General features: G+C 48.9%; 2 protein-coding genes across 2 annotated transcripts; one reads left to right on the top strand and one right to left on the bottom strand.

Annotated features, from left to right (window-relative positions):
* Positions 1 to 36,968: 36,968 nt before the first annotated feature.
* LFNG (LFNG O-fucosylpeptide 3-beta-N-acetylglucosaminyltransferase) lies at positions 36,969 to 49,140 on the top strand (the record flags this gene model as incomplete). Its single annotated transcript, XM_082490324.1, has 8 exons — positions 36,969 to 37,361; positions 44,871 to 44,919; positions 45,826 to 45,925; positions 46,083 to 46,236; positions 46,343 to 46,428; positions 46,727 to 46,892; positions 47,187 to 47,272; positions 47,366 to 49,140. 8 exons carry the CDS (start codon positions 36,969 to 36,971, stop codon positions 47,430 to 47,432), a joined length of 1,101 nt encoding a protein of 366 aa, XP_082346450.1. The 3' UTR covers positions 47,433 to 49,140.
* Positions 49,141 to 61,585: 12,445 nt separating this feature from the next.
* TTYH3 (tweety family member 3) lies at positions 61,586 to 135,070 on the bottom strand (the record flags this gene model as incomplete). The annotated part of the gene is made up of 14 exons (XM_082490329.1): positions 61,586 to 61,845; positions 69,534 to 69,609; positions 70,529 to 70,705; positions 72,728 to 72,864; positions 73,606 to 73,698; positions 73,819 to 73,911; positions 75,170 to 75,225; positions 82,822 to 82,897; positions 83,250 to 83,322; positions 85,674 to 85,769; positions 86,544 to 86,764; positions 87,435 to 87,546; positions 95,051 to 95,220; positions 134,948 to 135,070. The coding sequence occupies 14 exons, from the start codon at positions 135,068 to 135,070 to the stop codon at positions 61,774 to 61,776; spliced, it is 1,575 nt and encodes a 524-aa protein (XP_082346455.1). The 3' UTR covers positions 61,586 to 61,773.
* Positions 135,071 to 143,701: the final 8,631 nt, after the last annotated feature.

Raw genomic sequence — 143,701 nt, 5'->3', positions numbered from 1 at the left:
CCCTGCGGGACACGGCAGCCCCATGAAGTCCCTGCGTGTTTGCACCCTGGAGTGGGGCTAAGCTGAGCACAGGCACGTGAGCGAGTTGGCCACAGACCCCCGGGAGCCAGCGATAGGACGCCTCCCCACGGGAGGAGCAGCTTAGCATAAATATTTAATGGCTCCAGTAAATATTTAACTTCTCTGACATGAGTGAGCATGGAAAAAACAGACCCTGGCGGGCAACCTCACAAAGCCCCTGGGTGAGATGTTTCTAAGCGCTCTTCCCAACTTTCAGCCCATTGTATGGGCTTCTAGGCAGGACCTGGCTTTCATTAGATGTATGTGCAGAGCCTGACATAAGTAGGCTGTGATCTGAAATCAGCTCATTATAAAAATAGCATGCCCTTTGCATGAGTCAAAAAAAACACCCGCTCCCAATTAAACGGGAACGTCATCCATCTGAAGTTTAGACCGGCACTTCAGCTGGCTCGTGCTCAGCATTAAAATCATCTCTTTGGGCATTTCTAGCTCGAGAGAGTGCTCCTGGGAGGATAAGTTTTTCAGAGGATGGGCACAAACTGTGCAGCAGGGGAAATTCCACTCCTCTTTACTCTTGAGGCTGCTTAATGCTGATGTTAACATCAACAGAGGGGTTTCTGCCCTCCCCAGCTATGGGCAGCACACGGCGTATTGCAGTCAATGCCAAACGGCTCCTCTCTGCTGAGGGATCAGGGACGCCTGGAGCAAGGGGAGACCTGTACGCCCGTGCTGTGAACGCATGCAAGCCAACCCTCCCGTCTGACACGCTGAACCTCAAAATTTGATTGTCAGCATCATTTCCTCTCCTTTTAGATGAAGTGCTGCTTGCTGAGGGGATGTCCCACTTGTGCAAGACGCTAGAAAGCCCTCATCCCATGTGTCCCACTGCCTCGGCGCAGCGGTCTAGGATCTCAGGGAGCGGCAGGCAATCCCGGAGCTCCGTCCCAGCGTGTTTTATTCCAAAGAGCCAGTTTTGCAGCGCAAAACCTAGAAACATTGCCATCTGGTTGGATGTTCCTGCGCTAATAATAGTGTGGCTAAATATTTGCATGTGGGCCTCTTTTAGCACTGGGGCTCCCAGAGGAATATGGGCCGCATCTCTGGGGTTTTTAATAGAAAGCAAGCGAGGCCACGAAGTCAGAGGAAGAAAAGGTGTCAGAAAACACCGGGTCAATGGGATGGGGCAACAGGGGGCCTCCAGCATTAAGAAGAGTCCTACAAAGGCTCTGCGTGACCAGCTCCAAGCAATGGTATAGGACTGGTGTGGTGCCACGTGGGTCCGGGCTTGGGTGAAGCTCTGCCTCGTGCGAGGGAGGAAGCCTGACAGGTCAGCAAGCTAAAACCACTCAGACTCATCCTTCCCGAGACACATCGCCCGATACTGGTTCTCTGAACTGTGGTTTCCTGATGCAGCTGTTTGATAAATATTTATCTCTGCTCTATTGCAAAGCAATTAGGACAGCCTCAGAAGTGGGTTTACTCAAGAGGCACCGCACAAAAAAAAAGACAATTTGGATAATGAATGTATCTGTTTATTTTCCGCTCATAAGGACTCTCCTGGAAGCTCCTGCAGAAGCAGGCATTTCCCAAAGCTCCGTGTATATGTCCGGTGCCGCACAAAGGTTAAAATTCACATCTCTCTTCTCACTCACCTCATGCTGGTTTTACCCCGGTGTCCACCCACTGAAGCTGCTGGTTTGCAGCAGTATAAGGGAGAGATGGACGGAGTTTAATCAGGCCACTGACTGCAGTTTGGGTGTCCACATGTACTCCCACCTTCAGCCTGAGAAGGGAGGACCTTCTCCCTGTGCAGGCTGTTGGGTATTGCTGTAGGTAAACACTCAGTAACAGCAATTAGGCTGCGAGGGCTTGGTTTTCGCTGCAGAATAAAGACGTGGTATTGTCCCAGGGTAAGGGCTGGGGGAGTTGTATGAGCTGCTTGGTGACGGGGAAGACAGTGGAGGGATTTAGTCTTCATTCCAAGCTGTGAGCTCATGAAAGATGGTTTTTAGCTTTCTACTTTTGGCTTTGCCCAGGACAGAGAAAGGGCTGGGGCTGTATTCCCAGGCCCATATGGTACAGGGCGGACACAGGCAGGTTATACTAACTGCGGTGGGGTTAGCTCAGGGGTCAAGCCCCAGTTTCCTGCTCATGCCTATGAGGAGCCTGATCTCATTCCGGCCCCAGGCCATCACTGTTGGGTTGCACTGTGGTGCTTCGGTGTCAAATGCGGCTGTATCACACCCGTTCCTGGGGATAGCCTCAATGTCCTAGCCCCGGAGGAGGTGTGTGGAGGGACCAAACGGTCTGCGCACCCTTCATGGAGGGACCAAAGGGTTTGCACACCCTTCGTGGAGGACTCAAGGCTTCTGCTTGCAGAAAAGAGAGCTCTTTTTATGGACTTGTAGCACAAACCAAGTGAATCCTCCATGTGTCGTGGCCAGAAGCTTAAGTGGGGCCCATCCCCGGGAGGGTGACAAAAGGAAAGAGGAGGCTTCTTTGCTGGATTTGGGAAGAGGCAGCCCCTGTGCTCTCCTCTATGGGATCACCGCCTCTTGCATCGCTTTCTTCCCCTCTCCCTTCAACTGGTTGCTTGATACAAGCCTCCCCCGGCATTCGGGGCCATCCCACCCCCTCCCCAGCGCCCATCACCATCTGCTCGCCGCAACCCCACACAGCCCAGCCCTGATCCCTCGTCCACCACGGCTCCACAACCCTTTGTGCCATTTTATCCCCTCGGCTGTAACTCTGCCGCTTGCCCCTTGCTCCCTCCTCCTGGCCCGGAAAGGCGAGAGCTGGGGAAGGGAAAGGTTTCCCCAGCTCTGTGCAGAAATGTTCAAGTGTGTCAAAAGACAAAGCCTGTCCCCTTTGCAACCCACCAGCTGCTGCTGCCACAAAAGCGGGGAGAGGAGGGGGGCCGGGAGCGTGGGGGGCACTTTGTGACCCGAAAGGAAAAACCTTGAGAAAAGAACAGAATAAATATCCCCTCCTTCCGCCCCTTCTTAACAAGAGGGGACAGAATTAAACACTTTTGTTAAGTGAGGGGCTGTCCCCCACACCAGTTAACACGGCTCCTGCGCCCTGTCCTGGTGTCGGACTTTAACTCACTCTGTGTCGTGTCTTTTTCTCCACGGGCAGAAAATTCAATTAGTCTCGAGCAAATGCCTTCCTAAAGGACACAGAAAACGAAAATAAAGAGGAGAAATCTGCTTTCATCCTGTACAGAAAGAGGCTTTGGGGGGGAAATACAGATTAGGGAGATAAAGAGGCAGGTTTAAGGCTTTCAAAAGCGGGTTTTTCTCTTTTCTTTTCTTTTCTTTTCTTTTCTTTTCTTTTTTTTCTTTTCTTTTCTTTTCTTTTCTTTTCTTTTCTTTTCTTTTCTTTTCTTTTCTTTTTCTTTTCTTTTCTTTTCTTTTCTTTTCTTTTCTTTTCTTTCTTTTCTTTTCTTCTCTTCTCTTCTCTTCTCTTCTCTTCTCTTCTCTTCTCTTCTCTTCTCTTCTCTTCTCTCTCTCTTCTCTTCTCTTCTCTTCTCTCTCTTCTCTTCTCTTCTCTTCTCCTCCTCTCCTCTCCTCTCCTCTCCTCTCCTCTCCTCTCCTCTCCTCTCTCTCTCTCCTCTCCTCTCCTCTCCTCTCCTCTCCTCTCCTCTCCTCTCCTCTCCTCTCCTCTCCTCTCCTCTCCTCTCCTCTCCTCTCCTCTCCTCTCCTCTCCTCTCCTCTCCCCTTTCTTTCCCTTTCTTTTTTCTTCTCCCCCTCCTCTCTTTCACTCTCCCTCTCTTGCTCTTTCTCTCCTGCAGCCATCCGATGACCAAAGCCTGTTCCCACACACACCACTGTTGAATCAATCCAAACCCCCGCGGAAGCAGAGCTGTGTTTGTCTTGCTATGAGTAAGACTCCAAACCAGCCCCGGGTTTTTGCCTGTCTATACAGCTCCTCCATCCAGGTACAACGATACCCCACTGCCTGGGAATGGGGAGGACTGATGCTGAGAAACCCCTCCTGCAAGCCAACAGGCTTGGGGATATCTGTAGGAGCCCTGGCGATTAGTGGCCACTGGAAGCCGGGGGAAATATTGCCGGTGGCTGAGCGGCGAGGACCAGCTCCCTGTGTGCGCAGAGCTCGGGCACTGCCCACCGGGCGCTGCGCCGGGGGGGCACGGAAGGGCTGGGTGCCTCCTTCACGGGGCACTCGGTGGCTTATCGTACACACGGTAAGAGAGGCGAGCATTTCCCGGTGATCACGCTTCCTGCCTCTTGATTGCAGACGCTGGTGTCTAATCACCGCTTCCTCCCCTGCCTCTCGCCCTGCGCGGGGGCTCGGGGCTCCCTTGCAGCCCAGGGCAGGTTGGCATCATCCCATCCTCCAGGTTCACCTCCCACAACTGTTTTTTCCCGTGTTGTTTACCTCCTCCTCTTTCAACAAGTTCATCTTCGTGTGCTGGGCCAGTCCTCGGCTGCCAACGCTCTGGAGCGAGGGCTGGTGCCTGATCTTGCTGCCTGCCAGAGATAAGAGCTAATCTCTGTTTTATGGTCGCGAATACAACTTGCAGATCAGAGTCTCTGTGCGGAAATCAGGACCGTACAAACACTCGCGGGAGCAGGGAGGGGGCTGGCAGCACATCCCTTTTATTGAAGCTGTTTGTTGTTTTCCTGTAGGCCTGCCCCTACAAAGTACCAGGCTTTATCAGCACAGAGGCACAGCTCCAGCAAGCGCTGGGTGAGAGGGACCAAACACTTCATTTTTTGACTCACCTGAGGCTGGGCAATTGGAGATTGCCCATGAGCTTCCCCCAAACACAGCCCTCTTGAAGGTACAAGGAGGAGGAGAAGAAGGGGAAAAGGGCACTGTACCAAATGATAACTTGATTTCATGCTGAGATAGCTCGCAACAGTCCTGCACCAAGATTTTAAGGCATTTATAGTGTCTCTCAAGGCCAAGCCTTGGGACAGAAAGAGACTCCACAAACAATGTAGGAATTGCCTGGAAGGGAGAAAACCTGGCTGTCCTTCCTTCCAGCATTCGGCCACTGCCATCTCTTTAGGTCCAACCAACATCTGGCAGGAGACTTTGGGTTTTTAGCTTGTGTCCTTCTTCCCCAACGTCTCTATCTCAGGAGCTCCCTGCCACACAAGCCACCAAGGCTTGGCTCTTTCTGCTGGCACTGGCTTCACTGCCCAGACCACAGGGGACGATGGACTGGACTATTTTCAGGTTACTTTTGGAGATGAATGCGTAGCTGTGGCCTCCCAACATTTCCCAGTCAGCAGGAGGACGAGCCAAGTCTCTGATGTGCCAAAGGACAAGACCGCGTGGGATGGAGTGAGGAGATGGTGGAGTCCCAAAGCAAAAGGGTGGAAGATCAGGAAAAAAGTATGAAAAAAAAGCAGACTGCAGAATCAAAGGGATAAAATAATCTTGGGGACAGGGGGTTGTGTCTTGGCTTTTCCCTACATGCAGGTCTCCCCAGTCTCGACTTGCTCTGGCTGAAACCCAGAGAGGGACCGCTGAAGGAGCTGTGCAAAAACAGTACAGTGGCTCTTGCAGCGTCTGCAGAGCCTGGTGGCTGCCGCGCTGGTTAATCAGTTACTCGCTCATAGCCCCGAGCTCCTGCGAGCTCCTTTCATCTCCGAGCCAAAGGAAAGGATGGATCATTCTTCAGCAGCTTCCTCTGCAACATCTGGGCTCCGCGAGAGCTGGCTCTGCCTCGCCGGGAGCAGCGCAGCGACCGCAGCCCCCCCCGGGCACGGGATGCTCTCACCATCCAGCACCAGGGATGCATCCAAGGGGGCTGCTCGATGTTGGGCATAGCCTTGGTGCCACCAACAGCTGTCATTCTGGCCCTGATTCAAGCTGTGGGTCTCTCCAATGTGAACACCTCCATGCACTCCAGCCTCCTGCCCTGCTGAGGTCTCAGGCTGTGCAATAGTCTAAAGAGAGGAGATGGCAGACGCTACCTCATGCCGAGTCCCTTGTGGCCATCCATGTGGTCATCGTGGCCTTCTTGACCGTTGCCCTGGACTCTGGTTCTCCTGAAGTCCTTGTCTTCCCACCCTCAAATAGCACTTTTTTCCTGCTCTTCCTCCCATAAACAGGGCTACCAGGCTCCACACTCCCAGGAAAAATTCCCACTCCTCTTCCCCGCATGGTCTGATGAGACAAAGTAGAAAAAAATGGTCAGAGGGAAGAAGAAAGGAGCTGGTTTTGAAATGAATAGAAGCTGCTGGTCAGGCTGCCACTGAACAGACAAAGGCTTTCCAGCGTGTAACTGCTTGTCTATGCAGGGAAATTAATTGGAACAGCTTTTCCAAATTAGCTGCATCTGATGATGATAAAAATAATAAAAACAAATAGTGGATTAAGTTAAATTAGGAAAAAGCAGCTTTATTCTGGAATAGGCGTGTCTGCATTCCAGCATATTTTATTCCACAATAGCAGCTTTGCTATGCTCCTCTGTGCCGACAAGCCCTGACACCGGCCCCGCGCACGCTCCCGCTCCTCCTCTGCAGGGCAATCCTGCCTGCTTGCTCTCCCCTCCTGCTGCCAGAGACTCCTCCAGACTTTTTCCTTCAGGCTGCCATTTTCCAGCACTTCTCCCTGCCTGAAAGTGCTCCGGGAACCTGGCCCAGGCTGCCTTGTGGAATTTTGGTGCTTCTCATCCCAGTGAAAGTTGCCCCAAGCCCTTCCCCAGCACGTGTGTGACCCTGCTCTCCTGCTGCCCCTGCTCCCTGCAACAGCCTTTTCACCAAATTTGGCATCGTTTCCACTTTGAAAATCCATTTGGGTCCTTCACTTAGCACTCAGTCCTTTCTGCTTTGCCCGCGGCCCTGGAAGCCGGCTCCCCAACTGCACAGGCAGCTCGTCTGCCTTCAGTTTAGCTCCTAAATGACATTTGCACACACATACAAAAATCCTGGATTTCTGTTGGATGGGGAAAGATGAGAATTTGGCACGCACAACCAAACAGCGACCTCTCTGACCACGCTGCATTTGCAGAGCCTGGTTGCTGGATCCCGTTTCATTGCTGCCAAGTCCATGGGCTTGTTTCTCCAGTGGGGTGAGCAAGAGTGACTCCGCTGCCGGTACAGAGCTACAACAGCTTGCATCAGATGAGGATCTTGCCCTCTCTGTTAGAAGAAAGACATAATTTTAATTATCTTGACATGTTTATCACTGTGAGCCCGGGCCCGTTATCTCCACGGGTTCGTTCTCAAATATGCAGAGCTGCGAGACCATGATTGTCTTTTATTAAAATCCCGCTTGAGGTATTCCTGCAGCTGCACTTTGTGTCAAAGGATAACAAATGTGCGGAGTGACTTTCCTCGCATTGTTAACTGGGAGTAGCTGTTGTGTGCTGCGAGCCATTGCCTACACAATGGGGCTTCAGCTATTACAGCTAATTTATAGGTCTGCGTGTGTTTGCCCTGACAAACCTTCTTGCAGGGAGGGTTTAAAGCCATTAAAAAAAATGGGTTTTGTCAGCGTCTGTGGAAGTTGCTTCACTGCACGGACTGAAATGTAAGCTCTACCGGTTTGCTGTGCATCGTGTTGGCTCTAGGTCCCTCTCTTCTGACCCTGTGCAGCAAAGCCGGGACGCATCCCGTGGGGCTGGAGGTGCCCCGCGAGAAGGGCAGCATTGCTGTTGCCCCTGTCCGCCCATAGGATCATGTAGGGTTTAACGAGTTGCCCTTTGTCACTCAAACCCAACTACTCCATCTCCCTCTCCAGTGTGCCCATAGCAAGAGCCTGCCACCTCTTCTTATTATTATTTGAACCTCATTTCATTTCCATAAAGGTTTGGGGTTTTTCATTGATATTATCCGTGTGTATTTGGAGAAGATTTTAAACATCTGCCCTGTTGTCTGACGAGTTACTTGCCCGATCCTGCAGCCATCTGGCTCTTAGACTGACTGAAGTCTGTGCCCCAACAATATCATCCCCGTGGATTTCCTTCTCTCCATTTGAACAGCTGGATAGTAAATTCTTGGTGAATCATTGTTTGTATTTGTTATTGGCCATACCAAAGGACTCAGGCATCCTAGGCATGGGGTCCTTGACCAACGCACAGAAATGATGCTCTCTCCCAGCAAGTTTTACATTCGAAGGACAAAACACCAGATAACCGGGGCTTGTTGAAAAGCCCCAGACCATAGTGTCAGCCAGCCTCTAAATAGTCCCAGCATCATCAGCAGGGCTAAAAATAAGTCTAGGGAGGTTTATTTTCATTATTATTCTGCCAGAATATGTCTTCTATAGCTCACAGCCTCACGCCAGCCCTGCTCCCAAGGTTGCCAGGAGCAGCTTTCCCTCCTCCTCCTCTTCCTCATCCTTGTCCTGCCATCCCCATCCCCTCGGGGACCCCCACAAGCAGCCTCCTGCCAGCCCCGGGGGACCCGCAGGTTGCAGTAGCAGATGGCAGCCGCGGGGGCCGGGTGACCTGTTAAACCGCCGCCGGTCACTGCCTGCGAGCCCCCGCCAGCCCGGGGGCCTGTGTTTATTTGCCTAACGCGGCCGAAAGGGCTGGTCCCCGCCGGCCCCGCTCGGCTGGCAACCTTCATCCCAGCGATGCTCGTGCTTTCCCGCCTGGATCATGCTGTCAATCCCCAGGGCCGGGAGTGTTCCTTCCCTGGACAGCGGCTTTCTCTGCATTTTTCTGCCGGGGTCTATATAGTGCAATGTGGGGCTGCCGAGGCAGAGCCCGGGCAAACCCAGCTCCAGCAACATGGGAAGGGATAGCAGCAATAACCCATCGGGGATAATAGCTCCGGTCCTCAGCAAGCCTGGGAGAGCATCACATGGAGGTGGCTTTGTCCCTTCCATACCTGTCCTCGGTCATTTAGGGCAATGTGGGCATTCGTCACCAGCCCCCGTTGGTCCATGGGGACCCATCTTGGCCTCCCAGCCCGGCACTGGGCGATGAGGGACCCTAGCTCAGGCGGGTGGGCAAAGTGTTACCGGCAAACAGAGGAGTGAAAAGGGAGGGTGGCAATGAGAAAGACCCCAGAGTCACAGGGAATGTGCAGGACCGTAAAAGCACACTGCGACGTGTAATTGTCAGGAGGAGGCTGGGGAATCAAATACAGCAACCAGGTTATGAGAAGGTGAAAAAGAACAATGCGGCCAACAATTTTTAATTATTCCTACAACAATAAGGGGAAACTAATCTCCAGGCTCAGGGTGAAAATTTAATTTTCCCCTTCACTCCCCTTCCCATCATTCAGCTGAGCACAATGGCACAGATGCAGCCTGGGATGTTTCTCCTTCCCTCCAGGGATGCCTGCCTGCTCTGGTGTGGCCGAGCCGGTATCCTGGCATAAATGCCCTAAATCCAGGGCTAGAAGAGGAGATTCCCTTGGTGGGCTCCTGTCTTATGTGCCTTTCTATTCACTGTTACAAGTTTAAGTGAGAGTACTGCACATCATCAGGGATGATCATCAGAGGGAGTATGGGGGATGCCATGGGGGGCACAGAGCAATCCTGCCAGCCCCGGGGCTCGTCCCACAGCCAATGCAAAGTGCGACACCGAGCCAGGGGAAGCCTTCAAGAAGCAAAACCCTTTTCCTGTTGGAGGAGAATTGCTTTCATAGCTTCACCCCAGCACATCCCAGCCTCTCTGTCCTTTGCTTAATTAACTCCAGAGCTTGTATGGTTTTCTTTTAATGGGGGGGGGGATAGAAAGAAAAGCAGAGAAGAATGTAATTTTTGAAAACGCCTCCCACCTCGCGGGGTAGCATGGGTCTGCAGCCCCGCGGCTGGTTTCCTCCGCCGCCCGCCCCCGCAGGACACCGGCACTGGCCCAGCTCCCCCGCACACAGATGTGGGCTTCCCCCGGGCCCCCGACGCTGTGCTGGGAAAGGCCAAACCTGCCATGGTCCTTTCACAGCTCTGCCGAGAACGTCACCCCCCTCCGGGGCATCCCCCGCAGCCCGCATCGTCCCCAGAGTAGCAGCCCTGAGGGGGCGGGAAACGCTTCGTCCCCCGCTCCATCTTCCTCGGTAGGAAGGATCCCGGGTAAATAAACAGCAGCTGATGGTGAACTGGATACGACGGCTTTTTCCCATTCTCCGGCCGGCTCTGTGATTGCGTCCAGGTGCAGGGAGCCGAGGCCGGAGGCTGAGCGTTGAGATGCAGGGACAGATTTGGCATCGTTCTGCTTGAACAGCGTTGGCCATGACGGGATGACCCCGGGCTGACCCTTGATACATACATCGAAAGACAAGACCCCATGGGGTGAGAATGACCGTGCCTCGAGCTCATGGCCTGTCTGCAGGTGGGAGGCAATTTTGGGGAGCTCACGAGGCTGGTTGCCATCCCCAGCACCCTCTCCTCCCATCGACCCAGCTCTCACGCCCCTCTCCGGGGAGGTGGTCCCCATCACATCAGGCTGTGCCGAAGCCAGCGGTGGCCCTCAAGCTCAGTGGAAAGTTGGTTTGAGACACAGGAAACCAAACTCAGTTTCACTTTGGGTTGGTTTTTTTTTGATGCTGAGCTAGACTGACGGATCTGAGAGCAACCCAAGTCCAAGGGCCTTTGCAGTCCGGTCTCCATCCCTGCCTGGGGAGCTCCCGGGGGGAGTTTCGGTGTTGCCCCCCAGTGCGGGTGGCAGCCCCAGCCCCCCAGGTGCTGCAGGGATGCTGATTGAAATGAGGAGCGAAAAAGCTCATTGTAACTCACCCCGCATGTGGTAGCTTTGTGCTGTCCCTCGGGGACCCGCAGCACCCATGGGTGAAAGTGCAAAGTTGCATTTTCGCTCACCAGGGCGGGAGCTCAGTCACAGATGAAAGGAGTCAGGGTGGCCCAGGAGACACGCGTCCCATAGCTGCACCCGATGCCACCTCCTCTCCCAACACCCACGAGCTGCCCGCCTTGGTCACACTGTCTCCTCCAGCGGGGACTTTCCCACACTTGGGACGCAAACCAAAGCCGCTGTCCCTCTGTGATGCCAGCGTTCTCGCTGGATCCTGACAAAACCCAACGTGTCCCCAGACCCGCTGTTCTCCCGTCATCCAGGGAACACTTCTCTGCCTGCGCTCTGCGCCCACCCTGGCAATGGCACGGCGCCGCTCGGCAATGAATCACCGTCTGGCGCGGACAGCATCCCTCTCCATACCACACCTGCCACGCTTTGGTTCGCCTTTCCCCTGGACAAGTTTTTCCCCCTCCCTTTGAGAGTGGCTCTTTTCAGCTTCCCATGAAAGGAGCCTGTTCGCCCCGTGATGGATTGCACCTGATTTCAATATCAATGAAGGACTCGGCTCTGCCTGCACAGCCCCAAGCAGCCTGGTTAGCCAAGGTTTGTTAACAGCATCGCCCTCCTCCTCCTCCGCTGCACTGAGGAGCCGAGGCAGTGGCTGATCCCATCCTTGGGAAGGGGTTCTCCTGCCATTCAGGCTGGCAGCACCAGCAATGGGTGCATGATGCGCGGGGCAGCGGAGGCAGGGATGGCCTCGTAGCAGGGTTTGCCGAGGGCTGTACGGTCGGAGGAGGGTGGACAACACGGGGCCTCCACCGACGAGCATCCCGCCTGAGGAGATGGGAGTTGCCATGGTGCCTCCTCTCCCTCTACTGATTTAAAAAAAAAAAAAGAAAGAGAAAAAAGATGATCCTTTCTTTTCTCCCAGCCTTTTATCTCCTCCTCTAAGGCTGTTGCTTTGAGTCCTATGTCGAAAGCATCCATTGCTAAAGGAGCCAGAGGGTGCCATAAATTCAGCGGCCCCAAGCAATGCCTCTTGTCCCCCACCCCATCCAACGAGGCGCCTTTGTTCTTCCCACTGGCTGCGATTTATGGCCCTCAAGCCAGGGCTGTTTCCAAGAGTGCTGTCCCCCTTGTCCCCACGCTGGCGGACAAGCCGCGGAGGAGGCACTGGGTGTGCTTTGGCAGTGCAATACCTGCCCCAAAAACAGCAGCCTTGCTATGCACCGAACCCAGCCTGAACTGATGCCCGCTGCTCCACACACTGCATGTCCCGTGGGGATCAGAGCCGTGATGACAGCCCCCTGCTAACCAGCTTTTTAAAGTTATCCTTGTGTTTTGGAGTTCTTCGGCTCAATTCCCACCACATGGGCCAAATGGATGTCAGCTTCCCGGCGAGGTGCAGCGTGGCAGGCAGCCTGGCGAGGCTGTGAACGGGCTTCCTAACTGCCAAGCTGCAGTTCGCTGAGAGCATCTTATGGGTTTCTTCAGCAATAAAAATCCTCTGCTATACTAATATCTTACCTGAGAGAGCAGAAAGGGCAGAAACCCTATAGATATAGACCTCCCGCGCTGAGAAAGAGCAAGTGAAACCATCCCAGAAAAACATATCCTTCCAAGCTGTCCTGGCCGCCGTTCGTGGTCAGATAGGAGCCCAGATGAAGTGACTGGAAAGTCCCATGGAAAAGGTGAAGAAGAGCGATGCAAATTACTCAGCTGTCTCTGGCTGGCCCAAAGGGCAACCCCCAGCTCTCCCTCCACCTGCACCCTGCAGGGTGCTTAAACCGTGCCTGGGGATGTAACAGAAATGCTGAGACAGAGTTAGCATCTTGTTCCCCCCTCTCCTCTCCCCTCCCCTCCCCTCCCCTCCCCAGGGTTTAGTTAAGCTTCTGGAAAACAGAGGGAGAGGGGAAGCAATGGAAACTGTAAAAACAGTGGAGCACTCCTCCAGCGCCCTGAGAGCTCGGGAATGGGAGTGAGGGTGTAATTTTCCAATGGGAAAAATAAACCTCCCCACTAAACCAGAGAGGTGAGTCCCTCTGGACGAGGTCAAGACGACCTGGAAGTTTGGAGCAGGCAGATGGCTCGTCCTCCTCTACAGTGCCCCAGCTTTGTCCCTTCAGGGACCGGGCTTCTGTCCCCCTTGTCCTTGGCTGAGTTTTGGGTTTCTGCGGTGGTTTCTCTGCTAACACTGCTCCCAGGGATGCGGACAAGAGCCTGCGGTAATGACACCTTGCCTTTTGCCCTCCTTTTATTTATTAACTGGCATCTGCTGGCATAGAAAACGTAAAGTGACAGCACAGTTGACCGCATTGCCTCCAAGCCCCATCGTGACACCCTGTGACATCCCCCTACGGGCGTGAGGGCACAGCTCGACCTCCCACCACGGTGCACTTCACCAGGGTCCCCGTGACAGTGGCCAGGGTGGCCGTCCAGGCTTGGCTCTCGCCCTGCTGACAGCAGCTGAGATGAGTTTTCCACTTCTCACAGTGGCTGTGAGGGCACGGGGACGGGTCTTTCATATTGCTCATCCCTCCTTCTCTGGACCGAGCAAGTCAAGCCTTTACCCCTGGATTTCTCTCCCCGGAGCAGGAGAAGGCATTTGCTGGCTTTTGTTGAGATGCAATTTTCAAGGCTGGGGCTGAGCAAACAGCTGGGGAGGTTCCAAAGCTCCTCTTTCGGAGACCCGGTCTGTGGCGGAGCCGCGGGGGCTGTTGGCAGCGAGGCGAGCAGCTGCGCGGCAAGACGTTGCATCACGGAGGTGGATGTAGGTGCGGCCCCTATGGCGGGCTGTTCGTGCCTTGGGGCTACTCTTTCCTGCGGTGTCTGACAGATGCTGGCAGGTAAGGGCTGGCCGGCAGGATCAGCGCTGCCTGAAACACAAATGCACGCCAGAAAAAAAAGGTGCCGGGAGGCAGGGATGGGTAAGCACGCTGGAGTCTTCTTGACAGCTGGGTTTCCTGTGCCTGCGCCAGCTCCCCGCCGCGGGTCTCTCCCCAGTCCTCGTGCAGCTCCGGGACACGCTGCTCCCCCGGGGATGGAGGAGTTGGAGAAATGCGGGGTGCGGCGAGGGGTCTGCGAACATCCCGCTACGCAGGCAGCTTTCCCCACGGATTCACCCCGCGTCATCCCCACCGGGGAGGGACTGCAGGGGGGTAAGGGGCTTGGACCACAGCAGCTTCAGCCCTTAACTAGAGACTGGGTGCGATGGAAATACTCCAGCAGGTCTCCGGTAGGAAGGTGAAACCCCTTCCAAGCCCAGCTCCTTGCAGAGTTTGTCCCAGGGCCCGGCCGGAGGCAGTCTTGGGAGCTAACCTTGCACGGCTGAGATGTGCGGCCGCCTTCTGCACCCGCTCCACTGCCTCCTGCCAAGCCACAGTCCACAAGACAGAAGTAACTGGGATCTCACGAGGCGTATCTCCATGGGTTTTCCAAGTGAAGTCCTGGGAAGACTAAATAGGGTTGATCTCTCCCGTTTCTTCCCTGGAAATTCCCTATGTGTACGTGTTTTTCCACCCAGCCTGCGCATCATAGCAAGGAATCTGGTTTTGGTCCGTCCCTTGCAGGAAGCGTGAGCGTGGCTTGTATGACGATGACGCCAGGTTGCACCACATGCTCGCTGAGTACTTTTGGCAAGTTCTGGAAGTGAGTAAAACCAAGAAGTAAACACAGGACTGGCATGTATAGAGACATCCGTAATATTTTCCCGGGCAGCTTTGTGGCGTGCAGGGCATCAGCCTTGTGGTTAATTAAACTGTGGTCTCCATAGCAACCGGGCAGGGATAGGAGGAATTATATATTTACTTTCATTTATAGTGGCAGCCTTCATCCTGAGATTAAATGGGAACCAGCCCCTCTCCCCGCACACACGGGAGCTCCGGGGCAGCTTCTGCAGCGGGAGAGGGAAGAAAAGGCTGCTTGTTTCTTGAGATGCCCTTTACCATTCAAGCTCCTTCTACGTGGTTTTATTCAGCTGCATCTTACACCAGGCATCAAACAAGCCCCAGACTATTATGTGCTTAAAGCTTTCCCCATGGAGAAAGCTGCTTGGATCTGCCTTGTGTTTTCCAGTCCATCTCCCCAGTGAGACATACAGACAAGTTAAAACAGGCAGATTTCGACAGGGCCCTGAAAGAGGACGGTGGAGGATCTGCCAGGCGCAGAAGGGCGGCCTCCAATTGCTTCCCGCCCTTCCCAGTGGAAATCGAGAAGGTCGCTGCTTTCCCAGCTCCCGGCGCGGGGGTTTTCTCCCCCATTGGCACCCACCGGACCTGATGCAAAGGAGCCGGTCCCCGGCGAAGGGGAGGAAAATCTCCCCGCTGGTGGTGGGGTGGGGAGGTGATGGGGAGCCACGCGATGGGGCTCCAAGCAAGGGTGGGGACTTTGCTGCTAATGTGAGCTGAAGGGTGGCCAGGCGAGGACTGCTCGCAGCCCGGCATCCCCGTGTGCGCAAGCGTGCCTGCCCCTCTCATCCCTCGCACCCGGCCCCGAGGCATCCCCAGGGCTCGGGAAGGGGGGACAGGGTTGGGGCACCTCTTTCCCAGGGGAAAGCTTTCCCTTATCCAGGGCTGGGGAGTTTGTCCAGTAGCTGAAAACAGTCCCCAAGGGGAGATTACCCCATCCTGGAGTTGGGTTTTATGGTTTTCTAGGCTCTCCAGGGCTCCAAGAATTTGCATCCGAGCCTGGCAGCAGCGTTTATTCACTAAATGACCCCAAAAAAGGGAGTTTGTGAAAGAGATTTAGATGAGAGGTAAGCATGGAGGCAAAAGGAGAAAAGGCAGTGCAGGATAAGGGGGAACAGGAAAGAGGAACTTTGTCGGGCGAAGAGGCACATTTTAAGGTCCTTCGGAGAAGAGGATCTTCACCTTTATCCAAACCAAACACTTAGTCAATCTTCTTGAAAATTTCTGCTTACAGAAGCTTGGCCCCAGAGCTGAGCTGCTTTTTGGTGAACAGGATTGAGTTCAGTGAAAAATGTGCCCTTTTGTGGGGAACCAACAATGTGCAAATCCAGGTCAAATGCAAATGCAGGGCTTCAGCCAAAACAAGTGAGGGAGATCATTTGGAAGATGTCGAAACATCTTGTTTCAACATATTTTTCAAAACAAAACATTTTTTTGGCTTCTTTATTTCAAAACAGCTTTTCCTATTTGAACAGTGCTGCAAGCCAAAAGGAGAAGAAGGGTTAAAAAGGTGTAAAAAAGCCCCCCAAAAGGGAGGAAAACATTGTGGGTGTGGTTGGAGGGATGTTTCAGGTTGAGCTGAACTGACTTTTTTTTGACATCTTGCCAACTTTTTCCCCTTGGTATTTTTGTGGCACGGAGAGCGAGTGAGTGGAGGAGCCCCACGCCGCGGAGCACCCCTGCAAACCGGGGATGGAGTTTGCCATGCAGCCGCCCCAAAATACCCCCCCGTGCTGCTTAGAAAACCCCATTTCCCCCTTCTCTCTGCCAAATTTTCAGAGCTGCGGATGCAGCACCGTGCAGTCCTCTCTGCCTGGTGGGGACACTCATCGGGCGAAGCGCAAAACCCTCCCCGGGGGTCAGAAATCCCCCCGCGTCCCTGCGGGGAGCCAGCTGCTCCATCTCAACGGTCTCCCCTCTTCCCTCACCCCCGGCACCGCTCTGTTTTTCCACTCGAGCACGCGAAGCCCGAGCCGGGCGAGGAAGAATACGGCCCTTTGTGTGAGCTGAATACGGGCCATGTGTTGCGCTAATGCTGCCGGTGAGCCCACCCCGAGCTGCACTAGATTAGCGCAGCTATCAGGACGTATTTAGATATGGACGATTTCCTCCGCCGTCGCCGACGAGTGGGGACAGAGTGTGGGAAAACTCTTCTCCAGGCGCGGGGCCCTTCTCTTGCCCATCGTTGCCCAATCCCAGAGCCGGGGGCCGGTTGTTAATCGGATTCCCACCGCGCCGGGTGAGATACAGCAGCAGCGTGTGACCTTCCCGGAGGTGCGGAGCGGCTGAGGAGCCCTGTGGGAACCAGGGCGAGGAAGGCTGTGGTAGAAAGGAGGAGATTTTTCAGGGTTCAATAGTCAAGGTCTTTTCCAGCAGGCCACCGTGCCTTGCAAGCTCGCATCCCACCTGTGATGTCCCCAGTTCCTCTCATCCCCCCCCAGCAGACAGCCCACCGGAGCGGGGCGGCGTTAACCCTTGGTGGCCTGGGTGACTGGAAATGAATTTAGAGGGGCAGAAAAATGCGTGGGGGAGGGATGGGAGAAGGAGATGCAGCACCGCGGTAGAAGCTGTGTCAGTCTGTGGCTGTTAATAGGTTGAAAGTTTCCCTGTCCTGGCAGGGGGGTTGGATCCAGCCTGGATCGGCAGCTGCTCACCTGCTATGTCGTGAGCTTCATAGCACCGAGCAGTACGCAGGCGTTACATTGCCATGGTCCAGATGTTTGTCAGCCCTTCCCAAAACTGGGGTGCTGCATGGGAGCATCCTACCAGGTGGGACTGATACCCCCTTTCTGCCACTGGAAGGAATAGAGGCAATAGAGAGGGTATGTGGCTCCTTCCCAATTACCAGGCAGGACTTCTGGGTCCCTGTCTCCCCTAAAACCGTGCTGCTTGGTGCAAATGTATGTGGTATGCTGTTGCAAACCTATGCTATTGCTGTCAACGCTGTGCAGGCAGAACATCAGCTGTGACTGGCAGGGCAGACCCAGGCCTGGAGCGCAGCACCCAGCTCCCCATGATGGGCTGCGTGCCCCCCCCCTCCCAGCAGCCAGCTGGGGGGCGACCAGTGCAGGGATGGACTGCGGTGGGGAACGCAACCGCGGAGACCTGGCAGCAGCCACCGTCTCTCCTCTTCTCTCCATCAGAGCTGAACAGTGGGTGCCTTCGTTGCTGCCTTAGGGATGGGGACCATCAGGATGGTTCATGGAAACCCTGGCACAGGCTTTGGGGGATGGGGCTCAGTCGACTCGTGGGAATCGGCTGTAATGGAGAGCAAACCCCTGCGGAGACACTTCCAAAGTGAGTGCCAATCCTGCCACCTCTTCCTCTCACCCCTGCGGTGCCTCCACACCCGCTCCCGTGCTGCCTGCGGCCTCCCTGCCGGGAAGGGGCTCTCATCCCCCATCTTCCCAAAGCGGGGAGGAAGGATGGCAAACTTCACACCACCCCGTCAGGCTGGTGTCCCAGCACACCTCCGTAGCATCCTGCCCCTCCGCCCCCGTGCCTTCTCACCCACCTCCTTCTCCTCCCTCAGATGTTGCTATAAAGACATCAGTGGCAGTAAAGAGGTTAATGTGTGTGGGAGGAGGAGGCGGGGGAGAGCGAAGCGGTTCCCATGAACCGGGTCCAAGGCTTTTACAGTCTCCTTAGCAAAGCAGAGCATCTGGCCATGGGGTTCATTTGCCCTGGAGCAGATGGTCCTGTCCTCCATCCATGTGGCCAGGCAGGCGGGCGATGGGCTGTGGCTGTTGCTGAGCCCCAAAGAGCCTTTTGTCATTTGGAGATTTCGCAGGAGACGGGACTGAGCTGCACGGGGGGGGGGGGGGGGGGGGGCGGGGAGGAGGGAGAAGGACAGGAGAGAGGGGTCTGGGAGAGCTCTGAAACCGTCAGTCAGAACAGGCTCCTGTATGTGTTTTTTTAATACAAAATCCTCCAGAGCTCAGTGCTTACTCCTTAACCCAGAGCCCCCATCTTCAGAGGTGTCCCCCTCACTTCTCTCCCAGGGGACTGGTGTTACAGCCACAGAGTGGCACCAGGACCTCCTGGCTCTCATGCTGTTGAGTGCGTGGGCCTCGGTGTAGGGAGGAGAGACTGCTCTAGCTTTGGTCAGCCTGCCTGGGCACGTCACCTCGCTGGAAGGAGGGTTGGCACGTTCAAAGCCGCGTGTCCGGCACTGTCTGCCTCATCACGCTGCCCGTTGGAGGCTCAGCAAGGAAAGGCTGGGAAATCCTGTTGGGAGACAACTTGGGGAGGCTGGAAAAGTCACATCTTCTGTCACCTCCCCAGGGCCACAATGCTGGGGTCCCGATGCCTGAGAGTGCCCTGAGGGCTGCTTTGTGGCTGCTCTTCCCACGCCAGAGAGATACAGCCCCAAAACCAGCTGCCGCATTTGCCACGCTGCTGAGCAAGGTGTTTGGTGGAGAACACCCTTGTCAGGGATCCCGCAAAAAAGATTTATGACATGATGGTTTAAGGCTGTAACCAGAGCTGAACTTAGCAGGCTCCTGGTTTCCTAAGAGGAGTCTCCTTCCAGTACGCAGGAGGTTTCCGTGCCTGGGGCTACTGGGCAAGGCTGGAGCACAGTCCTGGAGCGGGACCTCAGCATCGCATTCAATGTACTGTGAATCATGCCTCTGGTTTGTTTTCTCTCATGTGTGACATCTATCTGTGGTGCCTGGAGGGAACACAGGGCTCCACATTCATCTGAGCTGAAGAACACCCTCCTTGCTTATCCCCCTCTGAAGACAGAGTTGAGCTTACCGATTCACCCATATCTGGGCTTGCAATCTCTAACAAAATAGCTCTGGGCCGTCTCCTCGGCAGCTGTGACATAATTATTGTTACCAGGGATTCAAGCAAACCCTCCCTTTGCTCTCTGAGCATTACAGCACTTTCTCACCACTTCTCCCTGCACTGGAGCAGGAGGCCCTGAAATAGCCCCTTCTAAATTTCTCTTCCAGGGCTGAGGACCTGAGGTCCTTCTCTTGGACCCTTTCCCTTCCCTGGAGGACTTCATACCATGACACCACTCCTTTTTTCTTCTCACCAGCCTCTTAAAACAATAACCCATCCTCATTGATGCAGGAAGTTATACAATGATTTTTAAAGCCACCATATCACTGAGGGTTCCTGACTCCTCCTGTGCTCAGGAGGGGGAGGAGGAGGATTATCAGCTGTGCTGGGTTGGGTCCTCCAGGCTTTCTCCTGGGCCTGGCCCAGAGACCCACCTGTCCCGCTGCTCCTCTGGGTCTATGGAGGTGGGAGAAAAGCTGAACTCAACAGGGACTCCAGATGGACCTTCATCATCTCTGCTGTCCTGTGAAAACCGTGTCTTCCCTCGGCCCTTTGCCAAGAATAAAGAAAATTGAAATCTGTGACTTTGCCAACATGCTCCTCAGCTCTCCAGGTCTCCGAGCTTCCAGGACAGCTGTAAGTTATTCTAGGAGAGCCTATATCCTCCCATCCCATTGGATTTTCCTACCTTGGCTCCACCATGTCCCAAAGGGAGGACAACACTAGCACAGATCTTCCTCTGGAAGCCTGTTTACCAGAGGATGGGAGCAATTTTCCAGATGTGCTGGAGGGAAGTGGCTTCATCCAGGGACCTGCCCATCGTGTGCTTTGTATCCCTGCTAAGACATCTTTTCCTTGCAGGGAGGATGCATGTGTTCGGCAGCCGGCCCAGCTCGCATAAGCCTGGACCTGCTCCCAGACACCTCGGTCAGGGCCACGTCCGACGGGCTGCACGCTCGCACATGCCGTGGCGGCTCGGCAGCTGCGGGCAGCTGGCCCCACGCAGCGTCATGGAGAGACCAGCCTTGCGCCGCTCTACCCATCCAAGAACATCCCTCCCCATCCAGGGACATGGAGGCAGGTCACGTCCCCTCCCCAGCCAGCCATCCTGGCCGGCAGCTGCCTCCCACCTGCCTGTCCCATCACCCCCAGAAATGCTCATGGTTTCCCACCAAACTCAACGTGCTCAATCACACTGAACCGCCGAGGGCTGCCTCAGCCTGGCAGGGGACTGCTCTTCCCAGAAGATGTAGCAAGGAGCCAGCTTGGTTTAGAGAACTGAGAATAATAAAAGGAAACGCAACGAGCCGAAGTGCAATAGGAAGCGAGCGGCTGGGTGCTAAAGACAACAGGGGAAAGTCAATGGCAAACAGCTGTAGCGCAGATGCTGAGCAGAACCGAGAGCCTCAGCTCCGAGGGCAGGCTGTGACTAACCAGCAGATGCAGCCTGGGATGAGTAAATCGGTTTATCGCTAAGGGAGGAGGTCATTTGTCACCTTAGGCAAAACCAGTGTGTCACAAATGGGAAACTGCAAATTCTCCATGACATTGTACCGTAGCAGAGAGAAACCACAGACGATGCCGCGGAGAGCAGCCAGGACACTGGAGGAAGAAGCATTGGGCAGGAAGAGAAAGGTCTTGATCCAACTACATCCCATGTTTAGGTTTAAACAAGTAAACAGTCCCATTCATGTTCAAGTGCTTTAATGTTTTATTGGGCCAGGATTTTAAAAGTGATGAAAAGTCTGTATGAATCCAGAGCAGAGGCTCGTCTGAGAGAAGAGGGAGGAACCGATCAGTCAGCACGAGAAGGCTGGAGATAAGGGATCAGTCAATGACTGGTTTATATCAACGGGGCTTCACTGGGGTTACGCAGCTCCTCAGCAGAAAGGAGCCAGAAGTGGCTTTGCATGGACTAAATGCAGTTAGTATCTGTACTAAATCAGGCACTTTAGTGGGACTGGGGAGGGGTGAGTGCTGATTCCTTTGAGAAGAAGAGACACTGCAGTCTCCTTGGACTTGTCAGTGCTCTAGATGTCATCCCATCCCGGGATGGGCAGGGTCAGGCAGAAACCAGGCTCTGTCTATGCTGGATGGCGCTGGACATCCTCAGATGGGACAGCCAACAGCATGAGCTTGTGCTTCAGCAGGGGCTGAGGACCAATATCCCTTGCAATGTCTCTGGCAAGCATTTAGCATCCCCGCAAATCCCCAAGTGCAAAAGACAGTCGGAGACAGGCAAACATCTCCCACTTTTTGTGGCAGGCTGTAGGTGCTCTGTGTCCAGGACCAGCTCTGCCTGGCCGTGCCAAAGGGTGTGTGAAAGGAAACGGGGACAACCCTGGGCTTTCCTCCGCATTTCCCCACTCATCACTGGGTTTTTGATGTTGCTGCTGCTCTCCCAGTGCAGAGCCAGGGATGACAAGATGGTTTACTTGTGTTGCCTCCTCCTTGCACATCCAGGGCACAAACCCAGATTTGTACGCGGTGTACCAGCCCATTGCCCAGTTGCGCGTGTGTATGCGTGTGTCTCACCCTCTCCATCCCCAAGCACAGGCTCAGGGATGCTTGCCAAGGGCACAGGGCTTCCATCCCTACCTGCTTTTTTGTGGACATCTGAGTAGAGAAGAGAAGGCGCCGGGAAGCAGATGTCGACACAACCTCCTCGTTAAGAGATCGGTCCCTCTGGACTGCAGGAAGAGCCGCCCATAGGATAGGTCAGGAGCGCCGGTGCCTTTCGGCATTGTCCTACCACTCCGGTGCCGAGCCGTGCTGTGGGTTCCCACAGCTGCGCTACAATGGAGGCACAACAGGCTCCTCTGGGGACAAAACCTAATCTGAGAGATATGGAGGCTGAGAAAGCTCTTCCTAAAAAAGACGCAGTCAAAAGCTCTCGGATGCCCTGTGTCCACGGATACTCGATACGCCCGCCTGCGGTATGATTACCTCCAGGCAGGCTTTGTGCGCTCCAGCTCCCCTGAATGTCACACTTGTTCCCAAATACCAGTGGAGAACAATGTGGGGGCACACAAGGAAAAGCCTCCTCTGTCCCTCCCAGCCCGAAAGTAAATATCAAATGCCGGTGCCAAAGGGGAGGGAGGTGAATGGTGAGAGAGGAGACAAAAAGGAAAAAACCCAGGGTTGAGAAATGCCGCGGTGAAACTGGGTCATGGCTATAGGGTGACAGGCAGAAAAGGGTCCCTGTTCTCGGGGAGGGTGAGCAGATGCCTCTGCCCAGCAGCTCCTCGCTGCTGGTGGCCTCGTGAGCAGACACGGCTGGAGGGTGCCCGAGGAGAAGAGGAAACACGTCATCATTACTCCCTGTCTCTCCAGCTACCCTATATGATATTTCATATGGGGTGAGGTGCTTTAATGCTGCCCATAAAATCCTTCTGGGGCTCTGAGGAGGGCAACCACGATGAGATCCAGCATAGGTTGGAGGGCAGAGGGTGGTGGCAGGGTTGGCTTCACTCTGCCATACTGAGACCGTCCTCGTGCCACAGCCACTGTGGCAAGAGACATCACCTTCCTGGGGACAAAGAGGTTTCTTAGGGTCTACTGGAGGCTCTCTCAAATTCCCCAGCTTCCAGCCCCTTCACACCGCACATGGATTCAATAGCCTTTTCCCCACGCACTGCCTGGACGTGAGCTGGAAACAATCTGATTTTCCATCCTTATCTTCCCTCCCTTCTGCCAGTGAAGTCAAGTCCTCTTCAGCCCCCTCCTTCCTGTAGGCCACACATGGTTTATTCCTCTCTCAACGAGTCCCTTTGTCCTTGAAGGGGATGTGTGTCCAGCTGAATGTGCCGCTGGGCCAAGGGGCTTGCTGCTGGCTCTCCTGTCTCCTCTCCCAGACAGGGAGATGGTCCTTCCGGCGTTCCCATGGTCCCTGGAGCTTGGGCAGCATAGGCAGGAGCTGGGCTTTGTCAAAGGCTTGCTGGAAATGCAAATAAACACTGTCATGAATGCGGTTGCTATCAGCTGTGCATCCTCTTCAAATAGCCACAGAACGTCCCTGTCCTCTTCCCTGCCTGAGGGTGGAAGGGAAAATTGTCTAAAAACACGTGTTTGTGTCAGCACAGCCACCTGGGCCACTGCCCCCAGCAGCAGGTCCATGCCTGGGCCAGCGCAGCCAGGGCAACGGGGCAGGAAACCAACCTTTTCCAGGAGTTCAAACTCAAGGTCTGACCCAGAAATCATTAACATTAGAGGCAGTTTTCCCATTGATTTTGCTGGGCTTTGGTGCAATCTTTTAACGAATCACCGGGAACACGGGAGGAAGCTGAGTAGCAGGAACAGAGGGCATATGAGCTAGAGAAACAAATCCAACTGAGTGCAAGGGCCTGCTCCTGAAAGAGATCCCTCGTTCTACACGTGACTGAAAACAACAGTCATATGTCAAAGAAACCAGAGAAGTTACTCAATACTGCATAGGATCCTAATGGGAGATCCCCTAGTGAGATCCTGGGGCAAGGATGGATTGGTAGGGTGGACCGTAGTGGGAAGTCCTCTGCTTTGAGCAGTGACCCACCGAACAAACCACACAGCAGGGCCAAGTGCTGAAACTGGGTTTTGGAGACATATAGAGGTTCATGCGTTGCAAGAATTGATGGAAGACTTCCTGTAAAGAGAAGACAACCCAAGGAGCAGCCACATCTGTTGCTAGACGGCCACACAGGGAGTGTGACCTTGTCTCACAAGATAATGAGATTTATTCTGGTCCTTTTGATAGGACATCGATTAAGGCTTCCATGCTTGTGAGGGCACCAGGGGTTCAAAGGGCTAAGGGGACAGCACGGAGCAATGAAAGACAAGACTCTCTTGGCTTCACCCAGAGATTTATGGACGCTGTTTGTCTTAGAGCAAGATCTGTATGAACATCCAACTGCTTGTGACCAGACCAGAAAGGCAGAATCCATCAAAACCGCCAAACTGAGATGAACTCAAAATAAGCCTCTAGACCCCTGGCATATCAGGAACCCAAACAAACCGTGCTGCCAGTGCTCGCGGGGCCGCAGGTCAGCTGGCTGCTCTCCCAGCAGTGTGCCTCGCAGTCCAGAAGGGATGAGCTCACCACGCAATGGGGCTGGAGATCAAACCCAAGCTGGGAGGGCAGTCTGTCTGTCTCGTGCTCACTCGGACGGCAAGCCGGGGCCAATTTTATACTCATTCAAGAAAAATGGCTGTTTTGAGTGGATGAAGCCGTGCATTCCTCATGCTTTTTGGGTGACATCCTCAGCTAGGGCAACTCAGCAGGACTTTGCCAACGGAGCTCCGTCAATCTGGAAGTACTCGCTTGGAAATAAAGCTCAGCTGCAGGTGCTGTGAAGTGGGATTTGCAGCTTAGGAGCCTTTGATGGACTGAACTCACCACCACTGAGCGATTTTAACCCAATATGGGCTCATAAGCCCTTGCCACCTGTGCATCTAAGGCAGGAGGAGCAGGAGGACCACGTGTTCTCTGCCGGCTCGTTGCCTCCAGGAAGCCTTCCCGCGCTATTTTTGCAGCGCTGACCTCATTGCTCGTATCAGCCTGCCCTTTTCCAGCTTCCTCTCCCTGATATCTGGCTTTTGCCCCGTGTTTCCTCACGCGTTGAGCAATCACCTTAAGCCTCCCTCCACATTTCTAGGATTCTTGTTTATCTCCTCGCGTGGCGCGGGGCTCTGACGGAGCTCTGCCTTCCTGTCCTGTCTGGCCAGTTCCTCTGTTTACCTATAACACAAATTCTATTTGTTGGCACTTTTTTTTTAATGCAGAGCAACAACTCAGTACGAGGAGAGTTGTTTTCTTCTCTCCTTTCTACTCATTTCTCCATGGTTCCAGTCACCTTCTCCAGTTCTTGCCACCTGCAAAGAGCTTTTCTTCTGCCCTGGCCATGGGCAATGTCTAAAATTTGTGCTGCAAACAGAAATTCCCAGCTCGGGGAAGCCTGGAGTCTCCCAAAGCCTCTAACTCGTCCCATGCTGACCACTGTTGTTTGCAGGGAGGTAAAAACCACGATCCCAAAGGGACAGAGAGGGGAAATGAAAAACTCTTTGCCACCCCCACCTCCCTGCGCTCCCCCACTGACCCCTCTCCCCTCCGTGATCCCACACTCTTCCTTCACAAAGCAAATTCTTCCTGGATTATATTTTAATATCTGCAAAGCCTCAAGTTTGAAAGAAAAACAAATGTGAAACCAGCTCATGAATTTTCTCCATGTGAAAAAAAGAGAAATGGCCTCTGTCGCTCCTGAGAGCCTGTGTAGGAGCCGCATGAATGGATTAGGGTGGGTAGAGCTGACAGCCAACGCTCTGTTAGACCCAGGGATTGAGACATCAGGAGCTTAAAGTGAAAAAGGACAGTCACGCAGTGCAAGGGGAGAGTGCAACGGCGACCATCTTGGGAGCTTGCTCTCTCTTACCCCACACATTTCTGATTCAGATCCCGGGCATTTATAATATACGCTCCCGGTAAAAGTGACTGGGCAGCACCGCAGGGTCTCGAGGATAGGGATGGTGCACCAGCAGGTCCTTCCACCTGGAGAAAACCTGTCTGCAACAGCATCCCACCCTGCAGGGGCTGGGATTGAGCTGGGAAGCAAAGTCTTGCTGTTCCCTGAGCTTTTCTCTTTTGCATTTGACCCAGTTTGGGGAAACGACAGCTCGTCCGTGCACGGCCCTCGGCGAGGGAAACTCCAGCCCCGGATGGCCCCGGCGCAGTGCGTGGGCTCCAACAGCCCCTGCAAAGCCCCGGTGTGTTTTTCTGTTTCGCAAAGGGATGGGGTTGTTACGAAAGGGAAGCAAGGTGAGAGATAACGATATAATATGGTTTCCTCTTCCCTCTCAGCTGCCAGTTTGAATCCAGCCCAGGTCGGTAGTGGAGGACGCCGTTGCCGCTGGGTGCCTGTCCAGCGGTGTGCGCAAACCGCCCCGTCTGGCTGCCGTCCCACTTCCTACGGGGCAGGTGGCCGCATCCCCTCCGTGCGCTTGGCACGCTCCCTGCGCCCCGTTCCAGACGAGCAGCCAGCGACCAGCTTATTCCAGAATAAAAGTCGTGTTATTCCGAGGGCAAAGCCAGGATGGCTCTTCTTGAATAAGTCCTTTCTCAGCCAGAGTGGACAACCCTCACCCAGCATGCTATTCCTAAATGGGGATTGCAACACCTGAAATAAAACCCCCAAAATGCACTTGTCATCTTTAGATGCAGTCCTTCAAGGTCATGGAAGGGGTGACAAAGGGGACTCTTGCAGGGCAAAGGACAGAGGCGGATCACTTTGTTGAGGACGCCTAGTCCCTTCCAAGAGGACAAAATGCATCACCTCCACCTTTCCTGACACAAACCTTTCTGAGCCACGGGGAACAGGAATAAGGAGTTTCCTCATTTTTTGTTACCAGGTTTTGACAATGGTCATTGACCTCAGTTTTCCCAGGTGACAGGGAGTGCGCAGAAATACCGCATGGTTCTCCACTACATCTTGGTTTCCCAGTCTACAGGACACTTGCTCTGCTTCTTGGATCACCTTGTTACAGCAGGATAACAGGTGACGCAGGCTGTCCACAAGTCCCAGGGTACCTCACGAACTGGGACAGCTGCTCCCAGAACACCCACTGTGGTGGCCAGGCTGGGTTATTATCTCCCCTCCCAGACGGGAAAATGAATTCCCAGTATCTTGACCCTGTTTCCTCTTCTGTGAAAATCAGTCCAGGTCTGAAGAAAGGCTCTTGGCCACTCTGGGTGTTGGGAGCATCTTTCCACATCCCTTGGCTGGGGGATTCCCCACTGGGCTCTGTGTAGGACCAGCATAGGGGACTGAGGGATAGGGACATTGGCTTGCAGTACACATGGGCTGTGCCTTGTCAGCAGGTCCTAATGTCACCTGGGGGTCCCAGGCACCCTGCTCATACATAGGTGACAGTGACTTGAAGGGGACTGCTCAAAACCCCAAATGAGTGACCAGCACTGTCTTGGTGTGAGGTTTCAGTGCTTGGGGGGAGCTGGAAATACTCGTGGGCGTTAGTCCTGGGGTTTTGTCTATGACCGACTGATCTGGGAAGAAATATTCTCAACTCTCTTATTGCCACAAGGATTTGTTCTGACTTGTCTATGTTTTGGGGTTTATAATATTCTTTTCCCAAAGGGATCATCTGTTCTTGGTTAGCTACCACCAGGCCACCCCATGGCACTCACGGATTTCAATGGCTAGAAGGACTCATCATAAAAGACTCTTAGCTCCTCAAAGGCTTTAAAAAAACACATTTTAAATGAACTTTAAGAAGTGGATCTGAGTGCTTCTGAACAATGTGATCCTGGAACAGCTGAGCTGAAACCTATTCATGTTGGAAAACCGTTTCTGCATGTGCCAATATTGAAGAGCAAATATTGACTTACAAGCATTGCATTTGCATCCATGAAGAATTCTTTCTCTCTTTTTTAAGTATCAGTCCTTTTCACCTGGAGCTTTTCTTCTGAATAAATCACTGTTGTAAATTCCAGTGTTTGTTATCATCCTTGTCCTTAGGGTGTGGGTGTGCTCTTACGGGCTTTCATGGAAGCACAAAGAGAAGGTCACCCTTATTATACTGGGACAGAGAATTTCAGGTTTTCTGGGGAACGTTGGAAAATTGGGTTCCCCTTTTTCAGCGGTTTGCACATCTGCTCATGGTTGAGCTCTGTGTGGCTAATTCCTCCTTCTTCTGCAGTTGGGCAAAGGGCTTCCTATTTTCAAGAGACCTGAAAGCCGAGAGCCTTGGGTTGAGAGGGATGCAGAGCCCAAGCCCTTCACTCATCTCCAGGACAGCTGGAAGAAAATGCCTCCAGCCACAGATGTCACAGCTCCTCTGCCCCCATGGGTGTGATAGCCCATCAGCAGAGCTCCAGGGGCTGTTCCGCAGCACTAGTGGGGGCTGGAGCTGGGTTCACTTTGAGTTTTGCACTTTGAACTGCACTACAATCTTCACACTGATCTGAAATGATCGTGCTGAGCGCCCAAACCCACCAGGTGTATTGCTTATAAGGCCAAGAGCTGTTCTGACACGGAGCCACTGAGCAATTAAACTTGCCAAGTGCAAATTGTATTGCTGTGGTCCTAAAGGCTGGGAGCGCTTGTGGGGGGATGAAGGGTGGCACAGGCTTCTGTGAGACCAATGAATCAGTCTTGCACAAACAAGGCTGGTGGCTTCTTGCTGGTTGCTCTCACCAGAGGCAGACGTGTAAATGAGCAATGGAGGAATCCCCAGCTGTCTGCCTTCACAGGGAGATGAAATACCTCCAGGAGTTACAGATCAGCTCCACCAGGATCCACCCTAGAAGATGCTGCACTTCAGTGTCAGAACGTACAGGTTAAGTGGCTTTCTCTGCCTATGAAAACACGCGGTCTGGATGAGGGCTTCCCAGGGGATGCTGTGGAGCAAGCGGTGCTCTGTAAGATGGATGGGGAGAAAGGGAAGGAAGTGCTAATATTAAACCCCACGCACCCACCCGTTTACAACGTGGGGAGTGGCATCACCTGCAGCCCAGCGGTGGGTTAGGTGAGGCAGCAGGGATGCTGCCCCGCGCCTCGGGGGAGACAGTGGCACCCGTAAGCAAACCTTTCTCCCCCGCAGAGGATGTGCTGGGGCCCTGCAGTGTTTCTGGGTCGCTGCAGTCTCAGAGGAGCTATTCAAAGGGAAAACCACATGCACATTCCTCAGCACAATGGAGCCCAGCGCCAGACGATGCTGTGGTCCAGGCGCATCCTCTGAGGACGAAGCCATACAGGAATACCTGAAAGAGGAAGACTATAGTTAAACTTCCAGTTTCCCGCAGAAGGTGGAAGACAATAAGCAGCCATCAAAAGGCATTTCCTGCCCATCTATTGTTTGCCTCTCTGGGTCCTGATCAAGCTTTGCACATGGCCTGCGAACAGACAGACCTTCTAATTCTGGCAGTGGGTGAAGAGCTATGCATAGTCTTGTTGTCTGCATGAGCCTTGGAGCAGTCATTGAGCAGTTGGACGAAGGTGTTCCTTACAAACATTTGCCGCTGGTGGCATTTCTCCATCTCACATTTGGTCTCACCAGGCTCACGAGCCATCCCAGTCTCCCGCTCCTCTCCCGGCTGCCTGCACAACTTCAGTCCTGCCGGAGGCTGGCACGGTGCAGAGGCTGTTCCCTGCCCGCTCGCTTGCCGGAGCACACGTAGCACATCTCCCCTCCAGGTTAGGGCACCCAACTTGTCCTCCATCTCTGCCTGCCTTTATCTCATCCCGTTTCCTGGCCCCAGCTTTTCTGTCCTAATTAAATGGTAAAAACACGTGGGATCCAGGCCAGGCACGAATGGTTTCAGCGAAGCAATTAGTCCAACGACGTGAGCGAGGAACAATTAGCGCTGCTCTCTGGAATTCGGCCATTGTACGGCTCATTGTATATTTTTGCCTTAAAAGGGGGCCAGCGTGTTGGGAGGAGAGCGAGGGCCCCCGTTCGCAGAGCCGGGCTGACATTTGCACTATGTTAGTCATGCTACATGTCAACATTTTTGTGAGCTTTCCAAAAACAGAAATTCTAATGGGATGTTTTAATCCCGTCTTCACCCCCGCACGTCCCCCCCTCCCCTTTTCCCCCTTTCAACTCCCACCTCCCTCCTCCTCCTTCCCGCCTCGCACAGCGCTGATACCACCCTCTCTCGGCTTCGGCTCCCGGAAACCAGGCGAAGCCAGAGCAGCGAAATTCCTATTTAAACTAACATCACATGAAAAATGAACTGTTGCTTTTAATCCCCTTTGCAGGGGGAATGGGAAGGGAGTGAGCGATTTCCCAGGGGTGTGATGGGGAAGGGGCTTTTGGAGACCACCAAGGCAAGCTGGGGGAAGCAGTGGGTGAATATTGACTCACTGATCTGCCTTTGGAAACCTACTCAGCGACTTCATCGGGACACCCCAGGGGCAAGGAAGAAGCCAGGAAGCTGTGGGGGCCCAGAGAGAAGCCAAGTTCCCTGGGGGCAGCCAGCATTTGGAAATAGCTTTGGCATCATCGGGGCTGGGGTGACACACGTACCTGATCTGGGTTGGATCCAGAAGGTGCACGCAGGCGGCTGTGGGAGCTGTCGTTGCCCAGGGCTGAGCTGCGAGCACCGAGATGCTCAGGTCCAGGCAAGGAGTTGAAATGCATCCCCGAACCTCTCCCTGGCTCCCTCTCCCCAGGAGGTTTTGGAGACCTGGAGCTGTAGGTAGCTGTGGGCAGGAAAAGAGTGGCTGATGTCCCCTTGCACGGGGGGGGGGGGGGCAGCCACTGCATCAGACGTGGACCTTAAGGCATGAGATTTAGGAAGTCACTAAGGCGGGTGCTGAGCTGGAGAGGAGCCCTGGGAGCAGGCAGCCGCCCGGGCTCATCTCAGCTCCCCAGTGCAGCGTCAGGGCTGTCCCCAGTCAGGAGGGTCCCAGCACTGCTCTTGCCCGTGGCTGCTGGCACAGCTGGGCACAGCTGGGCTCTGCCCTAAGCTGGGCTAGGGTGCGGCGTTTCGGGGCCGGACCTCACCTGCTCCGGCTTGCCACCTCTCTCCGTGCTCGCCTCCGCTCCCTTCGCCCGGGACCCACAGCGGCGGCCGCCAAACACAGAGCAGGGCTTGGCTGGGATGGGGTCTGGGAGCAGCCCCCCTTTGTTTGCTGATGCGTATACTCCAGCTCTGCTGCTGCTTGAGATGGGATGCTGGGTTCACTGGGCCTTTGTCCAGCCCAGTCCAGCCCAGTATGAGACTTGACTCCTGCCTCCTCCTTGGGGTAATCTCTAAACGCTTCCCCTGACATCAGCTTCTGGCTCATCTTCAGAAAGGCAGTGGGGAGAGGGACAGCTCAGGACAGGAATGTGAAAAAATTTGGGGCCAGAAAGAATGAGAGGCCAGAAATTAAAGGCCAGGAGCTGCAAGCTCCTCTGAGCCCACCTCTGGCTGGCTGTCATTGCAGCAAACCGTGATCTCAGCTTGCTGTGCTCTGACCGTGCCTGTACAGACTGACACGTACAGGCTCCATGGACAGCCCATGAGGGAATCTCCCGAACACGCAGCTGCCCGGGGGACAGGGACCATGGGATCTCTGCCGGAGGCGCGTCACCCCTTGGGAAACTGAGGCACAGCGAGCTGGATGCAGCCGGTGGGAGTCTTTGCTGCCCCGCTCACCTCTGTCTGTCTGTCTGTCTGCCCAGCTGACCACGGCTGAAGGCTCTGGCTCTGCAACAGCCCATGCAGTGCAAGGCTATCAGTCACTTAAGCTCTGCTTAATTATTATCTTTTACCACCCCAAACCCACACTGCCAGTTAAATCTAAGCAGCGTGCGACGGCAAGCCTCTGGCCCAGGACAGCTCTAAAGCTCCCCGCTTTGCTGTCAGGGTCAATTCCAAACGCGAGAGCCACAGCTGGAGAGAGCTTGCACCCAGCCCAGCATCCCCGGCCGGCAGCAGCTCACCCCTTCATGGCCTTGCGGAGGGGCGGGGGGGCTCCTGCTCACCAGCCAGGGGATTTTTGGGGTGGGAGAGCCGGGTCTGTAAGGCCAGGTCTGCCCCAGGAGCTGCTGTTGGGAGGAGAGAGGTGCACAGGCTGCGGGAAAGCGGGGTTGGATCCAGCTGGTTCACTAGTTCAGGTTCCCTTTTCCTCCTGTTTTTATATTTTTTTCCACGGTTCTGACGTTAAAAATTCACTCCCCAAAGGAAGGAGCGGAAAGCTCCCCTCACACACCTTACGCTGCTGAAACCCCCCCGAGATCCACCTCCACCACGAAGCCCCGAGAGAGGCATTAAATCAGCGGCAGCCGCCCTCCCCTCTCCCCACATCTACCTCCCCTCCCCTGGGCTGAATGGGGAGCATGAGAAACCAGGCCGGGCGGGGATGGCCCCGTGCCCCTCGCTTTCTTTCAGGATCAGCGCGTCTACGGGGCCGCTTGTGTTCCCCAAGCCCCTCTCCCCCCACAACACCGGGGGCTGTAATCTGGGGGCAGCGGGCTTGGAGATGGAGAAGAATGCGGGAGCAGGGAGGGGGGAGATGGGGACCGTCCCCTCCCGCCACCGCCACTGCCAAAGCTCCAGATTCTTAGACCTGGAGGAGTCACCACCAAATTCCATTCAACTGACAGAAAAGAAATCAAATCCTTTTAAAGAGAGCCCACTTTCCCCGCAAGAATGCTCCCTCGGCCTTTTGTTGCAGGGCTTTGCTTGCTCCCGGCAGCTCGGAGGAAGCTGCTCCAATACATTAACCAGTTTAACTTGCTCGTGACCCCCTCTGCCCAGCGCACAATGAAGCTCTTCGCCCGCTTTTTTCCCCGGCTCCTTTTCAGGAGCTAAATCCCCCGCTGTTCCCCGCTCGCTGCCTCTCTCGCTCAACCTTTCTCAGGCCTCTGCTTCAGCCCCGGGAAAATAATAACGCTTTGCATTTGTATAGCCCCCCTGGCCCCGTGGGATCGCAAAGTGCCCTGCACGGATCGCATCGTGTGTCCCCCCCCCCGCCCCCGGCCCCGCCGAGGGGACCCGCCGTCCCCCCGAGGTGGAAGGGAAAAGCGATGGAGGGTCTGAGGCCACGGAGGGTTTGCAGCAGGTCCCGGCGTAGAGCGGTGCCAGAGCTGGAGCACATCAGGGGACGATGGGGACGGGGACGGTTCAGCATCAGGAGGCGCATCATGAGCACCCGTCGCAGGAGGTTTGGGTGCTGGGCAGAGAGGCACCGACATGCTGCGCTCTCGGCGGCCACCTCGATGGCACTGCTGGACCCTCTGCTACAAGGGCAGGAAGGTTTTATGTTCCCAGTGTGGTTAAAAAAAAACCCAATAGATGAAAAAAATGAGCCCTCGCGCTGGCCCTGAATAGCTGAGCCCATCAGACAATGGGAAGTTAACCAAACCCGGGCCGGGGAGCGCAGCAGTCTGCCGCGGGGCGCTGCCGTTTCCCTACCAGTAATTGATGCAAAGTCTCTTTTGTGCTCTCAGAAAATCTCAGAAAGAAAAAGCGGGGGGTGGGAGGGGGACCGCGGGCAGGCTCCGGCTCCTCAGCCGCCCCGCTCCGACGCCTCCCTCGCACCCCTCGGCCGTGCTGTCCGGGCAGCGGCCGCCCGGCTGCGTGTCGGGGCCGAACCCTGTTAAATACCCACGACAATACGATGGTGGTGAAGTCGGCGCCTGACAGAGCTTTTAACCCCCTGTCCGATGAAGCGCGTAAATCGTTCTGGGTGGACAATGCAGCTTTGCAGACCGAGCACAGCGTTTCTCTCGGATGACCTGAACACTTTATTACTGGGGATTTATTAACCGTTTTTAGCAGCCCTGAGAACCTGGGAGCCTCTTAGGGACCACCTATCGAGTGCCGGGGTCAGGCTCTGAGCGGGGGCGATGCTGAGGGTTTAAACCAATTTAAACAGACCTAATACCGCGGTACGGCTGAAAGGGAGATGCCCCACGTGCAGCTCTGGCCCTGGGTTGGTGTGGGGCTGAATCCAGACAGCTCCAGTGGAAAATCAGTACGGGGTTTCAGTGAAGTTAACCTGCAGTGAGAATAAGCCGGTGCAGTTCCTCTGCTAAGGGCATATCCCTGAGATTTGGGGGACTTGGGCAGCAGGTTCTGGCTCAGACCCACCCCTGCGGGACTGGGCAGAGCGGGGAGCACACTGCCACCCCACAGCCACAGCCGGGCTCACCCTGTGATGTCTCAGTGGGGTGAGCTATGGGCCGTGTCCAAAATGGGATCACTTTTGGGGGAGTAAGCGAGATGCTCTTCCCGGTCCAGCCCTGGCATCCCTCCTGCAGAGGAGATGGGACCATCCCTCTTCCCTGGCTCTTGTATTTATGGGCCACCCAAATTTTTCTGGCACCAGGGCCACCTTGTTTAGGGTTAGGCTCTTCGTACCCAGAAGAGTGGCCAAATGCCAACGAGTGGAGCACCGGGCATTCCTGAGAGCATCCTCCCCACGGCAGCCCCACCCCTTGGGTACCACCCCATGCACACCGAGAGGTATGCGGGGTGACCGCTTACCCCATCACCGTTTGTCCGAGGGGCTGGTGCCTCGCTGGGGACATCCACGTGGCGGGCAAGGGCCGAGCCAGGAGGCCAGGCGCCTGGAGAGGAAGCTTGTGGGGATGCAGCCAGTGGCTGGACAATCCCCGGGGAGTCTCGCTCCGGTGGGACAATGCCGCCAAAAGAACGGCTTCCCCTTGCCGCCGCGGCTCACTGTCCCCGGGCAGCAGGGCTGAGCTGAGCGCCAGCCCCGGGAAGGGGGTTACGGGCAGTGCCGGGTAGCTGGGAGAGCCCTTGTGCCGGCGCTGGCAGCGGCACAGCAGCTCGGCAGACCCTGCCGCATCGCTCTGGGGTCGGCGGCACACAGAGCCTGTATTGTCACTCGCCCCGCGGCGCCGGCCGGGACCCCAACATCTGGCCACGGCGCGTGTCCCCGGCCAGCGCCGGGGCTGCGGGAGCGGGAGAGCAGCTGGTCGGGGGAAAATGCCTTTCCTCCCCTTTTGGCTCCTGGAGAAAGGGGCTCTTTCTTCATTCAGGGTTTTGCCGATCGGGCTTTTCAGCTGCCTCTCGAGCAGCGGTTGCTGTGCCATCGGGTTGGAGACAAAGGGCGCCCGGAAAAAAAAAAAAAATCAAATTGACTGGAAGGCTGGGCTCTGCAGCAATAGCGGGAAGTGGGGAGTGTGGGATTCGGTTCCTGTGTTTGTATGGTCTAACTGCTTTTTTTTTCTTTTATTATGGGAGGCTGCTTTGGCAGCATAGGTCTCTGCCCAGGCATGGGTAGCGCCTTGCGAAAGCAAACCCCACAGCCTCCCCGAGCGTTTCTAGGGGAGCATGGTTCAAGGGCTGACCAGGGGAATGTATAGCCTAAAATCTGGAGAAAGCAAATGCTGGGGCTTGCCTGCGGAAGCAGCTTCCCTGCTTCGTCCTGCCTGGTATTATAGTATTGTTTATCCAGTGCCAGAGATGAATGGAGCACGTGACAGCAGGAAAAATGCAACTTGGACAAGGTCCCTGCCCAAAAATGCAGCAGCCCCTGATTATGGCATTACATTGCAGCCCATGCCCAAACCCAAACCCGCCTCCGCGTAGCAGCGCACACACAGGGAGAGAAAACCCCAAGAGCTCCCTGCCTGCAGCGAGGGTGAAAAGGGGGAAAAGAGGCCCCGGGGTTTGGCGTCAGTAAAATAGCAGGTTGGTGGCACATCCAGGACCAGATTTCAACCCCATTTTCCCTTGTAGCCATGACTTCTCCCACTGCCTGGCCTGAAACAATGGTGTCTCGTTTAACAAGGCATTGTTATCATGGTTAGCGATCACTGGAGGGGCTTGCTTGGCATCTCTGTAGCATTTATGTTCAGACAGCCCTGTGCCTTGGGGCTGCCCATCCGCACGGGCTCCAAAGCACAGTGGGAGGGGCTTAGCCAGGTCTGAGAGCATCTCCAAGTCTCCCTGAGCAGGAATGGGAACAGAGCCCCCAGCACCCCATTCCCAGATTTTTCCACCAGACTGAAGCTTGGTAGAAGTGAGAGGAGTGTGGTGGCTTTGGGGGGTTTTGGTGTTGGTTTTGGGTTTTTTTAGAATCACAGAATCATAGAATAGTTCGGGTTGGAAGGGACCTTTAAAGGCCATCCAGTCCAACCCCTCTGGCCATGAGCAGGGACATCTTCAACTAGATCAGGTTGCTCAGAGCCCCGTCCAGCCCGAGCTTGAATGTTGCCCCGGATGGAGCATCTACCATGTCTCTGGGTAACCTGGGCCAGGGTTTCACCACCCTCATTGTAAAAAATTTCTTCCTAATATCTCATCTAAATCTCCCCTCTTTCAGTTTAAAACCGTTCCCCCTTGTCCCATCGCTCCCCTCCCTGATCAAAAGTCCCTCCCCAGCTTTCCTGGAGCCCCTTTAGGGACTGGAAGGACTTTAGGGACTCTAAGGTCTTCCCGGAGCCTTCTCTTCTCCAGGCTGAACACCCCCAACTCTCTCAGCCTGACTTCATCAGAGGTGCTTCAGCCCTCCGATAATTTTTGTGTTCTTCCTCTGGACCCGTTCCAACAGGTCCATGCCCTTCATATGCTGGAGGCCCCAGAGCTGGAGGCAGCACTGCAGGGGGGTCTCCCCCAGAGCCGAGCAGAGGGGCAGAATCCCCTCCCTCGCCCTGCTGGCCACGCTGCTGGGGATGCAGCCCGGGATGCCAGTTGGCTTTCTGGGAGGTGAGTGCACATTGCCGGCTCGTGTCCAGCTTTTCATCCACCAGTACCCCCAAGGCCTTTTTAATTATGTTTGGCCTCAGAAGAGACTGATGGGAAACAGCTCGGAGTTTGGTCAGGCTGCTCGGCTTTCTGGTAACCTCTTGGACACGGCTGTGGGAAAACCTCGGCGCAGGGCTCAGGACGAGCGTTGCCGCCATCCAAGCACCCGGCGATGCAGGGACCGGGGTACCCCCATCCCGCACCCTGCCCGCCACCCCCCCGGGGCCCCGATGGCGGGGAAGGAGGAGCGGGCAGCCCGCCTGCACCCCGCCACGCACTCCCACCCGTGGGCAAAGCCGGGCAGGAGAAGATGAGCAGAGGGGCAGCCGTGGGCAGGACGGGGCCGGGCGGGAGGCGCGGAGGGGGCTGGCGGGGAAGAGGCGGGCGGAGGGGGGAGGACGGGGACGGACGCACACCGGAGCGGGCGCTGCCCACGCCCCGCGTGGGGGCGGCCCCGGGCCGGTCCCTCCCCGGGCGGGGCGGGGGCGGTTTAAAGGCGGCGGCGCGGCGGGGGCCGAACCGGTGGGGCGGGCGGAGCGCGGCCGGCGGCGGCGCGGAGCGGAGCGGAGGCGAGTGAACGGGCGGCGGGAGGATGCTGAAGAGCTGCGGGAGGAAACTGCTGCTCTCCCTCGTGGGCTCCATGTTCACCTGCCTGCTGGTGCTCATGGTGGAGCCGCCGGGGAGGCCGGGGCTGGCCCGGGGGGAGGCCGGCGGGGCGCAGCGGGCGCTGCAGAGCCTGGGGGCGGCGGCGGCGGCCCCCCCGGCGGCGCAGGGTCCCCCCGGGCTCCGCAGCTTCGCCGATTACTTCGGGCGGCTGAGCCGAGCCCGGAGGGAGCTGCCCGCCGCTCCGCCGAGCCCCCCGCGGCCGCCGGCCGAGGACATCTCCCCCCGCGATGTCTTCATCGCCGTCAAGACCACCAAGAAGTTTCACAAGGCGCGGCTGGAGCTGCTGCTCGACACCTGGATCTCCCGCAACCGCGACATGGTAAGGGGATGGGGAGATGGGGGTGGGGATGGGGAGATGGTGGGGATGGGGACGGTCCCGGTCCCGGTCCCGGTCCCCGCCGCCGGCCGGGGTGGCGCGGCACTGCAGCCCACGGGTGGCAGCCGCGGTCACGGCCCTTTGCCCTGCGGGGTCCGTGGGGTGCAGTGGCCCGGCAAATGCCACCTCCTCTTTCTGCTTCCCCTGTATTGCTGAGCAGGACAGCTATTTAGAGGCTCTTCTGGAGCCAGCTGTGTTTTGGGGAGGGTGAAATGCAGTGTTGCAGGGTGAGTCTGGGATGGGTGGGTGAGTGAGTGATGGAGGGAGCCTGACCTGAGCACTCAGCAGCCCCCCATTCCCCCCAAAACACTGTTCTGGGGCCTTCCTGCTGAGCGGCTCCCATTGCAGAGCGTGTCCCTAGGTGTTATCCACTGGGGAAACTGAGGCACGGTGTAGGGATGCAGCCCAATCCACTGGTGCCTGCTGTGGGGTCGGGTCCCTGCAGATGCTCTCCTGGGTTGTAGGGTCTGGCTGTGGGTGAGGTTTGGCAGGTCCCCACGAGGTGCCTGCAGCTGGGTTGCCCAAAGGACAGCCGGTTTGGCAGCCCAGAGCTGGGAGAGCACTGGGATGTGCTGAGGTTTTTGGTCCCATTGCCAGGAACTGGGCAGGACTGGAGTGGCTGGGGGCTCGTACAGGTCTGCTCTGGCTCACCTGCACCGGGGCAGTTGCAGCTAGTCCGATCCCTGACCGTACTAATGTCCTGCCCTGAGCCCTGGCAGTCCCTTGCTCTGTCCTTCAAGTACTGAAGCAAAATTAAAATGGAGAAAAAAAAAAAAAAAAGCTGTTTCCTTAGGAAATGTGCTTTGCCATCTGCTCTTAACACACTTTTTCTATCCTTAGGCAGCTTCCCAAGTAAGTTATGCCTGGTCCTAACCTTTCCATCCTACTGTCTTCACGTGTTTCCTCCTGGCCTGGATTTGTGTTTCTTGATTGCAAACTGGATTTTTTTTCGGAAATCTGAAGTGGTTGGGGAGGGAAGGGAGGCAGGGGGGGATCAACCTGCCCCTGCCTCCTTCACCCGGGTCTGTTGGACCCTGCGGGGGGTTTGCCCTCTGCAACTTACCCCCAGCATTCCAGCATTGTCTTACTACTTTTTTTTTTTTTTTCCCCCCTGTGAATCTTCCCCCCCACCCCCCCTTTTTTTTTTTTTTGCTCAGGTCTCGTGGGCTTCGCAGTGGCTCTGCCATCTCTCCCTGGTACAGTTATTTAATGGAAACCTCTTTTATGCTGTGCTGTCACTGCAAGGGGGTGGCGAGTGGTGGTGGGGGGAAACGCTCTTTGAGCACCTACAGATGATCCTGGGAATGGCTGCTCTTTTTTTTCCCTCCCTCTTGTGAGCTCCGGCTTTCTTCTAAGGTTTTCCTTTTTTTTTTTTTTTTTTTTTTTTTTGTTGTGCTTCGTTTGTCCGTTTGGATTCCCAGAGACCCGAAGCTCGGCTCTCACGCTGTCCTCCTGGGCAAGCTAACAAAGCCCCTTTTCTCCTGGCGCAGAGAAAAGGCTTCGCAGCCTCTTGTGTGGCACTTTCCATGGGAACGGGGGAGCCGGAGCCGGCCGTGTCCAGGTCAGGTTGCCTAGAGATGAGGGCCATGAAGCCAGGGGGGCCGCAGCCCGGCGAGGTGCCCGCCTGACAAGCCAAGCCGCTGAGTGACGGCTCTTGTACAGCACTTGAGGACAAGGAGCTGCCGAGAGAGCTGGAGGCGGCGCGAACTCCTGCGGCGCAAAGTGAGGGTTGGATGAGGGGGGACACATGGAGGCAGAGGGGACAAACCCACGCTACCAGCGGCGACTGGCTCCCCTCTTCCCACGCTGACCTGGCCACTGTCTCTGGGAGGCTTTGGGGCACTCTTGGCTCCCCCAAACTTGGCGTCAAGTTGGGTTTTTTTGCTTTCAGCGTGCAGGATTGGTGCCATGGTAGTCCACTGCTTCCCTGGGGGCGGGGGGGGGGGGGGGGGGGGGAGGCTGTGCAGTTCCTGCATCCCCTCCTTGCCTGGCCCTGTGGTTTCTGCCCCGGGAGGGTGGTGTGGTGACAGCGGGGCGCTGCCTCTGCTCAAACGTCTCTCTTGGTCTGAGTCAGGCCCGTCCCTGCTCATCCTGTCCCTCTCTCGCTAACGGCACTCGTGTCTCGCTAAGGGCACCCGGGCGCATGTGCCACCTCGCCGATGCGGGGAAGTTCCTGCCCAAGGGCTGAGAGTCCCCCATGGCCCATCTTCCCCAGACCCCCAACCTCCCTCTTGGCTGTTCGTTAGCCAGGCAGCTCTGTGCTGGGGGAGGAGGGATGCGGGCGCTGGTGGGAAGGAGTTAAACCCAGCAGGTAACTCCAGGCTGGAGCCTGGCAGACAGGGGGAATAGCTATTGTGTCCTTCCTTGGCTGCTCTTTGTTCTGCCCACAATAGTCCCCGTTTCCTGCCCTCTGTCCCCTCCAAGACCCTGCCACGGGCACCCCCTTCTCCTTCCTGCTTCTCTCTGCATGGGGAGGGCAGATCCCCGTTTCCTCCGAAATCTGCTCCCCAGTGTGCACAATCCAGGCCGGACGAGCTGCTGTTAGAGGAGAGTTATGGGTTTTCCCCTCCTTGCTTTGGGGAGAGTTTCCAGCTGTCTCAGTACCCCGAGGATGCTGGAGTGCAGTCTGGGGAAACTTTGCACTTGAAAGAAAAGAGAGGGGTGGGGGGGAGGAGGAAAATGGCCATTAGGCAGAAATCCTGGACAGGAGCGAGTCCAAACCCACTGGTTTCCTGCTGAGTCGGGTAATTTGCAGTGGCAGAGTTGCATAAGCAATGTCCCCTGTCCCCGGGGCACCCCGAAGGCGTCGGGGCGGCTCGGCACACGCCACGGTGCCTTCGAGGGGTCTGGGTTGGGCTGCCGTCCCGCCAGCGTGGGATCTGCTGGCTTCCTCCAGCTCAGCATGATAATTGCAGGCTTTGAAAAATTCCTGCTCTCGGGGCAGAGGGAATGGAATGGGTTTGCCTTCCGGAGAGCACGCTCTGCTGATGGCGGCTCCCAAATTTCTCTAGCACCTTGGCCAGGGTCCCCCATCTGCGGGGTGGCCGTGGTGGAGCATGTCCGCATGTGTGTCCCACTTGGGCTCCCACTGGAGCAGTTGGGACCATGGGGGGCTGCCCATCCCAAACCGGCTCCACAGTGTGGCAGGTTTCCCCCCAGTCCCGGGCTGTGCACCGGGGTCTGCTGAGCACTGCTGAACTCAGCTCATGTGTGAGGGTCTGTCTTCCCCCCCCCCCCCCCAGCAGCCTGTGTGGCTTTGGGGGGTGAGGGCTGCTTAATTGCCTGCCCCAAATGATGCCGCTGTCCTTGTCCATAAAAGCCCCGGAGCCGGTGAGCGGCGCGCGTGGAGCGCCAGGCGGGAGGGTGGGGGACCCTCGCCGCACAATGAGCTCATTGTTTGGGAGGAGGTTATTAAAAAATTATAGCATTTAAAATTACAGTGGAGGATTCTTCCTCTTGCCCAAAGGAGCTGGGGGGGGGGAGGAAGGGCCCACAGCCTTGCAAGCTCCTTCCCTGTCTCTGCGGGTCCCAGCCCTGGGACCCCTGTGCCAGCACAGATTCCCCCCCCCCTGTCCTGGGGAAAGCCATGGCCGTGCGGGAGTGGGGACACTGCCATCGCAGGGGCACCACCACCGCGCCGCTCCCAGCCTGGTGAAGCGGGATAGGGATTTTCCCCCCTAACCCCCATGGGCTGGACGGAAAACATCTGCCGTGGGGGACGCAAAGCCAGCCTGGGACCCCCTCCGGCAGCATCCTCGCCTCCCCCAGAGCCCCTTGCCCTCCCAGCAGCACCTCTTCACTGCCTCCTGCACCCAAGCAGGGTGGCAGCTTCCCCCTTGTCCTTGGGGTGAAAAGGGGTGCAGTCCCCCCGCCGGGTGCTGTGTAGGTGGGTGCTGGGCTGCTCCATCCCCTTCCAGCACGGGGAAGTGAGACACGGTGTGGGGTCAGGATTTGTGCAGCGCGGAGTCACGGGGGTGCCTGCCCAGCCGAGGTTCCCCTTTGCGGTGGGTCTGTTGCCGGGGAAGGTGGGGAGGGCGGCGGGCGCGGGGGCTGCTGAGCGTGTGTCACCCCGGGAAGCCGTCGGGACTGCTCGGTCAGGCAGCGCAGCCAGGGACAGAGGAATGACCCCGGTGGTGGCCCCGGCTGGTGGGATGCCTTGCGCAGCACCCAGTCATGAGCGACCCACGGGCTCGGTGGGTGGAGGGCGAAATGAGTCACTGCAAAAGGAGAAATGAAGGGGAGGGCTTTAAAAAAAAAAAATATATATATATATTAAAAAAAAAAAACACACACAGAACTGGGCCCTTCCCAAGGAGGAGGCGAGGGGCTGCTGGTGGCTGCCTGGCTCCTTGCAGGCAGCTGGGAGGGGGGGGGCTGACCCCATCCCGGCCGTAGGGACCCCCGGTGCCTCTCCGTCCCCGTACGCGGAGGCCGCGCATTGTGCAGGGCTGTACGGAGCGGTGGCAGCTATTGTTCGGGAGGGATTTGGCATCCTGTGTTTCTTGAAGCTGCAGTTTTGAGAACAATGAGGTTTCCTGCAGGGGCTGGGGGGGGCAGCGGGCCCTTCCTCTCCTGCACCCCGCAGGAAAAGTTACTGCGGGAGGGGGGGGCAAGAGGTCCTGGCACCCCTCGGTGCCACGGCTGGCATGGGGGCCAAGTGGGGGAGAGGTGGAGGAGAGTGGGTGTAAGGGCTCAGAGTGCTTTCTGCCTCGGAGCCGGGGGGGGGGGGGGAGGCTGTCCCTGCTGCTGCTGGGTCTGGAGATGGTGGCTTCATAGGTGACAGCTTGGGGACAGTGGCTGCAGTGTCCCATCCCTCTTACCCCACTGCAAACTGGGCGCTGCCCCGACGCCAAGCGCCCTGCATCAGGGATGCCGAAGGCTGATCCATGGTTTTTCCCTGGCACGTGGAAAAGGTGTCTTCTTGTCCCCCTCCCTCCCTGGCCCGTCCCCTCCCAGGCTCGGCTGGTTCCCCTGCTCCTCTCCCCTGCAGCCCCGGGCGAGGGGGCCGTGCAGGAAGGGCACAGCTCCCCTCCAAGAAATGCAGGCAAATTAATTAAAAAATAGGAGGTTTTGAGTTTTTTGGGTTTTGGGTTGTTTTTTTTTTTTTCAGTTTTAATTAAATTTTGTGGTGAGGCTGGGCGGGAGGTGGGGAACCCGCGAGGCCCCAGTAGCCCCTGCAACGTGGCTTGCAGGGCGGTGTGCCCCTGCCCTGGTCCCCAAGGTGCCACCTGGTCCACCTGCACCGGGGAAGTTACGGGATGTAGGTGGGGAGAGGCCAGAGGGAAGATGCCTCGTTAGGAAGAAGCCTTTCGGTGCCGGTGAATAATAAACAATTGTCCCTGTGGTCTATTTATAGCGGCTGAGCCGGAGGATTAGTTGCGGGGTTATTTTTGGAGCGGCTGAAGGCACAGTTGCTGGACGGCGTTTCTGAGCTAATCAAGCAAACATTTTCTGTCTCGCCTGCGCAGAGGCTGCGTGTCCCCTGCCTCTGTCGTCCCCCTCTCGCAGGGATGGAGCTTGGAGGGGGGGGGGATGTACTGGGGCACCACGTGTCTCGGGGTAGATGAGAAAGAGTTTGTGATGGGGTCGTTTTGGGCATCTTTGGATGGTCTCCCCCTGCCCTGGGTCAAGTCGTAGCCCCAGCAGCCACCGCACCCCTCCCTGGGGGAGCACCTGGGGGAAATGGGGACCAGCAGGGACGTGCTGGCTGGACCCTGTGTTGGTTGTGGGTGACCATGGACCCTGTCCCACCCCAGCGGTGATGTGTCCCAGGCTGCAATGACCAGGACCATCCTTGGCCCTGCAGCCAATGGGTGCATGTCCCCATCCCCCAGCTGTCCCCTCTTCGTCAGCGGGTCCCCCATCCCCTAACCCTTTGCTCTCAGCCCTCCCAACCCATGGGGGGGACTGATCTCTGTCCCTCCCCAAAAGCTGGGCTGCGTGGTGGGCTGTGCGTTTGTGAGAACTTGCCTTCCCACCTCCTCCATTTTTTTTTTTAAATTTTTTTTTTAATTTTTCCTTTTTTTTTTTTTTTTTTTTTTTTTTGCTTTTCTCCTTTTCGAGCCCCAAAGCTCACTTGTAGCCCTCCCATTCCCTCCCCTCCCGTTCAACCTTCCTGCCCACCGGGGCTCTCCCCACCAGCCTGGGGACCTGAGCGAACACAGGCCGCTTAACCAGCGCAGCTGTATGCTAATGACCGCCGCTGCCCGCTTAACTCTCCTCCACTGAGTAAAGTCAACCCCGCTCTATTGTACCCACCTCCTCAAACAAACCACAAAAATCCCAGCGCCTTCCCGGGGCCGGCCGGCTGCGGGGTGGTACCCAATTTCCAGCTCACTTATAATTCATCATCCCCAGCGCTCTCTGGCTCCATCGTTCCCCCTCCGCCGCCTCCTGCCTCCCCCCCCCCCCCCCCCCCCCAGCCCTTTTGTCTTTCTTCCTTTGCCCTTTTGTGCACGTCTGGTTTTTAATAGCGCTTGGCAGCTGGTTGTGGTTTCTCTCCTCCAGCTTTGTTTGCTGCCCGCTGATTGATGGCGATGCCTTTCCCACCCCCTCCTCTCTCCTCCTGCTTCTCCCCCTTCCCCAAATCCCAAGCCAAGAGCAGCATCTCCCCCCCCCCCCCCCCCCAGTCCTTCCCAGGCAGCATATGCCAGGAATTAACTGTGTAAATAGAGGAGTGCGGCCGGGCGGGCAACACGGGTGCCCGGGGAGGAGGTAGGGTGCTGCCTGGCACCGCAGGGACGGTGGCGGGGTGGGCAGCGGGGGACCGTCCCCTCCTTGGGGCTGGCGAGAGGCACCCACCAGCACCGGCTCAGCCACCTTGGATGGGGGGAACGGGGACCAGAGAGGAGCTGTTGGGGGTGTTGTGCAAGTGGCCGGGGACGGCCACGTGTTGTTGACACAGGTGGGGACACGGTTGGCAGCCGGCGCCGCGGGCAAACACACCTGCCTGGGCAGGGAGAGCCGCCGGGCGGCTGCTTTGGCATCCCCGGCCACACGTGCCGGTCGCGCCGGCTAAAGTCTGAAGTCCTCACTCAGATTGAGCTGTGCTCTGCACCCGCTCCCCGTCACCTGCTCCTCTCCACGCACCCACCTCGTGCTGGGGACGGCCCTCGTGTCACCCAAAATCCCCCTTGCCCGCTGCCGCCCCATGGAAAAGGCGAGAAGATGGGGATGCTCGGTGAGGGGGTTGGGGTTTGCACCCCGGCGAGGCATGGCATTGCCTGCTGTGTCCTGCCAGAACGGCCTGGTGCCCTTCTGGGTCTCTGGCTGAGCATGTCTTGGGTTTGCCTCGTTCTCTGGTGCCGCTTTGGGTTTTAGCGAGGAGGAAGAAGTCACCACCAGCGCCGCAGCAGGAGCAACCCCCAGTGGTGCCCAGCTGTGCCGGCTGCTGTCTAGAGCTGTGTGGCCTCAACTCCTCCATCCTCAAAGGTGCCTCATCTTCTCTTTCAGACCTTCATCTTCACAGACGGGGAGGATGAGGAGCTGAAGAAGCAAGCACGTGAGTCTGTGGCACTTGTCCCTTTGCATGTGTGACCTGGCCAGGTTCCCTGAGGACCCCCGTCCTGGGGAGCACGGCCGGCATGGAGCCTGCCCTGGGAATTCCCAAAAATGGTCAGAATGCCACTGGTTAGACAGTAATCTCATGAGCCCTCTCCATAGGGATCTGGGCTGAAAACGGGGGCAACTTATTTCACTGACGGTGCCTAAAGCACCCTTTGCCCAGGACCCCCGCCCGGGGACGGGCTTCCTTCCCAGTCAGCCCAGTGCTGGGGAGAACGCTAACGGGATGGGATGCCTTTGCACCAGTTCGTTCCTGGGGCGAGCTGGGATTGATGGGCAACGTGGCCAGGGTTTCATGGAAGCATTTCCCTGGCAGCCGCCCCCCCGGAGCCAGGGTCAGCTCGGTCTATTCTCCCCATGCAAATGGCTCCTTTTCAGGCCGGGAAGCGATTGCCTTTGAGTTGGGCAAGCGAGTAACAGGTGGCTCCTGCGGGAAAAGGCAGCGGGAATAGAGCTGTATTTTGGCTATCGTGTCCCATGTGGAGAAGCCGGCTCATGGACAACCCCCCACTCCCGGGGTGGCTGGTACACGGCCCTGGGATGGGCAAGGTGATGTAGGGTGGCATCGTGCGTAGCACGTGGGATACGGCTCAACCCTGGTGCATCTGCTGCACCCGCATCCCTCACCCATCCCTTCCCTTGTCTCATGTAGATCCAAAAGCCATTCCCTCAAATATTCATTCTTTGCCCCAAATGATGTGGCACGGAGGCCACCGAGCATCAGGGACATCCTTGGGGTTTCCACCCTCCCCTGGAATGTGCGTGGTGAAGCATCCCTGTTCAAACAAGTAGGGAGGTGTGGGATACCCCGTCTCCGGGCTTTGACCCCTGTCTCTTCCCGTAGGAAACGTCATCAACACCAACTGCTCGGCCGCCCACAGCCGCCAGGCCCTGTCCTGCAAGATGGCCGTGGAGTACGACAAGTTCATCGAGTCCGGCAGAAAGTAAGCAGTGCCCGGGGCTGTCACGGGGGATGGCGGGGCTCCAGTGGGGGGGGGGGGGGGATGGTGCAGGCAGGTGCCGTTTGCATTTTTGGGGCCGTATCTCAGCACGGGGTGTGGGGAGGTGTCCCAACCTGGTGTGACACTGCTGCTGCCGCAGGTGGTTCTGCCACGTGGACGATGACAACTACGTGAACGTGCGGACGCTGGTGAAGCTGCTCTCCAGCTACCCCCACACGCAGGACATCTACATCGGGAAGCCCAGCCTGGACCGGCCCATCCAGGCGACGGAGAGGATCAGCGAGAACAAGATGGTGAGGCGGTGGCGGGGAGAGGTCGGGGCTGGCTTACCTGGGGCTGGGGTTTGCTGCCCGGTCGGCGGGAGCAGGTCTCACTGCCGTTGCTTCCCCTCTCTCGCAGCACCCTGTGCATTTCTGGTTTGCCACGGGCGGAGCAGGGTTTTGTATCAGCCGGGGGCTGGCGCTGAAGATGAGCCCGTGGGCCAGGTAAGGGCGTTGGCATTGCTCTCCCGTGGGGACTCGTCACGGTCCCACAGCGGGGCACAGAGTGGTGACAGCATCTTTGGGGATGGACGTTGGACCATGTTCTACCACCTTGCTCTCTGTGCCTTGCTTGGGGGTGTCTGCAGGGGGCTTGCAAACAAGCTGGGAAGGCCCTCGGTTCCCCCAAGACTTTTTTAATTAGAGCTGGAGCTGGGCACCCGCTAGCCAAGCTCAGACCCCGTGGGGTGGCCACGTCCCCCTGGGCTGCGCTCCTCTGCAGCTCCTCTCTCTCTCCCCGCAGCGGGGGCCACTTCATGAGCACGGCAGAGAAGATCCGCCTGCCCGACGACTGCACCATCGGCTACATCATCGAGTCCGTGCTGGGGGTGAAGCTCATCCGCAGCAACCTCTTCCACTCACACCTGGAGAACCTCCACCAGGTGCCCAAGACGGAGATCCACAAACAGGTATCCCTGTCCTGGTGCCCTGGTGGTGGGTGGAGGAGCTGAGTTAGATGGTACTGTCATGTGGTTTCACGTTGTCACCTGAAAATTGGGCATTGTGGTTAAGATATTGATTGATGTGCTTCCGAAACATCAGCGGAGGGGGGAAAGCCCCATCAGCCCATCCCCGTGGGGCGATGCAGAGTGTGGTTGGAGGCTGTGGGAAAAGGGGTGAATTTTGCAGCCCCCTCCCAAACCCCTGCTTGATCCTCGTGGTCACATCGGCTGCTTGATCCCTCCTGTGATTCCTCCCCCCAGGTGACACTAAGTTATGGCATGTTTGAAAACAAGCGCAACTCCATCCACATGAAGGGAGCCTTCTCCGTCGAGGAGGACCCATCCAGGTGAGATGGGGGGGACCATGTGTCCCCCACCCGAGCCGGGGTGTCGCAGGGCCGCCGCTGCCCCATGCTCAGCATCGCTCCTCTCCTCCGCAGGTTTCGCTCCGTGCACTGCCTGCTGTACCCCGACACGCCGTGGTGCCCCGCCAACGTGGTTTACTAGGAGACACGTGTCCCCTCCAACCTCGTCCCAAATTTCCCCGGTATCCGACGGGCGTGCGGGACCTGTGTGCGGGTGTGTCGGTTCGGCCTCGCCACGAGGCGGATGGACGGACGGACGGACGTCGTTGCTGTGGTATTGCACAGTGTGTGTGTACTGAAGGCTGCTGTGCGGCCCCTTTCCCCCCTCCCTGCCTGCCCTGCCTGCCCGGCTGCCCCTGCCCGCTGCCCGCTCCGTCCGGGACGGCGGGGAGGGGACGGGTCCTGAGCACTTAACCGCTGGGCACCCCGCGGCGCTGGCGAGCCCCCGAGCCCCACGCCATGCGTGGGGAGCGACCGCAGGCGCTGCGTGGCTCTGCCTCCCCCAGGCTTTATTTCTCTTTTTTTTTTTTTTTTTTTTTTTTTCTTTTTAAATGTTAAGGTTTTTTTTTGGTGTGTGCCTCCCCCATCCCCACTCCTGTAACCCCTCACCCGCCCCATCCTTTCTCCCAGCCCCAAAATCTCAGCAGCGAAGCTCCGGCTCCCGATTCGGATGGAGGGTGAGGGGCGAGTTTTGCTCCCCGGCCGGGTGGGCAGCGGGGGGGGGCGGGCAGGGGAACCCTCCCGGCCCTGGCCAAGGCTGCTCCAGGGTGCTGCAAAGCTGCTGGGTGCTCGACGGCTGCGCTGGAGGGAGACGGTGGGGTGGGCTGCGAGCCGGCGTTGGCGTTAGCCCCGTTTCCCGGAGCTCCCCTCGCCTGGCAGCATCGATCTATGCACTATTTGTAGAGACTAATGTAAAGACTTTCTATAAATATGGGGGGGGGAGGGGGGGCGGGAGGAGGATTTTCCCAGCGCTGCCCATGCGATGTGGGCGCTGTGTTTGTACGGAGTCTCCCTTCAGTGCCGCCTCTCTGCCTGCTCGCGGGCACCTTTGCAAAGGAGCACTTCAAGGTCTGGCCGGGGGCTGCGTGGGTGCCCGTTCCCCCCCCCCCCCTCCCCCTTCCCCCACCATGGGGCCAGAGCATCCTCCAGCCCTGGTCCGGCGGTGGGTGCTGCTGGGGTGGCCGGAGCACCCGAGAGCTGCCCGGCCGGGCACCCACCGTGGGCAGGAAGTGTTTTCCAGCCTGGTCCCTGTTCTCTCCCCAATTTAGCCGGGGAGGGAGAGGGACTCTGCGTCCGCCCCCCAGGCCGCCCTGCCTGCTGCTTGCCAGCCCTGTGCCCCTGGGCTGTAAGCGGGCTGAGCTGGAGCTGAACGTTTCCAACCCAAAGCTGAGTGAAAATAGCCCATAATGGGTGCGTTGTAAATATGTTATTGTGCCAGTATTTTTTTTACTGTGCCTTTTTTTTTTTACAAAAAAAAAAAAAAAATCAAAAACAAAAACACATTGAGAATTATGTAGATTTTAAAATGCTTTTTATACATTTTCTGTGGATCGGAAAAAAAAAAACATAAACCACCCACCCCCAACCCTCTGATAATCTGTTTAAGAAAGAAAAAAAAAAAAAATTGCGATGTCTTGTAACTATCACTTACCTTAATTTATATGTTCCAGTATCTGGAATGTCACTCTGTGCTTTTTGTAACTAGGATGTGTTTAAAGCAATAGATGTGGGATGGGGAACCAGCATGGACAGTGTGTTCTCAGGGACTTGAACCCAATCGCTGCCACGGGGTCCCCGTGGGAGCCGTCACCAATAAAGCAGCTTTTTTGCTGACCACAGTCACCCGGTCCTGGGCTCCGGTGTCTCTTTATGGATGAGCTGTGCTGAACACCCCTCGTTCCCCCCGCAGGTGTTACCGCCTCTCATGAAACTCTCAGGGATGCACCGAGGAGGGGTTGCGCCTGCATCATCCCTCTTTTTTTCCCACGGGTACCAGGATCCGCTGGCCATTTGCATCCCAGGGTGCGAGGGTCCTCTCCTCCTTCCCCTCCCCAAAAGGCTGGGGCCGGGCTTGGCGCCTCGGGGATGGTTTTTCCCAGGCTCTGGCCGAGGTGAGAGCCGGTTGTTAGCAGGGTGCTGTTAACAGCCGGCGGGCAGGCGTGTGCGTGGGAAGGTTGGGGGCTGCGGGGGGCCGAGCCCCTTCCCTCCCATCCTCCCTCCCATCGCCCTCTCTGCCGCTGTTTCAGCCGACACCGAGCACCCACCTGCCAGTAACTAACCCCAACTTTCACAGGCTGTGGCAATAGCATAAGATCTTTCCCTCCCCCCCCCCCCCCCCCCCCCAGCTAAAACCAGCCCTGTTTGTGCCGCGCTGGTCGGTACCAGCTTTCGCCTGCGCCATCCTCTCCTCCCCCCACCTTCCTCTGTACCCAGCATCTTTTTTTTCTTTTTTCTTTTCTTTTCGAGGCACGCTTTCTTGCTTCACAGTTTCATTTGAATCTCTGGGTTATCAGGGGTTGGCCTTGCTAAAAATACCGCCTAGCAGGAAGTCTGCGGTGCGCTAAAGCAGCAACCCCTCCTCCCAGCGCCCGCACACCCGGCAACCAGCCCCAAAAGTCAAAAATCCCCCTGAACTCTGCAGCTCTTGGGCTACCGCTGGGGTGGGGAGGGGGGCGGTGCAGGTCCTACCCTGGGGAGCATCACCCTAACCCAGAACCCCCAGAAAAGTTCATGGGTACCCAAAAAGCTCCCCGGCGAGAGGAGGGTGGACAGCGAGCCCTTCAAAGCCGCCTTCCCGCAGCACCCAGGGGTCAGGGCTGGGACTCTGTGGTGGGTGCAGGATTTGGTACCTCTCAGCCCCCCCCCTTCCCAGTGTAGGGTCAGCAAAGGGGAACTGCGTCAGGCGCAGGAAGCCGTGCCACCCGCCGCTCGCCCGCGTGTTTTCCTATTGCTCACGGGTTTCGGCAGCGCGGGTGCTTCCCGGCAGCCGTGCCGTCACCCTTTCTGCAGGCTGGCCCTCCCTTGCCCCCCCCCCCCACCCCGGGAGGGATGGGGAGATGCAGCCAGGACGGGGCAGCCCCCATCTCGCCCCAGGCAGGGCTGGGTGCAGGGGGCAGTTTTGTACTGCAAAACGGCCCAAATCTTGTGTTGTGCCCCCAGCGGGGTGCTGGGGGCTGTGGCGTGGGGCTGGGATGCTGCTGCAAGGAGCGGGAGCCCCTTGGCAGGGGTAAAGGTTGTGTGCAGGAGGCGCTGGGCATGATGCAATGCATGGTGGGGGCTTAAAAAATAAATAAAATAAAATAAATAAATAAAATAAAATAAAATATAATGTAATATAAATAAAATAAAATATAAACAAAATAAAATATAAAATAAAATAAAATACAAAATAAAATACAGTACAATACACCCCACTGAGCCTTCAGGAGCAGGGGCAGGCAGCGCACCAGCCCTCCAGTTTGTCCCACACCAGGCTCCCAGCCTCTCCCTCCTCCCTCCCTGCTCGTGGGCCGAAAAGTAAATAAATACACGCATTAATAAACAAAAGGAAAACAAAAGCCAAGCCTGCTGCTCTCGCATACTTGGCGGGGTGGCCGGGCCAGGCCGCTTTCATCTGCGCCCCGGCGCTGTGGTGGGACGTCCTGTTTACTCTCGCCTGCTCGTGGCAGCTGATAAGGCGGCTGTACCTTTTGGAGGGTGATGGTGTGGGGACAAGCCCCGCTTGGTGGGGACGCTGCCGTTACACAGGGACCACTGCTGTTGACACCGTCGTGCCCGAGGGATGCTCCGGCTCCGTGCCTTTCCTCCTGCCTGGGTGGCTTCAGCATCGAGGGCAAAGTAACACACTGGTTTAGTCCTTTTGCTGCTCCCCCGACCTCCTTTTATTTTGTTTTGATTTGCATTTGGGTCACTCAGTAATTCTGGATTTTGTGCAGATCGCTGCGTTCCCAGCCCGGCTGTGGCGCGGGAGCTTCGTGGCTTCTCACCGGGGAGCTGTGTGTGCGGCGGTGGGACGAACACCCGTCCTGGCACCGACGGTGGCGAGAAATATTTGAGACTCAGGGCGGGAGGGGGCTGTCGGGAGATGACGAAACTTGTGTGAATCGCCTCCAAGTGCCACTTCCAGCCGCTCTGGCCCGGCAAACTGGAATATTTGTGGGAAACGAACATAAAAGCGGTCGAATTGCAGGGCCTGAGCAATGCACACAGTGCTCCAGCTGCGGCTTCGGGAGTTGCTCGTCCCGGTGCTGGAGGTGGGGAGGAAGCACTGGGTCCCCATGGGGGCATGGGCTGCTCCCCACCACCTCCGTGCAGCCGGAGGTCACTAAATCCCCCACCAGCATCGTCTGCCTTGGAGCGAGGGGCTGCAAAGCGCTGCGGCACATAGTGACGGCTGTGGGACGGCCGAGACACAGCCCCAGGGAGTGCAGGGCAGACACCCCCCCGCAGTTCCCAGCCATCCCCCGCGTCCCCTTTTATTTTTTTTTCACCTTTCTACTATTTCCCACCCCTGCATCGCTTGCAGGTGGTTAAGAGAAATACACTCACACACACACCAGTCCTCCAAAGTTTATTTTTCTCTTCCTCACTTTTAAGACCAGCCTTGAATTGATCCAAACCAATTTCCCCCCTCCTCTCACCCCATGGCTCCCAGCACCCGCTGCTTCTGGTCTGCCTCGGCCGCCCAAGCGGGCCGGCTCTGCTCCTGTAGCCATTTGGCAAGCCAAGAGCGGAGGAGGAGATGAATTGAGCATCTTAAAAGCAGCTGGAAACACTTCCCACGGCGCTGCCGGACGAGACCCAGGGCGCTGCTGCACCGCTGTATGGCTCCGCTCCCAACCCTTCCGTCCTCCTCCTCCTCCTCGGCGGATGTGTCCTCCTCCATCCCCATGAACAGGGGTGGCTTCACTTGGAGGGGGGGGGACACACGACAGTGCCAGGTTTGTGCCTGTCCCTGCCGAGGGCAGGGGACTGCAAGCAGTGGTGACACCACACAGCAAAGCAGCGGCACCGCCGCAGCCAGCGCAGGGTGATGCTCCAGCCATGTCCACATCAGGCTGGGGAGCACCCCCTCATTTACGGGGGGGGACGGACACGACAGGATAGGCTGCTGAGTTGGAAGCCCCTTGGGGAGCTGGGGGGCCCTGCTGGCTCCCCGCCCAAGCAGCCCATCCACTGGCCCCAGAGCAGCCGTGTTCGGAGCGGATCATGAGTGACTGAGTGATTTATGGGGTGCAAGCGCCAGGTCCCATGGTGTTCCGCTGGTGGGAAGAGGAAGCGGGCGGGAGAAAGACTCCAGCTCCAGCATCTGCAACACCTCAACAGTGAGAAGGGAGCTGAGCTTCCTCCCACTCCCCTCCACGGACCTGGGGAGGGGGATTAAAAATCCCTGAGCAGGGCTTTTTGCTGAGGTCATGGTGAGAAACGCCGCCTGCTCCAGGCAAAGCCCTTCCCGCCTGCAGAGCCGAGGCAAACCGCCCTGCGGGCAGCAACAGGGACATCGGCCGCAAAAGGAAAAGTCCTTCTGCTCCTGCCGCCATCCATCCTCGCTCCACAACACAGTGGCACGAGGGCAGAGCAGTGTCATTGTGGTGGATGGACCTCCGACCCGAGGTGGCCATAGCCAGGCCACCATCCTTCCCTGCCCGGCCACCTGAGCCGATGAAGGCTGCTGGTGAACGTGCCGGGTGATCACATCTCACTGTACCATGGAGCTGTGACCCACGGAGCGGCTGCGGACCGGGCATCCATGCGGGGTGTGGGGGACCCCTGCTGAGCCCCGGGGCTGTGGCATGGCCGGAGGGGCCCTGGGCCAGCAGCAGCATCTCTCCCCTCGCCCCTCCTGTGGCTGCCTCCTCTTGCAAACCCTTCCAACCGCCAAGAGCAGGCCTTCAGCATCCCCGTGTGGTCAGACAGATCGGAATCTCCCTGTTTAGGCTTTTCTTTCAAGCCGAGGGGCCGGAGGACGCTCAGCGCCGCGTCCTGGCCTCCCTCGCCCTGCGTGGACGTGATCCGGCAGAGCGGGATGGGGAGATGGGGGTCATTCCTCGGGGATGAGGGTGCTTCAGAAGGGGTTAGAGGAGATAAGATGCAATTTCAGCTGCCTGCTGCCTTCCCCGGGTGGATGAGGAGGCAGAGCCCTGGTGAGAGCTGACCAAAGCGGAGCTGTGACCCCATCTCTCAAGTGCATCCGAAGGAAGGAGCTGGGCAGATCCAGGCTTCCGGAGCATCAGCAGATGCTGCGCGCACAGTGCCACATTCCACAGAAAGCATCACCCCTAGCACGTGCCATTTCCCAGCCCAAGAGGTGACAGGAGATGGGGGGATGCAGTCAGTAACTGCGTCCCAGCGCGCACGCCGCAGCCGCCAGCTCTGCCTGCCGCTTTTCCAGCCGCCAACCCACCGACAGCTCCCGGAGGCAGCGCTCCTGTTAGCACAGCTCCGCACGCCGCAGGAACAAAGATGTTTGAAAGCATCTCCCCGGGGCACACCTCCCTGCCTTATCTCGGAGGGCAGAGATCTAACGGACCACTACTGAAGGCTGATCAGAAGGCGAGGGTTAGTCAAACGCATACTTCACCCTCCCCTCTGTTTTCTGCCAGCTCCTGGTCGCTCAGGAGAGAGCCCTGCCCTGCTCCCGCCGGCACAGGGAGCGGTGGAGCAGGGGGAGCGAAGCCTGCGGCCGCTGGGCATGGAGAGCACTGGGAGAGGTCACTGGGCAGGTGGCCTTTGTGTGCTCCCATCACTGGTAGGAGTCCATAAACCTGGTAAAATATTTATGTGCTGACTCTCAGGGGGGCTTTCTTTTCCTTCGTGCCATCGGATTCCCTTGACTGCTCCCCAAGCCCTCTGCACCAGAGAGCAGGTTTAATCATCTCAGGTCCGGGCTGGAGATGGAAAACGTAGGTTCTTCCTTTAGTGAGGGGTGGGAATAGAAGGGAGGCAAATCTGTCAATTATTAGTGAAGGGAGGAAACCCAGTGCCTGTTGAGATTCACAGCCACAAGACTGAAAGGCAGCAAAAAGCCCTCTGTGGTTCTGCGCTGTACCGATGGGCAGGACCCGAGAGCGCACCCGAGGGGTGGGGGTTTCAGTCACACAAATGCACACAGCACTGAAAAAGACCCTCAGCACCAACAAAGACAGAGTTAAATCTTTGCTTAGACCAGTCCAACCTTCCATGGAAACCGCACATAGCTGTGCGCACGCACCCCCACGGGCAGCAGAGCAGGAGCAGCGGCACCGAGGCAGAGGGTGCCCCAGAACCCAGCTCAGGTCACGGGGCTGCAGGACCCAGTTCCCTCCCAGTGGCCTTCAAACTGGCTCTGCCACTTAGCGGTGACATCCAGGACTGTCAACTGGTCTCTACAGCATCGCTGTGGGCAGTTTGGGAGCTTTCCACTTTATCCCGTAGTTGGATCAAGAGCAGTCAGCAGGGACGGAGCTACCTGCTGTCACCAAACCCTGCCAAAGGGCTTTTCCATGCCCCTTCCCACCCCGCAGTTGTTTCCTCTCCCGCATAAAGCCCTGCACTCCTGCGCGAGGAGCTGCTTCGCTCTCCCGTCCCTCTTCCTGGGGGGAGATTTCAGGCGCGGGGGCATTTGGCAGCACGAGGTGGTGTTTGGCTCTACCGCAGTTTCGGGGGGGAGTTTCCCAAAGCCCCGCAGCCGGTAAGCGACGGGCTGAGGTCGGGGGCAAGAACAGCACAGGACAGAGGCAGAAGACCAGTCCCTCCTTTGACTGGCAGGATCAGGCAGAAAACAGACCAAGAGAATGACAGCAGGGTAAAGGTTGTAGTTCACCGCTCGCTAGAGCCGCGGCAGAGCCGGCCTGTGATCAGAGAACAGAACAAACGAAGAACTGAAAAGAAACCCGTGGTCGCCCGGGGCAGAGCCGAGGAAGACAAGCCCACGCTGAGCTGCAGCACCAGCTCCGCCGGCGCCCGCGTGCCGCTACCGGAGGTGCGTATATACATTTCACCATCTTCAGAAGAGGGACGCCTTCGCAGTGGCTGAGCTGGTGGTGGAACACCCCCCCACCCCCCCATACCGTTCTTCCACACCTCTTGTACTTGTGCCGATGAAAATGAACCTCGTGCTCACAGTTACTCTGGTGCAGCATAAGCAAAGCAGCAGAGGGCACTTGGGGGGGGGTATCCCACACCGTGCACAGGGTGAACATCTCCACAGGCTGATGTCCACATCCCCCAACTGCTCCAGCACCTTCTCCAGCAGTGCCTGTAGCCCCAGAGGTCCCCGATAGGAGGGCGGCCCCGTAGCAGGCACCAGCCCCGCTCCGCGCCCCCACGCAGCTCCCCCCTGCCAAACCGCACCCGGGAGGGGTACAAGCCGCCCCGTTTCTAAAGCAGGATTAGGGCAGCTTCCCCTGGAGGAAATGTTCGTGTCAGTCATTTTTCTTCAGATGTTCTTTTGAGGCTGTCCAATTTTACCAGTCCAGTCTCCAAATTGGATTAGAGATCCCAAAGTCTGTGCTTTCTAACAGCATCGGGATCAGGCCGAGACCCGCAAGGAAAGGAACGAAGCAGCGCTGCCAATACCTGTGCGCACACTTCATCTCGCACGGCGCGACTGACACTAATAATTCGATTTCTGTAGCACAGGGCACTCTGGGTCCTATTCCTTTTATCCTCTACTATTAGACTTTACGGCTCTGTTACCCAACCTCACTTCATGGATCTGCCACAATATATGAGAGGTAACAAAAATTCAGGCAGACTTATGAAAAAGGAAAAAAAAAAAAAAAAAAGAAAGAAAAGGAAAAGAAGAATCAATAAATAGGGACAGTGGTTTTAAATCGTTTATTTTTAAAACATGAAACCCAAGCTGAATAGAAACCACAGAAATTACATTTAGGTTTTTTGTTTAGTATTTGCAAACCAAAAAGTTACAGTAAAAAATAGCTACATTACAATCAATAGAACTACGGAATTAAAAGTAAAGATACAAAAATGGGCTCAATCCTCTTTAACCCTCACAATTTAAAAGTGCAGGAACACTTGAAAGAAACTAGCAGGTCCAAAGTTTTAAAAAAAATTATATATATTTATATATTATATATGTATATAAAGTGGTATGATATACAACCATTATGGTTAAGAAGAAAAAACAGAAAAGTTACAAAAAGGCCAGGTACATGTTCACCATTAGGTTTCTGTGCACAGTGTCCAAGAAAATAAACTTCCCTCTGAATGATGCGAATAAAACTCACGGGGCCTCCCATTAACAAGGGACCTGAGGCACGCGACGTGAGGGCTGGGCACCCGGACGATGAAAGAAATGAAGCTTTTCTGGGACTCCAGTGGCCTCCTGGGTGGAGGCAGCTGGAGAAGTCTTGCTGTGAGATTAGAGGAGGAACGGGAAGGAAGGAGTTGGGAATTGCATAGTGAGGAGCAATGTGGTATCAAATATGCAGAGCACCTAAGAGCTTCATGCTACAGTTATCCTCTTTAGGAAAGGAATATTTTGAACTTTCTGGTTGTACGTCAATTTATGTTCCACTTTGTTCAGCGCATGCAGCCACAGGGGCGGGGCGAGCACCCGGGAGCTCCAGGCCACCAGTTACCCGTCCCTTCTCTCTTCTAGCTGGGCAACACGCTCACCATCATGGCTTGGCAGGAGATCCTGCTCCCTCCCTCCCCTCAAAAGCACAGATCACTTGCTAGCCATCTAGGAACTGCTACCAAAACACCCCACACTTCTGCTGGGCCTCCTGGAACGAGTAGGGAAGCCATCCATAGCATGCACACGACTAATTGCTAGAAAAGGGGAGTAGGCTGTGATGAAAGAAGCCACCTGGTTACAGGTACAGATTGAAGTCTTGTCGGGTCTCTTCTCTCAAGGCATTAGATCTACTCCTTGGTATCTGCCTGGAGGGCTCTTCCCCTCCCACACAGCGATATTCACTTAGTTACGCTAGCAGCTTTGTTGAGTGGGGGAAGACCCCGGCTTCTGCTTGGTCCCCAGGTAGGAAGCACTTCAAAGACACCTCCCCTCCCTAGCTAAAGGAAAACCCACCCACCTCATCTACTCCTGAATGCAGTGGGGTGGCTAGAACCAACAAGCCAAGACACTTTTCTCTTCTTCAAAGGGCTCAGCAGGGTATTTCAGTTGCTGCTAGAAGGAAGAGAAGGAGGGACCAGAAGTGAAGCATGGGTTTATCCACACAGGTACCTGTACCTTGCTCTTATGGACATCCACCCACTCCTCTCTGCTATCACCCTGCAGCACCCATAGCTCTCATGAGCGATGGCTAAGCAGCCCCCAAGACATGATTTACTCTCAGAAAGGCCAAACTTTGCACGTATTTTCAGGGAACTGCTACGGAAATCCTAACTTAGGATCACTTAAAACCCCATGCGCTGTGTCCCCCTCAAAGCACTCAAATGACCATCCTTGCATCTTGGCTGAGATGACTGTACACGGAAAATTAACACCTATCAAATGGAGAAAACTTAAAAAAGGACAGGAGGGGAAGGGAGCACTCCATCCTTCACATTTGGATACATGGATGCACGCTAAAAATCTTAGCTTGAACCCTTTTATCAGCACATAAAATGAACTCAGTTTAATAATACATACAGGATACAAACACTACAGTTATATTCCCAAGACAGCACAAGAAATTCACAGCCAAGTCTTGATTCGATTTCCTTTACAATTACAATGCAGTCTTGAACACTGGACACGAGAGTCCAACATGCTATTTACATTTCACATTGTGGAGATGTTTGTGTGCTTGGAAGAGTTCTCAGTTCCAAAAGAAAGTGTCATTCACACATGATGATGCAGTGGAAACAAACCAAGCCAACCAGACAAGCCAATGACCATATTTGTGCTTCTGAAGAAGTAACATGAAGTGTCTTCACCAATGCAGTCACCTTCAACCGGACAAGCTGCCTTCCATTTTGCAGTCAGCAAGGTGTCCAGAGGCCAATCTCATCTCCCCTGAATTCTGGACCCTTTTGCTAGCAACCAGTAACGTGAGTAATGTTCCGATAAGGTCAGCTGGGACACACCGAGTGATATGGCCTTGGCATTTTGTCACATTAAAAACGGAGAGACACAATGGAAGAGAGAGAAGTCTCTACAGCTTTACCTCCTACAGCTTGAAGAGTTTAGACTCCCTCAACCATGAATGCCATCTAGAACAGATGAGTCTTCGCCAGATAGCACCTGCTGTTCACCCGAGAGGGAGGCACAGAGTCTGGGAGATCTTGGCTTTCAAAAGTCCGCTCCTCAGACAAAATGTGACCATATGGATGAGGCTGATTATGTCGCAGCCATAAGAATAGGCAAAGGCCATCTGTTCTTCAGCAGATCTGTTCAGACCAGCCTGCAGAAATGCCACACTGTTGCTCAAGGTCCCAGTAAAAAAAAAAAAAAAAAAAAGAAAAAAAAGAAAAAAAAAGAAAAAAGTAGTAGTAATAATAGCAAGAAACCAAAAGAAACCCATTTGTCTGTGTTTCCTATCCAGCGCTCTGCACAGCATGCAGCGGGGCAGCAGAGTTCCAGGATGCTTTACAAAAGTGCAATATCCATGTCAAGTAAAGGAAGTGCTGGCTGGACAAAGGTACACAGCTCACACCGCAGTCACGTTACGCTGGCCTCCAGAGAGCAAAACGTTATCTCCATAACATTCTTTCCAGTTATAGTTTGAAGTCACAGAGCACATATCTCCACACCTGTGCCTTGCTGCAAGCCCCAAACGTTGTCAGAAGTTGTTCTGGGTGTTATGCCAAACCTTGGAAGGAAGCAGGTGGAGGTGGCTGCTCCATTAGATGCTGCAAACGAAAAGGCATAGGCTCGCTCCCCCATTATCCCTGCTGGCACAGACAATGCCACTGTGACAATTTAGATCCAACCCAAAGTGCAGTCACACGCGTGTTCAGGATGCATTCTGTATAGAGAAAAGTCACTATACAGAAGCACTTGTTTTCACAGGGTTCCCCACACCCTCCAGCCTTCAAAACACTTGCCTTCAATGAGTAGGACCGGGCCACAGATTTTAGGGCAGCTCCCCTAAAACTGATAGCGTAAGTAGCAATCCGAGCACATCCTTGCAAGGAGAGACGATGGCAGAACAACTCAATCTAAATAAGGATTATATGGCTCTTGCATCTTTCTTCAAAGCGAGGGGAAGGTTCAGTTCCCCCCAGACAGCAGTGTGCTTTGGGCCCTGCAAGCTAACCACACCACATGCTTGCAACCCGGGTCTCCTGGTAGGCTTTAAGACAGGGTGGAAAACCTGGTGGTCATGAGCCACAGGGTCCCTCCACACCACCTGTGACTACATTTCCCTGCCCTTGTTATTTGATAACAGAGGTATGTTTCAGTGTGAAGCCCATCAAATGTGTCTGAAAGGGCATAATCAGTCCTGAGCAAGAAAATCCTGCTTCCAGAGATTTATAGTGAAGTGTGAAGTTTTCTCCAAGACCTTCTCTTCTCATCTGCTTGGTGGTGCCTCCTCCCTATCTCTCTCACTCCTTTGAATGGTAATAGCTGGCCTACAGCCTTTGCAGTCCATTAGTGGTTTCTATCTTAAGAGGTGTCTCAAAGCTTGCTCTTCCACAAGAGCTGGTACCATTTTACAGCAGATACCATCATCCTAGTTAGCTACATGCAAGGAGCAATCCCTACCGCACTGCAAGAAGGCAACTGACTTGAGTAAAGGCAGATTGGTAGATTCTGTGCCCCATACAGCAAACGTGGGGTAAGCAGACATTGAGTCTGAACATCACTGAGGTGAAGACTAACTGCCTCTGCCAATGGCTCAACTCCAGTTTGAGACACATTTCCCACTTTATTTACTCTGCCAGTTATTTAATATAATGCTCACCAGCTACACTAAGATGCCCCTGCTCAGAGGTAAAAGGACAAGAAAAAATATCAAAGCTGCCCTACTGAAAGGGCAGTACTTGACAGTACCTCCCACGAGGCAGTCCCCTCTTCCAGTAAGAAGCTGTCGGTGCCCTTTGGAGCACTGCTCTTCAGTGGAAAGTACAGCACCAATGGAGGATGTTGCCCTCTGCAGGCACCCAGCTGCCCCTTTGCAAGCCTTGTTCTGCCTCATGTCTAGAAAAATGCCTTACATGTGCCTTAACATGGTCAGATAGTGGTTAGCAACATGCCTTGAAAAACAAAAGGAAATAAAATAAAATAAAAAAAACCCAACTGCTCAGGCAGTCACAATGTTCTCCAGATGTCATTTGGGTTTCTGATTCCGGAACACAAAAGAAGATATACTGACAATCTTGTGAGTGTGTTAGGACCGAGGCTCCAAAAACCTCCTTCAATGCCAGTTCAGCAACCCTGTGCTGTAAGTCATGATTTAAAATGAAAAAAAAAAAAAAAAAAAAGAAAAGAAAAAAAAAAGGTCCAGCAGAGTTCACAGGCCACTCCTGCAGGGAGAGCTTGCATTTGTTCTAAATCCATTGGTGCTTCCAGTCTCTCTTGCTTTTGCAAGCTGACTGTCCCACGAGATCTAGCATCAGAGAGCTGAAGCTCTTTAGTGCAAAAATACCCCCCATAAAGAGTTACGAGTCTTTTCCTGGAAAAATTTGGCACCAAGTGGGTGGGTGGCTGGCTCATGTTTGATCTGTGTGTCAACCTCATAAAGGTGGCACCCAGAATGCCATCTGCAAGTGCCTGGGCTTCCCTGATGGGGCAGAGAGGTTAGGTTCAGAGCAATGGACAGGGTAGTTGATTGGTGCTGGGATCCCCCTGCTCCTCCTCAAGAATTCACATACTAGATATAGTGGAAAAGAAAAAGGCATTTTCTTAATGGATTTTGTTTTAGAAAAGTTAAGCAGGGTAGTGGAATGGTTTGCTCTAGAAGAGCCCCAGGCTCCCAAATTACAGTGGATGCACAGTGACACCATGAGGCAGGGGTTTCCCTCCTCCCTCACACAGGGCACCAGACCAGAGGACTCCAAAAATGCTGCATCGTGCTTTGACTCAGCATTCCCTCATCGCACATTAGTCATCAGCACCGAGCCTCTGCTTCTTCAGTGTGCCTCTGACAGGCTGCTGATCCCACTGTAGAAGTGAAGAAGATCTACCACCATCTTTCACCGAATCCTTCTGGGGAACAGAAGGGGGAAAAAAAGGGGGCAGAAGATATTCACCAACTTTTTCCTGACAAGCTACTCTGATAAAGTTGGCCCCAGGCAGGTGGACCCAGTTGCTTGCCTGGGTGCTCTCAGTTGTTTGCCTGCACGTTCTTGCTCTCTCTTGCACATCAGGTACAACAAGGTGAAGGCTGTAATTCAAAAGGGGCTTCCATTCCAATGGGTAGGTACCAGGTTGGAAGGTGGTCTGGACTGGAGAAACAGAAGGAGTTGCACTGGATTTTGGGCAGAACAGCAGGATTGTTCTACGAGGACAGCACAGGGGCACAGCAGTTGGCACATTGTTTAGTCTGACTGCACATGTGGGTTTTGTTTTTTTTTGCTTTTGCTTTTTCATTTTAATGCACACTGCCAGCATCTGGACGAGGTTGGTTGGTGGCGAGGTATTTGGCTCTCATGCTGGAGGTGTACTGGAAGAAGACAAGACAAAAAAACAAAACAAACAGAACAGAAAAGTAAGTCAGAATGACTAATGTAAATGTGGAACCACAGATTATGACCACCTCCCAGCATAAAGTGATTCATATTTACAGCAAGCATATCAAGGAGCTGCTGGCTCAGTCTGACAAGGAAAGTTTCACAAGTCTCTGCGTAGTCCACCCTGAGTAACATTGTCAGCCTGCTGCAAAGATGCTGGCCAGGTCAGTGCAGATAGGCTAATGATTTATCCAAGCTCTCTGCAGAGAAGGAAATTCAGTAGTCATTGACTCAAAAATGCCATACTTCGCTTGGGAGAAGAGAGGGAAATGGAAATGATGCAGATGCAAAAACCCACCTCACACCTTCATCCTCTCTTAGTCATGTTATTGCTTTCAACCATGCCAGAAAAGGAGGTTGAAAAGAAAATGAGTGTGCACTGCATTTTTACATTGCGTTGTATGGCAATGAGGGCATCAGAAGACTGCATGCATCACAGTTTGAAAGAAAAGTGTGGAAGAACGAATCTCTGAACAATTTACGCCCAAGAAAGAACAGACCCTGTCAGGCTGGAAACAGGTTGCCATCAAACAAGATGATATTAGTTAACAGTTATCAGATGGGTAATAATCCACTGTGGCTTGGGATCCAACCTGCCTACTGTGCAGCAGTAGCCAAGACTCCAGCTTGGGGGTGAGAAGAGAAAGTCAGAAAGATGAGAGGTTGTTTTGGTTTGGAGGGGTGTTTTTTTTTCTTTTCTTTTTTTATTTTAAGCAAGGTAATCCAAAACAGCTCCCAGAAGCTACTGAGGTAACATATGCCATTCAGCTTTAAATAACGAGCTGAAAAGCATGTAAGTAATAGCCAGCAGTAAGAACAAAAGACTTTGCCTCTTTATGCCAATGTGTTCAATGCCTTCATCGTGACCACATTACTGCTTCTGGGCTTCTGCTACCATGATACTAACAACCAAGCAACGAGGACAGACATTTTATTCTTCTTTTTACACCAGCTGGAGCTTGAATAATTCTATAATACCCACATCTTACTTCCCAAGAGTGCTCTTCAGCATACTGACTTTTTATCACCTTTAAAACTGAACCACATAAAGCAGCCTGTTAAGCTGGCAGAGACAACCGAAAGGCAGTTCCACACCAGGAGGTATGATTTATCTTGCCCACTGGGAAAGAACATTATGAGGCATCTTTAGGCCCTCAAAAGCTCAGCTGTCCAAAGGGGTTTTCAGAGAATTAACAGTATTTTATCAGTTTTCCTTCAAAGACTGACCCAGGCTGAACCTCTGCACAATAGAAGAGAGAATCTGCTCCTTTGGCAGAGCTGATCCCACCGGCACAAGATGAAGACACCTGTGGCTTATTTGCTCACTCATCTTTTAGTGGCTTCCATAATTGGAAAGTTTTCCACAGAACATAGATCTTAATATAAAACTCTGGCCCAGAAATGGCATCTATATTTAGAAGACAAAGGGTACATCTGTTCTTTCTCTTTTTAAGATTTTTTTTTTTTTGCCAGAAAGAAGGAAAAAGGTAGAAAATACCAAGCTGAGCCAGGTTAAGGACTACATTCTATACAGTTTATTAAATGTGATTACTGTTTCAGAAATAAAGTTTTAGGGCATTATTAAAATATATGACACCAACCTAACAGGCTCAGAGAGACTTAGAAGTCAAAGAACCTTCTCACAGAGTAAGCACAGCAGCAAAATGCTGAAATTACCAGCCAAGCATCATACTAAGAAGAGGGTCTTAGAAGGAAAAATGCATGTAATGGCTCATTTTCCATTTGTATTCTATATGTGACATGATAGGAGATGAGTATGAAAAGAGAACCTCCAGGTGCTAAGGTTTTGTAAGAAGTATTCAGAAAAAAAATAATGTCAGATCAGGAGGGTTATTGTGCATGTTCCTGGACAAGTTATACAGGTTCAGCACACAACATGCAACATCAACTTTCTTCAGAGCATTAAAATCAAGAAGGGCTACTTGATGAACTGCATTTCAAGGATGTACAAAGTACACCCATTGCAGACTGAGAAGTCAAAAAGAATTCACTTCTTCCTACACCAAGAAAACACCCCACTGTTGTTTAAGTGTCACTAAAACAAAATAATCAGGAAGTGATTTGGACAGTCAAGCAGAGGGCACTTTACATTCAGACCTACCTGCAATCCACCACAAGGAACAAATCAAGACTCAGTAGTCAGAGTTAGGGCTGATGTTCTCTCCTTAACTCAGGATTTTTTCACCTTTGTACCTTTTCCCATTACAGTTTAAACCAGTCACTCCTGTTAAAGTGTATTTTTAATGACCATGATAAATATGATTGAAACCTGGAAGTAGAGAGCTAACACTTCACTGCACACCTCATAACCAGCACAGCTCTATCAGTGTGCACTGGATCTTCAGTCACTGTGTCAGACTCCATGTACAAATGCTTTGCTCCACATGCTGTTGACAGTAGTCCCTCATCCAAGTCCTTCAGTGCATCCTCTGCTGGGAAGCAGAGGAAAGATGCTGTGGAATACACAGATCTCAACATCTGGACAAGGCCAGCAGGTGAAGATGTATCAGCAGAAACTTGCCAGTCATATGGATATGAAACCAAACTATATTATCCACAGTTAAAATAACTAAGTCTTTAGATCCTTTAGAAAGTAACTCTAAAGACTTAAAGCCTGAGCACAATTCAGAGCTAAAGAGGTCATGGACTCTGAGATAAAGAGGATACAGTGCCTGACACAGCTATAAGGTACACAGTTGCATTTAGTTTTCTTTAAAGAGGAGCTTTCACAGAAGGTTAAAGAACATGCACAATGCAGTCATTCTTTCACTGCTCTCTCTGGAAGTACCCACGTGCCTATACACCCTCATTTACCCTTTCAAAAACAGCACAGAGGACAAGTTTCATCCCATACCACACTGTCAGCTACCCTAAAAAGAGTACCTAAAAGACTTCTTGTTACTGTTTCTCCTGGTGGCTTGTGCTATTCAACACAGTACACCTCTCAGTCACTTACCAGTCAGCTAGGACAAACACAGCTGATTGCACACAAGTTTATTTTTTTATTTCTCCAAATAAAAAAAGGCTCTCCTTCACATTCAGCCTTGTTGAGGGTATCAACTTTCATAGGTATGGTTTGCCAGCACATACTAGTTAGTTGCTTAATACGTATAGCCTGCGTACAAAGGATTCATTGGTTGCAAAAAAATAATAAGAATAATCAGTTAATTTTAGAGACCATAAATTCTACCAACTACTGTGAACTATGCAGACCACAGGTACTTCACAGCTAACTGAGCTATGCTGGAAGATCACTTACCATATGAAACCATGACTCTGAGTGTAAACCATTTACTATCTGTGGTTAAAAAACCCACACATCTCTCTTTCCAGCTACCCTGACTTTAATTTCCTGCCAGAGCTCTTCAGGTAATCCAATAAAGACCAAAGTTTCTGGATTCAAGTTCTTGAAGTTTGATCCACCTCTCGAATAGCTAGAGCACAGTAAACACACAGAGTTTGGTATCATTAATGTATGGGAGGTACAAGATGCAGGGAAACAGCCAATTCCAGCCAGTGGGTTCTGAATTCAAAGAGACTTAGGTTTTCTAAGACAAAAGAGTAGAGCTTCTGCTTGCTTTGTTTGTTTTTAAAGTCTTGGAAAGAATGCAATGCCTTTTTCTCAGCCCTGCAGACAGCCACATTAAACTCTGGGTGTGACCTTAGGTAAACAGAAGACAGCGCAGGCTGAGATCAGGTCATGTTTCAGCCCAGAGGAGATTTCAGGTCCAGAATGAAGACGCCAGAATTTCACCCCCCACCAAGCAATATTTTATTTCATGGAGTAGACCCATCTAACATTGCTACAATACCAGCTGCAGGAACCAAAAAGCAGAAAAACCACCATATGCTGATGCCCAAGAGCAGTCTTTGCAAGACTTAAGACTGAAGAAAGCTGCGACCCTTTCAAAGGTGCTAGCACCATGCTTCAAGACAAGTTTGTTTGCATTCATGCACCATGGCAGAGGGCATCAAGACACCCGATTCAGACAGCCCCCTTCCCAGCATGTCACAAGGCAGGCAGACAAACAGCAAGATGCAGCAAGAATGCAGACCAAGCAGCAACATGATGGAAAGGAATCCAATGCAAGGCTGACAAAAGTCCCAACAAGAACGGCAGAAAAGGAGAAACAGCAGCTTTATGGACATGTATTTCTGGGAACACAAAGTAAAATACAGGTTGTTGACTGCATAAGTCAAAAGCAACAGGCCCTCTTTTCCAACTGGTACCAAACCCTTCCAGTTACTGTGTGGCTGCAGTTCCCTTGATGGAGCACGCTGTTCTTTGTACCAGATAAGTATGATGAGCCTAAGAGCACTAATTACACCCTATATTCAACCAAGCTAAAAACTGCAAGACCTAATGCAGACCACCTACTCTTTCTATAGGCACATGGCTTCGTCATGGACCACTTGCAAAGGAAGAAACACTGGCTATCTTGGAGGACACCAGCAACTACAGCCCATTAGGAATTCAGACAGTGAAATGGTAAGAGGAAAGCCCTGCTCACAGAGCCCATGGGACATGGATGGGATGATTTGGACACACACAGAACAAACAAAACAGTAAAAGGTTTTGAAACAGAATGAAATAGATCTTAGTGTTTATGTTTGGACCTTCAGGAAAGTTTTTTGTGTTTTTTTTTGTTTGTTTTTGTCTTGTTTTTTTTTTAAAAAAAAACTTGCTCATTTCTCCTTGCATTTAAAGTCAAAAGCTGCACACAGATCCAACAGGCAATGAAATAACTCTTCAGGACAGGCCACCATTACCAGCTAGGATCTTTCAACAAATTAAAAATCCTACTGAGGAGCTTAAAGCATGTGGCAGATAGGTATAGGTGGTTTCGGGCACATGCTGTTATGACTAGTCAAGACAAACAGAACAGCAGCAGGTCCCAAGGGAAGTCAAAAGGTTGAATTAAGACAACCAGTCCCAACTGAAAAGCTGCTAGATCGGTTCTCGTTACTTCTAGAAAAGGGCTTCTTGTGCTGGGAGAACTTTTATTCTGCATTTGAAGTGCAAGGTTAGTTCTACATTTGAGCAGCACTCAGTACTAAGTGTTCAAGCTGTTCTCAAGTGTGGATGTTAAAATTGAAGCTACTGTGAGTTACCCTTCATGAGGCACGGGCACCTATAACCCTCACAACATGCACCAGAAGCCTTTGCAGGGTTGATACTGCTCCTTGAGTCTGCACCTGAGCAAAATTGATTTTAATTTTAATCCTTGGCAGGAAGGAATGGGGTGGGAGGTGCAGAGGGAAGGAATGTGAAGAAATAAAAGGCACTGGCCTGGGATAAACAGTGCAGGGATGAAGGGAGCGGTTGGGAGTGGAGAAGGGGTTGAGCAAGAAGGACCTTTTTTCCAGTACCTGTTCCATTTGCGGGCGCTGTTACCAGTATGTCCGTGCACTGTCCGAGGGCTTAAGCTGCCAGCTCATATGGCTGCTACTGTCCATGGCAGCCAAATACAACTGTGATGACGCAAGAAAGAGAGAGAAAAAGAGAGTGCAGCCTCAACGTGCATGAAAAACACAGTGCAAGCAAGTGAAACGCCGTGGTGTGTGTCAGCAACAAGGTGGGGTCTACAACCCTAAGGGAATAGCCCTGTGGCAAGAAGGAGAAAACAGAAGGAATGAAAGAAGGGAAAAAAACCAAACAAACAAAAAGCCAGGAAAAGTAACGGACAAACAATGCAGCAGGATCATCACATCTTAGTTTTCACCATTTGTTCACAGAAAGCTAAACAGAACGTATCAGCTCTGTCCACCCACTGGACATAACCTGTTTGGATGGTTATCCCCACCTCCTCCCTCCCCAAAAGAAGCAGGGACATGTGCATTGGTATTCCCTTTTCATCTCTCTCCTCCCACAGATGATTTGCTACAAAAGGTTGCAAGTTCTTCTGCCTCAGTACAGTCTCAGCCACCTGGTATGGAGAGCCGTGAACACAAAAATCACAGAAAAGCCCCCTTCGCTGCTGCCTGCCAATAAGAGAGTAGGCAGTATTTTTCTTCTTTCCACTGCCTGTCTACTATCAGGCTGATCCTCCAGAAAACACATTAATCTTATAGCCTGTTCCTTGCCTTGTTTAGGGAGAAGGTCCCCTTGTCTATATGAGCAACACCACACTCTCCTCCTCCAGCTCCTGCACTTCCCTACAGCCCATATTGATGTCTGTGAAGTCAAAAAAACTCATCTTTATCTATTGTCAGAAACCAGCCTAAGGCACCAGGACTCAGATCCCCCCCTCAGGGTATTAACACGAACAGCTACTGAAGAACCAGAGAACTTCTTGCACAACTAAATCCCCTGCAGAAAGGAGCGTGCTTCCTCTGAAGCAGAAGAGCTGTAGGGGAAGGGGAAGCAGGACCTTGGTCTACACACACTGAATGAAGACATGCCTTGGCAGTACCAGAGGGACAGTGCCCTTCATTCAATAGGAAACACCAGCAGTAAAGCACTTGCCACACTGTACTGGTGTGCAATGTCAGTGCTTCTGAGGACCATCTTGTTGCTGAGAGCAGGTAATGCTACCAGAGGTTGCGATCAGAGTACCACCAGGGATCAGGGAACACTCTTCGTGAAGGTTGAAGAGGTTTGGCCAAGTACAGAGACAAGGGTCAGCTCTCCACACTTTCCACTTTCCTACAGCAAGATGAGCTGGTCATTTTGAAGTGAAAACATGAATGTGATGTCCCCTTTTCCACCACAATTCCTATTCCTTCATCCTCCAACTTAATCTTCTTCCCCTTCCCATAAATTTGAGCCATGCACCACAGAGCGTATTTTCTTTACCTATACCTGAAGACTGGTTAAGCAGCATGCTACTAGTCATCCTCTGTATTCACACCCCCATGTCAGTGAGCACTGTGATGGCATGTTCTCCAAGTTCTGGTGTAAGGCTACAGGATGCAGTGAAGGAGGGCAAGATTCATCTAGTTCTTACACGTACACAAAGGCAAGCCCATGTTTTATCCAGCACACAGAAATGGCTATCAGGTCACTCCAAATACCAAAACCTTCCATGAAAGTGTTTGCATTTTGGTTTTTTTTTTTCCTCCATAGGAAATTAAATACAAAAAATAGATTCTAAAGAAAGTAAAACAGTTGTGAAAGAAAGATTTAAAAAAAAAAAAAATCTCAACAAAAAAAATACAGGTTTCATCCTACCATCCCTTTAGGACAGATTAAGGAGAGAGGTTCAGCAATAACTCTGAATTTACTGTTTTAACAAGTTTTGTTTTAAACTTGAGGAACCAATGCCACAGATAGCAAGTACACTGCATGCAAGTGAATCATCCTGCTGAAGTCACCCACCAAGATACTCATGCACTTCAGTGGTGGCAGGACTGGGCCCATAGGATTAACAGTGTTAATAGATTGAGTTTTATTCTTATTATGTGCAATGTCCAAAGTAGCACAGCAGGGTTTTATTCCCCATGGCAGGTGAGACACGGCTTGTCTATTCAAATTGCTGCCATTTATGGGCCAGATCCTGTGTTTGGCTGCACAATCAGCTCCCTTGAGAGTATACAGGAGTGGTAAACGTGTATTCCCCAAAGTTGCTGAAGCAGAGAGGAGCAGTAAAGAGAGACTTACTGAGGGAGGTGGGGACTCCCGGCCAATGAGCGGGGTATTCTCGCAACGGGGGTTCTGGAAATTTGCATTCTGGCTCCTAGGAAAGGAAGACACACATGGTAACAGGGGGTATGTGTCACACTTCTGTGGGGAAGGTCTCTGACGGTGACATGGGACAGAGTATATGCACCCCCAGAACTACTGTATTAGGTCAGTCTCACTCAAAGCTTTTCTTACAGGCTAGGTGGGTCCCCCTTTTTCAGACAAGGGCACAAAACTAGCATTATTTTCCTCAGATTAAGCACCATCTTCACCCTCTTACTCAGAAGGGCCCACACTGAATCATGCCAAGTGATTTAAAAATAGGTGCGTGTGAAAATCTGCCTTCCTGCAGTGTTAGAATTGCCAAGCTGCAGAAATGGAGATAAAATGAGGACAAAGTCTGACAGGAAGAAAAAAAAAAAAATGATGTGCCAGCCCCAAAGAGATGGGCCCTGAAGGTAGTCCGAGTGAGATCAGGGTTTGGCACTTCTGGAGAAAGTTCTAAAGATTCCACCTGGACTAGGTAGCTCCAGACTGCAACAGATGTCAGAGCTGCCTGCAAATATTGTGGAAGGAGCTGGCAGGTTTTGACTTGGCTCTCAGTCTCTCAAGAGGCTTAAAAAAAAAAAAATCTTCTGGCGAAACTGCTCTGTCTGAAGAATCAAGTCTTTTGGGGATCAGAATCACTGTGTGATAAGGAGCCCGGACAATACTTTCCTACCTCTTTTCTCTAGACAGATTTCTAAATCCCACAGGACAAACCGTTCGTATGTTGGAGCATGCTGTCTAACACAACTCTTTCTACTGCAGCACATTTAAGCTATTCTATTCTCCCAGTAGATGCCAATCAGAAAACATGCCTCATTTCCACTGCTTGGTCTGAAGTGCCAGCCTCACAGCACTTCACGACAACAGAAATCAGAGGGAAGCAACCTGGACAAGCTGCAATACAGCCTTCTTGTCGGGATACTCACATGTATTCTGTGACAGGAGCATTGCTGACTGTGTGTGCTGCTGCTGGAATGCTGGTCTCACTGCCATAACTACTCCCACAGCTATAGAGGCTGGGCATGTGCACTCTGTACAGATTATCGTGTGTTTGTCTACTCCCTTGAGCAGCTGATTCTTCTTCCCCATCATCATCTGAGCTTCTGCAAGAAGGAGAAAAAGTTCCTCCTAGAACCCTACAATTACCCCATATGTGGGGTTTGCAGGAAACCATGGTAATCCTAGGAACCTCCCAACCATCTTCCACACCTCCACATTTATACCCATTTGGGATGCCTCAGGGTGGCAGTGTCAAACACAGCCTACACCACAGTGACTCAGACCTCCCACAGATACCATCTGGACTTTTACACTGTGTGATCCCCTATGGTCTTCTCTCAGGGCTTCGCAGACAGCGCAGTTCTACAGCTGTCCAGTCATACAACCAAAGGATGGACACACATCCTGAAATACACAGCACTCTAAAATAAAAAAAAAAAAAAAAAAAAAAGAGAGAGGCAGTGGGGATGTAGTGCCATGCGCCTCACAGGAAGCATCCTTCAACACTGCAATCCGCATCTTCCCATTTCTTGTAGCGATGTCCAAAGAACTTTCAAGGATAATTCTTTGTAGACTTCTCTGAACTCCCATTCTGGTTACAAAGGGTCTACTTCAGCTTCTCACAAAATCTCAGAAGTCTTTACAGAGACTAAGTTGCAACATTTGTGTCTGGAGGCTCTCTCAGCTCATCAATGACAGGATTTTAAACCCATTTTAATGCAGAGCAGAGCCAGTTTGCCAGATGGTTTCTTCTTCCCTTCCCATAGTATTCTCTTGTCCCTCCTATGTAATATACACTACTATTTTAGATCCCTAATTGTAGGATGAAGCACCAAGATTTGAAATCTATTTTAGTGACACTTGACAAAGCTAGTAAAGCCATCTACATGAAACACTTTGTTGCTGAGGGGAGACAGCATGGACATCGCTAAAACATCCCAAACATCAGCTGCAGTTTCTGTACCACAAGGTGGCACTGAAGATTTATTCAGGGAACTGCAGCCTGCACAGTCTCTTACAGGCAATGAAGTATGACACCCTCCACCTCCCGGAGGGAGGCAGAGGAAGAAATGGTGCTCCGGGGAATGCAAGAGAGAATCCTTCAGTTCACAGCAGCAGCCTGAGCCTGCTGGGGTTGGCAGGGCAGGTAGCACAAGAGATAACACTGGGTAAGCCTTTCTCCTTCAAACGGGCAGACTGCATTCTCTTCCTGATACCGCCTCTGCAGCTGCATGTGGAAGAGGTAAGGAAACCTGCCATTTTCTTAAGTGCTGTTCTGACGCATTTCCCAAGGCTTTCTCTGTGGGCACTGCAGGCCTGGCGGGCTCTGGCTTCCTGCTATTGTTCAGGATGTTCCATTTTACTTTGAACCTTGAGCCTGGGCTTAGACCACAAAAGTCATGTTTGAGGACCACAGAAGAGAACTTGCTGCAGTCTACTGCTCTTCTGCAAGAACAGAAAGCTCAAAGCTATTTTAATAGCTACGTGTGGTACAGCAGCCAGTCAGTGAAACGAAGGTTTGCTCAAGACTCACTGATCAGCCTGGTTACCATCATTAATACCAGTTCCAAACAAGTCTGCTGTTAGATGATTGCCACCAATTTGCAAGTATCTCATCTGCCCATGCTCTTGCTAACAAGACAGTTCCTGGTTTCTATTAGTTATGCAAGTCAGTTGCCCCAGTGTGAGCAAAGCCAAAAAGGCAACTGTGAACTGCTTCTCATTCCTATTCTCTTTCCCATACTTGAAGAAACGCCTCAAAGCAATGCAAAGGAGTAGGTATTTTACAGAGATGGTACATAATTCAAGCATTACTTCTCTCTACAACTATAATCATTGATCTCTCACTTGACTCATAGTCAGTCATACAGTGTACTGAATACTCCGCATATGGTATTCCAGTGCAATAAGGTTCAGATGTAAATATTAACCACAGCCAGAGCAAAAGCCAAGTTTGAGGTTGTTTTTTTTTTTTTTCTGTTGGACCTGTGCTTATAAAGCCTCATCCCTCAGACTCCTGGGATCATATGGGAAAGAGTTCCATATGCTCGTGGGCACAAATCCAATAGCCAGTCTTCATTAGGAAAGAGCTCTACAATGCTACAGGATCTAAACCCTCTCTATACCTCTTTTGCTGCCAAGTGTGTGGGACGCTGCACACAATGGAACTGAACATGAGGGCTGTGACAAAGGAGAAGAGAACCAAGTAGATGAGGCCTTCCACTCCATCATAGCAAAAGCCCGTCAAAGCCTGGACGTAATCCTGGAGAGAGAAATGAACAGTTTCCTGATCACTAGAGAGTTAACATTGAGCTCTAATTCAAAAGTCCTTCCCCTACTACAGTCTCCGAAACAACTTAAGAGATCATAGTTCTTTTTCCAGAGCATATTTCTATTTTACTTTCAGGGACCTCAAGTGTTTTTCATAACTGATCTAACCCTTATTTCCCCTCACAAAGCCCAGCTTGGATTTAGATGTGGAAATATTTTTAATTTCACATAATAAGACTTTGAGAGAGAAGGAAAAAATAAAAGCCAAGGCAAGTTTATCAACCCAAGTTAAGATACCACATTTCTCATTAAGCCTCTCTCTCAGCTCCCTCACTACGTCCCATTGCCCAGGAACACAAGCATGGGCTATCTGTTTCTCTGCCTCCACAACTGCAGCTAGGGCAACAGTTAGGCCATGCTATACTGCAGCTATAAGGCACTCCACTCCACAGGAAAGGCAACTAGCTATGTGCTATAGAAAAAAGCCCTGAAGGCCCCTGAAACCTTAGGGCTGCAGCTTGTGGATGTAAAGGCACGTTATCTATGTTGATCTTTAAACAGAAAGCTAACTTGATCCAAATTCCCATTCTCCTTTCTGCTGGAGTCAATCAGTAAAAGCTGTTGTAAACTGTTTTGGCACACCAGAGATTTGAAACTCCAAACTAATCAGGATGCTACAGGCTCTGCACCCCCTTTGCTCTTTCTTACCTCAAGCCCGGTACTGAGTACTCACCAAATGCAGGCTCCGACAGTCTACTAAAGCTGTCAGTTGCTGTAAGTTGATCTCTGTTGAATTTAAAACCTCCTGAATCCGAGTAAGATACTCCTGTAAGCAACAAGCTAGTGATTACAGCAAGGAAATGGCTTAGCAGGAGCTGATCTTGGGCTTTGTACAAGGGTAAGGGAAGCCAGAATGCACAGGGAGAGCAAACTCTCCTTGAGTTACCTTGGAGGTGGGGTGCTCTCTGCTTGCTGACCTCATGAGTTCCATAACATCATCTTGCATTTCCACCAGAGCCTTGTGACTTCCTGACAGCTTCTGCTCAACACAAAACATGCAATGTTTCAGCAACTCAGGTCACATGAACCAACAGAACTCCTGGGAAGAGACTTAAATCCTACTTCCCAAATATTGAAGCATAATTTGTATGAACGGTACAAGTTAAGGATGTCTCAACTGACATGGGTGCAGCTGCAACAAGGTTAAGTTTGACTTTTACCAACCTGGAAGAAGTACAGACAGAAAGAAGAGGGAAAGAGAAGAATCAAAAAGAAAAAGAAAACCAACCACAACCACATACACAAACAAAAACATCTATGCAGCTGAGGCCAGCTCCAGGATAGAGGAGAGAAAGACACAATGCACTCAGGTTCTCACCACAGAGCACAGCTGGATTTTTCTATTAAAACAGATGGCTGAGAAAGATTTAATGTTAACACTAGAAGTTGTTTGTATTAGGGTGCAGCCTTCTCATCCCATTAAAGCATCCATGGGAATTTCACATGCAATAGCATGTCAGAGTATACTGAGCAACCAGAAATGCAACAGATGGCAATGGTGCATCATACCACAGCTTGAAGTGTTCTTACCCCACCCTTTAAAACAGAGGAAGACAAGACTTAAAAAATCCTAAATATAAACGGTGAAGCAGCTGGTGTCTGCCAAATGGTGGGTGGTGTGGGTTCATTCTGGCCTCTGATACATACGACAAAGTTTGGGATGGGCCCAGGTGCTGTTCCTCAGCCCCCACACAAAAGAATAATGACTCACATTTATACTTCAGGATACAAACTCTTCAACATCCAAGGGATTTAAGAGGCGTATGTGAGAATCACTCCCTCACCCACAGAAGTGGCTGCATTTTGGGAGTGGGGTGTTGCCACTGTTTAACCCAAAAGAACCTGCAAGAAATGACTCAAAGCAGCAAGTATGTAGTTTCCCACCCTGGCATTAATTGTGGGTGCTCTGTCTCCTCATTGCTGCTCTTTTGAGAGTGCCATGTAAACAGAGGTGCCATGAACAAAGCCATGATCTTCACCACATCACACACAGGCCCTTCTAAGAGGGCATCTTGAACCTGAAGCTATGCAGGTAGTGATGAAGTTGGAAAAAAAAACTGCTCAGCAGATTACAGTGCCACCTCTTTCACAGCTGGAAAGTAGCTACCAAAGCTTTACCAACAGGTGGAGTATTCCCTGAAGCTAACAACTTGCTGCATGCTGGCATCAAAAGCCTTTAACCAATACCCTGCAGGACTAGGAGACGCGATGAAGAGAGCTAGGATGCTTACACTCACCTGCTGGAAAGGGTTGGGGTATCCAGAACTGCAGGTAATGTAATAGCGGAGAGTATCTACAGAGACAAAAAAAAAAAAAGAAAGTTATGCTACATACGTTGTTCCAGCTTTGCAGTATTTTTATGACTGCCACGACAGAGGTGTTAAGTTCTGAAGGCAATATGCAAAATGAAAAATGCAATATAAGTAAAATCACTTCCCTCTCTCCATGTAGAATTACAGTGCATGGATGGCACTAGAGAAAGGTATGTAACCTGCCTTTGGGGAGAAAAGAAAGATTTGTTTGTGAACAGAGAAAGGCAATGGGGCTGCCGCACTTACATAGTTAGATGAAACATCCAAAAAGTTTTATTCAGAGGTCAACACTATCCACAGTATAAACATAAGACAATACCTCAGTCTAGGATAAATCCAACTGCATGTTTAATTTCTGCAACTTTTAAGTGTCAGAATACCATTCTACAGTCACAGAAAGCAATCGCAGACTGCTGCCTAAAGCACATAAAGAGACAACTCAACTTTCCGCCAGTTCAGCTCACCAGCCAGGTCACTACACAACCACAAAAATGTTAGCACAGGAGAGGTAGTAGTGGTGATATAAATACAGGCTGCTATCAAAAATACCTGTGGAAGCATGCCATTGGGCCGAAGGAGGTGCACGCACACAATCCTGTGCTACTACATAATGCTGAATATACCACTTACTAAATGTACAAGTCCACGCATTTAAAAGAAAAAAGGGCAAAAAAAAGACATCTTTACAACTGGAGATTCTTCTGTAATGTTTAAGGAGAGACTGGTTTTAGTGTTCTGTAGAAAAATGTAAGAAAGTCCTCCTAATTCAAGAAAATAATAACTTTCAGTATGTTATTTCCTAAAAATGGTATCACTTTGAAAGCAAGTGAGGAAATGGATGGATGACAACAAGTTCTTGTTTTTCTGGCACATATTAGGGATGAACAAGTAAATAGTCTGTTTTATGACGGATGTCACTTGCACACAATTACATTTTGTAATCTAATTACTTTAGATTAGATTAGACTTTAATTATACTTCAAGTAAAATTAGACTTCAAGTAAAAAGAGCGCACGTCATTTGTTTTGCATCCTTCTTTTGAACTTATGCCAAAAAGGTATTTTTGGTATTGAGTCAATACTGAAGATTTGATCAGGAAAGAAAGCTCTTTACCATGTATTAGAATAACAACAACATATTATCTGTTTAAGGGACCTCAGATCATTTGCTAGTAACATGCCCAAAGTTAGTCTTGGTACTGCATAGCTCTACCAGTAATCACACTACAGCGAAGACACGCTCATTAGCTTCCAGGTGAGACTGTTAAAGTGCTCTGAAAGCAGCATCACTTATTTCCAGGCTTGATACACAGATTTATTTATCCTCATTAAAGCGTGTATGAAACCAGCCTGGTGCCTTCATGAGCCCTCCATAACATTACAACTGCCAGCACGCACAAGTGACAATTACCAGGCTTTCCCCTGCCATTCTCAATAATGCTATGGAGAGAGGGAGTTCTGAAAGACTTGATCATCCAAATACTTTTAGATTATTTCTCAAACATTTACAGTTCCTTTTCAGATGAATGGAAGAGTGTCAGCTCAGCAAAAGCAAGGGTGATTTTTGCTTGGTAAAGATGACAAATGCCCTAAAACACACATACACTCTGCACATTTCCCCCTGACTAGCATCCTTTTCTCCATTCTTTTTAATCTTCTGCCTGTGACTTTCAGTAATGCATATACCAGGCTGCAAAGGTATTCTAATCAGTCCCAACTCAGAAATCAGTAAAAGGCACAACCACAAGTGAGCGGAGCTGTGAAGGAAGCAGACCTGCCTGTATCCTGACTCTGCTGTGCTTCCCATAAATATTGAATGCACCTTTCGGCAAGCCAACACACTGGAGACCCAGTGGTACAACACAGACTGTCAGCTCCTGCACACTGGCAATGCAACCTGACAGCTGTTATTTATAATTCATTAGCCTACTTTGGGGCAGCTTCTGCCAGCTGCTCCATCTCCCCCCTCCCCCCAACTCTTTCTCTGGGATGACTTATATCTCCCCATCCAAGCCTCTAAAGAGCAATTAGCAAAATCTGGGTAGATAAGGGGGCAGCAAGAATTGCTTTGTGTGCCTCGCTTTAGGCAGACCACACAAATGACTGTCCACAACTATTGAGCCAAGGAAAGGACTGCTCCTCCCTGGCTCGTTAATCACACTCAATGGCTATGGAAAAATGGGTTAAAATGCACCTGTGCTGAGAGAACAGCATAGCAACAGCAATCCACAGTATCACATGGAGTGACCTAAAGGAGTTGTGATCTCATTGACTATTTAGTGGTTTGTTGCTTTAAAATAAAAGTTTCTTTTAGTCTCCCACAGAGCTATCAAGTTTACATCACCTTTGTAGGTGCATTAAGTGGTGTGACATACTGCTAATACAGAGCTCCAGAAACATTTCTTCAGGGCATTCTGGATCATCCCTGCTGGGCAGATTACAGATGAGAGGTCCTGATATCACCCTAGTTTGCAGCTTGTAAGCCCAGGATAAAGATTGCTGGTTACAAGTGAAGTGAAAATCAGTACAGTGAAATAAGTGCTTCCCTTGCTTCACCCTGGAAGGCAGGATCAACAAGGCTTCACTGTGGTAGCGCTGGCTTTGCGGCTGACAAGTGTGACATTCCGTACATAAAATGTGCTTTCCAAAATGGCAAAGCCAGCAGGAGCAGCTTTGCCCTGCACTGAACCCAGTGTGCTAATAGCTGTGGTGCTTTAAAACTGAAGCTACAATAGGCAGTGAAGCTGCCTTAAAGTGATCCTGTGCTGCAAAGCCTGGAAATTAAAGGGAGCGTGACCCCTGCCTTCATACTACCAGGATGGGATAGAGGAAAGAGCAGGAGGCACTTTCACCAGTTTTAAATCTGGTGAAGGCTATCCTGTGCAACACTAAATCTCACATTTCTGTCCAGAATACAGCTATACTAACCCATCATTTGCACTCTGCTAACAGCTCCAGGCAATTTCTTTCTATAATTATCTTTCCAATGCATTTTCCTTTCACAGAAAATTCCTGAAGGTTGGATCTGATTTTCTGAAGCCGGCCTTTAGGCAATTTAGTTCATAGAAGGGTTAGGCAGGGTCACATTTGCAGCTGCCTATGCCTGCTGTTGCTAACAGCAATCCCCCTGACCCACGCTCTTGGTGCACAGGCAGTGTGGGAGCAGAAGGCAAGGAAGGGAACTACCCAAAATGCTTTATTTTTGCAAAGTCTGTTTTTCCTAGAAAGGAAAGTAGAACTGCCTACTAAAGACAGCTTCAGCTGCTAGAACTACTTACTGCCTCTGCAACCATGGAGACTTACTATTCACTTCAAAGCCCAGCTGAAATGCAAAAATGGCATTATGCACCTGCCAAAAGGCAGTGAGAAGGTCTGTAGGGTAAAGAGCTACCAGAAAAAAAGATCCTAGTTAAAAAAAAAAAAATCCCCACATCTAGTACATCTTTTCCCAGCCCTTCTTCATCTCTACTTGAGCATTCTCTAAGCAGCTTGCATTTTACATATACACCCAGATGAGACTGTCTCTGTGGGTTCAATCATCAGAGAAATTTGAAGTATATCACCTGCGATGTCAAAAGACGACAACTTTTGGCCAGATTTTCTTGCCCAGGTAACGTCCTCCACCAGGAATTCTTTTTCTGACAGCAAAGGGAGGTATCTGCATAACATTTGTATTTCTCTCATATATGCTACTCTTGCACTGGTAAAATCAGTCATTCCAAGCCTTCAGCAAAGAGCTTGTAGCCATCCCACGTCCTCCACTCAAACTTTCTGTTAATCAGGGGTTCAACAAAAAACCCATGCAGCTTCTCAATGCCAACATCAGCTCAGCAGGATTCTCGAGCGCGCTTCTTTAGGCAAAGTTTTTCTGCAGTGCTCGCTGAACTCAAGTAACTGTGCAACCACCACATGCCCCATGTGAGGTTTTTGTCCTGACCTTACTTCTCAAGAGGAACTGGAGGTGATGGCAGTGTCAGTCCTCTGTTTCATTCAGCTCTGGGCTTCTAAGATGAGAGTGAACCAGCAAGAGACAAATTAGGAGGCTGCACGCGACAAGAATGCTTGCTGCTTATGTCTGAGTAGCAAAGTCTCAGCACCCAGCCTGACCAGTTTGGCTGGACTGGAGGTAAAAGGCTCCAATAGCCATCCCCCGAGGTTTGCAGTTCCTTCAGATGAAGGAATTGTCTATTCACCACGCAGATTTTCAGTAAGAGAATCTGGAGAAAACTCTTCCTGTTGTTTAGACAGATTGTACCTTTTTATTTAATTTTATGCAATAAGTCATCTGATAACAACATAATATCAATGAAAAAAGAATGATACTAGAAGATGGCCTCCTGCTTTGAAAATAAACATCTTGGCTGCACCAAGTCTTTTTACGAGCAGCAGGAGCTGATTATACAGCCACTGTTCAACTCCATTGGCTTTATTGCAATTAATGAATGCTGGGTGAGTTAGGCACACATGTCAGCCTCTTCTGCAAAATGATCCAAGTCTCTCCTTCTCCAGGAAACCTGCAATAAGGATTTGCCCCATTCCCCCTCCTTTGTTTAATGCAGCATATTTTACCTCCAAAACAAGGACATCCCCTCTCCAGCTGAAAACATGACAACAATAATAATGCACTTAATCAGATTATTCTCAGCTCCATTAATTCTATTTAGATTTGCAAACAGCAATTAATACACAAACAGGAATATTAACATACTAGTTGCCCAGTATCCAACACAGTTATTTTTCTATGAAAACTTCTGTAACCACCACCACCAAAAAAGCATTGCAAACATGCAAACCTAGACGATTCAGTCCTAGTATGAATGCCAGAGCATAGGGCTGGGAATATTACAACATCTTATATTAAAAAAAAAAAAAAGTAAAAGTAGTGATTAAAGGGAAAAATTGACCCAGCACTACAAAGCTTCTTAAGATTACCTGTTAGTTCTTATATCCTTAAGAATAGATGGCAGCCCCTAGCCTAGTATGCCATACGCCAGCACTGGCCAAAAGCAGACACCTAGGCAAGACTGCAAACACAAGTGCCCTGTCGGCCCAAATTCAGCTCAAGTGATTCCCAAGGTAAAGGTGATTCCTACACATACGGCAACTCCCAATGGATTCTTCTTCCATGGGCTAACTGAGCCCCTCCACCCACTCACACCCTCTCTTAGTCATCTCTTTTCTGAACTGAAAAAATGCATGGTCAGATACACTGTGGTGAAACTAGCCAGAGCAGTCTTGGTGTGTTTCGGCCTCATCTGTCTACGCTGCTGTTGATGTTGGAGACCATCACCTACAGGGCAGAGGCAGCAAACCAGAGAGCATGAAGAGTCCGTGCAGTGGAACTGGGAGCCTTCAAACAGGGCAGCTCCCTCCCAGAGGGCAGCATCGATACTGGCTCCCAGCTGCCTGCCCTGTCTCCTTGAGCTCGTCACTCTCTTTGTATATACAGCTCAACTGATCACAAAGCAGCTGCTACAATCTACAGTCAAGCATATTAAGGGATACCAACACTTATTTTGGAATTTCAAAGATGTTTCTAAAGAGACATTATTGTGATTAAAGTGTCATTGAGCAGTGCCACACTGCAGACCTCATGTTGTGATTTTCCTTCCTGCTCAAGTGTCCAGGATGGTCCAGACATTGGGGACCAAGAGCTATTTCTGTAGCTTCCTAATCACAAAGTATGACACAGCAGTGAAAATCCACATGGGAAGGCAGAACATTCAACCGTGTCCCAGCCAGCTGCCTAGTGTGATGGCAGGCTCAGAAGTTAGACTGATTTCCTTCTGAAAAAAGGAAAAGGCGCTCACAAATGCTCAACGGCTGCCTAACAGCAGGGAGCTGACACACCAGCAGCCCACGGAAGGGGCCACCCTTCCAACTCAAGCCTGTGACAACACCTGCTCTTCCTCCTCTTCAGTGTTTCTCTTAGACCCGTTCACTGTTATTTATGGAGCCTTAACAACTGTCATAACTGGTGGTGCTGCCAGAACAGAGCCTGATTTCACCCGGGGGAGGTGACTGTCCCTGCCAGGGGAAACAGGAAGAAGGACAGGAATGTCACTCCTGCACTCACCATTAGCCTCTACATGAATGATACCAATTAACAAAAAACTGCAGGAGCCAAGCAGACAAGGACAACTGAAATGGAGAAGTACCACAAAGGGGCATTTCTTCTGTTTCCCAGGGTCAATCTAATCAAACTTGCTCCAGAGCTGATTTGAGTTACCAAATTATTACAGCACACAGCCAGCATCAGATATTTCCCTTTGGCCTCACAGACCCATTTGCCTCCTTGAAAAACTAGGAGGCTAGCTTGGTACCTGAAGCCACATCTTCATCACCTTCACAGTCAAGATAGGATTTTCATCTTGCATGGTGTTAAACATTCATTCTCTTCCCTTATTGTATTTCTTTGCTACAAAGGGAGCTGCCTGGCTCTATCCTCTCTTTCCCAGGAAACCAAGAAATAAGGCATTCCAAAAATAAGCCATAGGGTGGTAATATCAAGCATACATAGTCTTTTATACTACATTCTGCCTCCAGACACAAACATTTCTTATTGCTTCCAATCCCCACATCCTCAGCCACAGCTACATACCTAATTTCCTGTCAGTTGCACAGTAAGAGGCAGCATTTGGCTAAGCACACAGCCATACACTAGACCTTCTGTACACAAGGCAAAGATTCTCTGATTCCACTAAATAAGAACCAGGAAAACCACAAGTGGCTCCTTCTGCAAGTCACTGTCATTGCTTGTTTATGCTTTATCATACACAGATATATAGAGGAACGATCAGAGGGAGAGGAGGTAGGAGAAAGCCACAGTTCTGAAAGCCACTTTTGCCCCCCTGAGGTTCAAACTGGAGTCATCCCTCATCTCACCAACCACTTCAGCCTAAATTAGGAGCCACAAACCCAAAATCCATCAGTGCTTCTGCTGGATGCCACTGTGATGCAGGCATATTGCTTTAAATGTAACAGGATAAACAGAGCAGTCAAAATACTGTATTTGTAATGGAACAGGAAATTCGTACTCCTCTGTGGCTGTTTCCATTCATTTAGCCTTTAAATTAGCTTTAAAGAGAATCTTATTTATAACCATCATTAAAAGAAAATATATATATGTTGATAACAGATATAAAAATAAGTATTCTAAGTTCAGGAATGTCAACCCAAAAGCAAGTTTAAAAAATGACAACTCAAACTGCACACTACTATTGCTGCAGTTCTGTCACTTAGAGAACAAGATTCAAGAGTGCTACACTAAATGCAAATAAAAGTAATCCAGGAATTTCTGTTACATCTTATCAGTTGTTTCCACCTAAGGGCCAAGACAGAAGAAAGATTTTGAGAGCTCTTCTGACAAAGAAAAGCATACATGTGCACTTCTGACCAGCGTATAAACGCTTCTTTGGGAAGAACATTGGTTTTCCAGAGCTCCACACACATCTGCTTTTCCCACTGTATGCAAGCTCCTCTGTTCCAAGCAATGCCTTAAATTCTCAGCCACTGCCATGCTCCTGTGTGACAGCTGGAGCCGCAGTACCCCGTGCCAAAGTCAGTCCCAGCACTTACCAGCACTAAGCACTGCATTCTCTTCAACCACTTTGGAGACGTAAGCATCTGGGTTGATGCAGAAGTCACTGGAGCCCTAGATAGGTGCAAGACAAAAGGGAAAAGGAATATCAAAGAACAGCAGTATCAAAGAGCAGTTGAGCCAGGTTAACCTCAGGGAACGCTCTACTATCGGGAGGTTTCAGATGCTGAAGTCTCCCATCATCATCCCCACTAGCGCTGCTTTACACAACCGCAGCAGTGCTGGAGTACTAACTAGCACACCGCACCATGGAGGAAGGAGGAGCTCTGTACTTTTCATAGATGCAAATTGCTAGGCCAGCTACTTAGAACAAGATGCACTATAAAACAGGTACAGTGTAACATTAATCTCCTGTCAGATAAACCTGCAGCAAAGGGTGAACGGGACTTGGATCAGAGCCACTTACCACAGCGACAGCCAACTCCAGACCCAGGGATCCCCAGCTGACAATCAGGGCAAACACCCCAAGCAAGCACACCCTGTGGGAGACAGACAGATGGCAGATGTAGAAGCACAGATTTCAAGCAGATCCTTTCACAAGATGTATTATTTGGAGTCCAAAGCAATTACCAAACCCCCCAAACTATCAACCACTGTATCTTCACATAAACCATTCAATTTTACATGTCGCAGACAGCAGCAACCAGAGAAGTTTATGTCCAGTTGTTGCTTCCCACCTTACCTGGCCCTGGGGCTGCAGGGGAAGGAAGAAGGGGGTGGAAGCAAAGTCTCACCCTGCTTCTAGCAGGGAAGCCAATGACACGGGGGTAGCCGCAGGGAAGGCAGATTGGCAGATGAATGACTACAATCCCATCGCCTCCACTATCCCCACACTGGACTTTACTTTCTAAGTTCAAAGCTATTCAAAGGAAAAATATCTCATTAAAAAAAACCCACCCCAAAACATAGTGATATAAAACTGGACAAATCTATCCTGTTTCCAGAATAAATGGGCTTAAGTGTAAGCACTGCACGGCTACAGACAGTGGGAGGGAACACTCAGCCTGTGTTAGGACACCTGACTTTGGTTCCAGGCTGTGTGCATCTGGACAGCACCTAAGCATCCCACATAGCCCCCAGAAGAGAGACAGTCACCTGCAGGCAAACAGTTCAGAGCAACAGTTTAGGTGCCTACCACAGCCACGCAAGTGCATCTCTGCACAGATTTAAAAGTTTTGTTCTGACAGCTGGACCTCATTACCGACAGAAATAGTGGGAAGTGTCTGCTAGTGTCAAGCAGACACAAGGCAGAGGGATGACAGAGCAGTGGTCTCAGTGACATTCAGCTAGCACACATCAGTGGAAAAGGCTTTTGCACTTCTCCAACCAGCACATTAGCTCTTCACCTTTGCTGTCAGTATGTGTACTAGAGATACTCAGGCAAAAGTGCTCCTCAGCTCCCTCAGGTATGGGGATGCAGACTAATAAGCAGTTTCGTTTTATGCATCCCTATCTTCAAAGTAAAGGGACACTGTCTTGCTCTCTCAGGGATGCTTTATCCTTCAGGCTTTGAAACACAGGAAAACAAAACAAAAACCTGTTCATAAGCAAGATATTCTTTACTCAAACCTAGTGCAAGCATCTCTGTGAGGAAGGGACATATCTCTTTTCTGCTACATTTGTCTCATTGAAGATTAGAGCCTTGAAAAAATAATTCTATGGGCCTACATTTAAAAAAGAAAAAAAAAAAGATTTATCCCTCAGTTTACAAACTTATTTTAATTCTGAGTAATCCCTATTCTGTGAATAGATCTGTGGGTCATCTTGCAGAAGTAATGGAGCTTCACCATACTGACCTCTGTGCCCCACTCTGGAATAAGACAGCTAAAGACTTTATTGTGCTTTTTCCAAATGGATGCAAAAATTATCAGCCATGGATCAGCAAGTCTCTGTGGTTTTGTGACATAAGGACAACATGACTTGGTGCTTCCAGCTGAGTATGGTAATCAGACACATTGATTGTTTTACTTTAAATGAAGATGACTGGGTCAGTAACTGATTGGTTGGCTAAAAGATCTAAAACTGGCATTTCACCATGTTCCTTGGCTGTGACACACTTCTTTATGCCATGTGCTCCCTTTGGGGAATGCCTTAATATGAACTTCTGGCTAACAGAGAATGAGATTCTAATTTAAACCCTGGGTTTACCATCTGTGCATACACTTGGACTTTTGTCTGTATAACCTGCCAGGTATGAAGTCATCTGGCAAATAATAATTGGAATGCATATTCAGATTTATTAAGGGCATCACCAAGTACCAGGATAAACTCTTGGCCATGTCAGTTGTCAAACTGTCACTGTGTTTATGATACCAGCATCTTTGCCAAATATGCCAAGCTAAACAAAGCTACAAGATAGGGAAAGGAATATTTTTTTCTTGTAATGGGGCCTGAACATGGCAGTATTTGCAGTGCTTTTTAGAAAGACATGCATTAATACTGCGGTACCATGGCAACAAGACTCCTCCTCATAACTGTACAAACCATTGCTTGTTCTCAGTTTAACATTTCTTCAGGTGTGACAGCCAAAGGTAAACAAGAGCAGATCGTGACACAAAAGGCATGCTACCAGGGTGTGTAGACACATTCAGTGCTTATCATCCAATAACACATGCCTTCACAACTGTAGAGAATTAAAAGGAGATTTTTAAAGTCTGTAAATTTAAGGGAGGATGCTCACATCACTGTCTCCCAGCAAGCAGAGGCTACCAATGCTACCCAGCGAAAGGCAGACTGCCCAGGTGAGTTCCTGAGCAATAGAGGTTTAAACTAGCAGGCACTTGCATTCAGCTGACCTTCCTTCATGCACTGCACCTGGGTCAGGACTTACCCCATAAGAATGGCCCTGGAGTTTCTAATGAGCCCAAAGAGCACCAGCAAACATATCAGGACATGGAACAGGAGCAGGCCCAGGTATCCCAGCCACCTGCAGCAAAAAAAACCCAACACAGTCTGCAAAGGAAAACTGGCATGTAAAAGGCACAGATCAAGAAGCTAGTGTGACCTGTGGCAAAAACATAGCCCTTTTCTTTAGGTAAAAGCCACCACTAATGATTAACCTCCAGAGAGCTCTGGATATTTGCTGGGTCTGGAATCGAGGCAGGTGAAAGCATTTACACAACATGCCCAGCATACACATTGTCAAGAACACAACTGGACACCATCAGGTGAGGAACAGGCATTGCAGCTTCTTGAACTTCCTAGACATTTTTAGAACATGCTTCAGTTAGTCCACATGTGTGGATAGAGGTTTTCTTTTGTGGAATACATTAGATGCAATCTTTTATTCAAGAAGTTTAATAAAAAGGAATCTAAGGGTATGCTGTTAACATATGGATCTAGTTCAGTTTTCCACTCTATTTAGTTAATGTGTCATACAACTACAACGCACTTATTAGGACACAGGAGTAGCTAGCTATCTCTGTGGCTGTTTTTTTCCCCCAGTCTTAGAACACAAGCTACAGATTTTGTACATTGAAAATAAGTTTCCCTTCAGCTGGTAATAATCACAGTTAAGAAAAATGTTGTTGTTGTGCATTTTGAGTCAAACTGAATGCAATTTGCTGTAAGAAACAAGTCAGCTGGGTGGGCCAAGAGCACCTGCAGGAGTATAGAGAGCCTTTGGCTCAGCTACCCAGAACGCACACTCTATTGTTGCAAAACAGACTCTACAACCACTACACTACAGCATGATACACACCTGTACCAGTCATAGAGGTCAATCTGAATTGCCAGCTCCTCCAGAGACAGCTCTTCATTCTTCCAAAAGGGGATCTCAGTTGTTTGCCTGACCAGATCATCCAAGAGACCTTGCAGTTTCTGGATAACGTGCAGGTAGTCTGTCTGCTTCGTGAACATCTCTTCCAGGATAAGCAAGTTTGGTTCCACTGTTTGGTTCAGGGCCACTGCAGTATCTAGTACCTATAGTACGGGCAAGAGAAAGGAAAAGAAAAAAAAAAAAAAAAACACACCAGCAGTTGAAGGACAGGAAGTCAAGAAAGTAGAAGACGATTCATATTTACTAGCAAATTACAGACAGCTTCCAAATTACTAGTCCTCTGTCTTAAGACTGTTCAGACTGCTTACCCTTCAAAAGCGACTTATAAGCAGCTATAAAGTAGATTGTTTGCAAGTAGTCCAATGATGGCAACTCAGCTGAGCCTTTAACACATGTACGCATTTTGTGGCCATCAGGGTTACTGAACGATACCATCAAATTAGAACTAGTACAGCAACAACTGATGGTATTAAAATGATAGATGGTATTAAAATGATAGATTTTACTAAGAGACTTGTCTGCTTTGGCCTGCTTCCTCTTCTGGGTGTGGAAGAGTGCTGATCAGAAGCTGTTTTTAGACCTAGCAAAGAGAAGACTTCATTTAACAAGCTATGTTTGCTTTGATATTTTTAGAAGAGCTGAAGAAAGCACCACTCCGTTAACAGAAATTTTAGCACATCTCTAAGCTCAGAGACTAACAAAAAAAATTAAAGAAGAAAGACATAGGCACAGCCGGATTCAAGAAAAGAGGTGCTGAGCAAGTCTGCTCATTCCCACACTCCCTGTTCGCTAGCGTGTCTCCTCAGTGCTTACCCGGTCTTGGACACCCGCCACAGTGCGGTTCGCATGGCGTAGTGAGTACGTCAGCCGGTGAATGCCATCACTGGTCTCTCCATTCCCATAGAAGCCAACAGCAATTCCAGCACTGCAGAGAAAGCAAGCAAGAAAGGGTAGAGTTAAAGCTAAAAGGCAAGCTATACAACGCCTGGCCTACTGCTACAGCATCCTTCGTAGTCACATCAGCACTTTCCACAGAGGGAAGCCACGTGCCTCCACAAGGGTAGCCAGCGTAGTCATGCTCCTCAGCAACCACTAAAAAAATTCATTTGTAAACATTCGCCCATGTTTTCCACACAGCCACCAATTCTCCACATAGCATCCATATGATGAACAGCAGAACACCATCTCTTCTCCATATGTATGTTTCATTTACAATACAAGAACAGGAATTCAGATCTAGCCATGGGCAACCAGAAATTCAGCCAGCCAAGTGGCTCTCTGGTGGCTCCTGCAAGAGCTACCATTGCTGTGTCAGAAGACACACGCTTTCCCTGGACATGAAATACACATTGTTTCGTTACATTTTTTAAAAGAAGGACACAAAGAGCTTGCATTGACTACTTCCCCATGGTGGTGGTTCCCCTAGGCACATTATCCATGCCCTCTTCTCTACACTGTGAAATATCTATGAACATCATCTATCTTGATTTATCTTCCCATTAGAAGCATTTGTGTCACACTGATTTAGAGTACTGGGAAGAAAGGCTTAATAACTTACTGGGACAAAAGCCTTATTTATTTGTAAAGCAAGCGAATTTCAAGCTTGCAGATACAATTCGACTCCAGCTGCTTAGCAAATTACCACCTATCAGCTGATTTGCCATAACTGTCCACACATATCAGTCTGCCCCAATTATGAAGTACACCATATTAGCTTAAGCCTCACTTAAAGGAGGAAGATCCCATAAATGAGTTGCGACCAGGAGATTATCTCATGCAAGTCAGCAACACCTCTTCTATCAAGACATCGCTGCAGGAACTCTTCCCAAGCCCATTTTTCCTAATAATACAGGAGTAAAGAACTTGTAAAAGGGTCACACAACTAAACTTGGGGCATTACAGGCATAAGCAAACACTACCAAGATACAAATTTCCTATTCTCATATCATATTTAGCTTCAGAGCACCCAGGATCTTTTCTGGGAAGGTTCTCAAGACACCAAGGTTGTGTTTGTGGTAGTGGAAAGGAAGGTGGCGGTGGTGGGTTTGGTGTAAATCTGAAGTTATTCTGGAAAAAACATTTCGTTTCTTCCCAACAACTTTGTGCTTGGGTTATAGCACTGCCCTCACAGAGTTGGTTTGAAGGAGGAATAAAAGAGGAAGGGAACAAGCTAAACAACAGCTTTCAGAACAAGTAAGCATAGTGCCTTTGTTTAATAGGAAGGGTCACTAAAGGACATTAGGCATTTTTCACCACCATCACCACCCGGCTCGGAAATGAACCCAAGCAGGCAGGCCAGAGTGGGCTTTGTCTAGACAAAAGACCCTTGCGCAGATTTGCTCTGGCACGTACATCAATCTGCAGTCCAAATGACCATTTCTCCCCTCGCTCCTCTCCTGCAAGAGGACAGCATTTGTCCCTCCTTCCTGGGCTCATTCACAGAATGGTCAGGGTTGGAAGAGACCTCTGGAGATCATCTAGTTCACTTCAGGAAAAGTGAGCAGAACAATATAGTTCACCTGGTTGCATTTCTACTTTCTCCTGACACAAGAAATGGAAGCAAAGATCATGCACTGGAAGTGGATCCGCTATGAAAATCTGTGTCAGCTTCATGCTTTTTCCAACAATTGAATCTCCATAAATTATAGAGAGCTTGGCCCACGAAAGCCTCAGCTGAAAAGTCTTCCAGGGACAGTAGGCAGTCTACATCATATACAGGAAGAGAGGCAGCAGGCATGTAACTCTTAATATTTAGTGTTAATACAAGAAATCAGCCTTTCTTCATGAACACCATCCCTCAAACATTTTCCTAACGCAAATGATGCTGATAATTGAAGACGGAAAAGCCCCTGCATTCCTCCCTAGTCGCAGCTATTATCAGAGCTTGATAATGCATGCCTAGGATGCACGGAGGTGGAGGGGATAAAGACACACACACACCTCGTGCTCCTTGAACTAGAGAGATTACAGATCCAGAGCTATGCCCAGGATAAGGCAACTCAGCATCTCATCATGGCAATTACAAACCTCTGGCTTGAATTTCCCCTTGTCTTCTCAGAGCAAACAAATTCAGACAGACCCTTTCACTCTCCTGAGCAGCAGAAAATTTTAATACTTGTTCCTACTATAGAAACCAAATAAATCCCAGAACATTCTTGACATTGAATATGCAGATCTGACCCCTTTAATTGGCAAGAGATTTTTATTCAGCCTGTTACAGCTACTAGAAGCCTATTCTTTCAGCAAAGGCTTGGTAAGTGCCCAAAACCTGGTGCTTGGCTCTCAGTATTCCCAGCACAGTAGCACTGTTTTGGTGGAAGAGACTCAGAAACAGCACTGTGAATTAGCAACAGTCATCTTGTCCTTAAAGATGCAGCACAGCTAGGTATATTAGCAAGTTTACTCAAAGGTACCATTTAGGAAGTGCTAGCAATTACTGGCAAGTGGCTTGAAACTCGTTACCCTATGCAAAGCAGAACCACCCCAGCAGCCATCCTCAGAGGCTTCCTATGCAGCAGCCCCGTGTGAACCACAGCTTCAGCTGCCATTAACCCTCTAGGCACAGGCGCTACTCCTGAAAGAAGAAATCACCAGAGCGACAGAACTGGGATAAAAGCCATTTAATTCAAGTAACAAATTCCCCTAGACATGCGCATTACAGATTGAATGGAAACTACACATAAAGCATTAATTATTCCATTACCGCCCAGCCAAAGCCAGCTCTGCATTCACACCTTGTGCTAGCAAGAGCCACTCACGCAGCCATTCCTTCTCCTAGGAGCCAGCTGTACAGTTTTGTGGCAGTTCCCCTTTCTACCATGCTAGAGAGGGAAGGAAACCATCCCCAAAGCTGAAAGCCCAGGCTGGGGGCAGCTGCCCGGACCCACGCTGGGACTGCAGAGGGGGCAGAGCAGAAGGGCAGGCAGCGGGGGAACTGCTGGTGGGGGAAGAGGAGAGAACCACTGCTGTTTAGTTTTCTGTTTGCATTTGGCTTCATCTAAATCCACCAGTTGTTTCAAATCCCTGCCTACACACACTGGTATAAGTTGCTATTGTTTAAAGCAGATTTAAGGATTTGCATTAGTTTTTAACTACCTTTTATTTGATCACAGGGAAACAGAGGGGCTCCTTCTATTTAAGCACATTCTTTTAAAGTAAAAATAGATCAACTCATCTTAAACCAACAGCCTAAGTCCTGGAGGTCAGGACAAATCACATGGCTCCTTGCACAAACCCCAGGAGGCTCTGTAGCCTAAGATACATCAGATCCATCTCCCAGTACAGGATGACAAAAACATCACCCAATGGGGAAGCCTGCGTTTCTGTCACGCAGTGTGGATACAAGAACAGCATTCCTGAATGACACAGCTTTTTTCCACCCTAGCACCCTCTGGAAGATACTCCAACGCATTTTCAACGCTTCTATAGGAAAGTCATCTCCACTTCTGCTATTCTTGCTTCTGTCACACTCCTCTCCCTAGTGCACACACACCTCTCCTCCTGAATCCACACCGTCCCATCCTCAGTTCTTCCTCCCAAACCTACCTTTCTCCATCTCCTGTCGCTTCCACAGCTCCCACCTCTCCCCTGCCCTCACTCATATTTTTGAATATCTTAAAAAACAACCTTCCAAGCTCTTACAGGCCATTTAAAAAGATGCTCCTGCTGTTCCATACTGCATTTAAAAAGCCACTTGGCTACTCACTCATTTTCGTAAGTTTTAGGAAACCCAATTATGTTAAGTCAGAAAAACGCTGCACTCCTGAAATTAACACTATCATCACCAGTGCACACCCACAGAAACACGCTAGAGAGAAACAGCATGCTAAGCCAGCTCCTCAAAGAATTATATGACATGATGCAGAAGAGCAGCATGCCAAGATTTCTATGTATTCCTACAGAAACAACAGTATGATATAAAGTACTGCACGTTGTGGACACATACTTCAGTATCACTTTTCAGCAAGACTCAAGAAATTCAAGTCTAGCGCATAGCTCTCCTGTTGCAAGAGTCATGTGGTCTTAGGACACTCTTAATAAAGAACCAGAAGAGAATAATCAAGTGTAATTCCAAATTAGCTTGCAACATGACCTGCAAAAAAACATCTTCTGGATTATGCAAGGCATACCTTAACAGCAGAGTGTTAATCTGATACAGAAAGCACAGAAAGCACATACATGCCTTCTGGTGAAGAGATCCTCCCGTTGTAATACCCACGCACACACAGCAAAAACCCCTCTGGGTACCCAGTCACCAGTCTGAAAAGGTGAACGCTAACCATTCACATCACATCCTTAGAAATGAATAATCTAACTACACCAAGTCAGCTTTAATTACAGGAACTTCATAAGGAGAGCCCTTTTTAGACTTCATGTTCTCGGGAGGAATGTTAATTTGTCTGTCTAATTACCACCTTGCACTTTCACACTAGGGGAAAACGCTATTACTGGCACTTGAGAAAGCAAGTTTTCACCATTTATTTGCACCCATTTTTTTCAGGTGCCTTCTCCATGAAGCTTCCTACCCACCTTCAGAGCCGAGCTCCGTTCTGGGAGAGTTAGGGTCACCTAAGTGGTGGATAAGATGATTTATAAGACAATTCCCCATACATAGAAACTGATCAAAATTGGTAAGGACTAGAAATGAGCTAAGCGTTCAAGGAATAATCTAGGCAAATCATTCCTGCAGCTTTGTGGCTAGAGCAACTGGGAAGACTGATTAGAGAGAGATTTTATTGGAGGGGTCCTGTTAACCAGTTATGCCTTCCTGCTGGCTCAGCATTCTCCCTTTTGCTCAGCAGGATATATCAAGACATTAGGAAAGAGTGATCCACAGTACTCAGCAGGATTCATAGTACAAACAGCCCTCTGGAATTAAGTACTACCTAGATAAACAACTACTAGGCACAGCTGGACTTAACTAGTTCTAGCTAGGAAGACAATAGTCCACTTTACGGTACTTGGACAGACCAGACCAGGCGCTGTTTGGAACCTCTCGCTGCTTCACCATCCAAGCTGCTTCTCCCCCCCTTGCATATGGCGGTGCAAACTCCCTCCCAGGTCAGCCTACGGTCAGGCAGACATTCAGAATAGCCTTATTCCCCATCACTCAAACACAACGGCATCTGCCAGTCTGGCACTTCTGTTATGTGTAACGCACAGCTAGGATAGGATATATCCAGTAGACTAATCTTTAACTATTGGTATCTAACTGGGACTTCCTGCTAGCACAGATTAGATTCCTTGCGTGTCAGAAGCTGTATCTGCATTCCCAGCCAGACGCTGAGCAGGGAGTGCCAAGAGGCACCAGTTCAAGTGCACTGTCACATCCAGCTGCTCTAAGAAGGGCAGAACACTGACCTTGGCTTCACAGGCAAGCGGCAGCGCTTGGACAGCACCTCCACTTACCACAGATGGCACCAACCTGCTGCTGTTCAAGTGCACCAACTTCAGAGTGCAAATTTAAAACATAATTAATAAGGTCAAGACAAATATTCATCCAACATCACTGTAGATTCACATAGAATCTTAGTTTTAAGGATATTCCTGTATTTAATACTTGTGAAAACAAATGGTACACTAGGGGTAAAAACTAATGGTTCACACTTTGAGGAAGCCTAAGTAGGTTTCCAGCTTGCAGTCTTGACTAGGAGTTGCATTAAGTTTACCAGAATTTATATGCTGACCTTCCAACTTTAAATTGTCTCACGCACACTCTGGGAGATGTGCAGAATACCTCCTTCTCACCCTTTCTACAATTAAAAACAAACACAACTACCACGCTCTGCAGCAGCTGTCTTGGACACATATGCCGCATAACAATAGCTAACAAGAGCCTGTAGCAGCAGCACAACTATAAATAGCATCAGCTAGAGCCTCTGTAAGAAAGGGTTAGGACCACAGCACTTTCAGTAGATTGGAATGGATGCAGCTGAAGCTCTTGAGATCACTAAAGAGAAAGGTGACCGAGGCTGAGATTTCTTCTTTGCAAGTTGTTTTCTAGTTTGCCTTTCCATCCCAGGCACCTATTCACAGTCAGCAAAGCACAACCAAGCTCCCTACAAAGACGGCAATATTTGCTAGTGCACTAGCTCTCCTCCTCAACACTGAGCCGCTGCCTCTTCACGTAAATCCATCCCCAGCTGCTAAACTTACAACATAATGTCTGCTCTGCAGTGCTTGTTCCAGTACTTCTGGGGTTTTCTATTCTCTCAAGTATGTGCCTCGAAAGAACAAATACGCAGATGCATTAGTAGCAATCTAGCCCTTGAACAGCTAAGCCTGGCCTTCAAGGAACATGCTCGCCTCCAAAAAGATCACATATCAGATCCACCACCTATCAGCGGGTTAATACAGAAAGTGAGCCATGAGACACTGCAAAATACAATTGTCTTATCTCCTTTCTGAACAGGGGACTGCTCCCAGACCTGCCAGCCCTGCGGAGGGGCAACTAAGACCCCTGGAGCCTTGGGGAAGAGTAGGATTATACTTAGAATTGATAGGAAACGCAGTGCTCAATCCAAAGGCACACATCCATAGAGCTCAGAGTATTCATTCTGCCCAAGTCAAACAAACTAAGCTGGAGGTTCCTTCCAGAAATTTGCAAACACGTCCCTGCTTTCAGATGTCCCGTCGTTAACTTTCTAGGAAATGGGATCCTCATCTGTGTTGAGTTAAAAAACACAAAAAACAAAACAACCACCAACCCACAAAAATAACCAAACAAAACCCCCAGAAAACAACCAAAATGTAAATTCTCTCCTTTTAACTTCTTCTGCCCATGTTCTCCCCTAATTACTTAGTTTTTCATGTTTTTCAGCAACCCTTCTTTTCACCTCACCTCCAAAAGCTTTCTATTGCTCAGTCATAACACAAAACATTGCTGACACTAGCAGCATTACTACCAACCCTTGCAGATGGCACATTGGTACAGATAATGAGATGCAGCAGTGTCCTACACAGGCTGCAAAATCTGAATGTCCACCTCAGTCAAACACCAATACTTCCAAATCCAAAAGAATAATCTGTGCCTCTTTCTTCCAAATCTTTTCTCCCACATAGTCATTCTTTTTGGACACCAGATTCTAAGAAATCTCCATCTAGACCTGATAAATATTTCAACTGTATCCATCCTATTTAGGGCGATAAGCTTGCGAGGACGCAATGTCCTTGATTTGCCATTTGCAAAGTACCAAGAGCACGACGTTAGCTATTCCTTTCCACATTGCTTAAACCATTAGGCAGTTCAGCAAGTGGTAGAAAGGAAGAAAATACATTACAGATATTTAAAACATACATATACTACAGTGGAAAGAGAGATTACTGCCAACATTGACTAACTACAGACACAGCATACCAAGTGTGAAAATGCACACACAAGATACACCACCCAAGTAACAGGGAAGATCCCTTTCAGGCATGGACCGTACCTGCACACCAGAGTTGCGATGATGACACACCATGCCGTACAGCAGCAGTCAGCATTTAGATGTTCTTCGCTCTTCCGATGGCGGCAACACAGCCAGAACGAGTAGAACAGGAGAAAGAGCAGGTCCAGAGCCAGGCAGGAAAGAGCGATGCCACCCAACAGCAACAGGGCCTGCAGAAAACAGAGACGGGCATCACATCCGACCACGGCACAGCCACAGCAGGGGATGTGAATCAGGGCCCAGGAGTCTGAGGGGTCTGCAATAAGACAGCGCTAAAGGCATACCTTGAAAACAAGTTGTTGTGTGGGTTTTGAATATTTTTAAAATATAAACAGGAGATTTTTAGCCCCATTTTTCTCCCCTCTCCGCATCCCACTCAGTGAAACCACAGTCTGTACCTAAGCAGTAAACAGCTGAGCCATTTTGTCTGTCCCAGTCTGCAAACAGCCTAAGTGAATCAGGGAGTTCCTCTTCATTCCTGAGCAGAGGTCAGCAGATTTAAAAAAAAAAAAACACAACATAAAAAAATAGTTCAGCCAGCTGCCTCTATCTGTACAGTTGTTTAATCTTCATGAATAAATATGCAGGCTTATTCATTAGAAATCCAAGTGCATGAGTGGGTTTGAAAGGGGGTGGAATTTATTATATATGAGTGAGATTGATTTAAAAAAAAAAAAAAAAGAATCCCCATGCAATGCTTCTGTTCAAGGTAGACCTAGAATAAATGCTAAATCCCTCCATATACCATCCACATATATAGGTACAACAAACGTGGATGCTACAGACACACTGGCTTGAAGTCGTCACAAGCTGAATTACTGTGTTATACCTATTTCTAGTCAGATGTTCCTGGGAGGAAAGGAAAGCAATAAGTGCAATTCTATTCCAATTTCATTTAACTCCATTCCAATTTCTTTTTATTTGGAAAATCCTGGATGAAACCCAAAAATGCAAAACAATTTTATTAAATAAAGTAATAAAAAAAAGAAAGTCTATTCTAACACCAAATCCAGTCACACTTTCCCACATGAATGAATCAAGTAAAAGGATGTTACTTTATCCTTAAGGTTTTTTTGGATAAACCCTTGGTAGTGGTGACAAATGTCAACTTATTAGAAATTACTTAAATATCTGGAAAGGGCCTAAGTCACCTACTGCTGCCCCAATATCAGGAAGGCAGACACAAATCTGTATTGGCAAACCTAAAACAAAGGTTTGGGGTTTTTAAAATCAGTATCTCTTTTCCTCCCCATGCAGAAAGTCCTTAAAGAGCATTTATACGCTTCCTCCTGACTGAAACAATAACTTCCTCCTGGTCAAAGAAATAAAACAAAGAATGTCATGATTAAAGTAAGATTCTCAACAAAACCAGTGACTGTTTTTAACAGGGTCTGGTAGTAACTTGCTCCATGTAGACTTCTTCCCCCTTCTTTCCCCCTAGTCTGCTCCGCAGGTACTCCCTGCTCAGTTATTATCCTGGCAAACCACACGAGCCACACAACGTACTTCCCAGCCAAGCAATCGTCAGCGTGCACAGACTGTAGGGCCCATCAGCCATATGTAACGGGATTCACACTAATCAAACCTAACTGCTGCATCACAGATACTCCACGTAGCCACGCGCCCTTTGCTCTCCCAGCCTTAGAAACCCACCCAAAGCCCACCAAGCGCACTGGGATGGGGGGAGCTTACAGGTGCTACTATCCCAAGCTAAACAGCAGAAACCTGGTCCCATTGGAGAAAGTGAACTTTGGGATCTTTAACAGAGAAGAGTGGAGCTGGAAGGGAAAAAGCCCTGTCCCCCTTTCCCATGATTACACCAGATGGTGTGTGCACTGTTTGAGTTCCCGAGCAGAAAGGGGCCTGCGAGAGGGAAGCTGCGTTCGGAGCCCCGCGTTCTCCCACTGCTGAAGGCTTGCCATGTACGAGCACTCCATACTAATTTAACTAACACTTTTGGCATACCAAAGCTCCTTGGGGATATTCTTTATTTTTTAAACACGTCAGGCTGCTGTAATGCAAAGCTTTCCTGCACTGCTCGCCTGCACTTCTTTCTTCACACCCTCAACCTTCCCGCGCGTGCTAAAAGGCATTACAGCTGGAAAGACAAACCCAGCTGAAAACATCTTCCCAGCGCCTCTTTATCAGCGAAAAATTCACACTGCAGCTCCAGATGTAGGGGAACAGCCCCCAGTAAAAGGAAAAAAAGGAAATACTGAAAAGAGAAAAAAATAATTAAAGATTGCTATGCATCAAGCAACCTGAAGTTCTTGACACTTAATATATGCTTTTATTTATGCATCTGGCCAAAAGGACTTGGCTGGCCACTACACCGTGATCTGTGTTTCATTTTCCAGAGAATATTTGTTTTCCATTAATGGATATGTGCCATGACAACAAGTGAAATCATCCAGCAGAGCAGTTATTAATCTTTCTGACTGATGAGTCAGTTTAGGACCCAGAGACTGGCTGGCAGTGAAAGCCTGGTCTCAACCAAAGATATGTCTGTGCCTGCTTGTCAGGATTAAAGGACAGTATTTAAAAAAGGGGGGTTGAGGCTGGATAAACCCTCAGACACTCTATCCTGCAACAGTAAATCTGGGACTCGGTTATCCAAGGCCATGTTATCCTGAGTAAATGTAAAATTATGCACTGGGCCTTTTGCCACAAAAGAGCATCAATTTGTCTTCAAACATTTGCTGAGCTATCAGAACCTTTATAGCAAATGATGCATGAACTGCCCGTACAGGAAAATGGAGACAACTTGGAGGAGCAACATTTTACCACTGTGCTGACACTAACGGCAGAAGTGGATACAGAGCAGTCCCTGGAAATGAGTGTAAATCCAAGTGGTATCAGCCAGACTGGCAGGAGAATAAGCCACAGTGTTAGGAAGCACTTTCAAAATAAGAGTTAATAGCAGTACACAGGAAAGTAACCACGAGCAGCACTGCTACCTTGGAAAGGTACCATGAGACCTGAATACACTCGGTCTTGTGCAGGGATGGTACTTGACAGCCTGCCGCACTGTGAATAGCCTTTCTCAACTCCAGCATGGTTGCCAGGATTCATGGTATTTACTCTCTCAATGGGAGCGAGAAGCCAAAAAAGGGGCAGAAAATATCTAGGTCCCAGGCACAGAAAGGGGCACCACCACAGTAAGAAACACAAGGTACAGCAAAAACATCTCCTGCAAAAATACCCGGAACTAGTTTGTTCTTCCACGTCGTATAAAGGCACCCGTAGGTGCTGATATTATACCTAAGGACATATGTAGATCAGCCTTCAGTTAGCACAATCCTTGGTCTCCGAGACCATGCTTTATGTTACTGTGGATCAATTCAACCACCATACTTGAGTACTGGATGAAAAGTTTCCACATGAGACAGCTGGTTTCAGCCACAAGATCCAAACTACAATCCACAACATTTGTTACCTGAACATATCTCTGATCACTGTGGTCCGGGGACGGCTAATTTTAGCTGCTGAAAATGCACTTAAACAGAACCTATACTCCACCCCATCCTACCTACACAGTCACAAAGAGAAGTGATAGATAACATGAGAAAAGGATCTACAAGATACATTTGAGTGTGTTTCCTTAGAAGGAAAAAACTAATAAAGCCACAAAGCATTGTAACACCGGAGGTAAACACTGGGTTCCATTCACCTAAGTGTCAAGGTTTAGCACTGCCTTAAGTGCTGTTTGTTCCTCACTCAACTGTACACAGGAGTGTTGGCTTAGGGACAGACACCTCCTCGAACCACCACCACCTCCCCTCTGCCATGGACGTTACTTGGCACAAGAAGTCCTGGCAGCAGAACAGGTTTAGAAAGTTAATTCTGAATACACATGGGAAAATAAGCCACATGTTTAAGTACAAGTTTTACCAATCTCAACCTATCCAACTTCCAACAGCCACATTCTTCAGGCATTAACTGCTCTAACAGCGGCATGGTGTAGTGAGCAGCTCTTCACATGGCATAGGTGATAGTAGTGCTATCCAGAAATAGCTATTTTACTACTAGTTAGAAAGTCCATTAAATCCTCATTAAGAAACTTGAGAGCAAAGCTGAAGCCTTCAGGTGCTTTTAGTACGGAAGTTTGCTTTTAATCTTCCATCAATAATTCTGAAGTTACTTAATCTTAAAACTTCATAATTTCAACCCACAGGACGAAAGAGCTACAGCTTTTGAGGATCTCAACAACACAGCTGTCTTAATCATTGCCAGACTAAGAACTGTTTATAGTTTTACCTTGAAGTTAGCTTTTGCCAAAAGAAAGCTTTCCACTGAATCTGCAACTAATGTTCCTTCTGGATTTCCACGCTTGAGATTGTGATAATAAAACAGAGAAGAGGTTAAAGGAGTGTGGGAAGAGAAAAACGTTCACCCAGAAGAATAAATGAAGTAAACTGGACTGCTGCCAAAGGAGCACTCATCTCTATTTATTCCATGAAGGACGGAAGTCTTCTTAGCAAGAAAAGAAACTGCTGTGGGATAGTGTCATGCCTACACTACTTCCTACACCATTTTTTTTGCAGACTTCAGGACATCTCTAAGAAGCTTACATACTCAGATGATAAGTAATTATGTCCTACCAAACTGATTTTTTTTTTTTCTTTGCAATGCTGGCACCATGAGGAACACACTCTAACCTCCTCATCAACTTGTTCTGAACAGGCTGTGTGTTCAGAGACTCAACTTTCATTTCTGAAAAATGCTGTACGTGGTGTTTGTTGAGATACTTAAGTGTCTGAGGATGTCATTCATCCCACAGCCTCTACAGAAGGACGCAGGCTTTGGTAGGGAATGCAGCCAACCGTGTATTGGCAAGTGTAATGTGGGGGGAGGATGTGGAAACCACTGCTGATCTCAGCACTAAACCATCCATATCTCCTCTGCCCAGGGACAGGCCTTCCCAGGCCAATTACTGTGCTCAACACAGTAGAGGAGCAAGGCTGGGCAGGAAACGTGCTGTGGAAGAGGCTTTTCCCACGGTTCTGAGATGTATTCTCCTTCGTGAGGGATCCCTCAGCAGCACAGAAGAGCACCATGGAAACAGAGGACAGGTTCCACCGTCTCATCTCCTTATACAGACATCTCCCAGAGAAAGCACGCTGTAAGGGAGTGCAGTAGATTATATATATATGTTTAGGGCAAGTCCACACTGGAGCAAGCAATATAGGCCAACTCTTTGCCTTTAGCTTTTTTTGGCTATTGACTTTCCTTTCTGGAAAAGGGAACATGCCAAGGATTATGTCATGCCTTTTTGGTTTTGGGTTTGTTTTTTTTTTGTTTTGGTCTGGTTTTTGTTTTTTGTTTTGTTTTTTTTGTTTGTTTGTTTGTTTTTTTAAATCACCTTAAGACAATACAGCAGACAAGAATTAAACATATCTACAGTTGAAACATCTCCTAGCATGACTAGATAGCTCAAATCTATTTAACCAAGTTGGGTAAATACACAGGCTAGGTTCCTCAGTGTTGGGAAGCTACCTACACAGGCAAGGGCATTCCACAGTTAATTGGCATTAGAGCTGTGAACTAAAGCCACTTTAATTACAAACGAGTGTTCACACAGGGTTTTAATGTAGTTTAACTAGAATGGCCTTAATTCAGTGTAGTTTAATTCACTTTAGTGCATTTAAAGTGGTTTAACTAATCTGCTTTGAATTTATTCCTCCGGTTAATTCAGATTAATTTCTCAAGTGTCCTTGTGCGGGCAATGACTGAGAACAAGGCGAGGTTGATTAAAGATTCATGATCATTTCCTCCATACTAATATTCTGACCACTTATTTCATAATTAAAAGCCTTCAACACTGCCTTTATATTTGGTCCAATTTACAGAAGCCCCCAGTGCAGAGGCCAAAAAGACACAACCTTGCTGATAATTGGTTTATTGCAGTAACCAACAAGCAACACAATCATCACCAGAGTTTTGAGAGCTGTGCTTAAACAATATATAGCACAGGTACATCTGCACACCTCAACCTCCACAGGTTATGCGAGGGCAGGTGCTAGAATTCACCAGAGCATCTCATATCACAAACTAGAGACAGAGAGCATGGGGTATAAAGGATTTGCTTAACAATTCGGTTGGATTTTTTTTTCCTGCCCACAAATGCAGATCTAAGCCATGCTAATCAGCAGTGAACACCAGATTCCTATTGGGTTGAAGTCAAATAACAATCCATTTATTCCCTTAGCTGTTACCAACTCAGCAATCTCCATCTTACACAGCAAGGAAACGTTCCCAGAGGTAAGGGGGTCCTCTAAATTGGATGTTCTTATCCGTAGTTTCTCCATAATGCTGGCTGAAAGCCTCTGTGCACTACAGTGATGAAAAGAATGAGACACTCTCACCAAATTCAGTTTCCACTGACAGGTCCCTACAGACTAAATCTTTATTAAATGAGGCTTAGCTCAGAACTGGCAGCTTGTCAAATGAGCATTCTCGCTGAAAAGGCGGATTTCCTTTCTGGGGATTCTGCAAATTCCCTTGCAGGGCTCTAAAAGACACACCATGGATGCATCAGTGCTCATGCAGGTCTTTGCCCCAAATCCCAGACCAGTGAAATGTGTAAGGAATCCTCTTGGGAACAGGCCTTCAGCTTTAGAAGTTTACTCCTTCCTAGTACTGCCAGATGGACAAAGATAAAACCATTAGTTAACTTTGTTTAAAGGCAAGAATCAAGATAAATATTTGAAGTATTGAGGTGAAGGGCACCAAAAGGATAGCTGGAAGAATCCAGTGAGTGTCCTGCACCGTTTGTGTCCGCAGCCAGCTTACCCATGGCAGAACTGCCCAATTTTACCAGACATTCCTTTCCCACAACAGATTAGCTCACACATTCCCGTCTGACAGCAGCTCCTCTACTCTAGGTCTTTCAGAAGCAGCTTTATTTCCTTGGTTAGAAAGCTGTATCATCCATTAAAGTCTTAAAACACAATCTCCTCGCAAGGTAATTTTCCAGCAAACTGGATAATGGAAAGAAGCCCTGTGCTATAAAGGAAGTAGGAATTTAATGCTCCTACCGCTCAGGGATAACACGCTGCCTGCGTTACCTGGCTGAAACCCAAGCGCTGTGTAAATTCCCATGCCAAGACAATTCCCCATCCCCAGCTCTGCAGCGGGAGCCCAGCTATGCTCCTGCTGGCCTGAACTCCCTGAAGGCAAGATGTGGTACTGCCAAGCTGCCTGTTGCTCGCAGGCAGGGACCAGGGTACACTCGCACAGAGCCCGTGAGCTAGGCAGCACTGGTGTATTAAAAAAAAAAAAAAAGGCAAAAAAAGCAGGAAATGCTTAGGCCTGAAGCCCAGTGACTTAATCCAATTTCCATCCTTTTTCCCTTCCCCCTCCTACAACATGGGCTCTCAGAGACAATGCACTTCATTTAGAGGGGGAAAAAAAAAAAATAAAAAAAATCTCTCCTATGTCCCTATCCTTACACACTATCAAATAAAGCGCTAGGACACCGCATGTTTTTTTAAATCTATCTATGCTGGCCATGCACCCCCGGGAGTGGATGCCAACCTCAAGGCTCTTCTTTCAAGACTCCAGCTGTAAGGAGTCTGTGCTTTACCGCAGGCTACCAGCTCTCTTTAGCTGTTGCTGTTTCTTATTAGATACGGTTTGAAACCCAAGTATTCATACTGCTCCTGTGATTTTCAAGAGTTCTCCACAAAGATAGGATCTTTCAGTAGAAACTATTACATGCATCATCTACAAGTCTCCTGTTCCTCTCTAGGTCCTAAACCCTGTCCATTCCAGGACTGGGTAATGATGTGACACCGGTTAAGATTATATGCTGTATTTAGGCTCACAGCAGCTTTCTTGATCTTCATCATCTCCTCTTAAACCAGCCAACCAAGCTCAAGCCTCAGCTCTAATGTCCACAGCAGGGAGGTCACTGCAAGGTGCGTACACCATGCAGTACCACCTTAGCAGGCAGCCATCAGTCTGCTTTAAGAGAGGCTTTCATGTGCCATTTCTCTTTGAAAGAGGATAAACAAGGCATTGGGGAGGGAGGGGAAGAAGAGCGGAAACAAGCAGAGCCACCCCTAAGTGGAACAGAAAACAAAAATGTGCCATTTGTGGAAACTTTCCCCCAAGGAACATCAACCTGTCGACATGGTTAGCCCATCCCATCATCACAGATGGCAGTGTTTCCATAGATAATGCATTTCTGTCACTTCTGCCATTATTTTGAATTTGCTGGATTTATTCAGTGATTTAATATCACATCACATGCATTAGTTAAGAAGTTTTGCCGGGCAAAGATTTGTTCAAGTTTCTTAGCAGCTTATGCATTCGGTTGCATAGGACGCAAGCACAGACATCCAACACAAGCATTCTTCTTCTCACTATACTTTTTTGGCATCTTCTCTGTGCAGCTCATGACTTGCAGACATATCAAAGCAGCTGAGAGGAAAACAGTTTGAGTAGGGCCACTTCTTGTCTACCCCAAGTGATAAAAAACCCATGCTGAGTTTCCAAATTTGTCTCCAAAATTTCCACATGAAAGAAGTTCATTTTATGAGAGGATATTTTTAACCACTACTCTTGGACTGAAGTGATTCTGGAAAGCCAGGGCAGGCTGCCTTTCATGGGTTTCTACTACAGGATCGTGCATGGTGCCTCATTCCCTTTGCAACATCACTGCAACCTTCTACCGCCAAGCAATTTTGGTGGGACTGTAACCAGGATTTGGTAAGGCTCTCTGATCAGGCCCAGACAAGTAGGGAAGCTCATTCACTTTGCAGAGAAGTGCAGCAACAGGACTAACAGAAGGAGAAACTTTACCTTGGTTCCCAAGCACTGTGCAAATAATGTAGTCCAACATCTACTCAGACCTACCAAGTTAATTTTTAAGGAGACTATTCAGGGTAGAGCAATGATTTATGGCAAGACCCATAACTGATCTGCAAAGAACATTAAATACTTTTTTCCCCCCCATCAGCTACATCTGGAAACAAGGAATTAGTACTCCTTACAATCAGAAAGGTTATGAAAGTGTCTTTACTGTACCACAGGAACACAGAAAGTATGAAGAAACCCAAGAGAGATGAAAAAATTTAAGACAAATGTAGAAAATATGATCATTGCTTGGCCTCAAATCATCAGCAGAACAATGTCTTGCCCAGAAAATTCTCAATGGCAGCATCTCTGCAGGCACCATTTTAATCCCATTTATGTCTTAGGAGTTTTTTGCACCACACAGCTACTGCTGCATGCTATAAACTCAAGCATAACATTTGCTGCATTGAACCACAAGAGCGATGCAGAATAATCAGAGAGTCCAAATTGGAATGGAAACTCCAACATGAAATTGTTACTAATGTTAGACTTGAAAGGTGCCTGCTAACGTTTACAGAACTTGTTTCGTATCATTAGCACCATGAAGAGGTCTTTTTCTAAACAGCAGTTTTAGGAAAATGTTTGAACCGCAGTTAGAAGATCTAGCATGCGCTTTGGCATTTGGAGGCACCCGAGTTTAAAAAAAAAAATTAATTAGGAGGAAGAGAGATACTTTCTGGCCAAGATAACAAATTCACCGCAAATGGCTTCATAAACTGCTATTAGCACTGAATGGACAGAAAGGTAAAGTTTTATAATTGGGCTTCTGCATTTATATGTCAGTGATGGGAATGGGAGAGATCAATAAGTGTCTAATATGCAGATCCATGTCCAGTTTGTGCTCAGTTTGCTACCCAAAGCCAGTTTTCAGAATCAAAAGTGAGATATTTGGAACAACAAAAAAATATCAAAAATAAAAAAATGGGGTACTGCATTTCCATTGATATTTGCCCTGTTCAGCTTTACTGGCATTTGTCTACACAAATAAAGCAGGTGAAGTGGCTGTTTACACATCAAAAACCTAGTGTAGTTCATAATACACATTAAGCCTACTAGAGGGTGAGAGAAATAGCACTCTTGATTACATTACCAAATTACACTGGTCTAGCTGCCCTGATGGCTGACCTCTGGGAGGGGACAAAGAACAAAATCAAAGGCAAACTGCCCTACATCTTTAAAAAGTCACAGCCCTTTGTGCTACAGCTAGCAGTTCATATGACATCTTCCTTAAAATAATTTGTATTTGAAGTCAGCTTTAATGCAGTATGTCAGTCATGTGGAGAGGCCATGAAGAACTGGAAAGGGGCAATATCCCATAGGGACATCTTCTCTAAGTTGGGGAAGGAGGAACACAGACCTCTGACCTATAAATTGACTGTGGACCTGAAGTGACCTCCTTGCACAAACAATGCCAACGTGCCATTTAACTGTCAGAGACAAACAAGTGCCACGCTTCTCACCATAAATTCACTCCAAACTTCCTCTTTGAAGACTACTACAGCCAGGGTTAAAAAAAAAAAAAAAAAAGAATAGGGAAAAAAAGGAGGAAGTCTCTTCCTTCAACTGAAAGCTCTTCTCCCTCCCCCAAAAGAGGCTCATTCCTGTGCAGGGAACATTTCCATATCAAGTCTCTCTTGGTTTTATTTCTTTTTTTTTTTTTAATTTTGTTTTTCCTTTTCTTTCTTTAAAGAAAAAAAAGAAAAAGAGGTCTCAAAAAAACCCTCAGGGACAAAGACAACCAATATTCACTATTGAGAACCTTCAAACCCAGGAAAAAAAATACCATAGAGAAACGAACAGAGGAAGCAGATCAAAAAACTCTCCAAGCTAGCCAAGACCCACCACAGTCACAGCTGGAGCCTGTGTTTCTGCACCACTGACAAGACTGGGAGCGTCATTAACCACTTCTCCGCTCAGCACTGCGGCCTGTGCAAGGGAAGCTATGGAGCTAAGAAAGGCCCCGTGCAGGCTCCTCGCCAAACGCCAAGAAGGGATTAGGGCCTCCAGCAGCTACGCTGAAGGGAAATACAATTTGAATAGAGATGCTTTCTTTGCAGCTTTCCCCATTAAGTGGTGCAGAGCTGCAGATGGCCCTCTCAGCAATCAGGGTAAAGTCAGATGCTGCCCCCTCAAGAGCAGCGTTCTGGAGAGCAGTCACAGCTTACCCTTCCACTCCTGCTGCCCAGTTGTCATGCTGATAAAGGGGAGCACACACTTTTTAAATTCACCTCCTGAATGTCATTCATAAGAACAGGGCAACAGGTAACAGGAGACGTGCATATAGATCAAAACCCGTTGCAGTTACAAGTCAAATGCGGTGCCACAACATGTATTTGCAGAGGGCATCCCGCTTTGCGGCTTGGGGTCTGAGCAGCTCTTCTCACAGTTTCTCCATTTCCCCACAGGGTCGGGGAAGGGGAGAGAACTGTCTCCTTTCAACTGAGCAAAGCTCTTCCACTCTCTCAGGGCTTGTCTGCCTGCAAAGCTGAAAGTCGTCATGGACCACTGGCCTAAAAAAAATTTCAAATACTGGGGGTTTATCAGCTATTTAGTGACAAATACACCTCACTTTTAGCTTTCTTTACCCCCAAGTTTTGGGAATATGTAGGACATGGGGCTATTTTGCTGTAATAGCAGTTACATCAGTTAAAAGAAGCAGGTGTTTGCCCCACTGTCTCCTAACAGGATTTTTCATTAGCTGCTCTGCTTTCCCAAGGCAGACACATTATTTCCACAAGAAATCAATGCACTTTATAGGCAAACTAATACGCACACAGTCTTCTTTCAGAGGTCCTTCTATCCTGCTCACAAGATCAGTGCTGGTAGGATTCCTTGAGCTCCTGCACAGGTATTCATTCATTCATCAATTCTTGTGAACTGCATCTTGAGATTGATTTTTTTCAGGAAAGTTCCCAGAGGTTCTGCCTACACTGATGTCATGGCTATATTTAAAGAAGGAATCCCACTAAAGTGGTTTATAACATGCTCTGGCAGGACAGTGTAGACAGAGCTAAATCCTATTAAGCTACTTAAGTTGCTTTCCCCCTCTAAAGTCATCCGTCAAATGCTAGCCCTACACACAGCAGCCAACTATCAAACTAGCTTATCAAGAGTCATGCTTGAAACACCAAACAAAACAAAAAAAAATTCAATCATCACAGAACTAAGAGAAACTGGGGCAGTGTGCTGCTCCAGTAACCTCCTGGGATCCCAGAGGGTGGAGAAGGCTTGTGATTAGCTTTTCATTAGAGTTAGATTGTAACCCACTGGCACTCCACTGGACTTTAATAAAGAATGACTGTTTCTTTACATGTTAGTCTTGACTATTTTGAAAAGACTATATGGAGAATATATGAACGTAAGGCATCCTTTTTAAATAGAGAACATACTTAATAAAGGGGTGGATAATTGGGAAAACAAAGCACTGCTCAGCCTTAAGTCAGGACCCCACAGAGAAGGGGGAAAGCAGCGTTCACAGTCATCTGGTCTCCTTTCCCAGTAACCTGAAAATAGGCACCACAGAGTCCTGAAAGAATAATTCCCGTAAATGTTAAATGTCCACATTTAAAGCTCCAGTTTTATAGCGTTCACTCCACTAAGTCAACATGTTACTGCTGTGAGATTTCAGAGACAAACCTCAATTTCGCAGATTCCATAAAATAATAGAAAACAATAGGCTGGAAATGACCTCTGGAGGTCACTGTAGTGCAACCAGCTGCTAAAAGTAGGGCTAATTTAATAGATGGGGTTGCTCACAGCCTTGCCAGGACAAGTTTCAAGTGTCTCTAAGGCTCAAGTTTCCTAAGCTTGCCTCAGCCCCTGCTAAGGCACTACAAATAAAAACATTAATACGTGATTGCACCCAAGTGCCATTTCCCATTGCAACTTGAGGTTGTTCTCCCTTGTCCTTTTGCTGAGCAGCTCTGAGAAGAGCCTGGTGCCATCTTCTCTAAGTCCCTCCTTCAGGTATGCGAAGGCTGCTCACATATCTGTCCTTTCACCGCCTTCTCTCCAGGCTGAAGGGTCCCAAGCCTCCCAGCCTCTCTTCACAGGTCAGGCTCTAATCATCTCAGTGGCCTTCCCCTAGGCATGCTCCAGCTAGTCAACATTTCTCCTGCACTGGGGACACCAAATCATTATGCCATTATACAGCATTCGTGCTAGAGCACATAACTGGAAGAGAGCCCATGCACGCAAAATGGCTGATAAGCCCATTTTAGGGCTATTTTCAGCCTGCTTAGAGGGCTAGGCAAAGCACAAGCCTTCAGAGCTCAGGTTTGCTTCCAGCTGCATGACTTACCCTACCTGATATGGTCACGAAGCACCAAAAGGTGACAGATCTGCCCCCACGCTGAACAGCACGGACAGTCGCTCTGTGGGCGTGAGAAATGCAGCAAGTAGCATTTGAGCGAGAGACTCAACAGCATGGATGTTATTCCTCAAAACAACAAAATGACACAGCCGAGGGGGGAGGAAAGGAGAGGTAGGGAAGGGGGTGGGGGGGAAAAAAGCAGCAATAGAGAAGGTACACGCTTCGGACTGAAAACAAGGCACCTCGGGAGTTATTCGGAGCCCAACTGCATGGATGCTCATGCATCCCATTGGCTGCTGCCTTCCAGAGCTGCACAGCAACGAGCCCGGGAGGTGGGAGGCTGCCAGCACGCATGAGAGCTCCCTGCTCAATCCCTCCTCCGCATCCCCACAGCCCAGCCTGACAAGCACCGACATCGCTCCAGCTCTGCAGCTCGTCGCAATATTGATCCCTCTTCCCCCACCAGAGGTCAATCAGGGAGAGATAGCCAAAGCAGGCAGAACCACAGTTAAAAGAACGACAGGGTCAATGCAGAGCAGCCACACCAGGTTACTTCAACAAAAGCAGGCTAGGACAATCCCATATTCTACCTCAGTCCACAGCTCAGCTTTTCCTCAGAGAGTGAGAAGACAGTACTGCAGAAACAAGGATGGGGTGAGGGAATGGGGTATGATGTGCAGTTGTGCTCATGTCTGACACAGGTCAGAGAAATGCTGACACCCAAGAGGTATTAATAGACCTCAAAAGCAGCACTGCACAGCATCAGTGCTGCTCTTGTAGATGTTTCACTCTGTTAATTTAAGAAAGCAAAGGAAGAAACTGTCATAACAGAAAAGCTACCCAGCCTCAGCTTCCCTACAAAAGGGGCTCCAATTCCAGGGTCCCAGACCACACCAACATCTACAAGAGATTAGAGCTTCTTGCAGAAGGACAAGCAGGAAAGAGTACAGAAACTGGCATAATGTCGAAGAGTAAGTGATGAGGCTGTTGGGCTTACCACCACCACAGGCACAAAACAGATCATGACATACTACAGATGTGGAGGAGGAAAACTAGTTCTAGTGCCTGAGCACAAAAGCTCACAGCTGGAGAGCTTGTTACAGGTTTTCTCCAGCACAACCACCTAAACCAAAACAACACTAGATGTGAGCAAAATTTAATCTAAGACACACAAAGAAGGTTGCATTTCGACAAAGAACTCAAATACAATGGTTTGCAGGCTCTAGCACAAGCAAGGTCTGGAATTCTTTCTCCCCAGACCCCAAAATCATTATCTCCCAGAATTACTTTGAGCCAAGCAACGGACACTCTGAACAACTCTGCCCCACTTTCCAGCATGCCCAGGAGAAGCTCATTTTCTGAGCTGATTCATTACTGATAAGGAGCATCTTTGCAGACAGTGCCTGGTCGCACAATGCTGACTCTCAGCTTGGAAAAGCAAAGTAAAAGAAGGAAAAAGGCTGAAAACTGAACAGCAAAACTAACAGCTGAACTTCTACCATTTTGGGACAGGGCAAATGTCTTTTAGAACATATGCACATACAGCTCCTTTACTTTTTTTCCCTAATGTTCCAGCTGCCACATCCCTGAGGAGTCCATCACATACAACACTGTCACCTTCACCTCTTCACTGGCAAAGAAAAGTGTTAGAGGGCAGAAAAGCACTCATATCTCTCCCTTTTGCCATCGCACAACTGTAATTACAGCAATTGTTTATGCAGCCTATAACAGCTACCTGCTTCCTGCTATTTATAAACCAAAAGTCAAACCACTGCAGAAAAAAAAAAGTGTGTTTTATGTCACTGCTTCCCCTAATTTGCCTGCCCCTCAGCTGATCAAACTGCACTGAGGCAGATGAGAAGCACTAGCATGAAGTCAAATAGATAAGCTTGGCTCCTGACGACCAAACTCTGCACTGAAATGGGAGCCCCTGAAGCAATCCATGCTGCCAGCTCGGTTGGGGATAGAGCAAAGAGCAGATTTAGTATCTTAAAGACAAAACCCCCAGATTCCCCGCACGCACACATACACATGCCCACTTCTGCTATGGTCATCTCAAATGGAGAAGAAATCTCCAAGAAACACAGAACACTCCCCATACACTATCTTGTCAGAGAGAAGTGGTCAAGCCTGCCAGCATACCCAGTACAAAAACATTTTTAAAGTTTTTCGGGACTAAGAGTACCAATTCATTTGAAAGTGTGTCACATCTTTTGTTAGTTCCCTTGAGTTACATACAGCAAAACTTGTTGTGGAGACATCTGACGAGCAGACAGCTAAAGATTAGATTTCTTCATTATTTGGCAACAGCCAAAAAGGTTCCTAATCATGTATATGGGCATAGTTCTCAAGCTTATAAACTACTGGTTTTTTCTGCATCAACTTCCTCTTACGTCAACAACCAAAAAAAAAAGAGCTAAATACATAGTTTTAACAAGCGAGATCTCCCCAGTATTGACAAAGTACTACTTTCCCTATTAACAGCTGCCACTATGTATGAACACGTCAGAGATGAGTGTTTTGTTTGTTTTTTTTTCCTTTCTCTTCTCCAGCATTGCTGCTGAACATTTAGCAACAGAAGAAAACCAAGAACACCAACACGAGAAGGTTGTGACAATTCAGGCTGGCTCTCACTGGGCTGAGGCAATCACTCAACACGCCACTGGTGCGGTCCCCCAGCTGCAGACAATGCCACACTTTACTAAAACAGAGGCAGCAAAGGAAGAGAGGAGTATGCAGCATAGCTGCTTCTAAAACTTATTTATCCCATCTGCAGGGGGAAGATATCAAGGTTTTCCTCCATTTTCCTCTGATCTTACAAAAAGGCTATCCCTATATCCTCAAATAACAATCTGACCTTGACATCCACTACAAAAATATTAAGATGTGTTGTTTAAGTAAGCTACCCAGAGGTCATCATCTATCCAATCTGACCCGCTACAGCAACAGAGTACAGCAGACAACTCCACCCTAACGAGCAAGGCTATTTTTGCTGCTGCGCTTGAGGATCAAAGCTTTTCCCTAAAAAGCTATGACCCCCGGGGCTAAAACCACATTAGTAACAGCTAAGATGGGAAGAAAACCCTCTACTTTCAGGATACTTAAGACTCAAGCAAACACGAAGTTCAGGGTAACAAGCACCACACAAGCTACGTGTTAAACTATCATTGATGACACGGCAGTAAGAATGCTCTATTAAAACCTGTAACTAAATCAAGGAATTCTAATATTAATAACTGAACTTAAAAGCATTACCCTCTGGGATACTAGAGAATTTCCTCTCAAAGACTGCTCAACTCATTGACAGTCATGTTGCTTTTCATAATCTTGTCCACAAATTCAATCAAGCTCCAGATAAAATCTAATCAAGTTGGACAAGCTGAATTGCAAGGGCTGTCTTTTCAAGTCCTTTAACGGGAGGTCAGTTCAAAATAAGCCTCTGATGTCCCAGGACTCAAGCAGGCTTATTTCATGTAGTTCATTGCTGTAGGCACCAAAGCCCATCTTAGCTCCTCCCCAAACTATTTTTAATACTCTCTAGTGTAGTATCTGATCTCTAGACAAGTTAGGTTTAGTCTTCTGTCCCTTTTGCTCACATCCTTTGTGATTTCTCCAGGGACAAAAATGGCTGTCCTAGGTATAGGAAAGACCTGGAGGACTCCATTACTGTACCTGTTCTTCAACTTAAATTTGCCCCTCTGGAAAACAGGACCATCCCAGAGAACTACTGCTAGTCTGAAGACAGCAACCATCCTAAAGCAAACATAAAAGCTGCCACAGATTGCCAGGGCAAAGCATTTACATTTAATAAGACCTCATCATTCACATTTAAGACATGTTGATCGCTTCAGTCTGTCCTTCAGGGACACCCTTTTTCTTTTCTTCTCCTCCCCACAACTGAGGGGACAAACTTCAAACCATAGCCAAAATCTAGATCTTTTGGTTACTCCCTAGCAAACAGTTATTGGGAAAAATTTACTCCCACGACAATTAAAAAAGAGAAGCTCTTTTATATTTATGCACTTCAGACTAAAGCATTCAAAATTCATTTTATTTCTGTGAAATAAAAGTATCAACATACTTTATGATCTTTAAAATAAACCAACTCTTTCAAATGTTGACCCATATGCTGATATTTAAGAAAAAAAAAACCACACCACTATTTAAGAGGTTCGTTCTCAGTTCTAAAGTTAACTTAAAATTTCATCCATGGAGCACAGCAGTAACAGCATAACATTTAAATACCATACATGACCAATGTGACATTGCAAACCAATGTGAGCGGGGTTAAATTAAGTACGTCCAGCCATATCCCATGGGAGGCTATCATCTGAGTGCCATTCTCCTGTTCACATAGAAATCTTTATTCAGACGAATAGTTCTAGTGCAGATTCAAGCCAACTCTCTATAAAAGTAGTGTTAAGAGAAAAAAAGTTTTGTAACCATATTAGTCACAAATAACTAAAACCTTACAAGTAGAATACCACTTTTTCCTGGCATCATACTTCCATAAGAGAGCGCATGCTCCCACTAGCCAAATTCCTAACATTTCAAAAGTAATTATTTCTAAGCTACTGAACAGATAAACAGAACTAACAAGTTTTCAGACAGCAAGCCACTCCCCATCTTCCTTTTGTTCAGTGTGTGTAGCTCAGGTCATTTCCGATTTCGATTCCAGCAGGAAGAGCTATTTCAACCAGAGCACAGAAATAAGATGCCCAGAAGCCCAGACTCACTGGCTCTGCACTGCATTAAAAAAGCACTTGGAAAAAAGGCTACTGATTAAAGGAAGGGTGCTGTTATCTCCAACACACCAAACATCTGAAAGGATGTTCCCTCCCAAACACTTCAGTGTATGAAGTTCAGTTCCCTTCCTTTTTTTTTTTTAATAAAGTCTTTATAAAACAAAAGAAACTGTTCATTTGACTGTTTATCCAGCCAGCTTCAAAAAGCAAATATTCCTACCTGTCTCCACTCCAGGTTGGTCCCTGGTAAGTATCTCCAATATTTTAAATATCAATATTTCTTTCTAGAAACCAAGCTGTAGAGCGAATGAAGTGAAGAAGCTCAAGCATATTTATCAGACTTGACACTTTCTATTTGTATGCAGCACTAGAAAACAATTTCCCTGATAAATGGATGGGCCTGAACTAGTCACACAGCCCTGTATCTTGCTTTCAACCTCATTACTCTTTTAAAGAGGTACAACTCTGCAAAGGCCTTCAAAATGCAGATACACTTGCAACAGAGGAACTTGCAGGAAAGGTGGGGACTGTAGCTATGTTCAGACACGCAGCTTAACTCCAGGGGTCCAGTGAAGACGGTTGTGTTACTGCTTCTCCTGCTGTAGAGTGGCCTTACACTACCACCTTAGACACTTGGCATCAACACAATACAGCTGTGTGCCATTTCACAGGTCATGTTGAAGGCTTTACTGCACTTCGGTGAGGAGGAGATAACACACACAGCACCCAATGACAGCATCAAATCACACATAATCTACTGCTGTAGTAGTGAAAAGTTGATCAACCGCTTGTGTGCCAACAAGAACTGCTCAAGACTGTTAAAGTGATGGAGTGTGGTCTTCAGGGCAGAGAGAAACAAAGAAAGAATAAGCTCTGTAAAGGATGGGTTGATCCCATTCCCTTTAACAGCTTTCCGCATTGTTTGACTCCAAACCAGAAAGAAGCCATAAAGGGCAGGAAACAGCTAATCTATAAGCCAAACCCAAAAGTGTGTTTTTTCCATGATGGTTTAAAAAAAAAAAAAGCTATGGTTTAGAAAAACCTATGGGGTCACATGAAGACAGAAGTCAGCCAGGAACCTTTTACTTGCCTCCTGAATTCTACTTATTGATTCAACACCCCAAAATTCCAGACAAACCCTTGTCTGTCCCACACTTTTCCACCCAACTCTTAGTGCTGAAGCACAGGTACTTTGTTCCCACCCCAGGTTTATGCCAAACCTGGGTTACAACAACTTACCTGACAAGAAGAAATAGTGTTTTACGCCTGCATCAGGTGCTCAATCTACTTCATTGGGCTGCTGTTCAAATAACCCAGCAGGACTGCTTTTTTTCGCACCAGGGCTAGTTACACTGTAACTTGAATCAGGCATACCGCTGCGCTGGTGTGGAAACCTGTTTTCAGCCAGGTCAGTTCCCCAATGTAATCACTGAGCAGCTCCAGCGTGCAAAGTGTTCCAGCCACCTTCCCTGGACCATGACCTCAGGAGCCACCAACTTCCACTTCAGACAGGTATGATTAAAGGGTCTGAAGCTGCAAACTTTATTAGGGATGGGAAAGTCGCATCAGTTTTAGGATTCCCTATGCAGGCCCTCATGTTTAGGTCACATTTACACAAACAAAGGCACAATGTTGAAACCACAGTTTTGCACTATTTCTCCACTGAGGTCTTGCCTGAAGAGGCCCAGCACAGACAAACATCCATGTTCACAGCCCAAATCTAATTTTACATCACACTCCATATGTTAGGATCCAGTACTATCAATTTTTTTCCTCTTGTACAGAAATATTGTCCAACAAGGAATATGCATGTATTTATTCCAAACGGGTGCTGGAAGTAGTTTCACCAACACACGGAGGTCTCAGCACTGCAGCCGTAAAACAGCAGTGCCATTCCACAGGAGTTCAGGAGCAAAAAAGTCTTTGATGCCATTAAAAAAAATAATCCGGCTCAATAAAGCTGTTGCTCAGTGCCAAATTTTGTGCAAAAGACTTCTACAGAGAAGAAAAAGCTAGTAAGGAGACTTTGAGCACACAGATGCCAGAAAGAGCTAGTTAGAACCTTGCTCCCCATGAACCACACCTCCCTGGAAACACAGCATCGCATTGCAGCTTGCGTGCTTCTGCACAGCATTCACCACAACCACCTTTGGAGATGTCTGCTTTTACTTACTTTTTGCTTTACTCATAATTAAGCTGACAAATAACTGAGTATGTACTACCTGAGACTTCTAGGTGGATTAGGAGTTGCCAGTGACAGCACACTTTGCAGCACAGCCGCCTTCCAGCACATTCGAACCAAGCACGCGGTTGCAGAACACAGACAGCCCGGTCAGCCACAAGCTGAGGTTACCTGTGCACAGTGCATTACCACCGTCTCCTGCGTGCTATGTGAGCACAACTTCCAGTGTGCATTTCAAAAATCAGTCATGGCCTACCTAGCAGAAGCAATTCGTGGACATTTAAAAAAAAAAAAAAAAAAAGAGAAATGGACTCCTTCAAATATTCATCTCACAAATACAAATCAGGCAAAGTCTGGACTGCATATATGCATATAACTACGGTATTTCTGGGTTTGCAATGTACAAACAGGTAAACCTAAAGCCAATTTGTTTGCATGGGCTTCTACAATACAAAGGTGGCTTTTTTGTTGTTTTAAAACAACTTCAAAACTTGTATCCAACTTGTAAGGAAAGTGACAATAGTTTTCTCTTGGATCCTTTGAGCATATCTAAGCACCTGCACATTGCAAAAAAGTTTCAACAAAAACCAAACAGACACCCACACAGGACTTGCGAACTCCCTGTTTTTCTGGGTTATTAGAAATAGTAGTCTTTCCAAACACAGCACAAGGGAGGAAACATTTTGTAATGCTTCACAGTTCCCAGAACAAAGAGTGACCTCTTCTAGCACTAACCCCAGCCTGTGTGCTGCAGGCTTGGACACAGTCAAACCCTTCTGCAGTTTACGGATGCACAAGAGGAAGTGGTGACACTTCAGGCAGCCAAAGCTTTCCTATTGAGCCTGAGACTGAAAAATGTGCAAGACAGCAGAATTATAAGTCACTCAGTCATAATTTTAACAGGAAACACTCTGCTCTTATCGGTATTGCTTCAAGCCACCCCTGTTATGCTAATCCAGTAACACGAACACTGGAGCGCCTTTGACAGAGAGGGCCATTGTGGAAAAAATGAGTCCTTCAACTTTTGTTTTCATAGAAGCTACATCTGGGAAAGAAATTACTGCAAAGCGTCTACCTCAGCAGAGCGCTACTTGGATCAGTTTTAGAAGCAGAAATGCAAACACCATATGCTCTGCTGAAGCTGCTTAGAGCTCCATAGATCCATTCCTTGTCAATACATGCCACCCCAGCCCTCTGCGCTGAGCCATGTGTGTGTCACTTGGACGCAGCCACCGAGCATGCTTCATTACTTGGGATTGCTGCTCCAAAGCTGGGCCTGGAGTACCAGTGTTAGCACCGAGATAATAGCAAACAGCTCCCCTGTTGATATTGTCACACCTGATAACCAGAGAGAGGCAAGCCATCATCCTGACATGCCTTCATCTGGCAATGCTGTTCTTTTAAGACCATTCAACGCATGATTTACACAGCGCTACTGATGCAGAGGTGCGCTAAATGCCAACTTTTGTCTAGGAAAAAAAGTAATTCCCACAAGCTAAAAGCAAAATTTGTGCTTTTTATAAAGGTACTGACTGCAAGTTGTTTTCCCAACTTGTGGTCAGCTTACCCTTTGCAATCTTTCACCTTGTATTTCATTGGGAAATTTAAGCCACTTTGGACACTTGCTGTTCATATGGAGACTTTCCCCATTTCTCCACCCACCAAAAAGGCTATTCATCACACCACTGCAGTTCTGCATTTTGAAAGCATCGCATTGTCCCACCAACAGACAGTCTCACTAGTCAGCAGCCCTGTGCCTTTGACCTTGAAAACCTTAACACACACTGAAGCCTTCCTTCAGACAGCAGTAACAACAACACTACTCGCTGAAGACAAAAATCATAAAGAAGTAGAAGGTGGCAGTACGTTTTCTTCCACATCCTAAACTGTCTACTAGTTCCCCCCTCACAGTGTAATCCTGAGCCATGCTTCCCACAGACCCCTTTTTCTTTTGTCTCTAGCTAGGTATGCCATAATTACTGAATATACTGTATATTTCCATGTCTTCTCAATGCTACCTTTAGATTAATAACCAGTGCTTGAGATGAACCCTTTCTATCCACAAAGAATCACAACAAGCCAGAAGCACTACAGCTGAAAAGCTTAACAGGTCAAGTCCAAGGTGTTGCACAGCCACCCGATAAACCTCAAGAGAAAGGCTTCTTCACTCAAAACAGCTGCTGTGAACACCCCCTCCCATCACAGCATCTGCATCTGGTACATGAGTAAGAGCAGCCACTGGAGCAGGACTCAACAAGTGGTCACACCAGCACCAGCTGAAGAACCAGGCTGCAGTGCTCCCTGCTCAGCAGGTCCTCACATGGCCATGTGAGGGACTTTAACTTCCAACCACAAACCAAGCTGCCTTCCTACCACATCTTCACAACTACTGACTGGCAGAAGAGGGGCAGATTTTGGATTACAACATCTTTCAGAAAGAAAACCCAGGAGCACAGACTCTTCACCCTGCTGTTTCATTTTTAACCTCACATCTGGGGATAGAAACAGAACCCCTGACATCCAAACTGGAAATATGAGGAGGGATCCAGCAAAAGAAGAAATCTAATGGACAACAGCCAGCTGCCTCATCCACTATTATGTACTCATGTACCGCAGGACTTTGAAGCAACACAAAGTCAGGATAGAATTCCTGTCCTGAAAACTTTTGGGAAGGACTTTTTAATCCAGCCTCCCATACCACATCCAGGCCACAGCCATTTGACAGCAGAGTGGTGGGCAACTCCTGCTATGAACCATCCTTGTGGTTCCTCTAAGTTTTGGCTTGGCAAACCATCCAACACACACCTTGCGGTGCTTCGTAATGACTTCAGCATGCTGTTTGCTATGTCAAAGTTGGCCACTTCCACTAAACAAACAGAAACAAAACAAAAAACCCTCAGCAAAACAACAACAAAAAAGCATTTACTAGTCTTCCAGGGAGTGCTTACAGAAACTTAAAAAAAAAAAAATTGGGCTATTTAAAAACAGCTGTTAGGGCTGCCACCAGATCAGCATTATGAAGTTAGAGGTTACCCAATGCTGAACACAGAAATACATGATCTCACCTCTTCTGGCTGTTGCGGTTCATGAAACACATTTTCATCAGATCTACACCAGGAACTGGTGCTTAGTTACTTATTTGCTATTTGCCAACCATCTCCTGATTTGTTTATTTTTAATTCAGTGTCTTTCAGTTCACTACTGTGTCCAGATGGACTTTCAGCCTGCTATCTTGAGTGGTGAATCATGTTCCTTAGCTTTACAGTAATCTTCAGGGTTAATACCTACATTTATCTTCATAGTTAAGTTTGCATTTGAAAATAGCTCTTCTGAAGCACCAAGTATCTTTTTAGCTGTGCAGATCAGCAATTTGCCTATTTGGAACACTATCCCAAAGTGGGATTCACCAAGCAGAAATCCCTCAGGCCGTTCATGAACTCTCCTATAAAAGACACCACAGAAGGGAGCCAGGTGGATCTTTTTGCATTTGAGTAGTTTTATACATATTTTTAAGCCAGGTTGCACCAGACATTCAACTTGCACTTGAAATCTCAAACTTCTTTCTACTGTTTATAGACAGGTATTTTAAGCCACATCTGTGGGCTTATTTTCAGAGAGTATCCTAATCGGGAACAAATAGAAACAAAAACTATAAGCTCCAGTATGGGACTCAGTATCTCTTACTGAAGCTTATTCTCTAATCAGATGAGGCTGGTAGACTTCACAAAGTACAGGACCAGCAGTTTAAATACATCCATTGCAGATTCTCTGAAGCTAGAAAAAAAGAGAGCCATTTCCTCCTTAGCTCTGTCACCTCTTTTGTATCACCCCTAGTGATCACGATCCCTGGCTACAAACGCTGCTCAGCTCACTAAAAACACCACCAACAAGAAAAGCAGTTTGGGCAGCAATACAGAGTTAGATCCGCTCTGACAAAATGCATTAGATTAGAGGAGAACATTATCTGACACCCAACCTATACAGAAAACTGGATCTCTGACAAGAGACTTTTCACAGCACTTACAGGCTGGCAGCAGTTGCCTGGAATTCTTCACCCTTTTAGCAGGTGTTAAAGCTTCTGGGGAAGAGCCAAGCAGTACTTTTGACTCACTGAAGCAATCGAACCATTCGTTACATCACCCAAACACTGCAAAAAGTGAGATCAATTCACTAGAAAGAAGTTTTGAGCAGCCCCAAGATAAGATACCCTGAAGCCACAAAGCAAATATCTGCAATAACTCTCGTGTTTTCACATTGCTTTTTATTCAATGAAAGCAAGTGGTGCATAAACTGCAGAACATAGTAGAACAGGGCATCTGCTCAAACACTTTTACAAAGCATTCAGTAACTGTTCTCGCTTAACTCCATGCAGCATAAAACCCACCATGATACCTCTGGCAGTAACTGTAAGTAGCTCTCTTTCCTTTACAGGTCTGCAGAAGGACGTCACAAGACCCCATTAGTCTTCGCTGCAGAATGAGCTAAAGAGAGAAGCTTTTGATTTTGCTGGTTCTTGCCATCATCTTTAACAATAAAACAGCCAGCTCAAGTTTTTACTAAAAAGAGAAAGCAAGCTTGAATGTGTATTGAGACAGCATTTTAACTCCACAGATGGTACTAGCAGGGGAAAAAAAATGCAGTACTTTGTAGCAGACAAACCTCAAGACTGGAGGGTAAGGGTGTTCTTGATGGGGGAGTGGAAAGAAGGAAGGCGGGAAGAGAGATGGCTAGAATACATCCCTGGTGCCTTCAAGGTTTTAAGAACATTAGCTAAGACAAGGCAGCCTGCCGCAGTTGCGCCTTGAGATCAGTAACAGGCTCTCTGTAGGGTTTACCACAGCTTGCTAACAAAAGATTCACCTTCTTAGGGCCTTGTTGCATTAGTTTGAGAACGCACGTCATGCTATTCACGTGCTTATGTGTCCTTCCTCTTCCCCTGTTCTCCCGGTGACACAGCCCTAGGTGCCACACAGCATGCGAGGCAGGACACTGCTCTCTGCACATACAACACTGATTTTGACCTTCTTTGCTCCGCATTAATGAGGATATTTACCTGAGGGAATACTTCCTTCCTAAATTCTTTGTGCCCTCCATCCTTACTAGGCATTATAATCCTGTTACGACAGCCAGTTTCTATGGAAGTGATTATATTGTCACTACATTATACCTTCAGGTGGAAAACCTGCCAGTGCAGGAACAAGAACAGGTTTTTGCATACATTTAAAGACATGATAGTGCAACCCCCATGTAATGACTAGGAGCTTTAAGAGTATCTTCCAGAGGCAGAATCTGACCATGAGGAATAGCATGGGATCAAGTTTTCATTTGGTTTCCTCCTAAAAATCAGATGTTTCATTTTCCTGTCACTGGCTCCCACTATTTAATTTTAGACAGTCCCTGACAGCTGAACAGTACAGTCCCAGCCATTTTCCCAGGACCCTGAAAATTTTTCTGCACTCAAAACACTATCTCCTTAGTCCAAACATCAGGGTGAAAGAAGTGACAAGATCATATAAGCAAGTTCCACAACTCTAACTGCCCTTTTGTTGATTACTGTCTTTTATAGAGCAAGGATTCAAGCAGAAGCAAGAGAGACAGACCATCTCAGATCTGACACGCTCGGCGAGACGCATGACTAACCCAGCTTGAGCTAGCAGAGCAGGGCAGTGTACGTGCCTGGAATGCGTAACCCCACTTGGAAGCCTATTTACCAGGGGCACAAGGATGGGGGTTATCTGGGTGCTGCCTGGCAGTTAAATACAGGACAGCTAAGAGCGCAGCATAAATGGCCCAAAGACCCCATTCCCTGCAAGCAGCTGGGAATCAAACAAGACACTTTAACTACTGAGACCCCGCTCAGCAGCGCTGGCAGAGCTTTAGATCTTTAAAGCCAGGATTGTACAGGGAGCCAGCACCCCAAGTACAGCATCAATGTTCACATGCAGCAGCTAGCACCATTCCCCTTTCTGATGGTACGTATGTACGCACACACGCCTCTGAACTCTTGCCAGTCTGTATAGCACAGCTTCAGCCATCAGGACACTGATCTAGATCAGGCAATACAGAAATACTGTAGTAGAACCCAACGAGCCATTGCACAATCCAAACCACAGCTGCACCAAGAACAAGATTCTTATCCCAGTATAGTTAATGGTTTGACTACAAGAAGAATATACAGCTTGCAGTTAACATCAAACTTTACAGCATGTAATACTTCCTTACTGCAGCATTAGAACAATGATGTGGTTCTACTTCACACAGAAAAAAATATTTCTCACCAAGAATAAAGCTGAGGACTACACTGTAGTTTCCAGCAGCTCTCAGATTTTTACAGTTAGCTTGTGTTCATAGCACATGGGAGGGACCATGCACTGACCAAGGTCCAAGTGCAGCTACACAGAAAATACTCAGGATATCTTTTTTCCCCAGGAGAAGTGACCAGTGACTTGTTGGAGGGCAATAGCATATCAAAGGCTAGTTGAGTACATCCCCAAGGACAAGAGTCTTGTAGGACTAGTTTTAGTATCAAAGAAGTGGTGGGGTATGTGTTTGTGAGTAGGAAGTAAAGAACTAAATTGCTGGTGGATCCCATCTGAAGGCATGGGTGCCGGAAAGCAAACTCAGCGCTCACTACATCAGACATCAAGCAGCAAATTTTACTTTGGAAGGGAAAAGAAATACAGAAATGCCTGGTTTGAACCCAAACCTCAATGAGCATTCAAGACCTATCCTTGAAACTGGTTCTTAGAAACCTTATATTTCATTTATTGCATCAACTAATCAAGATCACTCTCACTGAAGCCAGCACAAGTAAAGCAAACCTAATAATTAAGCTAGTGCTGAAAGTCCTGCCCATAGGTTATACCTGCAGAACTACATTTCACCTGTTGGATATGCCACTGCTGCAGTACAAGGCACATCTCCTCCCAGGCCAAAGTGTAACTGACATCAGCAGAAGATTATTCAGATCTACTCACCAAACAAACTTGGATCTACAGTCCTCTTCAGCACTGAGAACACGTCAAGAGGTGGGTCAATCACAGACAGAAAATGCAATAGCTAGTAAATAGCTGTTAAATGTATTTAGGAGCAGTAATAAGACAAGCAGCAGTCTCTCAGAGCAATGTTTTCTTGAGAACAAAATTAAGAGCAATGAAATACTATAGCAGCCAAATGAATTTTGCTGCGACAAAATCCACACAAACACTAAGAAGGTTGAAAGGGCATGGGAGTGAGACACACATGTGACCCAGCAAGCAGTTGCCTCAGTAAGAATTTCAGACTTAAGATAGGACTACATGGACAAGAAGAATTAACATGCCAAATGGGGATTAGGGTAACAAGATCCCCATACCTTCTCATCATCTTCTGCTGGGAAAGGAGGCAAGTTCACAGCTTGTCCCTTCCTCCTTCTCCCATAACCTCCACATCGCCCAAGGCGAAAGCTAAGCTGCACTAATAAAAACAGCAGAGCTAGCGTAAACTGTCCAACCTTGTTATTTACACCTCAGCAGAACGCTCCCAGCATCTACTATCACTCACACAGCTTCTCCAAGAGCCGCCTGCTAATGCACAGGCATTGGAAGCGCGTCCCACAGTACCGCTTGTCCACATGGAGAATTTTGTCAACACCACTGGACATATTTTATATTCATCGCCTTTAGTTTACCCTTTACTATTAAAGCATTTAAAATGCTTTTGAAGAGATTTTAACTTGCAGCAGGTCAAGCTGAAAAAGCTTGAAAAACAAACCCTGCAGTGATCAAGAGGTTCACTGTTAGAGCACTCAACCTGCCCTAGAACATGGTTTCTGAGACCAGCCAAGAATTTTATCAGCATCTTTACCTGGTTGTACTTACGAGAATGAAAGGCTATTTTAACCTTGTAAACTTGCTTCTCCCAGTAATTTGTCTACTCAGTTCGATTTAACCTCTGTTGCCTAAGCTATATGTATACTTCCAAAATTGTTATATAAGGAACGGCCAGTGATCCAGAATATTTGACCTCGGAGACCAGGGATGAAACCCTGTCCTACCCAAGCTCTGTACACTACTCAGTCTCGTAAGCCAACAATAACCGAGACTGCACGGGGACAGAATGAGAAGAACAAACAGAAGACATTGGTCACATTTTGAAATACTAAAAGGCACACAGGAAGCGTTGTACAGTGCTTTTAAAATAGCACTCTCGTCCAAAGTAAAGATTTCTGTTTAGCTACAGAAGTGTCAAGCAAATCATTCCATCCTTACTGGATGTGCTATCTGTGCTTTCCACTAAATCCAGACAGAAAAAGACCCAAAACACAGCTGATCCATTTTTTCCTGCCACCTACTACAACTGAAACGGTTTCCCTCTTAAGGGAGCATGAACATTAATACTTGCCATTGACTAGAAGTACCTCTAATCTGGTCTCGTGCAATAGCTCCCATTTACTCAAGTCCAAGGCGTTCAGTCTAACCTGACTCAAGTTCAAATCTTAAGAAAAAAAAAAGGCAAACCTATCTTTTTTAATGGTATCTAAGCCCAGTGATAGATGGCTGTCTCCATCCCTTGCCTTTTCCTAGGTCTGTGCCTCTCTGTATTGCTTGTACTTGACAGCCTGTCAGTCCAAAGCTAAACAGAGTTTGTGTTTTCAGGGTCTACCATTGCACTCGCAGTGATCATAACTACAAGTGGAGTTGCAATGGGGTAGAAATAACAAGTCCTTCCCTGAAGTCCTTTTCGCCTTCCCTCTATTTCTCCTTCTTGGGGGGGAGCCCACAAATATTTCAAAGATACCAGAAGTAGTGCAAACTTCTCTCAGAGGGGCCTAGTCATCTGTTGCTGGGGGTCACCCACACAAATTAGTTCTGCAAATTATCCTCCTTCATATTTCATAAACAAGAAGAGACTACAAAATAATGGAAGTTTACTGTTCATTTTCCCCCCCCCCCCCAGGCCCCCTCCGGCCTCAAAAAAAGTACCTGGTGCTTTTCTGTTGTAAAACACTTCCCCGTTCCCTAACTTCCAAACAGCAAAATGGGCACTGTTTGCAAAGCCTGTAAGTGCTCCTGTTACACTCATATTCCAAAAGTAAAAATCCCTCAGGTGCTAAAGTTTCAAGAAAAGATGTTTGCATAACTTCTCATTAGATCCTCCTTCTTTTCTCCCCTTGAAAGTCACATTATTACACCTCCAAAGGAAAAAAAAAAAAAGTTATATTTATAAGCAGGACAACTCCACCCCTTCCTCTTAGTCCAACACCAGGAGGCAAGATTCAGCCAAAGATCAGCCACTACACTCTCAGCTGCTTCCTTCATTTCTATGCCTTCCACTTTCCTCACCAAAAACCAAACTGAGTAAGAGCTTGCCACATCTGCATTTGCCAGAAATCCACGGTTTCTGCAACTGATGCAGCACATCTTATTACAGCTGCAACCGTTCCTGGGCTCTGATATTTATAAGCCCATGGCTGGGTGTCTAATTAAAGGAGGAATGCATTAATGAGTTTTACCAAAGGCTTTTGAGTCACCATTATAATTCTCACCCTTAATCGGCAGCAGGACACTCAAAGGACAGCGTGAGCAAGACGAAGAGCAGAGAGGGGGGATAAACCACCCCCAGCTGATGCTTCCCCCATCACGTTCCTCTCCAACATGTCACTGTCATTCAGACCCTGACAGCCAGATCAAACCCAGCAGGAAAACGCCTGGGCCTTCTGGACAGCTGAATACAAAAACGCTTCCTGAAGCGGTCACAAAGCACACACCAGCCTTTGAATGCCGAGGAGCAGGGAGATGCCAGGCGAGAGGCTCTGCACAGCGCTGACTCCACCGCTTTCATTCATCCCCAGCCCCAGCCCCCACCCAGCGCCGACAATTACAGTTCAGTCTCAGGCTCCCAAGGAGGCAGAAATTGAAAACACGTTTTTATTGAAGCACAGCTTGAATTTCATGAATTCCATTACGCTCGACTTTCTCAGCATTTCCTGGAATGAATACTGTAAAACAAGGGAGAAAGGGGGCTGGGGGGGGCATATGCGAGGCCCCCTCTGACCATGCCAGTCCAAGCAGAGACTACAGAGGCACTGGCAGCGAGGAAGGAACAGAAAGGACTATTCCTACACTGAAACAAGTAAGTAAGTATTTGCTAAACACAAGTTTAGGGAAGAAGGAAAGTACCAAACTGCCAGAGGCCTCAGAGCAGTAACATCATCTGTTACAACGAGCACTTAAATAGCAAGGCTACAGGAACAGCCCAGACGCAAAGCATTACAATGTCAGCAATGCAACAGAAAGCATCTCTTGGGCAGACTGAAAAAAATCTTAGCTACAATAGCAAGCATCAAAATTACCAGTTTATCAGCTGCAGGAACTCGAGCACACTGTTAAACTGCAAAAAAGCTTACCCCCAGGGAAACAGCATGAAGTACGGCAAGGTCATACTCTGCCCACCACATTATTCAGAGATCTACTATTCAACGTTAAAGCAATCATAATCAGAGAAAACAGGGAGCACCAAGCAATGGGTCATTTTTTTTCCCACATGTACAGTTGTAACCCAATCAACTTCGGGATTATTCAGGTTTGCTAATTAACACCCTATGGATAGCTTTGATACCGTTACTAATACTCTTAATGGTTCCTTCACCAACACCTTCTCCCCCCAAGCTCAGGCCTTATTTTAAAGGGCATTACATCATTTGCTGCACTGAGTCCTCCTTGTAACAGACACTATTATGCAACTGAAGTGCCTCCATTTGGATTTTGGTGTTATTTTGAATTTCAGTGTTGAATAGAAGGCTTGTTTAAATTCTCTGCATGAGCAGCAGCATTTTACAGACTGAAAAGGGTGTCCATGCACAGACACCAACACTGGCATAACAACGCGTCTGAATGTGTCATACGTTTGTGAAACGTCCATTCCCCACATTCCCATTTCCTCTTGTCCAGGAATAAGTCCAGCATTGTTAGGACTGATTAGCAATATCTTTCATCCCTAATTTCACACTACAAAGACTTTCATGCATATGCACGTGTGGCACCATTCTGAGACATATCAGCCAGAAAAAGCATTTAGCACTGACCAAAGAAATCACAATCTGAGGGTGCAGCTCCAGTTAAGTGAGGGTGAGGGAAGCATCAGCATTTTCCCTGGCTGGTTTCAATGCTGCTCTTACCATTGGACCAGAAAATGTTCGTTTGTTAAAATAACAACTTAAAAGAAGTCTGGCACAAGTTATATCTGCTGAAGCAAGCAACCTGATAACCATGCAAAAGCACACATTACTATAAGTGTTACCCTCATAGCCAAGTGCTTAGAGAAGGGAATTGGTACAAGCATCATGACTGAGTTACACCAACTGCCGTGTCCACGTATTGCACACTAACCTACTTTTTCTTTTTTTGCAAGAGAATGCCCTTGCAACCTTAAGCACACAAATGACTACTTTGCAAGAACATGCACATTTGTGGCTTACCAAACCCTAAAGCTCACAGTAAGATCAGACTCAAAAACTACAAGCGTTTCATTACCTAGAAATCTTAAAAAAAGTTTGAAATTAAAGCCTTTGCAGCATGAAAGTGCACTGCATTTTGCCCTTTCCTAGCTCATCTAATAGGAAAAAAATAAAAAGAAATAGCATCAGCATAGCACTTCCTCACAGTGACTATTCACTAGATACCTGCAGATTCTTTCACCATGCAGCAAAAGTTATTTCTGGTTTGGGGATAACTGTAACCAATTCCTAGTTTTTCACCATTGCAATACAAAAAACAGTCTCAGCCACTCCTTGAAGTGGAAAAAAAAAGGAAGGATTTCTAATAGTGACGGCTTTTTTCTTTTTTTAGACTGTCATCTGAGTGCATCCCCAGGACTAAAAGTCTTGCATGAACTCAATCCTCCTTGATTTTAGGTCACCTGTCTTGTTAATCATCATCTTCAGCTAAAACAAAGAGCTGTTAAGATGACATACCCAGAAAGTATAGACAGCCTTGCTGAGAGAGGAGCAGGGTTACTGGGTTTTGTTTTTATTATTATCATTAGAGACAATTCTCCAGCATACATCAATTGATATCTCCCTGAGTATTTTGAGTCTTATCCATGTCTTAGAAGTAAGAATTAAAGTTCAGTACAGAAGGTAATCCTGATATATTCCAAAATTGCTGTAAGATTCAGATGAGACTTCAGTAAATTCCCAGACATCACATCCCTTCCCCCAGCTATGGGAATTACATTCAGTTGAAAAACAGCCAAGTGCTACCCACTCGAGGGGAATGGGAAATCTCAACGTAACTGGTGGAAAGTTTACTACTAAAAGATAAATCAGAAACAAGAGGAGAATTGACAGTCATCAAGAGGTTAGTTGCAAACAAGATGCTGACTCCCCTCCGTTCTTAAGAAAATTGAGTGAGCTTACTCAGTGCTTGCTTACAGCCACCCAAGCGTATTCACTTGACATCAAAGAACATAAAAGGATGACTTCAGGAGAAGCGTCAACCATCTCCGCTTAGTCTTCAGCATACTGATCCTTACACCTACAGAACTGTCCCCAGAAAGAAGTCACACAGAGCTGGCCAAGCAAGCTCTACCACAACAGTCTTACCACCTCCACACAAATAGTATGAACCATCCATTTTGGACTTCACCTTTTCCATCAGTAAGTGTGCTGGTGGAGGGAAGGGGTGCAAAATTAGCCTTGCACTAGAAGAAAAAGGAGAAAGAAAAGAAAAAGAAAAAATAAAAAAAAAAAAGAAAGAAAAGACAAGGGATTGGAGGGTGCTTGTCCCTCCAACTGTCTGTTCTGAAGACATTTATGTCAAGAAACCTAATGAGACAAAGGCCCATAACTTTTGTCTATCTTATTCTCAATAGACAGATTTTTGTTTGCAGGTTCAAAAATAAATCTAATCCCAAAATACAAATAAGAGAGCAAGACGACTTGTGGCACAACTCCTTAATCCACATTCAAAGCCTTGGGATTAAGTCAGAGGAAAGCACCTGACTTCCCACCCTTAATCTCCAGAATCATGCCTAATGGGATATGTTCTTCTGGGTGAGAATTTCTCACTTTCCCTAATAATGAAAAATAAGGAGCACTAAAAATCCACACCAATATCTGCTTAAAGCACTGCTTGTTTTATTGGATCAACATTTAAACAAAGGCTTTTTGTTAACCTGAAGAGTGTGGGTTTTCCTCTCCTCAAAAAGGCAGTAAGAATTGAGGGAAAGAAAAAAAAAAAAAAAAAGAGAAAAGATGGTAAGACTGAAGGGATTTTGATCAGTTCTTTCTCCAGAACACTAGTGATTGGGCTTTGCAGCTGGACACCAAGATAAGCTTCCTAAGTAGCTATGTCATTTTGGTTGCAAACTGAAGGTTAGAGACCCTCATCTGCATTTTCAATTCTTGTTTAGACTCCCTTTTTCCAAAGCAAATGCAAAATATAAGGTTTGTGAATGTCAGCTCCTCCAAACCGATAAACGCTTGTGTGCATACGGTAATACACAGGCAACACCCAGAGGAGGTGGATGCATTATCCAAGATTGACTTTATAAATACTTAAATCCAGACCAGGAGACAAACTGTTACACACAGTAGGAAAAAAAAAAAAAGGGGATTTTCAAGGGGACAAATGTTGTCTTGGTGCAGAAACACCAAGGTGCCAGTGGCTGGCCACCACCTAACCAAGCTAATGCTTTTAACTCTGGTCCTACTCTTGCAGCTAAGACCAGCATGATAGCTTCAGAGCACCACATGCTGCATAGAGGTCTCCTAAGACTAGGAAGCTCACCAGGCCTGGCAAAAGCATCTTCGCTGTGCAGGATTAATACCTTTAGGATTCTACCCAGATGAAGCAAACATGGTTTACATCTTTGCACACTCACTTGCATCTCCTTCCCTCCTCCTCCCACAACGTGTTTCACATTTACCCAAGTCACCTTTTACCCCTCTGTGTGTACTTTGGTCTGCTAAAACCATACATTCAGAACATTTACTCTTTTTGACTAGAGTAAGGTAATCTACAGTCAGGATTTCCAGAAACTGTCAGTTCTCAGGAGACCATCTGAAAACGTAGCAGCACCGCATGGGTCAGCAAAAAAGTAAAGCTGCAGACAGAAAGCTGGCAAAGGTTGACTTTTTTTCCTGTCTGTATACCATATGCTGCTGCATGACTGGAGTTATGCTCAACAGAAACCATTGTATATATCTACCTTTGGTAAAAAAAAAAAAAAAAAAAAAAAAAAAAAATCAGCCATCAAAAATTGTCTTGATTCTACACTTTTGGTTATTCATCATGCTGCAGTTCCCCAGTAAAGGCTCTTGCAGATTAAACACACAATAGAGGAGCCAGACTACAGCACCAATTTGCTGATAAGAGGTATTACTGCATGGTTACTCATGCAACCAAAACTGATGAGTAAAGGGAAGAGAGGATTTACCATTGGTTCTTAAAAACCTAAAAGCAACTTCAATTTAATTAGAAAACATTGGATTCTACTATACGGAAATATGAACAAACTCGTGCTACAGCAGGAGAGCTGATCAGACCTTGGAAGCGGTCCATCTATTCTTGAAAGAAACCTTCAGTCTAACCCCTTTAAGAAAGGCACATTACCCTCTGACTTTAAGCCAACTAGACAAGAACACGTCATCCAACTTGACTAATACACATGGTTCCAATTTACAGAAAGACTCTTGATTTCAGAACTGAAATAAGACGCCAGTACAGTAGAGGAAGTTCTAAAACAATCTCTCTAATCCAAGTTTTTTGGCGGTTTAGGCTCCATCATGTTTCTCCAGCCAAGATATATTTCCAAAGACGACATTAGCTGTTATGCGTAGGGAAACAGCCTCACAGAGCCAGAAAATACCTGACAGAATTAATTCCTTGCTGAACCTTTGCCTATAGGTTCAAAGACACATGCCTTGGATTGGAGTCTGCAAGCCAAGAAATGGGAAGCATCATTGGGCTTACACAGCACCTTTCACTGCCGGATCCCCCCTCAACACACATACAGTAGTAGAAAAATAACATTACAACACAAAAGCACCAATAGATGTATGACAGGAAACTCCTGGGTGACAAGACTAAAGAAACCATCTCAAAACCAAGGACCAGAGCATCCCCTTATTCCTATCAATGCTTCCTTTAGCGTGGTTCTGCATCTTAATTGGTGTGAATCAATCATCCAGTCTTTTTCCAAAGCACATACTGTTGCCATTACACCTACTACCCATGCATTTGCAGTTCTGATTATCACAGAAAAAGCACAAGAGTGGTACAAGGAAAGAGTTTCAAAGATGTTGGAGAATTTTGCTTTGTTCTAGCCCGATACACACATAACCCATGCATTTGCACAGATTCAGGTCAACCTTGCCATTTTCCAACAATTAAGAAAAAGCAGAAATTCAAGTCAAGGTGCTCTGTAGCTTCGCTTTTACAGCCTCTTTTCTTCTTTGCTGTTTAAAGTACACTTTTCAGCGCACAGGGAGACTTAAGAGCTACAATAGTGTTGTAGGCTCCTTTTCTGTTGGTACCAAAGACACCCTGTCTCAAGCAGATATCCCATTACCCGTTGTTATGCTGTATTAAAAAGCTATTCAGCTTTTCTACTTCTTTCCAGCATGTAACCTCCACACTACCTCAAGGCTCTTAACCAACTCTACCCCAAGAAATAAAGCAAATTCAATGCCATGCAACTAAGTCAGTCACAAGTAGAAGTACTCACATTACTTAAATAGATTAAATTAGTGACAGCAGCATTCTCAGGACCATCTTACTGGTCTGATGAACCGAATTGGAAAGTAAGTGGACAGTACCGGTACGATCATAATCATTTGTTCAGCAGCAAAAGGCATGGAGACCAGAACTGGCTTTAGCATGATGCTGTCAGGAGGAACACGAGCTTTGCTCCATTTTTACATTCCCTTCACTCCAGAGTTTGTGACTCACTACACAATGAAAAGGCTTTGCAGAGCACTGCAGTATGACTCAGATGAGAATACAGCCAGAGCAAAACTGTTCATATCAAGATATCTTCAACCCCAGTGATTCATGGAAGGTTAGGAAAAGAAGCGGTCCGATAAGATCCTCTATAGGGATGACTTTATGGAGCAAGCCCTGCAAGAAGCACATGAAGGCAGCTCTGGCAGGACTCACCAGCATGCCAAACCCCCTGGAGAAGATGGATCACAACCCCAGCTCATTCTGCATTGAAGCTCACCTCTGTTCCCCCAGAAAAAGGAAGAACTAGTTGTACTGCTGTCCACAGCTTGTCATGATGGAAGTGAAGCATCTGAAGGACATATGTATACACATACATTTTTAAACAATCTAGTCCAGAGGGAAAGGATCTGTTCTGCTCCTCCACGCTTGCACACACTGTTCTAACCTAATGCAACAAGATACGCTGTGGGAGAAGATAAAGTAGTAAGTAATACCAGGATAGAGCATTTTAGAGACTGACTCAGTTGAAGAAGGTACGCAGCCAAAACCTGCAGCTGCATTGATCTCAGCCCAATATTGCCATAAGTATTTCTCATGCTCTCAGACAAAAGGAGGAAGCCCCTGTAGGTTGGTACACAATGGACACAACCGCCTTGACAGACCAGTGTACAGTGGGTGTCCCTACTGCTCTGATGAAAAGGACTACATGGGACAGAACAGCATAACTAGCCATTAGATCTAAGTCCTTCCAGATATTCTCCATCATCTGGGGTCCCAGAAGACACAACAAAGACCTAGACTTCAAAGACCGGCAGTATGTGCTTATCTACGAACTACACGTGCTTCAGAGAGGATCCAGGGGACAATAGCTTGTCTGCTGCTTCAGTGGAATAGTGGCTTGTGCATTACAGTAATCCTTGCTAGGTAGAGCTGGAAAGCCTGTTAAATCAGCAGCCTCCTCACCTGCAGGAACACGTGGCACTGCAACAAGTGACATGACAACATTCAAATCCAAGCCACTGTATTTCACTTTTGGTTGAAGTATGTCTAATACCTTTTACTTCTAGGATAAACGAGAACCTTTCTGCCCGTGTGCATAATAGCAGGCTGCATATATAGGGCACTGTAAGTATGTTCAGAAAAGCAAAATGGTGTTTTTAAAACCAGAGACTGTGGCAAAAACGAGGCAGCAGAGTTGACGCACAAGTTCAAAGCCTATCATCAAAACAGGAGTACCAAAAAGGGTAGGTCTTTACTAAGAGGTTACTAAAGAAAACAGTTTGATAAGGAAAGCAATGTTCTTCCTTGGTGATGGGTTGGGGAATCTTTCTAGAGAAGATACGAAGAATCAGAAAGGATGCATCGCTTCCTTCCTCATAACAAATCAGAATGAGAACGGACACGGAGCCCTGCTGTATGCCTATTTATGACAACAGTCTAGCTACCCGATGACTTGAAGCCATGGAAACTTAAAAGGTATTTTCAGTTTTACTACAGCTAGGGACACTCTGCCCTTTCCCAGCCCCATAAACTCCTAGCTAGCATCCCCCACTGACCTCTCTTCAGCCACTGGAGAACTCAAATGTAGCACGCAGTTTAACAGTTTATATTTAAGAGTTCGGGTATCAACAACTAATGGAATAGAAAACAAAAATACACACAATTTGTGCCAATAAGACCAACAAAGAAAAGAAAAATATGCAGAATTTAAGTTTAAAAATGGCCTTTCTTATTTTCAGGACATATACGATCTTGCCTCTGATTGCAAAAGGTTCCTAAAGAAAAGGGGAGACTATGCCAGCATAGGCTGCAAACAGAGCAAGAGATGCAAATTCCTAACAAAGCTAACAGAAAAAGCTAGAATTCAAACCAAAAGGCTTTCAGAACAATTTAAAGCATGAGAGAGCATTTAGCATTACAGTTCCCACTCCTGGATTAAGTTTCCCCGTTTCACTGCATTAGAATTAATCTACATGGCTACGAACTCCAGAGCCAACTTGCAGGGCTACAGCAGCTTCGTTATGTAAGGGGCGACACCAATAACAGGGGCTGCAGTACCGGAGCCTGCTTCCTATCCCTTACCGACGCCAAAACCAGCAACGCTGCTGCTGCCCAAATCATTCTCTTGACGACAGACGCTTCAGTAATCCAGACATTCAGGTTTGGATTTGATAAAATGTTTGGTTTTGGGTTTGTTTTTTTTTTTGTGAGCTGATGTTAAGACTTAAAAGGCCATCTACTGCTGTGCAAGAAGTCCTTAATATCATCAAGGGAGGGGAGGCAGCTACACAGGAGGAGAACAGCAGCAGCCTTTAAGTCAGAATATGATTACTGTAGAAAAATTACCTGACAAACGAACACAACCCCAGACTGTTGCGAGGAATGCTTTTAAGCAATTTAAGTGAAAAACAGTACATCTGCCGTCTATCCAAAGGTCAACGAGTGCTTGTTTCATGATAACACACTCCCAAGAACATCCTTCCATGAACTCTCAACTTCTGATCTTCAGCATCTCGTATGCCCTGTTTTAAAGGCAGCTACCCTCTGAGGTCATGGAAATACAGTTACGCTGCTGTGCAGCGTTACATCTGTGTGTGGCCATCTTGAACTCGGCTAAGCCAGGGGAACTAAAACAAATTAACAAATCGAAACCCCAAATACAAAAGTTAGGTCAAAAGTCTGTTCTGTTTACTGGTTTAAAGGTGTTTCTTTGTACCCACCCATTTCCCTTTCAATACATCTCTCATATTTTGCTCTAGCTTCAGCCCACAGCACTGTTCATCTGTTTAAAACAAAAAAACAAAACATACTGCTTTCTAAAGTATGTCTAATAGCTTTTACTTCTAGGATAAACGAGATAAATAAATGTCCTAGCCTTTCTGCCTGCGTGCACGATAGCAGGCTGCGTATATAGGACACCGCAAGTATGTTCAGAAAAGCAAAATGGTGTTTTCAAAACCAGAGACCGTGGCAAAAACGAGGCAGCAGAGTCACTGCAGCTCTGTTCCAAGATGACAGCAGAGAACACAGATGTTAGAGCACACAGATTCACTCCACAATCATTTTAATTACGTGCCTAGCCAACCGAGCACAGGATACGGGCTAAGCAGCATTAAAAAAAAAAAAAAAAAAAAAAAAAAAAAAGCAGCACACAAGTATTCTGTGAGCGTCTTCCCATGCACTTGATGCTGCTGCTTCGCCGCTCTCATGCATTAAGTCATCTGTTTTCCAGCAGGCAGTTAGTGGCTTTTGGAAAGGCACTGCCGGCCTCTCCGCAGGTGGCAGCGGTGCGGGGACGGCGGGACCCGGGCAGGGCCGGAGCGGGGACTACCGGCGATGAAGGGTGATGGCCCCGGCCGGGGACATCAGGCTGGGCCGGTGCCTTGGCCCGGACAGCGCGGCTTGCGGCAACCGGGGACCCGGCGAGGGCACCTGGCCAGGACCGCCTCCTGCCTCCCCTTCCAGGGGACCCCCCTCGCCTTCTCCCAGGCAGATCTCGGCCTTCCAGCAGGCTGGAAGCAGCTCGGGGCTCCCGCTCGCCCGCCGGCGGGCGATGGCCTCCCGCCAGACCCCCGCGCCCCCCCGGCCTGCCCCGGCCCAGCCGGGAGGCGCCCCCCCTTCCTGCCCCTGCCGGGGCGGGCTCACCCCACACGGAGCGGGGGAGACGCGGCCCCCACAGACACCCAACGCGAGGACCCCCAGCCGGGACCGGGCCCCCACCTCCACACACACACACCCCCGGGCGGTCCGAGCCCCCTGCCCCGCACGGCCCGCGGGTGTACAAACACCCCCCGCCCGGACTGCGAGGGGTCTCCACGCGGGACACAACCCCCCCTCACCACACACACACCCCGACCCCATACGGGGACCCACCTGCTGGTACTCGGCGTCGTGCGGTCGGAAGTCGGCGGCGGTGAGCTCCCAGCGCAGGCTGAGGTGCGGCAGGCGGTGCAGCAGGCTCACCCACCAGGGCGGCGAGTAGCTGACGCCCGCCATGCCGCTCCGCTCCGCGCCTCACCTCACCCCGACCCACCGGCCATGGAGCGCCGCCGACCCGCGCCGCTCTCTCTGGCTGCTTCCTACGACCCTCACCCGCGTCCCGGCTGGCAGCCCCGCATGTCCGGCAGCCCCCGCCTCCCCCCTCCGCTCCCTCCCGCCGCGCCGTTCGCTCCCTCTTTGTTCGCCGAGAGGCTCCACCGCCTCCGCGCCCGGCGCCGCCCGCCCGCTTCCATTGGCGCCGCCGCCGCCGCCCGCCCCGCCCCGCCCCGCCCGCCGCGGCCCCCTCAGGGCTCCCCCGGCCCCTCGGCTCCGGTGGCCGCCGGGCTGGCCCGGCCCGGGTCGCCCTTGGTGCTCCTTGCTGACGCGGGGGGGAGTCGCCCGCCCTGGGGCAGCACCGCAAAGACTCGTGCGGGAACATGGCGCCTTGGCGGGGGGTCGCGTGTGGCAGAGGGTGGGCGTCCCGCAGCCGGCATCAAGACGTCCCCTTCTCTCACCACCAGCACCTTTCCCTCCAAAATAAACCCAAAACGCACCCAACTGCCTGGCGCTTCGCTTCCCCGGGCACCGCTGAGGAAAGCGGGGTGCCCAGGCCTCGGGCACTGAGGTGGCGGCCGCCCTGACAGGGGGACGCTCCCTCTGTAACGCGCCTCTGCCCCTGGCACCCGCTCCCCGTTCGCTTCTCCAGCCCGTCGTGGCTTTTCCAAAAACCCAGGGGGAAGTTTCTAGCAGCACCATGGTGGCTGAAGATGCCAACGGGCCCCTCGCGTGATTTTTCAAGCGTGCCCCATCCCGCTGAGGCGTGGAGCCATCTTCCACCATTCTCTCCGCAGGCAAAGGTCTGGCCTCTTCCCGACCCTGGCCCGAAGCCAGTTACATCACTTCGTTAACTTCCACGGACTTGGAATTGTCAGCTTGTTTTGCTGACCACATAAAGCAGAGCTGTGAATTAAACACCTGGGTATTTCGGCAAAGGCAGCATCGTGCTGCCGGACACCGGGCAGTGGCGCGGCGGGTACCAGCGTGTGCGGTGCTCCCCGCAGAGCCCCTCGAACACCGCTTCCCCGGGGGTTATACCCTGGTCCGGTGGGAAAGGCCTTTCGTTTCTTTCTAAAGAGACCAAAACCAAACTATTTTTAGCCTTAAAGGTAAAAAATACGAGCGTACCCTCTCAGGGGGGAAGTGTCAGAACGCAGTGAGTACATAAATACTCTGGATAACGTTAGGATAGCATAGTAAAATAGCAAAGATAATAACAGTAAGCAGCACCAATCCCAAATTCATTCACTTCATTACAAACATTGCAGCGTTCCTATTACAACCGAAATATATAAAAATATTTCCCGTTTTCTTTTCAAAGGAAGACATCAAATAATTTAATTCTTGCTCTAACTACATAGCATGGCCCAGCAGTAATGTTCCTAAACATGGCCGATCTATTTGGACCATCTCCTGGGCTTTCTCCCTCTCCGTAGGGTCGTACAGGCCAAAGTCTCCCCGTCCGGCTCTGCAGTGGCACACCTCACCCATCTGACACGCTGAAAGACACGTATGTGACATGTCACTCAACGCAACTTAGAGTTGGAAGGGGAAAAAGGACCATCCGGCCTTCTAACAGGCTTCAAGCAAATGTCTCACAGGCCTTCCAGGCTTGAGAAACCCTCATCTAATTAGTGCCGTTTAGCATTAGAAACTGTTATGGCCCATGAAAACTCAAAAAATATTGGAGTGCTGTGTATCCTGTTGGAAAAAAAAAGGGCAATACCAACTGCTTTTTTCTCCTAAATGGTGGCAGGTCAGTAGATATTAGAGAGACATCTCTTTTGCAAGTATGATTTTATTACTTTTCCCAAATGCAGCTAGGACTTTATGCTTTACGCAGTCCTCACTGATGCATTTTATAAATAAGGAGAGCAAAAATGCTAAAATGGGCTATTTAACATGTTAGGACCAAATAAACATATTTCTGCTGATGTTCTGAAATATAACATCAACTTTAATAGCTTTTGACTAGGACAGGATTTTCATATGAGTATTATCAACATAGCCGAAAAGAAATCTTATCATTCACAAATAGCATTAAGACACACGTCAGAGAGTTCACAGCCACGCATTATGTGCACGAGTACAAGATATACAAGGGTACAAGATATAAGACCTCAAGTCTCTCCAGCCTCCTCCAAGGAAAGTTCTTATTTTTCTGCAGGCGGACAGCTGAACAACAGACAATTTTGTTTTCTACTCCCCCCCCCCCGCCTTTTTCAGAGTGCCAGCAAGGAGGAGGAAGAAATTATTTTAAAGCCTGATGATCTAACATAATTCCCCTCTGGTTCAAACAACCCGGATACAAGGAGCAGAGAGACCTCGCCGGGGGCAAGAGATCTCCCTGCCTAAGCCACTTATGCCACAGAGTTTATGCAATGTGGCACTAGAACGCTCAAGGCTGGAATCTGTCCTGCAGATGTTATTGCTGCCACAGGCCTCGGGACGGATAGAAAAACCCCACCAGGCTGCGAGTCCGAGTACCTTTGTCAGCAAAATGATGGACAAGGAATAGAAGCAGATGCAGCGAGCACTCCGCGCTGAGATCTTCTTGTTTGACAGCCTTGATGTAAATCAAACTGAACAAAACGTTTTGGAACAAATGACAGAAAAAGCTGGATGCCATTAAATGAGGGTGTAAGCTCCGGAATATCAGCACAGCGGTTCAAGGCGCCATGCAGGGGCCGGGGGGATAAGCGGTAAAGGGAGCGAGCGGGCTCAGCAGCGCTGGTGTGCATGCCTCTCTCACAGCCATTTGCTGCAGAGACAACTGGATTATATTATAGTAGCATGAGGATTTGGGATTACAGAGAAACAGAGGCATCAACAGTTTTAATTTCTCCCCCACAATTATTTATAATGATCAGGCAAAATATGAAAATGAAGAGTAAAATGAATTCAGCAAACTAGGAATAGGAGACAAACCGCAGGATCTAGCGCTCGCCGTACTTTCCATGGCAGGGCACTTCAGCCTGTTGTACCACGTCAGGAAGCAGTGTTTGCATTTCTTAGACGTCTAGCATCTCTCATTTGATCCTATTCAGGTAATTCTTGATTACATGACAACAAGACAGTTATCAAGGCTCTCGTGTTTAGATTATAGCAGCCTTTTTCCCTCGCCATGCCAATAGGTACTCTCTGATTTGCCAAGGCAAAATGAACAGACAAGCCACTGCTGTGACATCCCAGGAATAAAAACTAACAGTAAATCACCCTTGCATGGAAAGCAGTTCTGCAATCAACCAAAGCAAACTGCAAATGTCAGCTTGTTAGCTGGTAATCCTGCTGAAAAGTAACCTTGAGAGCCGTATTAGCGTTGGCTAACTTGCTTTGACAGTGGCTTTGCTAAAGAATCACTGAATAAAACAGGCAAATGAGAGATGTTCCAAATTAAAGACAACGGCGATAAAAAGACTAGTTTAAGCTTCCAAAATAAGGCAACCAGTGCTGTCCCCTGTCCCCTTGAGACCATCAGGCAGTCTGAGAAAGCACTCCCAGAAATGTACCATTTTCCCCTCTTCATAAGCTTCTCTCTGACTCCAGACATCCCTACTGCTGGCGTGATACTTGCAATGAGAGCACCTTTTAGAACCGCAATCTCATACCCCTGGCTCTTTTTATTCGCTGTGAGATGAAATAATTCAGCTTTTAATATACTGTGAAGCGAGGAGTCTTCCCCTGACTGTCAGACCTAATATGTGTTATGAAAGGCTTTAGCCAACAATACAGATTAAAAAGAAGAAGAAGGGGGGAAAAAAAGTCAAGTTTGAACTCCAAGTGCCAGCAGATGGATGAGTTACCCTCTTGAGACTAGGGACTAAATTATGGGCAGTCAGAGGGAGGTCAGCAAGACAACCGTGTCTCAGCACTCAGCTGCCACCGTTAGGCAACACCTCCACCCTGCTCACCTCTGCTGCTCCATAAATTCTGCCTTTACATCAAGCTGTGCCGCCTTCCCGCTGAGCTAGCCTGTGCCTCTGCTAACATCACCCTTCCTCTCCTCCCAGGGCTTCCTCTCTATTTTTCTGCTGGAAGTCAAAGGAAATAACAAAGCCAGGGCTGCTCTCCAGCCTCCCCCCGATTTCGCTGACCCCTCCCTGACAGCTCAGTCCCCAGCCTCCGCTCTTCCCAGCAAAGCCACATTGCCGGGGCTCTTCCCAGTTGACTTCTCCTCCCGGCTTGAAGGATGTCCCCTGAGTGGAGGCAGGAACAAACATTTGGGTCTTCCTTGCTTTCCTCTGAAGTCCTCCTAGGGACTTTTGGGTTTAAGGAAAGAATAGCCACAACCAGACCCAGCATAAAAAGCTTTAAGCAAACTCAAAGAAATCATATGAAAAGCTTAATTTCCAGTCATTTCCAGTCCTGAGGCAGTGCTTGCTCTCTCTCATGTTCTAACAGTCTTTTTACACTTGGTGAGTTCCAGGGAAATGGGTGGAAGACATGGAAATCCTATTGCAAAAACACCTGCCTGCTCCCTTCCTTTCCCCAGAGAGCCACACATAGAACATTCTATTATTTAGCTAATTGCAAAGAAACAATTACAAAGGAACTCGGCAAATTCTCTCTAATCACAGCAAGACCCATTGCAGTTCAGTAAGTTCAGCAAATTAGCAAATAAGTGAATATAAAAGGAAAGAATAACAGAGCTCAAATTGCACTTTGTTCGTTTGTTTTGTCACTCACAGTTTCTGTTTAATTATTTAAGATATTTCTTCATAACATTCTAGTACATTTTGTATAATAATGAAGGTTTACTAGCACAGAAATGCAATACACGGCTATTAAATATCTGCCGAGAGGTAGAAGAAAACTGCCAATTCTATGTGTAAATTATAGAGACCCTGTTCAGGAAAAACTTCCAGGTTAGATAAATAGAAGTTTCTGCCACAATTTGCGTAAGACACAAACAAGGATTATTCTTTGATAATTACAATGCTAAGGAGTGTTTGTGCAGAACGTTAGAACTTGTACTACAGGCATTCATGGTCAATCCCTGTTTATTAAAAGCTATTCTAATTTTCCATGCACATAGCTAGAGGCCATTTCAACATAGCCCTTTTTTACAGCAGCACTGTAATCAAATGACAGATTTTACAGTTTCAGTTTCAAATTCATATTACAGGAAAGTCTTTCAAGCTCTGTTACGTTACTGAAGCAGAGATGACGGACTGAGGAGGGAGATCCAGGTGCGATATTATCTGGCTGACAGCGAGGGAGGTAAGACAGCCCTTTACAACAGGCATGATGTCCCTCCTGGTTCTTCCCAGACCATTTTGAGCATCAAGATTTTATGACACATATGTTCACACTACCAAGAATAGAAGCCCTAAAGGGGCTTGCGCTGTACCCAGCGCAAAACGTCTTTGAGGCATGCTGGCAAAAACCCTACAAATAGGGGAGCTGTTACAGTCTGAGCAACATCTTGAGAGGGGAGTTTTGTTTATGCACAGCTCCGATGAGGGGAACAATGTGAATGCTTTCCTGAAGACCAGAAAAGATGTATGAATACATACGCTCTCAGGTCTAAAAAACGTAATTAGGACAGCCAGACAGCGGAAGGAGCAAGAGGAGCAGGGTACGACTTAATCAGTAGACTACAACAGAGTATAGTTAACAAGAACATGGCAACGCTCGCCATTCAAGGCTATTCCTTTGAGCACAGCGAGGACAGAAATGAGTGCTAAAGGCCACATATAAGCAAGAGCCGATGTGCCTTACTCACATCTGAAAATAGGGCAAACATTCAGAAACTGATGTCAGTGCTGTCTCCACCAGGCAAAGAACCACACCAGCAAATGTTAGAAGGAAATGTCAGAGGAATTGATGCAGCGCCAGACCACCAACCATGCCTGAAAATCCTCCCCTAATGACCTAGAGTCTAACATGGATATTTCCATCTTTGCAGGTGTTAATGATGCCCACAGAATGAATGAAACTGTTGTTTGTTTTTTTTTTTTTTCCCCTTAGAAGTTCATGTAGTGAAAGCAATTAGCTGACAAACCTACCATAAACAGATGCTGCAAAGCTTGCAAGAGTCAAGGGCACTCTGACTTCAGATGAAGCCAAAGTATGGTTTAATACCACTAGTGTGAACACTTAATTGCTTTCAAATTAATTCAAGACCAGTCTGCTCCAAGAAATCATATCAAAACTTTTCTATTCATGCTGCATGGCTTACAGCCAGTGTTAAGATTTAAAACTGAAGTTTCTGCTAAGAAATCCGGAGCATGTGTCAGTGGAGCAGAGACGAAAGAACAAAAAAGTGAGATTTAGATAATATATTCATCAGACACAGATTGTTCGCTTCAATCTTGTACCCTTATAGCTGTTTTAGTCCTACAACAAGGACTCTGCTTGATGGGAAGATGACTACAGGATTCCCATGTCCTCACAGCACTTCACAGGGTCTTCTGTCTTTACAAAACTTAAGGCTTGTAGGAGTCCCTGAAGGCTTTTTCAGTGGACCTGGAAAGGAATGCATATGTCCTAGTTCCTTCCACCAGAGATTCACAAGCAGGAGCAATAACCGTGGTAAGGGGACAGGCTATAAGCAAACTGGACAGTCTTCGGAACCCTGTAGACTCCGATTCTCCCCACAGCTGACAGCAAACCAGTTTCACTCAGTCCTCTGCATGTCTACAGCACTACCCAACCCCAGCACAGGGAGAGCTCTGTGGCCTCATGAGTTCAATCACTGGTTATCCATTCTGCATCCCTCCTACAAAAGGTTTCTGAGAAGCATCCATCAGTAACGTATTCAGGCACGAACAGTCACCACAATGACTTCTTTTGAATCTTTTATCTGAATTTCACTGGTCTGGTAACCGGTCAGTGTGACTGTTGCAACCAACAAGCAGCACAACAACAGATGAAGAGGCGTAAATGAAACTTGCTGTACTGCGCTCAAAGCCAGGTAGGTTTGAGGGAACAACATGGCTTTCAGTTATGGAACTGCTTGACAGGATTTCTTTTCTGAATAAAACACCAGAAGCCAAGACTGAAAGCAAAAAGCTCTCTCCGTTCCACCAGGCTTTGGTCAAGAACAGCGTTCTCTGCTGATGGGACAATCTTGAACCCGCACTAAAGAAGAAATTTCACACCCTACATGTTTAAGAGTTATCTTGTTACTCAGAGCTCAGGAAGAGAGAGGTAAAAGGTCAATTTAGGTGCAAAGTGAAAACAACAGGAGCATGCGGCAGAGGCCAGAGGAGCAATGCAAATACAGCAACTGCAGCAGAAATGCACGAACAATTAATTTACAAACTTTAACTTTATTTGAAAGTTCAAAAATTAGGAGAACATACACTGCAGTTGGTTTAGCTTTTAAAAGATCCCCACATAAATTACATAAGACTTGCACAGTTCTAAATATTAAAAAGATCATAAAAATTAATTGCTTTCTCACATGCCAAGATTAATCCTTTTCCATTTCAACTATATTAAAAGCTGCCTGTGCAGGGATTACTTTTATAGCAATGCCGAAAACAACACAGTTTGCAGGTCTTGAGGCCCCAGTAAAGATTTACAGGCATAGGCACTTAAGGGCAAGAAGAGATCACAAGAGATAACATCCCATGAAAGTCAGATCTCTGTGTTCACACAAGAACTCTAACTAAACACTACTGTAAATTGCAAAAGGTCTTAAGTAGGCACCATTATCCCATATCAGCAGAGTGGAAAGTGTGTTGTTAGATTACATAGGTTACAGTGGAGTTTAATTTTAATTCAAGACCTTGACGCCCCCACAAGGTTACTGGTGCTTTCTACAGAAGACGTGTTTTTTAGAAACTAAGTATATTAATATTGGGCCTATTTTGACAGTTTTGAGCCACACCGATTTTTACTGTCCTCAGCTCTCTGTTAAGGAAAAACACAATTTTTAAAAAAAAAATTTACTTTTTCTTCCTTCATTGTTCCACATTTCTTCCCAGATTTACAGGTGCTGGCATTCAGCTGGATAACCACAGAACGAAACCTAGTGTTAGTTACGACTCCTTTCACCACATTCCATTACAGTATATAACAAAACAACATTAAAGGCTACTAATACAGGGGAGGTTTCTCTTCCTACTGCACCACACCAAACTTTTGACATGCAGTGAGCATATAGTTATCCTCCAAACTAAGATACGAGTTTGAAGTCCATCTCAAGTTAAGTATCAGATTTTTGATGGCTATGAGATAGCAGACTCAAATTTAGGAAGCTCTAGACACATTTTCATTCACCCCAGAAAACATTCACTTCTTTTCACCCTGATTTCTGCTTGTGCCTTTGGGTGATACCAAGATACTATGTCCCCTTTACCCCAGAGCTTGTCTATTGACAGCACTACTGCTCGTCATATGCTCAGTTAAAACGCGAGTCTTTCTGCTTTGTATCTACTTCCTAATATTTCGTATTGGTTATTACAGCACAGTAAATTAAAGGAACATCCTCTTTATTTATATTTACTGCCCAAGTATTTCCCTATAGGGTAAAGCTAGGGAGGTATTTTATATCAGCCTTGGTCCTGAACACTGCATACTCTCCCCTTAATGTGTCAGAGTCCTCAGCTCCAGTTACTCTCTCTGGAGGTATCCATGACAGAG

This window comes from Vanellus vanellus, assembly GCF_965231255.1.
Source record: "Vanellus vanellus genome assembly, chromosome: 14".
NCBI lineage: Eukaryota > Metazoa > Chordata > Aves > Charadriiformes > Charadriidae > Vanellus > Vanellus vanellus.
This window is presented reverse-complemented; position numbering and strand designations above follow the sequence as displayed.